General features: G+C 50.9%; 2 protein-coding genes across 5 annotated transcripts; one reads left to right on the top strand and one right to left on the bottom strand.

Annotated features, from left to right (window-relative positions):
* The first annotated feature begins 37,342 nt into the window (after window positions 1–37,342).
* GRIN1 (glutamate ionotropic receptor NMDA type subunit 1) lies at window positions 37,343–111,918 on the top strand. 4 transcript variants are annotated; one of them, XM_065418604.1, is made up of 21 exons: window positions 37,343–37,600; window positions 49,972–50,106; window positions 58,928–59,104; window positions 65,354–65,416; window positions 66,152–66,252; window positions 81,888–82,009; window positions 85,503–85,677; window positions 86,977–87,121; window positions 87,215–87,298; window positions 88,510–88,651; window positions 89,537–89,664; window positions 89,834–89,998; window positions 92,193–92,311; window positions 93,280–93,392; window positions 95,446–95,594; window positions 97,158–97,315; window positions 97,936–98,097; window positions 101,220–101,329; window positions 103,035–103,180; window positions 105,874–105,984; window positions 111,850–111,918. In XM_065418604.1, exons 1-21 carry the CDS (start codon window positions 37,343–37,345, stop codon window positions 111,916–111,918), a joined length of 2,832 nt encoding a protein of 943 aa, XP_065274676.1. The 4 variants fall into 4 exon arrangements, with proteins under 4 accessions (XP_065274676.1, XP_065274677.1, XP_065274678.1 ...); XM_065418605.1 differs by lacking the exon at window positions 65,354–65,416; XM_065418606.1 differs by lacking the exon at window positions 105,874–105,984.
* Window positions 111,919–119,078: 7,160 nt separating this feature from the next.
* On the bottom strand, window positions 119,079–122,346 carry LRRC26 (leucine rich repeat containing 26). Its single transcript, XM_065418626.1, has 2 exons — window positions 121,512–122,346; window positions 119,079–119,311 (listed from the first exon to the last, which is right to left on the bottom strand). Exons 1-2 carry the CDS (start codon window positions 122,344–122,346, stop codon window positions 119,079–119,081), a joined length of 1,068 nt encoding a protein of 355 aa, XP_065274698.1.
* Window positions 122,347–138,463: the final 16,117 nt, after the last annotated feature.

The following is a 138,463-nucleotide window of genomic DNA, read 5'->3' as shown; positions in this document are numbered from 1 at the left end:
ATCTAGGCAGAGGTTTGTGCCTGGGGTTAACCTCTGCCCGAGTACCCCCTTTTGTGACCTAGCGATTCTCCTTTCCTCTAACCACCTGCCTTACCCTGCCATCTCTGCTGAAACAGGACCCCTGAAAACCTGCTCTCTGCTGTGCCTGCTGCTCTGGAGACAGGGGAGTTGGTGCTTATCAATGGAGAAGGGTTTGTCCCCTGGCTGTTTCCCGCACCCTTTCAGACTGGCAAGGCCTCCCTTGTCGCTCTTTCCCCAGACTCCAGAGTTCTGTACTCCCTTGTCACCTCTCACACTGGGAACGCATTGGAACTAGCCACTCCACGGTGCCGGCATTGCACCAGGCTTACTGACAATAGAGATGAGAGGCTGCAGTCCCAACAGAATAACACTGAATGCCCATGATAGCCTCACCATGGAACTCGTCACATTTCACTTCATGTTTGTGTAAAGACAGCTCCTGGCTGGGTCCCCTGTGGGTGTACTGAGCCTAGTGGCCTGCTAGGCCAGGCTGAGAGCTTCCTGGCCAGGCTCTACCCTGCCATCCTTCGATCCCCAATCCCTTTGGATCCCTTGGCAAGGGGGCGGAGCTAACTCAGGGAGAACGGATTTAAAAAACCAGCTCGTAAGTGACCAGAGGAGCTAGCGAACAGGAGCAGCAAACGGGGGTTTAGAGAGGGAGCGTGAGACCCAGATGCACATAAACATTCTCTAAATGTAGGCCCATAATAACCCCAAGTTATGTGCCCTGTGACAGTCATCGGATCTCCGTGTGGAGCCACGGATTGACATGCTCGCTTCCCGTCTCATTACATAGAGCGGAAACAATTCTGGAATTCAAGGGTCAAGCCTTTGTAAAGTTTACCCTGTTCACAGCATTGTCCAGCACCTCCTTCAAGTTGGTAGGCATCCTTTTGGCAGCAAGCGCTTCCCTAGGTACACTGCAAAGCACCCACATTGCCTTGGGAGCATCTGCTCTGATACGTGTCACTACTCCACTATGCCTGCCAGTCATTGGCTTTGCTCCATCGGTGCTGATGCCAATACATCGTGACCAGGTGCTATGTTGATTTATGAAGCTGTCAAGCAATCGGAAAATCTCCTCAGCTGTTGTTCTGGTAGACAGTGACTGGCAAAGCAAAATATCCTCCCGTATAAATGTACCGCACGTACACCAGAAGGTGAGCTAAGCCTGCCACGTCTGTGGATTTGTCCAACTGCAGAGCAAAGTACTGGCTGCTGGTGACACGGTTTACTAATTGACTTAGGACATCCTTGGCCATGTCATCAATTCGACGTGACACTGCGTTGTTTGATAATGTCACAGACTGAATTAATCTGGGGCCTTCTCTCCAAGCAGAGCACTTACCATGTCTGCAGCCACCGGTAGTGTTAGCTCCTCTGCTCTGGTGTGAGGTTTTCCTGACTTCACAACTCTGTAACTCACTAAGTTTGATGCTTCAACGGCCTTCATATTGTCAGTGGCAGCAGAGCCCAAAACTCTCTTGCTTGCCATTAGCTGCGCCCATGTCCGCTTGAAAAAATTCTGGTGGTTCGTCCTTGTGTTGTTCATGTTTTGTTTCCAAGTGTCTGTGTAGAAGAGTCGGTTTTAGGCAGTTATTCGACAGGACTTCACCACATAACACACACTGCAGCTGAGGGTATTCACTGTCTCCAGTCCAAGTAAATCCCATTTGGATGTGTGTAGGGAGGCGGTGTGATTCCCCAGTGCCCCGGAGAGGGACGAGCTCCGCCGGACACCAGAGTGGGCGGAGCCAGAGCACTCCAAGCCCGCCCCCCAGAGGGTCAGAGGCCGGACAGGAAGTATAAGAGCTCAACCCCAGAGCTCACTCAGGAGGCAGCTGCTAGAGAGGCCAGACACCTCTGGCCAGGGGCGGCTCTAGGCAACAGCAAAGTAAGCACGTGCTTGGGGCAGCCCATTTGCAGGGGTGGCAGGGATCCAGCATGGGAGCTAAGAACCAACAGGGGGCCCTGGGAGCTGTAGTTCCTTGGTTAGCTCCCTGCCTATAGAGCCAGCCCTGGAGCAGGGAAAGAACTACATTTCCCAGCATTCCCTTGGCCACTACCAACAGGAAAGAGGGGGAGGGAGGGAGGGAGCTGAGACCTCATGCTGCAGCCTGCTGTGAATGGAGAGCTGCACTGGGAAGGGTAGGGATACCATATTTTAACATTAAAAAAATAGGACACTCCACAGGGAGGGAGGGTAGCCCCACCCTGCCCCCATCCACTCCCTCCGACTGCCCCCCACAGAAACCCCAACCCATCCAACGCACCCTGTCCCCTGATCACCCCCTCCCGGGACCCCTGCCCCTAACTGCCCCCAGGACCCCACCCGCTATCTAAGCGCCGCTGCTCCTTGTCCCCTGATTGCCCCCTCCCGGGACCCCTGCCCCTAACTGCCCCTTGGGACCCCACCCCCTATCTAAGCCTCCCTTCTCCTTGTCCCCAACTGCCCCCTCCTGAGACCGCCCCAACTTCCCCCCTAGGACCCCACTCCCTACCTGTCCCCTGACAAATCCCCGGGACTCCCATGCCTATCCAACCGCTGCCTGTCCCCTGACTGCCCCCCCAACCCCTGACCCATCTAACCCCCCCTTCTCCCTGCCCCTGACTGCCCCCCCCGAACCTCCGCCCCATCCAACCCCCCAACCCCCTTACCGTGCCACTCAGACCAGCATGTCTGGCTCTGCGCAGCGCCAGACACACTGCTGCATACATGCTGCCGTGCTCCCCCGCGGAGCCACAGCCCCCTTCCCCCAGCACCTGCCTTCCAGATTTGAACACCTCAGAATTCAGGAGTGCTCAAGCTCAGTTTGGGCAGCTGTTACTTCATTTCTCCCAAATCAAATATACTGATCCACTGTAACTTGCTGTAAAAAAAGTAGGATAAAATTGAGCAAGAATTGCTTCCCAGTGGTTATTAGGACTGGAATTGCTATTTTCAACAGCCATTGCCTTTTGTTTGTTTGTTTGTTTAAAAGGAAGACAGTGATATTGCATTGGCAAATTCCCCATAGAAAGAAAGAGTGGAAGAAAAGAATAATAAAGGCACCTCAACTTTTCCTCATTTATGTAGGACAGTCTTATAATATGCATCCAGATATCCTCCAATCACACAAGCTGAAAATTGTTCCACTTTACTGCAGTTCTGTAACCATATGGGAACCAATCCTGTCTGTGTTCTGCGCACATCTAAAATTCCTGCTGAATGACCCACCCTGGGAGTGAGTTACCAGTGACCCAGGGCTGTGGCGGAAGGAGGGTGCAGGTGGGGGGGGGGAGAGAGCCCAGGGCTGGGGCGGCAGGAGGTGTGTGGGGGGGGCAATGGTGGGGGGGAATGAGGGAGCTCAGAGCTGGGGCGGCAGGGGGTGTGGGTGGGTGGGGAGAGCCCAGGGCTGGGGCAGCAGGGTGGTGCGGCGAGGAGCCCAGGGCTGGGCCGGGGGGCAGCCAACATTTTTTTTGCTTGGGGCGGCAAAAAACCTAGAGCCGGTCCTGCCTCTGGCCCAGCTCCCGCCAGGGAGACTCCAGCAACCAGAGGCGGATCTGGAGACTGGCCTGACCGGCCGACACTCAACAAGGACCAGCATGTGGGAGAGTCACTGAGCCTACCCCTCACCAGCTACCCGAAGAGGCGCTGAGCCTACCCCTCACCAGCTACCCTGAGGAGCCAATGGTGATCAACCCCCTGAGGACCCCACCTTGACCCAGGTACCTCCAGAGGGGGAGTTGGGAAGTAGCCCGGGGGCAGCTGATCCTAGTCTGGCTGCAGCACTGCCAGAGCCCATGTCAGTGTGTTACGGCCAGGATCCCCACTGACACTGCAGCGGGTCTTGTGCCACTGCTAGAGCCCCGGGCTGGGACGCAGTGGAGTGGAAGGGCCTGTGTCCCACCCAACACGTGGGTGACAGTCTCCCCCTTTCCCAGGCTGCTCGGAGCCTGAAGCCTGGGTGTGCTATTTACCTGTGTTTGCACAGCCCCTGCCTGGGCCTGAGCCTAGGACTCTTTACTGCCCCACCCTGACCCAGGGCCTGGGCTAATTATCTGTTAATTGTTACCTGTGTGTGCTCAGCCCCCTGCCAGACGGCTTGAGCCAGGACCCCTGTGGCCCGACTGATTCCCCAAGGGGCCGTGCCAGAACTAAGGGAGGTGGTGTGGTTCCCTGCCGCCCCGGAGGGGTACGAACCCTCTCTACAATGTGCTTTTCGTCATATGTACGTTTCTTTGATATAGATCTTGTTTTGTCCTTGGTGTCCATGTTTCGCTTCACAGGCTGAGGGATTCGTGTTGAGTTATTGTCTCACCAGCGGTTTCAGCAAGTGCACTGGTACTGGCAACACAAATCTCATCCCTTCACTTTTCATCACTGATACTTTGTGTGTTCCTCTTAACACTACCTGTCTTTAGCCACCTGTCTATATTTCACTGTTACGTACAGATATAGTTATAGTGTGACATATACAACCCCAAAAAAGCAAACTCTGACTACGTTCTGAGTTCAGTTAGACTGGACAGTTGCTGAGCAACTGAAGCCGTGCTGTACAGTGATTGGAGGCGATCTGTACATCAGCATCTCTATCTATCCGTGTTCTCATCGGTACATCTTGAAGTAAATTAACTGCCATATTTTATATAACAAATTCCCACAGGGTTTTAAAGTTTTGTCTAAGTAGCCTATTATAAAAAAGCAATAAGTAAAATCGTTAATAAATAAAATCCACCATTACACACTTTCTCCCGCATACCCAGATGTCTCACGTGACCCCCAGGGGTACGCATACCGCAGTTTGGGAACCCCTGCCTGAGGGGATGACTTATTAAAGGGGATACTCTATACCCTAGTAAAGAGGAGAAGATAGACATTGATGAAGCACAGGCAAAAGCTGAAGAGAAACAGTCAAATGAAAAAGAGTCCCATTCAGTTACATCACATGAAGGCAGACAGCGAAATATTGACACATTTTATATGTGCTTTTGTACAAATGCTATTTTGTCTAAATACTAAGGTGAGTGAACTTGAGTGCCAGGTATTAAAGGAGGATATTGATATACTAGGCATCTGTGAAGGGGGTCAGCTCACCACTGCCTCATTATGTCTGGGCATGGCATAGCAACTCTCTCTGTCCTGGGGGCAGCAGCTGCCAGCTGCCCTGTCTCTGCAGTGGTGTGTCCCTTCCTGTGACTGGGCCCTCCAGCCAGGTCCCTTCCAAGTCTCTCCCCTTCCAGCATAGTCCTTAAAGAAAAACAAGAGGAATTAATACAAACAAGCGGAGTTAGTGTGTGTGTGGGGGGGGGACGCCTTTCTCTCAGTCTCGATCAGACTCAGGTCCTCCCTTCCCTCAAAAAACCTTCAGACAGTTGTGGTGGGGAAAGAGCCTGCCAAATTAAAGGTCCATTCTCTTCCCTGGTTAGCCCCTGTTCTGCTCCCTTTTAACTTCTCCAGTCTAAGCATTTCTTGCAGGTGTGGTGGGATGGGGCTGTCTGAACCCAGAGCAGCTCCTTAACCCCTTGCTGCCCAATGCAGGGTTTGTATAGCCCATCACAGAAACTTGGTGGAATGATGATAAGTGATAGGACACAGTAATACCAGGGTTCAAAATATATAGGAATGACAGAGTGGGTTGTGCGAGAAGCCTGCCAAACAGTCAGTGGGGCCACTGGACTATTGAGGAGCTAGAGGAGCACTCAAGGACTACAAGGCCATTGAGGAGAAGTTAAATGAATTATTTACATTGGTCTTTACTGCAGAGGATGTGAGGGAGATTCCCACACCTGAGCCATTATTTTCATGTGACAAATCTGAGGAACTGTCCATAAAATCACTAAGTATCCATATTTCCTTCTCTAGTATAAATACAGACATTTCACAATGATATTCATCACCAGTGTGTCATTAGCTTTCAGAAAGAAACTCACTTGATACACTTTTATAATTCAGTAATATTGTATTGTATTGATGCAATTGCTTGTCACTTGAGGTTCATCCCCCTGGCTTTATAGATCAGTAACTTTTGAAATGGATTCTTCTGAAGGTTACACCTCAAAGAAAAGTTTGTTCAAGCTGTGAGGAAGGCGACGTGGAGTCAGGGGTGAAGAAAGCTCCATGCTCTTTCTTCCCCCACTCGTGTTTGCTGAAATGAAAATTGTTCTGTTTCCTGCCATCTCCTCCCCCGCTGGCTTGATGGCCCTGATTACTGCTTATATGTAAATTGAGGCACCCACATTCGCTTGTTTAGGACAGGCCTGCTCACCAACTCCCCCAACGTACCTTGTCCACAGTCATAATTCCAGCATATATTCATAACTCTTAATACTCACCACTGTCGTGGAAAAAGTCACCCACACATTGATTTTAGTTCACAGACTCAAGCCTGAGGCCCGTTTATTGCAATACATACCAACGCACTGGGGTAGCAGTCTGAGAACTACTACCCTGATTCAAAGTACAATTGCCTTTTTAAAGCCGAAAACCGCAATCATATTACACGTTACACGTCATTGACAGGAATAGGAGAGTCTTTTTGGTGGTTTCCGATACTGTCATTTCTTTGCATCATTTGGGGTGCCTGTTACTTAAATGTTCCAGGCAGGGTACAATTACATAATGGGGTATTTATGCAATTGGATTGGGGTGGGGCATGATTAGTCAATTTAGATAAAAAGAACAGGAGTACTTGAGGCACCTTAGAGACTAACAAATTTATTAGAGCATAAGCTTTCTTGGGCTACTGCCCACTTCTTTGGATGCATATAGAATGGAACATATATTGAGGAGATATATACACACCCATACAGAGAGCATGAACAGGTGGGAGTTGTCTTACCAACTCTGAGAGGCCAATTAAGTAAGAGAAAAAAAACTTTTGAAGTGATAATCAAGATAGCCCAGTACAGACAGTTTGATAAGAAGTGTGAGAATACTTACAGGGGGAGATAGATTCAATGTTTGTAATGGCTCAGCCATTCCCAGTCCTTATTCAAGCCTAAGTTGATTGTATCTAGTTTGCATATCAATTCCAGCTCAGCAGTCTCTCGTTGGAGTCTGTTTTTGAAGCTTTTCTGTTGTAAAATAGCCACCCGCAGGTCTGTCATTGAATGACCAGACAGGTTAAAGTGTTCTCCCACTGGTTTTTGAGTATTATGATTCCTGGTGTCAGATTTGTGTCCATTAATTCTTTTGCGTAGAGACTGTCCGGTTTGGCCAATGTATATGGCAGAGGAGCATTGCTGGCACATGATGGCATATATCACATTGGTAGATGTGCAGGTGAACGAGCCCCTGATGGTATGGCTGATGTGATTAGGTCCTATGATGATGTCACTTGAATAGATATGTGGACAGAGTTGGCATTGGGCTTTGTTGGAAGGATAGGTTCCTGGGTCAGTGTTTTTGTTCTGTGATGTGTGGTTGCTGGTGAGTATTTGCTTCAGGTTGGGGGGTTGTCTGTAAGTGAGGACAGGTCTGACTCCCAAGATCTGTGAGAGTGAGGGATCATCTTTCAGGATAGGTTGTAGATCTTTGATGATGCGCTGGAGAGGTTTTAGTTGGGGGCTGAAGGTGACAGCTAGTGATGTTCTGTTATTTTCTTTGTTGGGCCTGTCTTGTAGGAGGTGACTTCTGGGTACTCGTCTGGCTCTGTCAATCTGTTTTTTCACTTCAGCAGGTGGGTATTGTAGTTTTAAGAATGCTTGATAGAGATCTTGTAGGTGCTTGTCTCTGTCTGAGGGATTGGAGCAAATGCGGTTGTATCTTAGAGCTTGGCTGTAGACAATGGATCGTGTGGTGTGTCCTGGGTGGAAGCTGGAGGCATGTAAGTAAGTATAGCTCTCAGTAGGTTTCCGGTATAGGGTGGTATTTATGTGACCATCGCTTATTAGCACAGTAGTGTCCAGGAAATGGACCACTTGTGTGGATTGATCTAGGCTGAGGTTGATGGTGGGATGGAAATTATTGAAATCATGGTGGAATTCCTCAAGAGCTTCTTTTCCATGGGTCCAGATGATGAAGATGTCATCAATGTAGCGCAAGTAGAGTAGGGGTGTTAGGGGATGAGAGCTAAGGAAGCGTTGTTCTAAGTCAGCCATAAAAATGTTGGCATACTGTGGGGCCATGCGGGTACCCATAGCAGTGCTGCTGACTTGAAGGTATATATTGTCCCCAAAAGTGAAATAGTTGTGGGTGAGGACAAAGTCACAAAGTTCAGCCACCAGGTTAGCTGTGACATTATCGGGGATACTGTTCCTGATAGCTTGTAGTCCATCTTTGTGTGGAATATTGGTGTAGAGGGCTTCTACGTCCATAGTGGCCAGGATGGTGTTTTCTGGAAGATCACCGATGGATTGTAGTTTCCTCAGGAAGTCAGTGGTGTCTCGAAGATAGCTGGGAGTGCTGGTAGCGTAGGGTCTGAGGAGAGAGTCCACATAACCAGACAAGCCTGATGTTAGGGTGCCAATGCCTGAGATGATGGGGCGTCCAGGATTTCCAGGTTTATGGATCTTGGGTAGCAAATAGAATATCCCTGGTCGGGGTTCTAGGCATGTGTCTGTACAGATTTGTTCCTGTGCTTTGTCAGGGAGTTTTTTTAGCAGATGGTGTAGTTTCTTTAGGTAATCCTCAGTGGGATCAGAGGATAATGGCCTGTAGAATGTGGTGTTAGAGAGCTGTCTAGCAGCCTCTTGGTCATATTCCAATTTATTCATGATGACGACAGCACCTCCTTTGTCAGCCTTTTTGATTATGATGTCAGGGTTGTTTCTGATGCTGTAGATGGCGTTGTGTTCAGCATGGCTGAGGTTATGGGGCAAGTGATGTTGCTTTTCCACAATTTCAGCCTTTGCATGTTGACGGAAGCAATCTATGTAGAAATCCAGTCTGTTGTTTCGACCGTCCGGAGGAGTCCACGCAGAATCCTTTTGTTTGTAGTGCTGGTAGGGGGGATTCTGTGGGTTAGTATGCTGTTCAGAGGTATGTTGGAAATATTCTTTGAGTCGGAGACGTCGAAAGTAGGATTCTAGGTCACCGCAGAACTGTATCATGTTCGTGGGTCTGGAGGGACAAAAGGAGAGGCCCCAAGATAGGATAGACTCTTCTGCTGGGCTAAGAGTATAGCTGGAAAGATTAACAATATTGCTGGGTGGGTTAAGGGAACTACTGTTGTGGCTCCTTGTGGCATGTAGCAGTTTAGATAGTTTAGTGTCCTTTTTCCTTTGTAGAGAGGCAAAGTTTGTGTTGTAAATGGCTTGTCTAGTTTTTGTAAAGTCTATCCATGAGGAAGTTTGTGTGGAAGGTTGGTTTTTTATGAGAGTATCCAGTTTTGAGAGCTCATTCTTAATCTTTCCCTGTTTGCTGTATAGGATGCTGATCAGGTGGTTTCGCAGTTTCTTTGAGAGTGTGTGACACAGTCTCTCAGCATAGTCTGTGTGATATGTAGATTGTAATGGATTTTTTACCTTTAGTCCTTTTGGTATGATGTCCATCTGCTTGCATTTGGAAAGGAAGATGATGTCTGTCTGTATCTGTATGAGTTTTTTCATGAAGTTGATGGATTTCCACTCCATACAGCTAAATGCAGTGCCTTGCATAATGACAGGTTTCAGAGTAGCAGCCGTGTTAGTCTGTATCCGCAAAAAGAACAGGAGTACTTGTGGCACCTTAGAGACTAACAAATTTATTAGAGCATAAGCTTTCGTGGGCTACAGCCCACTTCTTCGGATGCATATAGAATGGAACATATATTGAGGAGATATATATACACACATACAGAGAGCATGAACAGGTGGGAGTTGTCTTACCAACTCTGAGAGGCCAATTAAGTAAGAGAAAAAAACTTCTATATGCATCCGAAGAAGTGGGCTGTAGCCCATGAAAGCTTATGCTCTAATAAATTTGTTAGTCTCTAAGGTGCCACAAGTACTCCTGTTCTCTTTGCGGATACAGACTAACACGGCTGCTGCTCTGAAACCTGTCAATTTAGATAATTACTGCATTGCTTATTGCTTCACACAAGCGGTTATTATATTTCGCCAGCCATAAACACCCACTTTATTATTGCTGCAGCTGGGGCTTTTCATCCTCCCCGGCCCCGCCCCCCCCTCCTCTGGTCATAACCTTTGACAGTTACTGGCAGAGAACATGACACTTAGGCCTGGTCTACACTAGGCGTTTATGTCGAATTTAGCGCCGTTACATCGAATTAACCCTGCACCCGTCCACACCACGAAGCTATTTAGTTCGACATAGAGGTCTCTTAAATTCGACTTCTGTACTCCTCCCCAACGAGGGGAGTAGCGGTAAATTCGAAATGGCCATATCGAATTAGGCTAGGTGTGGATGGAAATCGACGCTAATAGCTCCGGGAGCTATCCCACAGTGCACCACTCTGTTGACGCTCTGGACAGCAGTCCGAGCTCGGATGCTCTGACCAGCCACACAGGAAAAGCCCCGGGAAAATTTGAATTCCTTTTCCTGTCTGGGCAGTTTGAATCTCATTTCCTGTTTGGACAGCGTGGCGAGCTCAGCAGCACTGGCAACGATGCAGAGCTCTCCAGCAGAGATGGCCGTGCAATCTAATAGAAAGAGGGCCCCAGCATGGACTGATCGGGAAGTCTTGGATCTGATCGCTGTGTGGGGCGATGAGTCCGTGCTTTCCGAGCTGCGCTCCAAAAGACGGAATGCAAAGATCTACGAGAAGATCTCTAAAGCCATGGCAGAGAGAGGATACAGCCGGGATGCAACGCAGTGCCGCGTGAAAATCAAGGAGCTGAGACAAGGCTACCAGAAGACCAAAGAGGCAAACGGACGCTCCGGATCCCAGCCCCAGACATCCCGTTTCTACGAGGCACTGCATTCCATCCTAGGTGCGGCCGCCACCACTACCCCACCACTGACCGTGGACTCTGAGGATGGGATATTGTCCACGGCCGGTTCCTCGGACATGTTAGCGGACGGGGAAGATGAGGAAGGAGATGAAGAGGACGAGGCAGTCAACAGCGCTTACAACGCTGATTTCCCCGACAGCCAGGAGCTCTTCATCACCCTTACAGAGATCCCCTACCAACCGTCCCCAGCCGTTAACCCGGACACAGAATCAGGGGAAGGATCAAGCAGTAAGTGTTTTAAACATCTAAACATTTATTTTTAACAGAACTGGAATATTAACAATAACAACAATGGGTTTTTCATGATTAGTTTGCCCTAGGCGCTTAACGTTTCAGTCCTGGGCAGTGCAACTATAGAAAAAAAATCTAACAATGTCCGGTTTTGCATGATTGTTCTGCTCAAGCCGCTCTACTGTTTAGTCCCTGCCAGTGCAGCTACAGTAAAATGCGGTCAATATGTCCGGGGATAGAGCTGAAATCCTCAATGGAAATCTCCACGAAGCTCTCCTGGAGGTAATTGGAAAGCCTTTGCATCAGGTTCCTGGGGAGAGCGGCCTTATTGGGTCCTCCGTGGTAGGAAACGTTTCCGCGCCAGGAGACAATCAAGTACTCCGGGATCATTGCCCTGCAGAGCATGGCGGCATATGGCCCTGGTCTTTGCAGGCTTTCCCGAAGCATTCTTTCTTTATCACTGTCTGAGATCCTCATCAGGGTGATGTCGCTCATGGTGACCTGCTTTGAATTAGGTAGGGGAATGTTAGTATTGGGACTGCTTGCCCGTTCCTTTACAGAACTGTAACCGCCGGTTTACAGCCACGCGGTGGAGGCGGGAGAGGGGCAGCATACAGGGATCTTTCCCTGGGACAGCCGCGAGGGGGTGGGACAGTGGCAGAGTTCATGCTTGCCGGATTGCTGGCAGCAGAGACTGGCATTGCTTTCAATGTGAAAGGAGGCCAGTGCTACTATTAAAGTTTTAAGCAGCCACAAGTCTACGGCTTACCATGTCTGCCTGCTACACAAATTCCGGTGTCCTGCCCCGCTTCTCAGATCGGCAGTGCAAGACCCCAGGCACTGAATGCGAGGGCCGAAAATTCGACCTTGTCCTGAGTGCGCATGTGATAGGTGCAGTGCATGGTCTTGTTCACAGAGAAAGACTATGTTCTTTGTTCACAACTACATTTATCTTTCTGAGTGCAGTGCATGGTCTTGTTCACAGAGAAAGACTATGTTCTTTGTTCACAACTACATTTATCTTTCTGAGGAATTCACTCCCTTTTTCCCATTCCCACAGCCACATCTGCGACTGTCTCCCAACCCAGCCTGGCATCACACTCCCAGAGGCTAGCGCAGATTAGGCGGAGGAAGAAGAGGACACGGGAAGACATGTTCTCGGAACTCATGGGCTGCTCCCGAGCCCAGGCAGCCCAGCAGACCCAGTGGAGGGAGAACTTGTCCCAAATGCACCGTTCACACATGGAACGGGAGGAGAGGTGGCGGCAGGAAGACCAGCAGGCGACTCAAACGCTGCTTGGACTAATGAGGGAGCAAACGGACACGCTCCGGCGCCTTGTGGATGTTCTGCAGGAACGGAGGCAGGAGGACAGAGCCCCGCTGCAGTCTATCTCTAACCGCCCTCCCCCGCCACCAAGTCCCATACCCCCTCACCCAAAGTCCAAAGAAGGAGGGGCGGCAGAGTCCGTGAAAACTCTCACTCCACCCCTGCAGACTGCTCTACTACTAGAAGGCTCTCATTCCCCAAAATTTGACAAGTCCTTTCCTTCCCGCCTCACACAAGCCCCCGTCCAAGTTTCAACCCCCCGTTTCATGTGTAGTTGCTAATAAAATATACGTTTCTGTTAATTACTGTTTCCATCATGTTCTTTTGGAGGAGAGTCTGTCTGAAGGGGGGGAAGGGGGTTGGTAATTGGACAGGACAGTCACCTTTAGCAGGGTACAGAGGCGGGGGCAGGTCCAGCAGCAGGGCACATACACAGTGCAGTGACTAGTTACCCTGGTCAGTCTGGGAGGTGGTTTTCATGTTCTGGGGGGGGGGGGTTTGGTTGCTCTGTGACTTTGTGGCGGGGGAGGGCAGTTACAGATCTTATGCAGTGGTCCTTATCCTGGATCACAGAGCCACGCAGCAGGGGATCTGTAACCCTCCTCCCCCTGCCACAAAGTCACATAGCCCCCACATACATGCAGTCCCGATCAGGAGGGCTGGCAGGCTCCGTTGAAACAACCACTCCACCACTGCGGAGCCTGCATTCCTGGAGTTTAGAAGCGTCATTTGCATCAGTACACTACACCCGCTCCCCACCACAGTCTGCGTCCCAGGTTTAAAACATTCCCGCGAAAACAGTAATAAAGACAACGGTGTTCATTAACAAAATAGAACTGATTTTATTTTTTTGGAAGGGGGTGAAGGGGGTATGTAACTGGAGAGGATAGTCAACATTAACTGGGTAAAGAAACGGGGGCAGGTTCAGCTTCTCTGTACAGAAACTTAAAAGTCACTGGTTACCCTGCTCACTCTGGAACCTAGCTTTCAAAGCCTCCCGGATGCACAGCGCGTCCCGCTGGGCTCTTCTAATCGCCCGGCTGTCTGGCTGGGCGTAATCAGAAGCCAGGCTATTTGCCTCAACCTCCCACCCCGCCATAAAGGTCTCACCCTTGCTCTCACAGAGATTGTGGAGCACACAGCAAGCTGCTATAACAATGGGGATATTGGTTTCGCTGAGATCACAGCGAGTCAGTAAGCTTCTCCATCTCCCCTTGAGACGGCCAAAAGCACACTCCACCACCATTCTGCACTTGCTCAGCCGGTAGTTGAACAGTTCTTTTTCAGTGTCCAGGGCGCCAGTATAGGGCTTCATGAGCCAGGGCATTAGCGGGTAGGCTGGGTCCCCGAGGATCACTGTAGGCATCTCCACATCCCCAAGAGTTATTTTGTGGTCCGGGAAGTAAATACCTTCCTGCAGCCGTCTAAACAGACCAGAGTTTCTGAAAACGCGAGCGTCATGAACCTTGCCAGGCCATCCAACGTTGATATTTGTAAAACGTCCCCGATGGTCCACCAGTGCTTGCAGCACCATTGAAAAGTAGCCCTTTCTGTTAATGTACTGGCTGGCCTGGTGGTCCGGTCCCAGGATAGGGATGTGAGTTCCATCTATAGCCCCACCGCAGTTTGGGAATCCCATCGCGGCGAAGCCATCTATGATGGCCTGCGCGTTTCCCAGGGTCACTACCTTTGAGAGCAGTACCTCAACGATTGCGTTGGCTACTTGCATCACAACAACCCCCACGGTAGATTTGCCCACGCCAAACTGGTTCGCGACAGACCGGTAGCTGTCCGGCGTTGCAAGCTTCCAGAGGGCTATGGCCACTCGCTTCTGGACAGTCAGGGCTGCTCGCATCCGGGTGTCATTGCGCTTCAGGGCAGGGGACAGCAACTCACAAAGTTCAAGGAAAGTCCCCTTCCGCATGCGAAAGTTTTGCAGCCACTGGGATTCATCCCAGACCTGCAGCACTATGCGGTCCCACCAGTCCGTGCTTGTTTCCCGGGCCCAGAATCGCCGTTCCACAACATCCACATGACCCATTGTCACCGTGATGTCCTCGGCGCTGGGTCCCGTGCTTTGTGACAGGTCTGTGCCACTCTCAGACTTCAGGCCCTCACCGCGGTGCCGTAGCCTCCTCGCCCGATTTCTCAGCATCTGCCTCTGGTAAAGGTGGATGATAAGCTGCGAGGCGTTGACAACGGCCACAACTGCAGCGATGGTCGCAGCGGGATCCATGCTCGCAGTGCTGTGGCGTCCGCGCTGTCACTGACCAGAAAAGTGCGCGAACTGATTTCCCGCCGGCGCTTTCAGGGAGGGAGGGAGGGCGGTAGTGACGGACGGATGACGACAGTTATCCAAAAGCACCCTCGACCCTTTTTTTTACCCAGCAGGCATTGGCGGCTCGACCCAGAATTCCAATGGGCAGCGGGGACTGCGGGAACTGTGGGATAGCTGCCCACAGTGCACTGCTTCCAATGTCGACGCTTTCCCCGTTAGTGTGGACTCACAAAGTCGAATTACTGTCCTTAGTGTGGACACACACGTTCGACTTTGCAATATCGATTCCACATATTCGATTTAAGTGAAATCGAACTACTCTCGTAGTGTAGACATACCCTTAGTTTGGTTCAGGCCTGTGGCCTGCAGGGCGGGCCTATGTCGATTTAAAGCCTAAACTAATAGGGCTGGCTAGATTTTTCCCCGCACCACATACATACATCACACAAGAATATTACTGATCAGAGTTATGAGTTTTCAAATATACCTCACAAGGCCTATTTTGATACAAAGATTACTACGATAGTGTGCAGGGTGTAAATACAGGGGTGTTTAGTGTCACATGGGGGGGGTGTAAGACTCTGGTATGGTGGCAAGGGAGCCAGGTGGAACCTGGGGGAAAGGGGTATATCGGGGAATGGGTGGAAGAAGGCTATGAGGGGGCACACTGAGTCTCTGGCATGAGGGAAGAATGAGGCTTCATGGGGGGGGAGGGATAGCTCAGTGGTTTGAGCATTGCCCTGCTAAACCCAGGGTTGTGAGTTCAATCCTTGAGGGGGCCATTTAGGGATATGGGGCAAAAATCTGTCTGGGGATTGGTCCTGCTTTGAGCAGGGGGTTGGACTAGATGACCTCCTGAGGTCCCTTCCAACCCTGATATTCTATGGGGTGACACACAGCCCCCAACAGGTTGCAGAGGAGAAAATGGGGGGACACAGAGAGCACCTGACATTCAGGGAAGAAGGTCCATTTGGGGAGAAGACAATGAGGGTGTCAAGGCTGTATCCCCACTTTGAACTTTAGGGTACAAATGTAGGGGCCTGCATGAAAACTTCTAAGCTTATTTACCAGCTTAGCTCTGGTCCGCTGCCACCATCTTAAGAATTCCCTCCCTGGGAAGCCTTGAGAAACCTTTTACCAATTCCCTGGTGAATACAGATCCAAACTCCTTGGATCTTAAACAAGGAGAAATTGACCCTTCCCCCCTCCTTCCTTTCACCAACTCCTGGTGAATACAGATCCAAACCCCCTTTGGATCTTAAAACAAGGAGAAATCAATCAGGTTTTTAAAAAGAAGGCTTTTAATTAAAGAAAAAGGTAAAAATCATCTCTGTAAAATCAGTATGGAAAATAACTTTACAGGGTAATCAAACTTAAAGAGCTTAGAGGAATCCCCTTTGTCTTAGGTTCAAAGTATAGCAAACAAAGATAAGCACTCTAGTAAAAGGTACATTTACAAGTTGAGAAAACAAAGTAAATCTAAGACGCCTTGCCTGGCTTTTACTTACAATTTTGAAATAAGAGAGACTTGTTTAGAAAGATGGGGAGAACCTGGATTGATGTCTGGTCCCTCTCAGTCCCAAGAGCGAACAACCCCTTAAAACAAAGAGCACACACAAAAACCTTTCCCCCCACCCAAGATTTGAAAGTATCTTGTCCCCTTATTGGTCCTCTGGGTCAGGTGTCAGCCAGGTTACCCGAGCTTCTTAACCCTTTACAGGTAAAAGGATTTTGGAATCTCTGGCCAGGAGGGATTTTAGTACTGTATACAGGAGAGCTGTTACCCTTCCCTTTATAGTTATGACACGCCCCCCAAATTACAGATTTTGACTTTGGAACCGGCCACTTTTGGATAGCATCCACTTTGGCCTGTAGGGGATTTATAGTTCCTTGACCCACCTGGTGCCCCAGGTATGTCACTTGGTTTTGGCCTACTTGACACTTTTTAGCCTTAACAGTTAGTCCTGCCTGCCGGATGCGCTTGAAGACTTTTTTTAGGTGCTCCAGGTGTTTTGTCCATGAATTAGAAAAAATGGCCACATTATCGAGATAGGCAACTGCAGATTCTTCCAATCCCGCTAAGAGACCATTTACAAGTCTTTGGAAGGTGGCGGGTGCATTTCGCAACCCGAAAGGGAGTACATTGAATTTATACACCCCTGCCTGGGTGACGAAGGCGGACCTTTTCTTAGCGGGTTCATCTAGTGGTACTTGCCAGTACCCCTTGGTTAAGTCTAAAGTAGAGATGAATTGGGCATGTCCCAATTTCTTCAATAGCTCATCTGTGCGTGGCATTGGATAGTTGTCAGGATGAGTTACAGCATTTAGCTTACGGTAGTCCACGCAAAAGCGTATTTCCCCATCTGGTTTGGGAACTAGAACCACTGGAGATGCCCATGCACTGCTAGAGGGGCGGATTATACCCATTTGTAGCATGTCCTGGATTTCCCTTTGTATAGCCGCTTGGGCATGAGGTGACTCCCGGTAGGGTGGGGTTTTAATTGGGTGAGCATTACCTGTGTCAATGGAGTGGTATGCCCGTTTGGTCCGTCCTGGAGTGGCTGAGAAAATTGGTGCAAAGCTTGTGCACAGCTCCTTTATCTGCTGTTGCTGCAGATGTCCCAGGGTCGTGGAGAGGTTTACCTCTTCCACGCCACCATTCCTTTTTCCTTCATAGTAGACACCTGCAGGCCACTCCGCGTTATCAGTTTCCTGGGCTGTAAACTGGCAAACGTTTAATTCTCTAGAATAAAAGGGCTTAAGAGAATTAACATGGTATACCTTAGGCTTTATGTTGGAGGTGGGGGAGGCTATGAGATAGTTAACAGCTCCTAGGCGCTCCTGGACCGTGAATGGTCCTTCCCACGACGCTTCCATTTTATGGGCCTGGAGCGCCTTTAAGACCATGACTTGGTCTCCTACTTTGAAGGACCGTTCTCTGGAATGTTTATTATACCAGGCCTTTTGCTCTTCCTGAGCATCCTTTAGGTTTTCTTTAGCAAGGGCTAAAGAGTGTCGGAGGGTGTTTTGTAGGTTGCTTACAAAGTCTAGAATGTTAGTTCCTGGAGAAGGCGTAAACCCCTCCCATTGCTGCTTCACCAACTGTAATGGCCCCTTAACCTTGCGGCCATACACAAGTTCAAATGGTGAAAACCCTAAACTGGGATGTGGTACAGCCCTGTAGGCAAAAAGCAACTGCTGCAACACTAGGTCCCAATCATTGGAGTGTTCATTTACGAATTTACGTATCATGGCCCCCAAAGTTCCATTAAACCTCTTCACCAGACCATTGGTTTGATGGTGATGAGGGGTGGCAACCAAGTGATTCACCCCATGAGCTTCCCACAGGTTTTTCATGTTCCCTGCCAGGAAATTAGTTTCCGAATCTGTAAGGATGTCGGAGGGCCAACCTACCCTGGCAAAAATGTCTGCTAATGCCTGGCACACACTTTTAGCCTTGGTGTTGCTTAAGGGTACAGCTTCCGGCCATCGGGTAGCAAAATTCATGAAAGTCAGTACGTACTGCTTTCCTCTGGGTGTCTTCTTTGGGAAAGGACCCAGAATATCCACAGCTACTCACTGAAATGGGACCTCAATTATGGGTAGTGGCTGGAGAGGGGCTTTAACCTGGTCTTGGGGCTTTTCCACTCGTTGGCACACCTCACAAGACCGGACATAATTAGCAACGTCCTTGCCCATTCCCTCCCAGTGGAAGGACTTTCCCAACCGGTCTTTGGTTCTGTTCACCCCAGAATGGCCACTGGGATGATCATGGGCTAAGCTCAAGAGCTTTACCCGATACTTAGTGGGAACTACCAGCTGTCTTTGAGGATGCCAGTCTTCCTGGTGCCCACCAGAAAGAGTCTCCTTGTATAAAAGTCCTTTTTTTACAACAAACCGGGATCGGTTAGAAGAGCTGAGAGGCGGTGGGGTGCTCCGCGCCGCCGCCCAAGCTTTTTGAAGGCTGTCATCTGCTTCCTGCTCGGCCTGGAACTGTTCCCTTGATGCTGGAGACATCAGTTCCTCCTTGGACCGTGGACTGGGGCTTGGTCCCTCTGGAAGTGATGCAGGTGCTGGGGCTGTTTCCATTGACTGTGAACCGCTGTTCGCTGGTGTACTATGTGGTATCTCAGGCTCTGGCTGAGCCTCTTGGGTAAGGTTATTTGCTGCTTCCGCCAGTTCAGGCTCGCTGGTGTCCTCTGGCATTGGAGTTGTAGACGGGCTTGCAAGCGCTGGACTCAGTGCTGGCAATGGTTCTGGTGCTGGTTGCGTTGCCAGTTCCGGTTCTGGGACTGGCTTTGGCTGGGTCTCTGGGATTGGATCCACTACGGCTGTTGCAGTCGTTGGCAGGGGATCCGGGTCCACCACCTTTGTTTGGGTCTCTGGTAACACAGACGGGGTCCTGGTGGACGGCTCAGGAACAGGGATGGGGGTGGAAGCTTGCTTAGCCTGGCTGCGGGTGACTATTCCCACCCTCTTGGCTAGCTTCACATGGTTGGCCAAGTCTTCCCCCAGAAGCATGGGAATGGGATAATTGTCATAGACTGCAAAAGTCCACATTCCTGACCAGCCCTTGTACTGGACATGCAACTGGGCTGTAGGCAAGGTTACAGACTGTGACACGAAGGGTTGAATTGTCACTGTAGCCTCCAGGTTGATGAGTTTGGGGTCCACTAGGGATTGGTGAATAGTTGACACTTGTGCCCCAGTGTCCCTCCAAGCGATAACCTTCTTTCCGCCCACTCTCAAGGTTTCCCTTCGCTCCGAGGGTATGAGAGAGGCATCTGGGTCTGGGGTTTTTTGGTGTGATTGGGGTGTAATGAACTGTAATCGGTTGGGGTTCTTGGGGCAGTGAGCCTTTATATGCCCCAGTTTATTACATTTAAAACATCGCCCTGCTAAGGTATCACCGGGGCGATGTTGGTTGATGGAGACTGGTGTGGTGGGGTGAGAAGGCGTCTGGGGTTTCCCTTGGGATGTGGGTGGGGCCTTGGGTTGTCCCCGGTGATAAGGTTTTGTTTCGGCTTGCCCCTTCTGATATTCACTCCAACTGCTACTAGCTTTTTTCTTTTCTGTCACCTCCACCCATTTGGCTCCAATCTCCCCCGCCTCGGTTACAGTTTTGGGCTTCCCATCTAGGATGTACCTTTTTATTTCCTCAGGAACACCCTCTAAAAACTGCTCCATTTGCAATAGGAAGGGCAACTCTTCCGTAGATTTAACATTTGCTCCTGATATCCAGGCATCCCAATTTTTCCCAATGTGGTAGGCATGTCGGGTAAATGACACATCAGGTTTCCACCTTAGGGCTCTGAACCGCCGACGGGCATGCTCAGGTGTTAGCCCCATTCTGATTCTGGCCTTGTTTTTAAAAAGTTCATAACTGTTCATGTGTTCCTTAGGCATTTCAGCCGCCACCTCTGCTAAGGGTCCAGGCCTCAGCTCTACCATGTACTGGGTTGGAGGGATGTTGTATCCAAGGCAGGCCCTTTCAAAATTTTCTAAGAAGGCCTCAGTATCATCGCCTGCCTTGTAGGTGGGGAATTTCCTGGGATGGGAAGTGGTACCTGGAGAGGAGTTGTTAGGATGGTCTGATGCACCCTGCCTAGTCCTTGCTGCTTCCAGTTCCATCTCTTTTTTTTTTTAGCTCCATCTCTCTTTTATGGGCCTCCTGTTTGGCTTTTTCTTCTCTTTCATGGGCCTCCTGTTTGGCTTTTTCTTCTCTTTCATGGGCCTCCTGTTTGGCTTTTTCTTCTCTTTCATGGGCCTCCTGTTTGGCTTTTTTCAGCTCCATTTCTCTCTTGTGGGCCTCCTCTTTGGCTTTCTTTTCTCTGTCTTTCAGCTCCATCTCTCTCTTGTGGGCCCCCTCTTTGGCTTTCTCCAGCTCCATCTCTCTCTTGTGGGCCCCCTCTTTGGCTTTCTCTTCTCTGTCTCTCAGCTCTATTTCTTTTTCTTTCAGCTCCATAGCTCTCTTGTGGGCCTCCTCTTTAGCTTTTTCTTCTTTGGTAGTCATTTTCCTGGTTTTCTTGTGCTGGGTCTCACCCTCTGCAGTTGACTGAAACTGGGATGTATTTAGCTTAGGCTCCTGCTGAGTGCTGCTGAGTTAACAGAGACTTTCTAACTAGCTACTTCCGAGGATGTAAAAAGAAAAAAAAAACAATTCAGCTTGTAAATTACCTTTACCAGATCAAAGTTTGCTCACTTATTGAACCGTTCTCTTAACAAAGGACCTTGTTAAAAAAACTTAACACCTCTGCCTTCAGGCAAGGAGAGATAAGATATGCATCTACCTTCAGCTCTGCTCTCCAAGCAGCTAGAAGGAAAAAAAAAAATCTCTTACTGGCTTTTGGGTTTAAAACGATCCCACCACTGTGCCACCATGTCAAGGCTGTATCCCCACTTTGAACTTTAGGGTACAAATGTAGGGGCCTGCATGAAAACTTCTAAGCTTATCTACCAGCTTAGCTCTGGTCCGCTGCCACCATCTTAAGAATTCCCTCCCTGGGAAGCCTTGAGAAACCTTTTACCAATTCCCTGGTGAATACAGATCCAAACTCCTTGGATCTTAAACAAGGAGAAATTGACCCTTCCCCCCTCCTTCCTTTCACCAACTCCTGGTGAATACAGATCCAAACCCCCTTTGGATCTTAAAACAAGGAGAAATCAATCAGGTTTTTAAAAAGAAGGCTTTTAATTAAAAAAAAAGGTAAAAATCATCTCTGTAAAATCAGTATGGAAAATAACTTTACAGGGTAATCAAACTTAAAAAGCTTAGAGGAATCCCCTTTGTCTTAGGTTCAAAGTATAGCAAACAAAGATAAGCACTCTAGTAAAAGGTACATTTACAAGTTGAGAAAACAAAGTAAATCTAAGACGTAAATGTAAGACGCCTTGCCTGGCTTTTACTTACAATTTTGAAATAAGAGAGACTTGTTTAGAAAGATGGGGAGAACCTGGATTGATGTCTGGTCCCTCTCAGTCCCAAGAGCGAACAACCCCTTAAAACAAAGAGCACACACAAAAACCTTTCCCCCCCCCAAGATTTGAAAGTATCTTGTCCCCTTATTGGTCCTCTGGGTCAGGTGTCAGCCAGGTTACCCGAGCTTCTTAACCCTTTACAGGTAAAAGGATTTTGGAATCTCTGGCCAGGAGGGATTTTAGTACTGTATACAGGAGAGCTGTTACCCTTCCCTTTATAGTTATGACAGAGGGGCACACAGAGTCCCTGGCATTGAGGAGAAAATGGAGGACCATGGGATCACAGAGCCCCTGGCAGGAGCAAAGTTGGGGAGAGTTGCAGGGGGTCCCAGAAAGAGCAGGGAAAGGGGAGGGTGGCATTCAGGGAGCTTATGGGGGGGGGCACAAGGAGCCCATGGGGTGAGCAATGGGTTTAGCTACAGAAGCAACAAAGTGTGAGATGAGCAGGATGTCACAATATAAAGCAGTGACAAGCAATAATTGTTGGCTGAGAAGCACCACATAGTACAGAGAGTGAGTGACCTCCGAACAAGAAATTACCATTTGTCTTATCATTCACAATGATTTCACCATAGTATTAATGGTGATATCCAGGATGATCCTATCTGGACAATGGGGCAGAGAGGATATTTCTGTTTGACGGTGTGCGTGTGAATGGAGTGTAACATAACACTGTTTATATAAACTTAGCCATTGTATTTTAATCTTTGTATTCATTGTAAGGACCTGTTTATTGAGACTTTTCCCTGGAATGGCACTTAGCAACCTGAACTGTAACTTACTGGAGGTTTTGTTTTGGATTTGGGGCAGAGCTAGCAGTGACACCTCCAGCTAAGGTTTGTTGTACAGATGCCTGTTGTCCAAGGTAACAAGAGTCCAACTCGTCTTGTTACATAAAACTGTTTGTAAATGTAACCCTTCTGCCAGGTGGAGCCAGCAGCCACAAGGGCTGGGTTCAGTATCTAGGGGTTCCTTTTCAACAATACAACACAAAACTAGCTCGAGCCCCCACCCAGTGACCTGGGACAATTACACACCACCCCCCTGGGCGCCTCTAAGAGGCAATACTTTCCCTCTCGCAAGCACAGAGTCTGAGTGTAGCAAAAACTTTTAATAAAAGGAGGGAATTAACTCAACATTAATTTGGGAAAACACCGCAACTAGGGTTCATAAACAGAAACCATGAGCAAAAGGACCCACTCCCAAGTAAGTTGGGCAGTGTCCTTTTCCCCTCAGGGTCTTAAGTCCAGCAACCCAAAAGTCCCTTTAATGTGTCCGTCCCTTCTCTGTACCCCACTCACAGTTGCTGTCCTTGGCCAGTGCAGCCCAAGCGTCCAGAGGTTCATCCACTGTGTGGAAGGCAGGGGAGAATAAGGAGGCACCTTACACACTGCACTGCTCTGGCCCTCTCCACCAGCTGCTGGCTCACCAAGATGTCTTCAGGCCCCCACCCCCCATTTAACACAGCTCTCAGTGATTTCAGCTGTTAGTGGAAGGAACCTTACTGCTGGTGCACACTGGGCAGTCTCTTGCAATAGAGACACTGTCCCAAAGTAGATCTAAAACTTAGAACTAGGCATCAATGATTTCAACTCTGCAGCCTGTAACAAGACTCTCAATTGAGTCTAAATTAGCTCTTCTATTATATAATGGAAAGAGAAAAAGTCAAATAGTACATAGGGGACAGGGACCACCACCACTTTCCTCAACTCATTGGGCTTTGAAACCCATGTCCCCTGCCTAGCAAGTGCTATTCAGTTGAGGGTGAGTCCCTCCATTGGGGTATGCCAGGTACAGTTCTGCTGCCCTCAGTTCACACAATGCTTTATTACTCCTGCCCCAATAATAAGGAGACTGGGGATCCAACACCAGCCACAAGTGATTATTTGGGCAACCAATCCCTCATGCTGAGCGCCTAGGCAGGGTGAGTGTGTCCTCAGCTCACCACTAGATGTCAGAGGAAAGCTCATCCAGACTCTGCTTACATAAAAATTAGCAAAAGTTAAAGACCAAAGGATTGGATTAGTCCAGGCGTCCAGATCTCCCCCCACCACCCTCCCCGGACTGGGCTGAAAATCATCACAGGTAAACAAACGGAGAATGGCACTGGAAATTAAGGGACTGACATTGGTGTGCTGGAAATTAAGCCTATTTGGTGAACACAATAATGAGGGGATGGGCTGTTCCACCCATCACCCCTCTTGAGTCTTTAAAAAGATACTTTGGGGGAATTATGAAACCAGGGTCGGACAGATGGATTGAAAGGAGTGAGCTGTGCAATCATGGCTCCCACCCCCAGTGTCTTCTGGGAGCCCGGGATCCATCATGACACTATGGACTTTCATCGTCCTGATCCTGAGAGATGTCCTGAACAGACCAGGCCAGAGGGAGGGACCCAGATGACTCCACTGGCTTCGGCTAAGTCCCGAGCAGCACCTGGAACATGAGCATGGAGTTCCTGCTCCACTCTTCCCTTGTGACTCCTTTTCCTTCCCCACCTTATTTCTTCTCTTTCTCCTTTTGCCGCCTGTTTAATAAGAGTCTGGCTTTGAGCCTGTGACCATAAAGGCAGCTAAAAAGCAATGCCCTGAGCAGCCCCAGGCTGGGACAAGTTTGCCTGGTCTCTGATGGCTGATCAGACCATGTGCTGTGCTTGTTTCTTTGGCAGTAGGTTGCAAGGAAGAGTCAGCACTAGAGATAGAAGAAAGAGGTTCTTCTTCAAGTGATTGCTCATGTGTATTGCACTCTAGGTGTGCGTGCTCGCCACGTGCACCGGTGCCGGAAGTTTTTCCCTTAGCAGTATCCGTACTGGGGGAGCACCACTGCGACCCCTGGAGTGGCGCCGGTATATCATGCCATAAAGGGGGCTGCGTGCTCCCCCCACACTCAGTTCCTTCTTGCCAGACAACTCCGACAGAGGGGAAGGAGGGCAGGATGTGGAATACACCTGAGCAACACATCTCGAAGAATGCCAGTTACGGAACAGGTCACTGTCCTTTACTCAGCCTTTGCAGTAACTGTGGTTCTTCGAGATGTGTCCCGATGGGTGCTCCACTTCAGGTGCACATGCGCCCCATGTGCTTTCGACTAGAGACTGTCATTAGAAGAGACAATCCAGCCTGCGCATGCATTGCCAATCACAGGCACCGGCTTCCTCCTTCTCCCGGGGGTGCGCAACCCCTACTCACCCTAGGTCCTGCCCCTACTCCACCCCTTTCCCCAAGGCCCTGCCCCTGCCCCGCCTCTTCCTGCCCCTACTCTGCCCCATGCCCCACCCCCACTCTACCCCTTTCCCCAAGGCCCCACCCCACCCTCCCTCTTCCCGTCTAGTTCCGCCCCTTCGCCTGAGCATGCCCTATCCACACTCCTCCCCCTCTATCCCAGCACCTTCTAATCTAAGCACCCACTAATATTTTTTCCATGGGTACTCCAGCCCTGGAGCACCTACGGAGTCAGCGCCTATGCTGCCAATATCCTCATGCCCTGCACCAAGGCTATCTCAGGGTGTGCAGGCAAATCACTCTCCGTTCTTTCTCCATTGCTGAGTCTCAGAAGGAAACTCCAAAGCAGAAGGGAAGGAGGGCAAGTAGTGAAGCACCGGCAGGGACACACGTCTCGAAGAACCACAGTTACCGCACAGGTGAATAACCTCTTCTTCTTCAAGTAGTGTCCCTATGGGTGCCCCACTTCAGGTGTCTCCCAAGCAGTATCCCCACAAGGAGCAGGGAGCTTTGGAATAGAGCCCAGCACAGGTGAAAGAACTGCATTGCCACCTGACCTTTTAATCGGCTTCTGTACCCAGTGACTGGAAGATAGCTAATGTAACGCCAATATTTAAAAAGGGCTCTAGAGGTGATCCCGGCAATTACAGACCGGTAAGTCTAACGTCGGTACCGGGCAAATTAGTCGAAACAATGGTAAAGAATAAAATTGTCAGACACATAGAAGAACATAAATTGTTGGGCAAAAGTCAACATGATTTCTGTAAAGGGAAATCGGGTTTTACTAATCTATTAGAGTTCTTTGAAGGGGTCAACAAACATGTGGACAAGGGGGATCCAGTGGACATAGTGTACTTAGATTTCCAGAAAGCCTTTGACAAGGTCCCTCACCAAAGGCTCTTACATAAATTAAGTTGTCATGGGATAAAAGGGAAGGTCCTTTCATGGATTGAGAACTGGTTAAAAGACAGGGAACAAAGGGTAGGAATTAATGGTAAATTCTCAGAATGGAGAGGGGTAACTAGTGGTGTTCCCCAAGGGTCAGTCCTAGGACCAATCCTATTTAACTTATTCATAAATGATCTGGAGAAAAGGGTAAACAGTGAGATGACAAAGTTTGCAGATGATACTAAACTGCTCAAGATAGTTAAGACCAAAGCAGACTGTGACGAACTTCAAAAAGATCTCACAAAACTAAGTGATTGGGCAACAAAATGGCAAATGAAATTTAATGTGGATAAATGTAAAGTAATGCACATTGGAAAAAATAACCCCAACTATATATACTATATGATGGGGGCTAATTTGGCTACAATGAATCAGGAAAAAGATCTTGGAGTCATCGTGGATAGTTCTCTGAAGATGTCCACACAGTGTGCAGAGGCGGTCAAAAAAGCAAACAGGATGTTAGGAATCATTAAAAAGGGGATAGAGAATAAGACGGAGAATATATTATTGCCCTTATATAAATCCATGGTACGCCCACATCTCGAATACTGCGTACAGATGTGGTCTCCTCATCTCAAAAAAGATATACTGGCACTAGAAAATGTTCAGAGAAGGGCAACTAAAATGATTAGAGGTTTGGAACCGGTCCCATATGAGGAGAGATTAAAGAGGCTAGCACTTTTCAGCTTGGAAAAGAGGAGACTAAGGGGGGATATGATAGAGGTACATAAAATCATGAGTGATGTGGAGAAAGTGGATAAGGAAAAATTATTTACTTATTCCCATAATACAAGAACTAGGGGTCACCAAATGAAATTAATAGGCAGCAGGGCCGGCACAACCCATTCGGCTACCTAGGCAGTCGCCTAGGGCGCTGCCATTTAGGGGGCGGCGACCGCAGCGGTATTTCCGCAGCGGGACCTTCCGCCGCCTCTGGGGGGGGGGGCGGCATTTCGGGGCGGGACCTTCCGCCGCCTAGGGCGGCAGAAAAGCTGGCAGCGCTCCTGATAGGCAGCAGATTTAAAACAAATAAAAGGAAGTTCTTCTTCATACAGCGCACAGTCAACCTGTGGAACTCCTTACCTGAGGAGGTTGTGAAGGCTAGGACTATAACAGTATTTAAAAGAGAACTGGATAAATTCATGGAGGTTAAGTCCATTAATGGCTATTAGCCAGGATGGGTAAGGAATGGTGTCCCTAGACTCTGTTTGTCAGAGGGTGGAGATGGATGGCAGGAGAGAGATCACTTGATCATTATCTGTTAGGTTCACTCCCTCTGGGGCACCTGGCATTGGCCACTGTCGGTAGACAGGATACTGGGTTAGATGGACCTTTGGTCTGACCCGGTATGGCCGTTCTTATGTTCTTATGACCCCTCAGATCTAGAGGCATTGAGCAGGGCGTAGGGCCTGGAGACGGTATGTATCGAGGACCATGTAGCAGCTCTGTAGATCTCAGATACTGGGATATTTTTAAGTACAGCCGTAAATGCAGATTGTGACCTCATCGAGTGAACTGACACACCAGCTGGGGGTGGAAAGCTGACAGCACTGTAACAAGCTATAATACACCCCCAACTCCATTTTGATAGTCTTTGGATAGAAACAGCAGAACCTTTAGATCTGTCTGTAAACGAAACAAACAATTTAGGAGATTTACAAAATGATTCAGTCCTATCTAGATAGAAGGTTACTGACCTCCTGACATCTAGAGGATGGAGAACAGTCTCCAGGTTAGAGTTATGTGGTTTTGGAAAGAAAACTGGTAGATGAAAGCGGTGATTCAGATGAAACTCAGAAGATGCTTAAGAAGAAACTTGGGTGTGGTTGTAAGGAAACTCTGTCCTTGCAGAACACTGGGAAAGGAGGGTCTGCCATTAAGGCCCCAATCTCCCTGACTCCGTGGGCTGATTTAATAGCCACTAAGAAAGCAGTTTTCATGGACAAATTCAGTAAGGAGCAGGTCACCATCAGTTCAAAGGGAGATTTCATGAGAACCAAATTAACGTCCCAAACTGGGGTGGAAACTTTCACCAGTGGCAAGAGATAATCCAGATTCTTCATGAACCTTACAGCTGTAGGGTGAGTAGACAGCGAGAACTCCTCACTAGTGGTTAAAAGCTGTTAGTGGGTAAAATTCACCCTTGTGTAAAGAGCCACTCCAGCCCATCTGACTTCAGCTGGTCCTCTGTGCAGGGGTGGATTTCACCCCAATGTTTTCAGAGCACGCTGAAGCACAACAGACTGTGATTGTTTTTGTGTAAGTAATCTGTAACCTGCAGTGTTCTGAGGGATGGTTTGTAGACAGGAGTGGTTTGTTAAAGGAAGAAAATAAATAGCTGACGTATGGAAATGTTGGTGATTTGAGAATCTTGGTCCTGGCTGCTGGTTTGATATTACAAGCTACATTTATTCAGACATTCCTGTTGCCTTGATTAAAACAAATAGCCAAAATGTTCACGTTTGGCATCATGATTTTCAGAGGAGCTCCCATAACTCCAACAGAGGTAGGTACTTCACATCAATGAAAATCAGTCCATTCTGTAGGTGCTCATGTATGGATTTGACCAGTGTCCATATTAGCAATGAGTGCAGGGAGGGAAGCTGGGGGATCTTGGAGAGTATCATAATATAAAGGACAAGGAAAGGGAGAAAAATAAATACATATAATGGACCAAATTCTGGTGTCAATAGAGTTACACCAGGATTAATAGATTTTTAAGGCCAGAAGAAACCATTGGATCATCTACCTGCCTGGCTATATCACAGTACGCTGAATTTCATCCAATCAATCCCGTATTGAACCCACTGTTAAAGCACCTTCCAGCAAGCTGTCCAAACTTTATTTGAAGACAGCAAGAGATGGAGAATCCACCACTTCCCTTGGGAGTCGGTTCCATTGGTTAGCCACCTTCTTTGTTAAGTATTTGTGCCTTATTTCTAATTTAAGTTTGTCTGGCTTTAATGACCAGCCCTTGGCTCTATTTCTGTCTTTCTTCACTAGAATAAAGAATCCGTTAGTACCCAGTATTTTCTCTCCATGAAAATATTTATACATCATAATCAAGCCACCCTTGGACCTTCTTTATGATAAGCTAAACAGTTTGAGCTGTCTAAGGGTCTCTCTGTAAGGCTTTGTCTCCAGCCCTTGAATCATTTTTGTGGCTCTTCTGTGCACCCTCGTTGATTTTTCAACATCCTTTTAAAAATATCCAAACCAGAACTAGACCCATCATTCCAGCATTGATCTCACCAATGCCATATATAAGGTAAAATCACCTCCCTGCTCCCCAGTTTATATATCCCAGGCCCGCATTAGCCCCTTTGACACAGAATCACACTGGGAGCTCGTGTTCAGTTGCTTGTCCACTATGACCCCTTGTGACATTATCTAATTAAAATATGACCAGATCATTGTTGCAACCACTGTTATATATTTGCAGCAAATCTTGTACAAGGTTGTCGAGTGAGGTGTCTGTGGAAAGGCTATGATTTGCTGGTTATGATTATGCTATCTGTATGCGTGTATCATTTCTTTATGTGAAGTTATAAGTATTGGCTCTATACTTGGATTTCAAATGTTTGCTCCTGGGGTAACGCCCACAAAGTAATGCCCAGCACATCTTGGAGGGACTATTCAAATTAAGTGGCTCATCAAGAAACACTTGGTTGACAATGAACCATGGGAGACGCCCATCTATATCGAGTGGACTGTCATGTAAATGTGCTGTCTGGAGTGTAGGTAATGGCTTCCTGCAATGACTGAGGGAAATTGGGCATGAACATGTGACTTGCCCATGTGACTCCAAACTCCATCTTGTTGCTGTAATTTTCCACAATAAGAACAATGGGATGCCCTCCACATGGCAAAAGCTATAAAAGGCCCTGGAAACACCTCCATTTGGTCTTCAATCCTGCTTCTTACCTCTGGAGGAACTTTGCTACAAACTAAAGCTCTGAACAAAGGATTGAATGACCCATCCAAGCTGTGGATGTTCCAGAAACTTAACTTAAGCCAGCAGTTTATTCCATCACTGCTACAAGCCTGAACCAAAAACTTTGCCATTACTGTATGTAATTAATTCCTTTAACCAATTTTAACTCTCACCTTTCTTTCTTTCTTTCTTTCTTTCTTTCTTTCTTTCTTTCTTTCTTTCTTTCTTTCTTTCTTTCTTTCATTTTACAAATAAACCTTTAAATTTTAAATACTGAAGGATTGGCATCAGCGTGATTTTGGGGTAAGATCTAAGTTATATATTGACCTGGGTGTGTGGCTGGTCCTTTGGGATCAGAAGAACATTCAGAAGGCAGGGCAAGGACAGCTCTAACTAAGGGTACGTCTTCACTTACATCCGGGTCCGGATGTAAGCAATCGGTTTTCTGAGTTCGATTTATCGCGTCTGGTTAAGACGCGATAAATCGATCCCGGATCGATCCCGGAAGTGCCCCGGATCGATCCCGGAAGTGCTCGCCTTCGACGCTGGTACTCCAGCTCGGCGAGCGGAGTACGCAGCATCGACGGGGGAGCCTTCCTGCCGCGTCTGGACCGCGGTAACTTCGGACTAAGGTACTTCGAATTCAGCTACGTTATTAACGTAGCTGAATTTGCGTACCTTAGTCCGAAGTGGGGGGGTTAGTGTAGACCAGGCCTAAGACCAAAACATGGTGCTCTGTCATTGAGTACAGAGAGTTGTTTCATGGGCACTGCTAACAAGGGATCATTTACCACCAGGCCTGAGACTCCGCAAGCCCTTGGGGACTCTGATTGGGACCTGATATAGATTATTTCATGGGGACCACTGTGCATCTTATCCCATGTGCTTGGTGGTGGGGTGAGTTCCCCCTGACCCACTTTGTTGTGATGTTTCCCCCTCATCTGTCCTTCCATATTCATGCTTTCCCAGATTTCCAACACTGAGTTTTATCCCCGCATGTCCCTTCAGACGGGGGTGTGCTGCGCTGTATTTCTAGCTCTCCAGTCTAAACTCAGGACTCTAGACAGATAGGCGCCATGTGGGAGGAGTTGTTGGGGAGGAGAGAGCAGGTGTCTCACCTCCCGCCGCATGCGTCTAGCCTAATTCTAGGACTGATTTAGCCAGGGCATGACCCCAGCACTGTGGACTGGGCTGGAAGATTCAGGCACAGGGGAGATTGTTCTGTGCAACTGCACTTCTCACGAAAATTAGCTAAAGCTCTGAGAGCAACTCCTTCCCCTCCCGTTCTCTATCCGGAGCTGCAGCAGAGCAAACCCAGTCCTCAGCTGGGGGAAATTAGTGGTGCTCCTCTGTGGTCAGTGGATTGATAAGTCAATGGAAACAGAGTGTAAATTGTTAATGGTGAGAGGAATTAACCACTGGAACAATTCAACAAGGGTCATCATGGATTCTTCATCATTCGCAATTTTAAAATCAAGGTTAGATGTTTTTCTAAAAGATCTGATGTAGGAATTACTGTGGGGCAGGTCTCTGACCTGTGTTATACAGGAGGTCGGACTCGATGATCACAATGGTCCCTGCTGGCCTGGGAATCTATGAATCTATGTATGTTAATGTATCTAGCTGAGGATCTGTTCCCACACATCCAGCCTGCAGACAGGAGTTACACTGTGTAGAGGGAATGGGGCACTTTGCACCAATGGTATTTCCATACAATTGTCCCCAGGATGTTTGACAATTGCTGGACTTGAAGAGTGGGACTATGACATGCATCTTCTTGTGCCTTCCCTTATGAGTCAGTGTGTAAGGGTTTGTCTCTTGGCTGAAAATCAGTGCTGAGAAGGTTTTAATGAAAGCCAGTAAAGCAGTCACACTGGCAGCAAACACATCCACCTTGAGAGGCTAATGTGGTTGTGGGGGCAGGAAGAAAGATTTCGCACTCACTACGGACTGCTCCCACTAGCATAACCAGCTCCTGGCTGTGGTTGTGACTGCTGTTTACACAAGTCCCATGCTGGGAAAAGTCCCCTTGTGCACCTAGGTGTCTCAAATGATCAAAGAGCTGGAGGACACAGCAGGTCAGGGTGTCATGCGGTGACGCCTTCTGCTCTGGCTGAGCCTGGCTTCTGCACTTTGTGATCTCACCTCTCTCTGATGCAGGGAGAGTGCAACCCAGCTGGAGACAGGGCCTGGGAGGGAAGCAGGCATTGCTCCAATCTCTGGAATGCTGTCTGCCAGGAACATTGGGCTGCAGGAATGAAAAAGAGAACTGACCAGAGGGGAGAAACAAAAGGCAAGCCCCATTCTCTAGGCATGTCCATCCCGGATTCATGGGCAGCATGAAAGGGGCCTTGGAGACTCCTCCCCCTCCCCTCTTATTGCAGGTGACTCCATAAGCTACTGGAGCTACAGGCTTTACATGGAAAGTACAGGCAAGCTGGATAATGTTTCCCAGCTCTGCCTTTTCCTCACTGTCCTGACATACCCCCAGCCTTGGCCACTTTCTCCACATGAGTGATGTGGAGAAAGTGGATAAGGAAAAGTTATTTACTTATTCCCATAATACAAGAACTAGGGGTCATCAAATGAAATTAATAGGCAGCAGGTTTAAAACAAATAAAAGGAAGTTCTTCTTCACGCAGCGCACAGTCAACTTGTGGAACTCCTTACCTGAGGAGGTTGTGAAGGCTAGGACTATAACAGAGTTTAAAAGAGAACTGGATAAATTCATGGTGGTTAAGTCCATTAATGGCTATTAGCCAGGACGGGTAAGGAATGGTGTCCCTAGCCTCTGTCTGTCAGAGGGTGGAGATGGACGGCAGGAGAGAGATCACTTGATCATTGCCTGTTAGGTTCACTCCCTCTGGGGCACCTGGCATTGGCCACTGTCGGTAGACAGGATACTGGGCTAGATGGACTTTTGGTCTGACCCGGTACGGCCTTTCTTATGTTCTTATGTTCTCTTACTTTTGTTACTCTACCCTGCTCTTGGAGCTCTCGGGGCTGACACAGGACAATGCTGCTGAGAGGAATCATTGAGTCTCATTAGCTGTCCTGTGCTGGATGAGTGTGTCCCCGTTTGGTTCTTTAGAGGACCTTCATTTCATGCCCTTTGTTGAAATATGCACGTTTCTGTTCATTCCAATTAACATTTTAATGTAGAACTGGCAGAGGGGGGAGCTGTATTGCTCTGGGACTCCGATCAGGAGGAAGGCTTGTACGCCCCCCTACCAACATGTGGTCTTTGTCCTGAAGAACAAGTGCCCCTCATAGGTAGAAAAGAGGGATACTATCAGCTGCCTGCAATCTGGATATACAGCGATACCAGGGCCATTGTCTTTGCTTCCCAAAGAAATGTAATTCCAGCTGCGTAAGTGCATGCGTTGCCTCCCCCGGAATGCAGAACAGTGGGATTGATCTGAACTGAGTCTAGCAGCGTGGGAAGAGGAGTTCAGGATGTCACAAGTGCCTCATGTCCATACTTTGAAGAGCAGACCCAGCACAATGGTGCTAGAAAGGGTAACATCTGACTCTTGGTGTCCCTGGTGCATGGTTTGCCTTTACAGAGGTGCTGAGAGTGCGGCTGGGATTTCTGTGCATTTCCACACAAAGCTGGGCAGGGGTTAAACTGAGCAGGGGCCATTTTTGTTTTCTTACTGGGAGCACCATAGCTGAAATCAGCTTCATTTGCACTCTTCGGTGGCTGAATGCATCCCAAAGCCTCCGCAGCGTGGCCTGTCACCTGGAAAGGCTCCTTGCAGCAGCGCTCTCCTCCACCTTCCAGATCCTGCGTCTTTACACAAAGGCCATTTTGCTTCAGCCTTTTCTACCGCATACATTTTGAGAACATGGGACGCTGACAAAACTGTTTCCATAGCAACTTGCACTTTTAAGACGTCAGCAGGAAAATTTGCATTGGGGAAAAAAATCTCCTACTCGTTTGTTCTGAATGAGCACAGTGGTGGGCTGAGGCAATATTCTGGAAACGACCGATATAAAAATACCTATTCATGTTTTTTCTCTGCAGTGCTCACGCTGCTCCCTCTCCTTTGGCTCGTATATAGGGGGGATGCTGATGGCATCTGTCCCATAAGTTTAGAAGAGCAGGGCTCTGAACTCTCCTGCGTTCACATTTTTCTTTTAATTTATTGGTGCTGAAAGGTGCCAACTGGACAGCTCCGGAAAGCAAAGTCCTGGGTATCCATGGAACAAGCTGTGACCATCTGCCTCGCCCCTGACCTGGAGAGACTGCTCTTGGGTGAAAGGATAGTCTGGAGTCCATTCCCATTCAGTCCCTGGTCTCTAAGCTGAGACTGCTGCCACCAAAGCATTGTCAGGTGAAGTATGAACCCAGCACAAACTACTGGAGCACCACTTCCCCTGTGGCAGGAACTAATGGTGGCCCAGAGAACCTCCCCTGCCCAAACAAGTCAGCTGAGTTTAAGGGCACCCCAAGATATCCTCTAACTGGCCAACCCTGGAATCCTAAGAGTGGTTCTGGGCAAACATTAGGGGAAGGGGATTGTTTCACAGGCTCACCCCAAAATGCTATGGCACCTGGGGAGCCCTGCCTCCATGGCCAATGACTCCATTCTCCAGCAGGCTTTCCAGTCAGCCCCCAGCAGCTCGCTAATACACAGAGGGCAACATTCCCCCATGCAGAGGGCCAATGCAAAGCCTATGCACCACGTTAGCCTCCCTTAAGCCTCTCTGGCTAAGAGGTGTAGGCCTGGGGTTGGCCCTCTGCACTGGGGTGAATTTCAGCCCTAGACCCTGAGCCTACTCCCCACACGCCCTCACAAAATCATTCTCTCGGGGCTCCATTCACCCACTTCTTTAAAGGGAGCCCAAAATATGGGTTGTTCAAAGGCATTGCAGACCTAAGAACCCTTCAGCTGCTTGGAGAATCCAGAGCCCTGTGCCCACAGGAAGCCTAGCGCAGCTGTGTCCTGCCAAGGGGATAGGAATACTCAGAGCACAAAATGTGCCATAAAAAAGCAGCCAAGGATTCCCCGATGAATACAGAATTAAATGAGTTTCCACAAGACAACATCACTCTGCTTTCTACTGTGGCTGTGTGAGGGTTTAACCCTTAACTTGCCTAGGAGTCTTGAGTTCACATGTCCTTATCTCCCCATTCCTCTCTGCTGTGAGCAAGTGCACCAGTGCTCCCTCCTCACCATAAAGGATCCGACCCCTTTCCTCATCCCTTATGCTCCTGCAACCCTCCAGCCCCACCACTGCTGGTTCCCTCCCTCCCTCACCCCATGCCCATGTACTCACAGCTCCCACATGTTGGTTCCTCACCTAGTAGTCACATTGGGAGTCAGCAGGGAGGATACAAGCAGCATGGGAAGGACATGCTAGGGATCAGGGAGGGTTTCCAAAGCTGGGCCAGGGCAGAATAACCTCCAGACATGAGCCCCAGTTCACTCCACCTCCAGAAACGCTCCCCAATCCTCAAGCTGCTACTTTGTGCCTGCAAAATCCTAAAAACAACCCAACCAATGTCCAGGTGCCACCTCCCAGTACCTGGCCCCTGGCTGTGTTTCTGCGAGTCACGCCATGGGGATGGCCTGTTTATTTGCAAAGCCCCACACTATGCTCTGGATAGGCACTTTCTTAGCTTGGTCTCCTAAGTCTACTTGCTGCCCTGTGTTCTCTGGAACAGTGCAAAGTGTTTAACATAGTGTGGGGAGGGAGGTCCACACACCTTCTGGAAGCCACAGCACATCCATTGCTAATCCACTGTGATTCTCGTATTCCTTTAGCTCTTCTGCCAGATGCACTCAGAGCCAGAAAACTTAGATGACCAGCCCACTAATAGACACAAGTATCGGGGAGATCCCAATCCCCAGAAACACTGCTTTCCAAGATTTCCCATCCACACCAAGGCCCACTTTAATTCCCAAAATGAACACTTGTAGGACAGAAAGAGTTGCAAGGATCTATTTATCGATCAATATATCTTTCCCCATACACACCAGCTATCTATTGATTGCACTGTCTATCCCAATACACATGAGCTATCTATCCATTATATCCCATACACACCAGCTATATATCAATCCATCTATCCCCATACAGACCAGCTATTTCTTTCTTTTTTTCTTTCTTTCTTTCTTTCCCTATACACACCAGCTGTCTATCAATCTATCTTCATACACATCCACTATCTATTGATTGATCGATCTATCGCCAAACCCTCTAGTTATCTATCTATCTATCTATCTATCTATCTATCTATCTATCTATCTATCTATCTATCTATCTATCTATCTATCTATCCCCCCCACACCCTATATCTATCTATCTATCCCCCCCCACACCCTATATCTATCTATCTATCTATCTATCTATCTATCTATCTATCTATCCCCACACCCCCTCTATCTATCTATCTATCTATCTATCTATCTATCTATCTATCTATCTATCTCCATACACCCCCTATCTATCTATCCCCATACACCCCCTCTATCTATCTATCTATCTATCTATCTATCTATCTATCTATCTATCTATCCCCATACACCCCCTCTATCTATCTATCTATCTATCTATCTATCTATCTATCTATCTATCTATCTATCTATCCCCACACCCCCTCTATCTATCTATCTATCTATCTATCTATCTATCTATCTATCTATCTATCTATCTATCTATCCCCACACCCCCTCTATCTATCTATCTATCTATCTATCTATCTATCTATCTATCTATCTATCTATCTATCCCCACACCCCCTCTATCTATCTATCTATCTATCTATCTATCTATCTATCTATCTATCTCCATACACAGCAGCTCTCTGTCTATCCTAATGACCTCATCAGGAGGACTCCCATCCTGAAGTGGCCACCAGCTCCTCGTGCTGGGGCTGGGGCTGGGCGCGGGCTTTGCAGGCGGCCGAGGAGCTGAGCCGGGGGAGCGGTTCTGTGGGCTGGTGTCTGGGAGCACAGCAGGAGCCCGGGACAGGGGAGAGAGTCTGACCGGCTCCTGGCAGCCAGCTCCCCGGAACAGGGCAGAGTGTCCCACCGCGGGGGCCGGGGCAGGCAGCGACGGGCGGGCTGGGCAGGGGGGCCGGGCGCAGCCGCCCTTCCCCGGTCCCGGTGCCGGCGAGGGGCGGGCAGCAGCGGAGGCTCCGCAGCGCGCTGCGCTGTGACGCGTCAGCGGCGGGACCCGCTGGGCTCCGTGGGCAGCGCAGCGCTCTGCGGCGGGCGGCTGGTGGCGCGCGGGCGCAGCGCAGACCCCTGCCCCGGGGCGGGCGGCGCAGGAGGGTCCGCGACCCGCCGCCCTGCCCCATAGCGCGCCGCTGCGCACCGCGGCCGGAGCTCCGGCACCCGCAGCAGCCGCCCGAGGGTCGGGACGCGGGGCAGAGCGGGAGCCGGGCGCGCCGGCACTTCAGCACCTCGGAGAGCGCCGTGCGCCCGGGCCGGCTCCGGCCGGGGCTGCCGCCGCGCTGCCCGCGGGCTCGGCGGGCGGCCGGATGGGGCGAGCCCCGCGCTGAGCCGAGCCCCCGGCCCATGAGCACCATGCGCCTGCTGCTGCTCGCCGCGCTCGTCTCCTTCTCCTTCGCCCGCGCCGGCTGCGAGCCCAAGATCGTCAACATCGGCGCGGTGTTGAGCACCAAGAAGCACGAGCAGATCTTCCGCGAGGCGGTGAACCAGGCCAACAAGCGCCACGGCACGTGGAAGATCCAGCTGAACGCCACCTCGGTCACCCACAAGCCCAACGCCATCCAGATGGCCCTGTCCGTCTGCGAGGACCTCATCTCCAGCCAGGTACCGGGGCCGGCCCGCAGGGAGCCCCGCCAGCCGCATCGCCTTGGGCACCCCCGGCCGCTCACCCCGCCAGCGCTCAGCCATCACTGCAGCCCGCCTCCCTCCAGCCATCTCCCCTGCAGCCCCCATCCGCTCCCCCCTCCAGCCATCTCCCCTGCAGCCCCCATCCGCTCCCCCCTCCAGCCATCTCCCCTGCAGCCCCCATCCGCTCCCCCCTCCAGCCATCTCCCCTGCAGCCCCCATCCGCTCCCCCCTCCAGCCATCTCCCCTGCAGCCCCCATCCGCTCCCCCCTCCAGCCATCTCCCCTGCAGCCCCCATCCGCTCCCCCCTCCAGCCATCTCCCCTGCAGCCCCCATCCGCTCCCCCCTCCAGCCATCTCCCCCTGCAGCCCCCATCCGCTCCCCCCTCCAGCCATCTCCCCTGCAGCCCCCATCCGCTCCCCCCTCCAGCCATCTCCCCCTGCAGCCCCCATCCGCTCCCCCCTCCAGCCATCTCCCCTGCAGCCCCCATCCGCTCCCCCCTCCAGCCATCTCCCCTGCAGCCCCCATCCGCTCCCCCCTCCAGCCATCTCCCCTGCAGCCCCCATCCGCTCCCCCCTCCAGCCATCTCCCCTGCAGCCCCCATCCGCTCCCCCCTCCAGCCATCTCCCCCTGCAGCCCCCATCCGCTCCCCCCTCCAGCCATCTCCCCTGCAGCCCCCATCCGCTCCCCCCTCCAGCCATCTCCCCCTGCAGCCCCCATCCGCTCCCCCCTCCAGCCATCTCCCCCTGCAGCCCCCCATCCGCTCCCCCCTCCAGCCATCTCCCCCTGCAGCCCCCCATCCGCTCCCCCCTCCAGCCATCTCCCCTGCAGCCCCCATCCGCTCCCCCCTCCAGCCATCTCCCCTGCAGCCCCCATCCGCTCCCCCCTCCAGCCATCTCCCCCTGCAGCCCCCATCCGCTCCCCCCTCCAGCCATCTCCCCCTGCAGCCCCCATCCGCTCCCCCCTCCAGCCATCTCCCCCTGCAGCCCCCATCCGCTCCCCCCTCCAGCCATCTCCCCTGCAGCCCCCCATCCGCTCCCCCTCCAGCCATCTCCCCTGCAGCCCCCATCCGCTCCCCCCTCCAGCCATCTCCCCCTGCAGCCCCCATCCGCTCCCCCCTCCAGCCATCTCCCCTGCAGCCCCCATCCGCTCCCCCCTCCAGCCATCTCCCCCTGCAGCCCCCCATCCGCTCCCCCCTCCAGCCATCTCCCCTGCAGCCCCCATCCGCTCCCCCCTCCAGCCATCTCCCCCTGCAGCCCCCATCCGCTCCCCCCTCCAGCCATCTCCCCCTGCAGCCCACCTTCCTCCAGCCATCTCCCCCTGTAGCCCCCCATCCGCTCCCCCCTTCAGCCATCTCCCCCTGCAGCCCCCATCCGCTCCCCCCTTCAGCCATCTCCCCCTGCAGCCCCCATCCGCTCCCCCCTTCAGCCATCTCCCCCTGCAGCCCCCATCCGCTCCCCCCTCCAGCCATCTCCCCCTGCAGCCCCCCATCCGCTCCCCCCTCCAGCCATCTCCCCCTGCAGCCCCTCATCCGCTCCCCCGTCCATCCATCTCCCCCTGCAGCCCCCATCCGCTCCCCCCTCCAGCCATCTCCCCCTGCAGCCCCCCATCCGCTCCCCCCTCCATCCATCTCCCCCTGCAGCCCCCCATCCGCTCCCCCCTCCAGCCATCTCCCCGTGCAGCCCCCATCCGCTCCCCCCTCCAGCCATCTCCCCTGCAGCCCCCCATCCGCTCCCCCCTCCAGCCATCTCCCCTGCAGCCCCCATCCGCTCCCCCCTCCAGCCATCTCCCCCTGCAGCCCCCATCCGCTCCCCCCTCCAGCCATCTCCCCCTGCAGCCCCCATCCGCTCCCCCCTCCAGCCATCTCCCCCTGCAGCCCCCTATCCGCTCCCCCCTTCAGCCATCTCCCCTGCAGACCCCATCCGCTCCCCCTCCAACCATCTCCCCTGCAGCCCCCATCCGCTCCCCCCTTCAGCCATCTCCCCCTGCAGCCCCCATCCGCTCCCCCCTTCAGCCATCTCCCCCTGCAGCCCCCATCCGCTCCCCCCTCCAGCCATCTCCCCCTGCAGCCCCCCATCCGCTCCCCCCTTCAGCCATCTCCCCCTGCAGCCCGCCTCCCTCCAGCCATCTCCCCTGCAGCCCCCCATCTGCTCCCCCCTTCAGCCATCTCCCCCTGCAGCCCCCATCCGCTCCCCCCTCCAGCCATCTCCCCCTGCAGCCCACCTCCCTCCAGCCATCTCCCCCTGCAGCCCCCATTCGCTCCTCCCTCCAGCCATCTCCCCTGCAGCCCCCATCCGCTCCCCCCTCCAGCCATCTCCCCCTGCAGCCCCCATCCGCTGCCCCCTCCATCCATCTCCCCCTGCAGCCCCCATCCGCTCCCCCCTCCAGCCATCTCCCCCTGCAGCCCCCATCCGCTCCCCCCTCCAGCCATCTCCCCCCGCACCCCTCTCCACTCCCCAGCCAGTGCTCAGCCCTTCGTCCTCATCCATTACTGCAGCCCACCTCCCCCTCCTCCCTCCAGCCATCTCCCCCTGCAGCCCCCCATCCTCTCCCCCAGCCAGCCAGCTCATTGCCAGTGCTTTAATTCACTGTTCAGGGCAAGGACAGGCCACCGAGCACCCAGAGTTCATCTCATAGTCCGAGCAAATCATGTGTTAACACAGACAACCAGACCTTGCATTCTCTCAAATGCATGGGGGGGCTGGAGGAGGGGCTGGGGGTGATATCTGCATGTTAAGGTTGGTGGTGGACCTGTTGGGAAGGGTTGATGTCTGTGTGAGTGATGTGCAGTGTGTGCTTGTGTGTATGTGTACAGTGTATGTGTGTGTTTGTATGTCGGGGTGTGTGTGGACTGTGTGTATGTTTGTATGCCTTTGTGTGTGCGGTGTGTCTGTTTGTATGTCTCTGTGTGTACAGTGTATGTCTGCGTGTTTGTTTTCTTTGTGTGTGTACAGTGTTTGAGTGGGTGTTTGTATGTCTCTCTGTGTGTACAGTGTGTGTGTGTGTATGTTTTGTGTGTGTACAGGATGGGTGTGGGTGTTTGCATGTCTCCCTGTGTGTACAGTGTGTGTTTGTATGTCTGTGTGTGTACAATGTGTGTGTGTGGTGTATGTGCTGTAGGCGCAGTCAGTTCATACCAACAGATAAATCTCTAACATTCGGGATAATTCGGATGCTTTTTACCGTCCTTTATGGAAAACCTCAGAGGTAGGTAATGAAAACACCAACTAGAGTTGTCTATTTTTTTCCTATCTTCTATGGAGAGGCTTAATATTCTTTCTTGCTGTGGGTGGATTTGTTATATACAGAGATATATTCAGGCAAAGTTTTACTTAAAGAGAAATAAATGCAAAACATTGTCCATCTGGGTCTTCAGAAATGAAAACATGAAAATATTTGGCAAATAAATATGAGTAGAGCCACACGGATAAAGAAATGGTGCAGAGATGGGAGAGGATACTATGAGAATTTCATATGTAAACTGAACAATGCCCCAGCCCTTTATTTTTGTTACCAGCATGAATGTACTTCTGGATACATCCATGGATAACAGTTTGACCCATCTTTTGACTTTATTTTCAAATGCAAACACTGACTGTGACCTTCGTCGCCATTAAATCAAAGGAAACATAACATATAAGTCAAGTATTTGCACCATGTTGGGGGAGAAATGAATCACTGCAGGGCTGGGGAGGAGGGGGGGGGAGGCCCTGTGTTTGCTTGATTTTTAAATATGGTGATTCTAATGGTGCTCCAGCCATCTGTGCCTGGTGTTCTTGTGTCAGAGATTGTGTGAAACCCAGGCAGGGCCCTGGCACAGGCAGGGACAGCCGCTCTCCGTGTCCGAGTGGAGCCTCGGTGCTCATACATGGCTCCGGGTGGCCTCATTTTGTGTGACATGATCTCCCCTCCCCCACAGGCTGCTGCCTCGCTGAATTCCAATGAAGCTTTATCTGACTGCATTGCAGCTTTTTATATAAGAGCATTTAGACCCTCTCACACATGGTACTCACATGCGCACACACATGCACATTTCAACACACCCTGCTCCCATGCCCGGTATTAAAGCTACAGGATTTTTTCAAATATCTGAGCCTCATAAATAACACATTAAACAAACCACTTCTCAACACACAGGACCTGGCATCACTGCAAAGCAGAAGTGCTTTAAGCTGTCTGCCTGGCACTATAAACCTTCAGCGTTAAGAAAGCATTTAATTAAATCCCACACATCAGTCCTTTAAAACATCTCTCTGCCAAACACACGCCGTCACACTCGCTGATGCACATACTGGCAACACTCATAGAATCATAGACATGTCGGGCTGGAAGGGACCTTGAGAGGTCATCGAGTCCAGCCCCCTGTGCTGAGTCAGGACCAAGTAAACCGAGACCATGCCAGAGGTGTTTGTCCCACCTGTTCTTAAACCCCCCCATGACGGGGATTCCACAATCTCCCTTGGAAGCTTATTCCAGAGCTTACCTACCCTTAGAGTTAGAAAGTTTTTACACGTGCGCATGCTCACACACACACCAGTATACTTTCTTGCTTAACTCCCCTTCCTCCCCACACTGGAAATCTACACAGAGAGGCTGGCTTTTGGAAGCCGGCTGAGTCTGTCACACCCTCTGGGGCTCCATGTTCACACTTGACTCACATCAAAAGCTGAGCAAATAATGGATTTTTCCATTCTTCCTCCCCCCCCCCCCCCCCCCGTGAATCCCACTGCACCATCTTCCAAAGGCCAGGCAGGGCTATCTGACATGGCAAATGCCAATGCTTCATCCAGCCCAGCCTCCCTGGCAGTGATGCCTGGATTACTCCCGCTACTGCCGCATAATGCAGGGACAGAGGGAGCTGTGCTTATATTTAGGGAATTTAGTAGGAGGCTGTTTATTTGTCCCTAGTTTGAAACTGAGCAGATTAAGGATTTAACCTCCAGAACGTCAATTACTGAGATTTTCTTTATTATTTGCTGAGTACAGGGCATGGAATTCCCCTTCTGCAACTGTCACTTGGTTTCTAATTGCTGCAAAAGACAAGCGCCCTATTGCTTGTCCATAACTGAAGGGGCAGGGGAAGGGGGTCTGCACATTTATCTCTTAATTTACAAAGGAAGCTTAGTATAGCTGGTAATAACATACAAATAAATAAAGCTCCTCCCAGCCTGCAAGGCTCTGAGCTCTGCACATACTATGGAGGCATCTGTACCGACACCGTAGTTAAGGCTGCATTGAGGCTGGCTGTTCAAGCAGAACTAAGATCCCTTTGGCACAATAACCCTGCAGGGCACAATTCCATTGGCTGTCTATTTTTTCAGGTAAAATATGTTCTAACTTCTGCAAAGGACATTTTCTTGAATGCTCATTTTTGCAGTGTTCCGTTTGCTTCACATTTTGGGGGGTTCTTGGGTTCTCTGCCTAAACAATCCACAGACTTTTCACAAACATATGTACACACATGCACATCTATACACACGTACTCCTGCACATACATGTGTATATACACACACACACACGTACACACATGCACACATACGCACACATATACACACAGAGAGATAATATCCTGGACATTTTAAATGTTTAAAATTAAGCATAGGTACTCCCAGGGCTGTCTCTGGTGGATTTGCAGAGGGAGGGGGAGAGGCGGGGTGGGGGATGGAGTGAAGGAAGCAGAGGGAAGAGTAGCTGATCGTTTTGGTTCAAATAGTAATTGGATATGGCCCAATTTTCCAAACAAATACTATGGAAATGTCTGGAGGCCAAGGAAAGTCAGAGAAATGTACAGGAGACGTATTCAAAAGAAGCAAGGAGAAACCAGCAGGAAGGATAATGTTCATGAACCATTGGATTGCACCAGGAACAATTTACATACCTGCATCACTGAAAAAGGTACTTCCTTCCTTAGAAATTTATGCAGATAGCTCATTAGAACAGCAAAGGAGCTGTTTTCATGTGTACTAATCAGGCAAAGGGCACAGTTTTGAGGGTAATTTAGAATGCAAGTAGGGATTTGAGGTTCTTTAAAATATCTATCTATCTATCTATCTAGTTCCTGAAATCCAACCACCAGATAGGGATCAAATCAGCAGACAAAGGGGGTGCCATTGTCATCCTCAGCCATGATGACTACATAGAATCATAGAATATTAGGGTTGGAAGAGACCTCAGGAGGTCATCTAGTCTAATCCCCTGCTCAAAGCAGGACCAACACCAACTAAATCATCCCAGCCAGGGCTTTGTCAAGCCAGGCCTTAAAAACCTCTAAGGATGGAGATTCCACCACCTCCCTAGGTAACCCATTGCAGTGCTTCACCACCCTCCTAGTGAAATAGTGTTTCCTAATATCCAACTTAGACCTCCCCCACTGCAACTTGAGACCATTGCTCCTTGCTCTGTCATCTGCCACCACGGAGAACATCAATGAGGCCAACCGACAATTCTCTGGCACCACCTACTACAAAGGACTCAAAGATGACCCTCACACCACAATTCACACAGAAATTTAACAATATAATCAAATCCTTCCCTAAACTCCAAGAGAAACTCTATAACCTCATCCCCCATGAAGCCACCCCAGGGACCTTCTACATGTTTCCTAAGACATGCAAACAAGGGAACCCAGGCAGGCCCATCATACTTGACCACAGCACTCTTACTGAAGGAATAACAGGACTTATAGAAACTGTCCTCAGACTCACCACACAAAGGGCCAATTTCCTCCAGGTCACAACCAATTTCCTCAAGAAACTCTGCAATATTAACAACTTCCCTCAGAACAGCATCTTTGCCATCATGGATGTCACCTCCCTATACACCAACATCCCGCACCGTGACACATCACTGCCTGCCTTCAATATCTACAGAACTACGGACAACACTCAGAAATCCACCCAAAACACATTGGCAAACTCATCCATTACATCCTCACCCATAACACCTTTACAGTCAACAACACCTTTTCCAAACCGTGAGAACAGCCATAGGTACAAGAATGGCTCCCCAATATGTCACCTTCTTCATGGCTCACCTTGAGGAAGAATTTTTGGAAAAATGCAGCACTAAACCAATGGTATACCTGAGATACATCAATGATATATTCATCCTCAGGACAGATGACCTAAACTTCCTCATAAATTTTCATCACAACCTCAACAACCACCACCCATCCATCAAACTCTCTCTAGAACACTTCCACACCAGCACCCACTTCCTAGACACCATGGTCAGCTTGAACAATGAAACCCTACAGACAACTATATTCAAGAAACTATCACCACACCTACCATCACCACCTCAAACACACCAAGAAATCTGTTCTCTACAGCCAGGAACTCAGATACACAGAATATGCTGTGAGGAGAAAGTCTGGGATAGACATCTTAATACACTTAAAACCACCTTTTGCCAAACAAGGACTCTCTACTAGAGAAGTAGATTGCATCATGGAATGGGCCACCCAAATATTCCAAGAGAACCTGCTTTAATACAGAGAAGAAGAAAAACCTCCATCAACTGCACACCCCTAGTTGTCACCTATCGCCCCACACTGGAACCCATCTGAGGTATCATCAAACAATTAAAACCCATACTTGATGGGGACCCCATCCTGAGCAAAATCTTTCCTGAACCCCTTCTTCTGGCCTTCAAAAAATGCCCCAACCTCACCAAGCTCATCATCAGAAGCAAGCTCCCTGCATGCCAGGACAGACCAACTCAAAGCAGCACCAGACCCTGCCAGAACAACAGCTGCAAAACCTGCAGCCATATCTCCACTGCTACAACGATCAACACCTCCCACAAGACACCTTTCAAGAACCATGAGTCCTACACATGCCTATCACATGTGGTGTACCTCATCCAGTGCATCAAAGGCGCCAACAACAACTGGGAGGGTGAAACCAGACAATCACTACGGTCTCGAATGAACTCACACAGAATAATGATAAGAGATAAAAACACCCTGTCACTCATGGTGAACACTTTTCACAGAGCGATCCCTCCATATCCGACCTTTCAGTCCTCATCCTCAAAGGAAACCCTGAACAACACCTTCAAAAGACGAGCCTGAGAGCTTAAATTCATAACTTTGCTAGACCCTGAGGCTATATCTACACTACAGCCTATGTCAGCAAAACGTAGGTCGCTCGGGGTGTGAATATTGCACCCCGCTGAGTGACCTAAGTTACACCGACATAAGAGTTCATGTGCATAGCGCTATGTCACCAGGAGAGCTTCTCCCACCATGGAGCTTACACCGCTCATGGAGGTGGGTTTTTTATGCCAATGGGAGAGCTCTCTCCTATCAGCATACGGCTAGGCAGCAGCACTGTGCATAGATAAACATGGCCTTAAAAATGGGCTCAGTAGCGATGCTAGTTTTATGTCTTATTACAACAATATGTGATCCCCCAACCCTCCTTTGTCCTATGACTACAGAGGTGATAATTGTCCACTTCATCTCGAATAGTTTCTTGCAACATGTGTTAATTCCTTATGCTTAACAATCTGTTTCAGCTCATATTTAGCGGTGACACTCTGATTACCTTTCCCAGACATGAAGAAGAGCTCTGTGTAGCTTGAAATCTTGTCTCTCTCACCCACCTTCTATCGATCTATCATCAGGATAGCTAAATATCAATTGAAAAGATGGAATTTATTAATCTTGCCACATGGAGCAGGCATAAATAGTGCGCAGTACTGCAGGACAAGTGTCAGGGGGGAGCCGTGTTAGTCTGGATCCACAAAAACGAGGAGTTTGGTGGCACCTTTAAGACTAACAGATTTATTTGGGCATAAGCTTTCGTGGGTAAAAAACCCACTTCTTCAGATGCATAGAGTGAAAATTACAGATACAGGCATAGATATACTGGCACATGAAGAGAAGTTACCTTACAAATGGAGAACCAGTGTATACTGCAGGACAGTATATCATGTGCACTGACAGCATTGTTTCATCATTTGCCTGATCACATGTGTTAGTTTCACACTTGTGAAAAGGCCTATGCACCTCTTAATTCTGTCTTAAACCCTATTTGAGGTTGTAGGTGGGGCTAAGAGGTGTGTGCTCCTGGTCTGGCCCTCTGCACCCAGGTTGCCCTGAGACAACTTTTGCTCATTTTAAACAATGGAGATTTTTTGCCTCATGAATATCCAATAAGAGTGTGCTGCATTCCCAGCCCTGTGCTGAATGACACCGCCCAGTGATGCAATTTAATAACTGTTAATAACTATAGCTTCATAGTCAACTTGTCATAGATGTGGCTCAGTGATATTCCTCACCCTTTAGAAATGCCAGAGCTGTGGGTTATTCGGACCAGCATACCACGGAATGGGCGGTGGCCTATGCCTTGGCATGGGGCACCTTTAGCAACGTTAACATTCTTATTCTTTGACCTTAAGGATGAGCAGAATTTCAGTGTGTCAGCGAAGAATTTTGGAAAGAAATTTTTGCAAAATGGCCATTTTATGTTAGCAGCTGCCATAAATAATGCACCGCATCTCCCCATTGAATGTGCTGAGGTCATGTGGCCAGGCTTTGGGGGGTTGGGTCCCAGAGATCAGGCTCCAGCCCAAGCCCAAATGTCTACACTGCAATGTTATAGCCCCACAGCCCGAGCCCCAGGAGCCAGAGTCAGCTACATAGGCCCCACAGCCCCTGAGCACCCACCGGCAGCCCCCCCGATCAGCTCCTCCCCCTCCCTCCCAGCCTCTCCCGCCCCCTGTGATCAGTATTCAGCAGCATGCAGGAGGCGCTGGGGGGTAGTGGAGGAGTGAGGGTGGGGTGTACTCAGGGGAGGGGTTCAGAACAGGGCAGGGCAGAGGTGGGGACTTGGGGGGCAGAGCCTGGGGTGGAGCTGGGATCGAGCACCCCCTGGCAACTCGTAAAAACGGCGCCAATGGTCAGCTGTCACGGGCGGTTTACTGCAGTGCAGACAGACCCTGAGATATCCCAGCGCTTGAACTGCCCAGCATGAGCAGCTGCCAGCCTCCCTATTCCTCTGACTCCTCCCTGGCCCTTCCCAACTGTGTCGAAGGGATGCGTCTTTCCCCGTTTCCTCCTGGGTCTGTACTGCTTTCAGCTCTGTCAGTCGCTCCCTCCCGCTCTGCTTTCCCCATCTCCTGGGGCTGGACCATGTACAATGCTAGCTGCGCTCAGCTCCCATTGCAGCCGGCTGGCGTCGAGGATGCTCTGCCCCTCACAGGATTATGCCCTCTGTTCCACTTTGCCCTGGCGTGAACCACGCCCAGCTTGCCTCCGCTTCACAGCTCCTCATTCGCCCCTCTGTGCCGCGAGGGTCTGCCTTTAATCCGTCTCTCTTGGTGACAACTCTCCTCCTCCCGGCCACCCGTCCTCCCCCATCTGAGCTGCTTCTCTTGTCTTCCCTCCCTCCCACCCCCTCTACCATCCTCACTTCTATCCCCATTAACAATTCCACTGTCCCTTCCGACTCCCAGGCTTTAATCTGGCTCTCCTCTTCCTCGGCATCTCTCCCGACATCCTGTCTCCCCTGTGTCCTGCTGCTGGACCCTCTTTAACGCCGTCCCAGCACTTCCTTCCCAAACTCTTTCCCCGCTAGGACCACATCTTGATGGCCTTTTGCCTTGAACATTGCCACTCTAGACTGTCCTCCTGCTTCTCCTATCAGTCCAGCCAAAATGCCTGCTAATGTCATCGCCCTCATCCAGCTCGAGCCAGCAAACCCTCTGCCTTAGATCCTATGCTCAGCGTGAATTCCTCTCTCACCTGTCAGCCCTACAGCCCCATCTCTGCTTCCCTTCCCCTGCTCAGACCCTGTGTTCCTCTTGCTTTAGTCCTTCTTCCTCTCTTCCTTCCACTCCTTCTAACACGCTGCCCCCAAGAGTCGCCCTGTTTCCGGCAAGTGCACTTGCCTTCCTTAAACCCCATCTCAAAACCTATTTCTTCCAGGCAGAAGGCGATCCAAGTTGGCTTGGGTATGTCTACACATGCTGCAGTCACAGCTCTGACTGCAATATAGATAGACCCTCAGACTGTAAATAGAGGTCCTCAATCTGTGGGGCACGCCCCCTTAGGGAGGAAGGGAGGAACGTTTGGGGGGGGCACGTCTGGGGCCCAGGCCAGCCCCTACGGAGGGTGGGGAGGGAGTGCCACCCAGCTCCGCTCCTGGCCCCGGCCCCAGCTGCCAGCCCCACACCTCGGGTCCCAGCTGCCAGCCCCACATCTGGTGATCTGGCTGCTAGCCCCACTCCTGGGGCACTGCTCCCGGCCGCAGCTGCCGGCCCCGCACCTGGGGCACTGGCTGCCGGCCTCAGCCAGACTCCCACCCCCACCTCCAGCGATGGCCCCAGCCTCGGCCCCCTTACTGCTGGACAGTCCCCCCCCCTCCCAGTGCCATGGCCCCACTTCTGGCCCTGGCTCTGGGGAGCAGGGGGGGTGCAGACAGGGGTAAGGGGAGCACAAGGTAAAAAATTTGGGGACCACTGCTGTAAATGCTTTGGGGCAGAGAATGTGAAAATGTGTTTCACCATATGGGCTAGATCCTCAGCTGGTGCAAATTGGTCTCACTCCACTGACTTCAGTGCAGTTACACCCATTTACACCAGCTGGGGAGCTGGCCTACTGTTCGTCAAGCGCCAGGTACATTCGTGGGGCTGTACAAGTGATTTCATATTGGCCATCACATCAACCCTGCTTTGCTGAGAGAAAAGAAAGTAGCTAAGACATATTTTTATCCATGTTTCTTCATGTCCTTACCTGAGTGCTGTGGAGTCTCCCATGTGCCTCCCCTCCCTTCCCTTTGCTTTTTGAGCTGTGTGCATGCTTAGCAGACAGCTGGCTGATTTGTTCTGTGTTGTGACTCCCTCTCCCTCTCTGTCTGTCTCTCACTCGCTCGCTCGCTCGCTCTCACGGAATCCCAGCTGACCACTTTGTTTGTAATAGTCCTCAGAGGGGAATTAGAGTTGAGTATTAAATGTGTGGTTAAATAAATCGCATTACATAGTGTGACTGTAAGAGAGATGTTTCTCTTTAATCTGTAATCCACGAGAGTTATTGGCTTAGCTTGCCAAGCAGTGCATTTCCATTAAGATGAAACCCCAAACAGACCCATCTCTTCCTAATGGCCAGGGCTTCAGTCTAAGGGAAGAGGCAGCCTTTTCATACACGCCTTCCTCCATCTACCGAACCACCTCATGACATGTGTTGCTTATGCATTGTTTTATTATTTATATCTCCTGTTGTTTGAATGCCATGTCCAGGTTAGCACTTGGCTACTTAATGTACAGAAAAGAAAAGGAAATTCACATTTCATGCTCATTCTGCTCCTATGAAATAATGTTTGTATCATGTATCCTGTGTCCTACAGGTCTATGCAATATTAGTTAGTCACCCACCTGCTCCAAATGATCACCTAACACCAACACCTGTATCATACACAGCTGGCTTCTACAGGATTCCTGTCATTGGTCTGACAACACGCATGTCTATATATTCTGATAAGGTAACTGATGCATGTTTCCTAGTACATATCTCATATATGTGGTATAAATGAAGAACGTCCATCAGAAGTGACTAATGATTTCTGCACTACTTTCTCCAGAATACATCTCTCTCTCTCTCTCTCTCTCTCTCTATCTATCTATCTATCTATCTGTCCTCTCCAGATTGATCTGATAACTCTCACTTTTTCTCTCCTACTCTGGCTCTCTCTGAATTCATTGGTTTTGATATCTCACAATGTTGACCTACATATCGCTGGAGCATTTCTGCAGTGTTTCTCTGTCAGGCTGCTGGATTCACAGCTCTTTAGCCAAATCAAATGCATGAACTAGCTCCTGAACTGCTGACTAGTGGCAGCCGGGAGCCTCCTGGGTGGTCCCTGGATGCTGGAGGAACTGCAGAGATGGAGGAGGACCCTAATACTGTCTATCCATTTGGCAGGAGCTCTTTTGGTCTTCAAGGTTGTTTGGATTTGTTCAGTCTGTGTGTGATTGGAGGGTAACACCGATGATGTTAGTTCTCCTCTGGTTTGGAATAACACCCAGCCTGCCCAGCAGCCAAGAAATAGCAAGTCAAGTTCCAAAGTACAGTCCATGTCCCTGTGAAAAGGAAGAGGTCCATTCACTTTGGAGTGAGATTCACCCCCTGGCAGAGGGCCAGGCAAGGACTAGGTGCCGTTCATGTCTGACACACACCCTATTTCGAGGATGTAAGTGTGCCTTGCCTAGGCTTCGTGCTGCCCTCTGCAGAGAGGTGAATTTGATGCTTATGGCCACGTGCGGGGCAGTGTGGCGGGTGGCTCCTTCATCAGACACTCCTCACTTCAGGGCTGACCTTGTACAATGTAGTTCTTTTGTAAAAGCAAAGGCATCCCACAGAGTCCTTGCAGAAGGGCTGTGAGATTCTCATGGTATTACCAACCTGAAGCTGGTAGAACCGTGCTAAATGTATTGAGTAAAAATGAGTCTATTTCAAAGCTCAAAAGAGTCCATATTTCATATGCTGATGGCTTTTGCCTGGAAAATTTGAACATTTGCTGATGCAAATTTCAATGCAAAAATAGCCATTTCATCCACATTCCAAAAGTCAGTCAGGGAGGAGCAACAGATTCACATGAAATGAAGGAGCAGAAGCTCAGTGCACATCTCTTGTCACTCACATCTGATGGCTGGTCATAGAATTGGAAGGGACCTCAGCTAGTTTAACCCCCCTGCTCAAAGCAGGACCAATCCCCAGACAGATTTTTGCCCTGCTCCCTAAATGGCCCCCCCTCAAGGATTGAACTCACAACGCTGGGTTTAGTAGTCCAATGCTCAAACCACTGAGCTATCCCTTCCCCTCCCCCCTACTACCCAAGCCCCAGTGAAAGTTGAACTCACGACCCCAGGTTTACAAGACCAATGCGTTAACCCCTGAGCTATGGAGCCAGGCCTGGATCTATGGGTAAGGAGTGAATGTTCTCAGCCAGTTGCAACAGGCCATGTGTCCTCAAATAAACCCCAATTCCTCCCCCTGCAAAAAAACCCTCCCCCATTATCTCAATTGCTACCTGGTTAGCAACTTCAGTCGAAAAACCAAGGCCAAGCCTGATTAATGCTGGAGACTGAAATACCCCAAAGGTGAGCCCCAGTGACGGGCAGGGTGGGGAGCTATATTGCCACTACCCATCTTGTAACAGTTCTGTGGACAACCTGAATTCTTCAGAGCACTGGTTAAAGTTTAGTACAGCTGCCATAAGCAGGGTTGCAGTGGTGTCCTTTAACACTGATCCAAGAGCATCCGTAGGCATCAGAATCTGGGATGTGATAAAGTCATGGGGGAGAATTGTCAGCAAGGGACAGCTGGATATTTTGGTGCTTCCGGCTAATGAGTGCTGAGTCTACAGTAATGCTGAATAGCTTGTGATGGGAGCACTGGTCAGACTTCACCACTGCCCAGCGTGGTGCCTGTCTGATGCTGTTAGGACAGGAGAAGAGACATGGGTGATGTTGAAAATTGGGAATTGCGTGGACTTCAGAGGAAAGTGCTATCAGAGGCTAGGAAATGTGTGGGGTGTTACAGCTGGAGAGGTGATAGGGGTACCTGTATCCATGCCAGCCTCAAGGACATCCCATATGGGTTAGGAGGGGTCCTGCCAATTAAAAAGGCATTTTAATCGTGCAACTGATGCCAGGGATAGAGGGATATTCACTTATACATCAGTCTAGGGTGTTTTTTCTCAGCAGAGCTAATACTCACTGCAATGAATGATGTTTATTATAGGCGGCAGGTAGCAGCAACTATAGTTAAGATGACTTGACACTTCCATTATAAGACCTTGTTTTCAGTTGCCAAAATGAAACTGTTCAGGCTGAAACTTACTAGGTGTCTGTCTCAGGCTAATATTTTGTTTGTTTGTTTGTTTAAGTTTCAGCAAAAGCAGTTCAGCCATTTCTGAGAATGAGATTAGAGGAAAACACATTGTTCTTCCCATAATCAAAATTATAATACCTGTTTCATTTAAAAGCTGTAGTGCATCCATGATTTGTAGCACAGGTTTGAAACTAGACAACAGAGTCCCCCTGGTGCCTTTTGGAGTTCGTGTGAAATTTGGCCAACTGGGGGCACGTTATGAGCTTCTGAAAAATCTCAATTTGCATGTGCTCAGTACAGACTTGTTAGTTTGGCAGCTAAATTCTCGGATTCCATATGCGCTGGGCATGCTCCAGCCCCTTGCCGCTCCTGTGTGTGACTGGCCTGTGCATGCACCATCCCCACAGAGCCAGTCCGTTGGCACCATTCTGGAGCTGACCAGGACTTTCCCTTCATTTGCTCCTCCTGGCAGCTGGGGGAGGTCAGGTGCCAGGACTGAGAGCAGGGAATTGCCTCTCCTGTGCTCTCAATGCTCCCCCTACTGGGTCCAGGGCAGGCAGAGAGAAGGGGAGGGAGGAGCAGCCTGCCTTGAGTGCAAAAGAGAGGAACGAGGGCAAGAAGCAGGGTGGGAGAGGAGGGATGGAAGCCTCAGAGGGAGGGCAGTTAGGAGCTGGTGCTGGGAGTGGGAAGGATGAGGAGGTACAGGGACAGGAATGGGAGCGAGGATGGAAGTGGAAGGGGACAGGGAGAGGCTTGAGAAGACTAGGGCAGAATGGTCTGTGACCACTAGAGAACACTCCCCTCCAAAGTCTGGAATGGAACCCAGAAGTCCTGAGGACAGATCTACATGACTGCTTAAGTTGATCTAACTTACGTCACCCAGGGGTGTGAAAAAGACCCCCCCCCAGCAACACAAGTTACAGCAACCTAAGCACTGTCCACACCAGCGCTATGTCGGTGGGAGATGCTCTCCTGTCAACGTAGCTTCTGCCTCTCGCGGCGGTGGAGTAATTATTCTGACAGGAGAGCGCTCTTCCCTCATCATAGAGCGGCTTCACCAGATGCGCTACAGCGGCGCAGCTGGACTGATGTAGCGCTTCTAGTGTAGACCTGCCCTTAGTCTCACCACTATTTCACAGCCAAGAGCAGTGAAACCCACTGACAATGGGCGTGTCTCTAAATGTTAAGTTCACACCCCCCCCACACACAAATATTTCTATCAATAATAATCTACATTTACAGAGAGGCAAAGTAAGAAACGTGCTGCTTGAGAATTTATTAGTCAAAATCCAGTGATTTCAACTTTTGAATTGTTACAAATGGCCTGGTGACCGAACAGTAAAAACAGGTCTGATTCATTCATTTAAGCTATTTATTTTGTGTATTTTGACGTCATGTTGACAGTTTGTGCTTTACCAGTTTCAAAGCTTTAACTTTTTGAATCTCAATGTTACTGTCATTAAATAATTGTCTGACTCCTCCCCCAATTTCCCATAACCGTGGAGATTTAAATCAATAAAAATAAAAAATAAAGCTTAAAAACAAACACTGATATCTGCAAAAATTATATTAAAAAAACCAAATTCTGCCAAGCCTAAAGCTAACAGTGTCTATTGCTACCAGTTACCCTGTTAACCGGGGTCTGTGCTGTGGATCTAAAGATCCCAGTCCTGCTGATGAAGTATGCAGGGGGAGTCAATATGGTTCACCATCATGATAGTTTCATTTTGTAAAAATTTTTATGTATTTTTAAAATGTGGGAAATGACATTAAAAAAAACTATGTGAAAAGAAAGGTAAGGTTGCAATGCCAAGCACTCAGAAATTAGCAAATTCAAGAATCAAGGTTGTCTGTGCAACCTTAAGTTGGCCCACCTTGTATGTATGCATTATGATACAGTCTTTAATGACATGATCACATACTCTTTTTTCCATGAAATCTTTGCCTCATTCATACACACAAGGGAGCTGAATTAAGGTTGTACAGGCAGTCAATATCAGACCTAGAATTGGCTGAAAAATGGGAAAACAGTTTCATTAAAAAAATGAAATTCCAAATGTTTACATTTCTCAGAGTTTGAAATACACCAAGTTTTTTATTTTTTCATTTTTTTGGTGAAATTTTTAAAATGCTTTTTTTAGACTGTTTTTGTTTATTGTGTTTCATTTTCAGCTTTTCCTTATTTCTTCCTTTCCTCTCTTATCCTGAGTTTTTCCTCTTTTTTCCCAATCATTTTTTAATATTTTTTCCAAAAATCACTGGAAAATGAAAGGCAAGAGGAAAAAGGAAAAAGAAAAGAAAGGAAAGGAAAATCAGAAAAATGGTAATGGAAATTATAAAAAAAAAGTCAAAACAATCATAACATAATTTAAAACTGGCATGAACATTTTTGAAAGTGGACCATTTTTTGCAAAAATTTTGATTTCCAAAAAACGGTCACTTTTCAATTTTAAAAAATGTTGTTCAAACCCTTTTGACCAGCTCTAATCAGATCAGTAATTAAAAAAATATTTTTAAGTACATCAGAAGCAGGAAGCCTGCAAAATACTCAATGGGGCCACTGGAAGATCAAGGTGCTAAAGGAGCACTCAAGAAAGATAAGGCTATTGCAGAGAAGCTAAATGAATTCTTTGTATCAGTCTTCACTGCAGAGGATGTGAGGGAGATTCCTGTGACAAATCTGAGGAACTGTCCCAGATTGAGGTGCCAATAGGGGAGGTTTATGAGCAAATTGATAAACTAAACAGTAATAAGTCACCAGGACCAGATGGTCTTCACCTAAGAGTTCTGAAGGAACTCAAATATGAAAATGCAGAACTACTAGCTGTTCTATACCAGCTTCTATACCAGATGACTGGGGGATAGATAATGTGACACCAAACTGGTTGAAATTATAGTAAAGAACAGAATTATCAGACACAGAGATTAATACAATTTGTTGGGAGAGTCAACATGGTTTTTGTAAAGGGAAATCATGCCTCACCAATCTCTTAGAATTCTTTGAGGGGGTCAATAAGCATGTGGACAAAGGTGATTCAGTGGATATAGTGTAATTGGACTTTCAGGAAGCCTTTGACAAGGTCCCTCACCAAAGGGTCTTAAGCAAAGTAAGCTGTCATGGGATAAAAGGGAAGGTCCTTTCATGGATTGGTAACTGGTTAAAAGATAGGAAACAAAGGGTAGGAATAAATGGTCAGTTTCCAGAATGGAGAGAGGTAAATAGTGGTGTCCCCCAGGGGTTTGTTCTAGGACCAGTCCTATTCAACATATTCATAAATGATCTGGAAAAAGGGTTATACAGTGAGGTGGAAAAATTTGCAGATGATACAGAATTAGTCAAGATAGTTCAGCCCAAAACAGACTGTGGGTCTCACTAAATTGGGTGACTGAGCAAGAAAATGGCAGATGAAATTCAGTGTTGATAAATGCAAAGTGATGCACATTGGAAAACATAATCCCAACTATGCATACAAAACGATGGGGTCTAATTTAGCTGTTGCCACTCAACAAAGAGATCTTGGAGTCATTGTGAATAGTTCTCTGAAAACATCCACTCAATGTGCGGCAGCAGTCAAAAAAGCTAACAGAGTGTTAGGAACCATTAGGAAAGGGATCAATAATAAGACAGAAAATATCATAATGCCACTGTATAAATCCATGGTATTCCCCCACCTTGAATATTGCATGCAGTTCTGGTCTCCGCATCTCATAAAAGATATATCAGAATTGGAAAAGGTACCAAGAAGAGCAACAAAATGATTAAGGGTATGGAACAGCTTCTGTATGATGGGAGATTAAAAAGATGAGGTATTTTCATCTTGGAAAAGAGCGGACTAAGAGGGGATATGATAGAGGTCTATAAAATCATGACTGATGTGGGGAAAGGGAATAGAGAAATGTTATTTACTCCTTCTCATAACAGAAGAACCAGGGGTCACCCAATGAAATTAATAAGCAGCAGGTGTAAAACAAACAAAAGGAAGTATTTCTTCACAAAACGCACAGTCAATCTGTGGAACTCGTTGCCAAGGGATGTTGTGAAGTTCAAAACTATAATGGGGTTAAAAAAAAGAACTAGATAAGTTCATGGAGGACAGGTCTATCAATGGCTATTAGACAGGATGGTCAGGGATGCAACCCCATGCTCTGGGTGTCCCTAGCCTTTGATTGCCAGAAGCTGGGAGTGGACGACGGGATGGATCACGCGATGATTACCTGTTGTGTTCATTCCCTCAGAAGCACCTGGCATTAGCTATGGTCATCAGACAGGATACTGGCCTAGATGGACCTTTGGTCTGAGATGGCTATTCCTATGTTCATAAAAACAATAAAGGTTCCTATATGCAGGCTAAAAGCTTACCATAGATCAGCCCAGAGTCTCAAGGGGCCCTGGTAGGTTCAGCCCTTCCAACCCTTCCACGAGGATTGGGGCACCCTTGGACAGCAGGTCTTGGCCATTTATTGGATCAGAACAAAGAGTCTGGGTCAGTTTGCACTCCAGCTATTTATACAAAGTCCTTCCTTTGTCAGTTGGTCTCTGGAAATCCAGTTTGAACCAGTATGCATGAGCCGCCGCAGGAAATGGTGCCTATATTGGGGGTTCCAACATGGCTGATTTGCCTTAATCCCCACCCACTGTTTGTGGTTCCTGGAGGAGCTGTGCAGCCCTGCCCCATGGAGTAGGACACAATCATATAGGAACCATTCATTTAAAGCAGTGGGCCCCAAAGATACTGCATGGCATCACAACATCTCCCCCTAGAAAGGTTACAAACAATCCCAGCTTATCTGGGGGGAAGTGTATTGATACCCCCACTCCAGTAGGGTGGACTTTTGATCCTCACATACTGAGTCAGGGTGTGCAGCAATTTTTCCTCCACCAATCTCAGGGTCTTATACATTTTCACAGACCATCAGGCAGTCATTGATTGTGGGAAGACATTCCCCCTTCTTCCTGGCTGGAGCTACCTTTGACGTCTCCCAAGTAGCTGTCATACACATTTCTTGGGCATTTCCCACCCTTGGGTGGGTGTCATAGATTTCCCTTCATGTCAGTAGGTCTCGTCCTTCTCCTGGAGAAGGAGGCTGTCTCACCCCCACTCTCTCCAGGAATTTGTCTGCATATACTGGGAAGATAACATAATTCCTCTTGGATACTGGCAGCAGGGATCCCCCCTTCCCTGTCAGCCACCCTATTTGCATGTTGGCTCCACAGTCACTTGCAGGTGTGGCACTAACTGATAGGGTCTGATCACCCCTTCTGCTTTCCAAGCAAACTACTGTGTACGTGTCTTGCTGCACCCTCTCAGGGGCAGACCCACTGGATTGCAGCTTGGAGCAGAAGGTGGTAGTCATTCATTGACTGGAGAGACACTGGGACTCCTAAAACAATAATTAAGCCCCATGTCATGAAATCCCATCAAATGCTCCCAAGGTGTGAAATCTGTGTTCAAGTTCCTGGTGTGACAGCCTTTGCTGTATGTACAAGAAACAGGGCCGGCTCCAGGCACCAGCTTGGCAAGCAGGTGCTTGGGGGCTGCTCGGGAGAGGGGCGGCACCTCCAGCTATTGGGCGGCAATTTGGTGGACGGTCCCTCACGCCCGCTGGGAGCGAAGGACCTCCCGCCGAATTGCCGCCGCAGATCGCGATCGCGGCTTTTTTTTTTTTTTTTTGGCTGCTTGGGGCGGCCAAAACCCTGGAGCCGGCCCTGACAAGAAAGATTTCCATCTAGACTCAGGAAGGGTTGGGGTGTTGGCTTAGGGTGTGTTGTTAGATATTCTGTATTCTTTGCTTCGGGGAAAGGATATTATGGCTTTAAAAGCAGAAGGGGTGAAGCAGAAGGACTTTTGGACAAATAGCCTGCATTTAAACTGACTCTGGGCCTGCTTTCTGATCCAGCAAAAGGATAGGACCTTCTTTCCAAGTGGGGGAAGGGCAATCTGTGGAAGGGTTGAAAGACCTTGACCTACTAAGTCCCATAAAACTGATAGGTGACCCTGGTAAGCACTTAACATGTGTGTAGGTTCTTTTATTGTTTTTATATGTTTTATTTGTGATGCTTTTACCTTAAAAATAAATGTGCTTGCTTAGAAGAAGCTGTTATCTGTCACAATTTACCATCAGAAAAAAGGGCTAAGCACACACTGAATGTTATTGACAACAAATAACAAGGTCAGCTCTGCTTCTTATAGGCCACACATTCGACCTCCCCAGTCACTGGACTAACCCCACAAAACAAGAGTGTCTGAAATCAGAGCTAGAAATCAGAGCCAAAAAAAGGGAATTTCAGAGTATAGAGGCCAATTAAAGATTTGAGACCCAAAGACCTATATTTCAGGGTCACCAGAAATTCCTGTGTTGCTCGACTTCTGATCCTTGCCCAGGACTTGTGGAACTGATTGGTCAATGAGACATATCTCTGCAAGAATGAGCTGCAAAAGTCTATGTTTATCCTTTGTTGTTCCTTGCAGAGCATCCACCTGTCCTTCCTGCGCACTGTCCCACCGTACTCTCACCAGTCCAATGTCTGGTTTGAGATGATGCGTGTGTACAACTGGAATCACATCATACTAATAGTCAGTGATGACCATGAGGGTCGCGCTGCACAGAAGAAGCTGGAGACGCTCCTGGAAGAGAGAGAATCCAAGGTCAGTATCTAAACATTGTCATGTAATTTTGTTAAAAAACAACAACAAAACTAGAAGTCTCAGGCTGTTGTATGTATGTAGATTTCTGTATGTAAAACACCTTTTCTTTCCATTGTAACATGGCTAACATTATGCTTAAAGCATCAACAGTGTCTGACTAGTACCTGACAGAACTTTGTACTTTATTCATTTCACTTGCTTTGCCATGGTCGAAATCTCCTACGTGTAAATCAACTACAAAATGAAGGGAAGAATAACCTGGAGCTCTGCAAATCCTTTGCCCGGGCGATTCCCACCTAGGGAGAGAACCAATCGCACAGCTTAGGAAAAGCACCTCTCCCCTTTGACGCTTCCCTAGGGTACAATGCAGACTTGGCAAAGCTAATTACCAAACCGAGCCAGAAGAGCAGCTTTTTAATTGGCTAATTGGCACTTACTTTGTGGCTTAGGAGGGAAAGGGCAGTCAGTGCGTTACTGCACAGAGGTAGAAAGCGCCCTCTCTACACAGCTCTCGGCTCTTTGGCTGTCATTATAGGCCCTACCCCATCTTCATTGAAGCACATGCTAAACACGCTTTCCTGACATGCCCCATGCTGTAAATGAGAGTAAGTTTGTGGCTTCTGAGAGCAGGTGCACGGCCCCCATTTTCAGAGTTAAGCAAGGGGGCAGATAGCTACGTCCAGCGTGGGCATGTCTGAGTCATCTGTGGCTAGTGGGAGCCTGGGCCAATAGGAGAGCTCTGTTCCTAAGGTTAAAACTGAGCAGGCACATACAAGACAGGAAGCCCCTCGACTGCACTCTTCCTCTGAGCAGTTTGAAGGGAAATTTTTTAACTAGAAGATGCGGAGCCTCCTCCATGACTGGATGGTGGAAGTGATAGTTCTCACCCGCACTCAGGGGTACGAGGTAACAGTCTCGGGTCCATTTCAGGTAGGAAACATCCAAGCCTCTCACACTGTGGGAGCTTCCCAGAGAAACCCTGTAAAGTAGCTACACTTCCTGCCTACCGGGCAATCCCTGTGAGTGGTGCCTCTGGAGCCTGCCATGTATCACTGGCAACACCTGTAATTTGTTAGGATCTAGACATAGCAGCAGGTGCTGGGCGGCCAGCCAGATGTGGCAGAGTGGGTTGTTGATTGGCAGACACAGCTGCAGACAGTGCTTGGTGAGTCTGCTTAGAATCAGAGAGACCTTTGAGTTGGGAGGCACCTCTTCTGGCTCATCTAGCACATGCCTACTTCTGCAGCGGACCAGCTACATGTGGGCCATGCCTGAGAGATGGGTGCATGCTCTCAGCATGGGGTATCCCACTGATGGTTCCTCTGGCAGTTTCTTCCATGGCCCAAATGGCTCGTAGAGTCAAACATTTCCCCCGAACAGGAAGCCTAAGGGTTCCTTGCTGCAGCACAAGTCTCAGAGACTCGTAGACGTTAAGGTCAGAAGGGATCATCATGATCATCTAGTCTGACCCCCTGCACATCGCAGGCCTCACCCAATCCTGAAATAGACCCCTAACCTCTTGCTGAGTTACTGAAGTCCTCAAATCATGGCTTAAAGACTTCAAGTGACAGAGAATTCACCCTTTACACTAATTTAAACCTGCAAGTGACCCTTGCCCCATGCTGCAGAGGAAGGTGAAAACCCCCCAGGGTCTCTGCCAATCTGACCTGGGGGGAAATTCCCAACCCCAAATATGATGATCAGTTAGACCCTGAGCATGTGGGTGAGACCCACCAGCCAGACATCTGGGAAAGAATTCTCGGTAGTAACTCAAAGCCCTCCCCATCTAGTGTCCCGTCTCCAGCTGTTGGGGATTCTTGCTACTGGCAAAAATTGCTGCTTACTCTGTTCTCGGTGAGTAGCGCTGACTCAGACTCTGACTTGGGATGGCATTTTATCTCAGACCTCCTCCACTGGGTCCAACCCACCCTCCTCATTATGTTCCTGCCCTCCAGTTCTGACGGCTTTGGAAGGGTCACTGCCACCCTTATTCTGAGTCAATGTGTTCGTGTCCCTAGACTCACCCTACAACTTCCATGTCCACAACCTGTACTATTCTCTCTCAGTTCCCCCACTCCCTGCTGTTTCCTGCACTGTCCTTTGGATCAGCAAAAGAACATGACACTCACTCACGGCCATATTCTGGTACTTTGTGTCCTCTTAGGCCCCAGGGGTACTGCCCCAGTTCTGTGTCATCACTTGTGAAGGAGAGCCACTGAGAGCATGGGGTGGGGGTGGGGGTCTATGTGGTGGCCTGCACTGTGTTCGAGCTGAATACATGACATCCCCTGCTGCTATAGACGCCCTCCTCTAGATGCTGGCACCAGTCTCCTGGATGATAGGTCTCCTTCTCCTTTGCCTCTTCTTTGGCAACTGCCAGGCCATCTCGTTCCCTTGTCCTTTGCTGTGGACTAGACATGAGCTGGCAAGGTTTCCATTGATCCAACCAGCTGCTGTGATATGTGGGTCACTCTAGAAGCTGGCGGATAGATTCCAAGGCCAGAATGGACTCTTGTGATTATCTAGACCAACCTCCTGCATAAACTAGGTGATATGTAGGGTTTCTTCACCTCCTCCCCAGTCTCTTCTGGTTCTGATTGCCCCTTTGATCACAGAGGGTTTGATCCCTGGGCATTTAATGCACCTGAACCTTTGTCCATTTCCTTCCTTTCCATGACCTCAGCCCTGCCCTAGTCCTTTCCCCAACCATATGGTCAGACTGAACATTGATCTGGCGCAGAACAGTGAATGAGCAGAAAGGAGAAGCTGCCGCCATCCACTTGCGGAAGGCTGGGTATTCATGGTGACTGATCATTGTAAAATTCCTTATCTCTAACTCCACCTTCCCTTGTTCTTGGGGACTGAAACCGTTGGTGGTAGGAATAGGATTTCCTGTTACATCTGGAGCCTGTGACAGCCTCAGAGAGTCCAGTCAGGCTCTGGGCGTTACCCAAACACTGTTTTGGTGGTTTAATAATTTTAACACAGGCATTTATGCCCAGCATTCCTATCCAGTGCTGAATTCTCTGTGAAGAGCTGGATTTCAGGTTTGGTTCAAGCCCATCTCCAGTGACTATCAGCCTGATCTGGCTGCTGTTCGTCAGGCTGAGGAGCTCTGCCTTCGGCAAGCAGCCTAAGCCATTTCAATTAACACTTGAACACTAGCCAGTGTTTATTAGACATTGTTCAAGATTGCAATAAAGGCCCCAAAGTACATTTGCGTTGCTAAGTGACTCTGTGCTGACTGCGTCCTGGCCTTGCTGTGCTTCTGTTCTGCGAGTGTGCCAGCAAACCACAGCTCCTAAGCAAATGCTGGAGACTAGTTGTGGAACGTGAATTTTTAATTTCTGAGCATGAGTCTTCGCCTCAAATGCCTGATACTAAGAGATACACTCACCCAATCAGGAAACAGACATAGTACCTACAACCCATGGGTCCCAGCCAAACATTTTAAATTTCAAATATCAAATACATGCTGTAGACTCGGGACTGTACAGACATTATTTCATTATGTTAGTTAATTAAAGACCATGACAATCAGCTCGTGGACAATGCACAAAGAGGTGCAATCTGCTCATTTGGAATGATTTGTGTAGCTTTGCTGTTCTATGGGGAGCCCAGCAAGAGCCCTTGGGAACCAGAGCAGCTAACGAGATAACTGATAGAAATTAGGGATGGGAAAGACGGGGGTTGCAGGCTTGTTACAGCATTTTTGATCAAAAATCACTGAACAGTCACAGTAAATTTAGTAAAAGTCAAGGCTTTAGAGGGAAATGGTGTGTAATGTCATCAGAATGCCATTTAAAGTGGGGGGGCCATATAGGGGAGGGTCCGGTCCTGCCCCCCTGGGGAGTGTGAGGAGCTGGGGGTGGGTAGCAGAGGGACCCTGCCCTGCACTCACCTGCAGTGGTGGCTCCTGTTCCTTGGGGCTTGCCTGGCTCCCCTCCTGCCATCCCCCCAGCATGCAGGCATGGCCCTCCCCCCACAATGCCTCCTTCCTGGCCCTGGCGCTAATGAATCACCTGCCCTACGCTGGGATGGGTTGGAAAAAGTGGTTGGGCCATGGCCTGAGTGACACCCCCCTCCCCCCACTGCTGTACACCCTATGAAATCACGGATACCAAGAAAAATCCTAGACACAAAGCAAAGTCACAGACAAACTGAAAATTCACAGCACCCATGACATTTCTGCCACCATGGCAAACCTGTAGCTCTAGGAATGTCTCATTAGGTCCCATCTTGTCTAGCGCCGGTAGGCCCAGGATAGAATCGTTCCCTACTCTCCAATCTTTTGTCCAGTCCACTTCTAGGACGTCACCACTATGCATGTGCACAAGGTCATTCAAGACTGGAAAATAAAAGAAATAGGAAACACGGGAAGCTCGAGTGCACTGCTGAATAGCTGCTGCCTGGTTGAGAGGACCAACACATCTGGAAGGGAGTGACTATTTCATTGCCTCCTGCCACCCAGACACGGCTTGTCTCTGTTGTAATGTTGCCCTGTCTCCCTGTGCCAAGTGATATGATGAGACACTGAGAAGATGCACTGGAAATTCCTACCATGGACACCAGTAGAAGGAGCCTGAAACGACGACAGAATTGGGCTCAGAGTATATTTTATTTCCTCAGATTCTTTTCTACAATAGATGCAGTTACTGTCTAACATTCTAGATTCTTAGGGAAATAAAAGTCTTGCCTGATTCATTTGGAGGAAAGAACAGGGCGGAGAAAGGCAGTGGAAGGGCCCATCCTTTCACTGTATAGCGCCTGCAAGCATTGTACAGGCAGGAGAAATAGCAACAAGTCTTTAAAAGAAGCATCTCTGAGAGCAGAGAGAGGGAGACAATCAATGCAGTTTGCAAATCAAGATGCAGAGATGAAAACAGATGCATGTTTAAGGAATAACTTGGGGGAAAATGCGTTACTTCTTCACTTTTTGGTAGACGCACGGCAGATCCCCATCAGGGATTTCGTTCTACAAGAGACTATGCTGGAAAATTTGGAAGAAGATTTTGAACCCCCCAAAGTCCAGAAGTGTTCAGATCTAGAGGGGATGGGTTAAATCCAGCTCTAGCTTTAATACAACTCTGCCTTGATCCTGCATGCACTAGCAGTTGTAATGTTTACCAGCACGAGCACTGGCTTCCCCAGGTCTTATGCACTCTGCTCTGTACTAAGCTGTTGCAGGATCCAGCCTTCTGGGTGGTGTGTCCTTTTGCAGGTAATCTGTAGGGAAGGCAAGCTCAGAGGGAAGTCCCATGCCACTGGCTGCTTTGAGACTGAGCATGCTGAGGCTGAGAATGGGAAGTTGGTCAATGCTCTAACTGAAAATGAGGGAGGGATGAACTCTTCTCCCCAACTTACGGTTCAGGGCTTTTATCCACAGTGCCTATCCTGCACCTGATCACACCTAGCGTTCCCACTGAGGTCAGGGAGAGCTCCCCAGGTGTGCGTGGCAATAGTAATCCACAGTGCCGGGCAGAGAGAACCATTTTCTACTAGATCTGGATTTTCCAAGGGCAGGTGCCCATTTTGTAATTGGATTCCCAAAGTGTGTTTTGGTGACCTGCCCTCCTGCCTTCCCCCAGGCAGCAGGTAAAGGCTGGCATGTCATCCCGTGATCACCATTGCTTCCACATTGTCACGCTTTGATCCAGAACAGAGTAGAGCAAGTGTTTCTCTCTCTTTTGGGTGAGAGCAAAGTTCCACAAAGCTCTCCAATCCCCTCAGCAGACGTGAAGTCCAGACAGACATTTCACTTTCAATACTCACTCAGGGTGAACATGACTGTAATAAAATAATAATAATAAAAGTTCATCATCATAATACCTTGCATGTAGCTAGCACTTTTCCATACAGAACATTTTGTCCTTTTGGTCTTCCACAATAATTTTATGGAATTACAGCAGCCTAAGCCCTTATAGACACGTAAATTGTCTCTGAATTTAAGATATGCATTTCATGCTGAAAAAAATCCCTTCTCCTACATGGGAACATACAACTGCATTGCACCAGCCAGGAGGTTCAGGCTTGTTTTAATCAATGTGGCTTTTCAACTCAAGGTTTTCACAAGAGCCCAGACACTCTCTCCTATTAGTAATGGTTTTTGCGAGCTCCAGCGTTATAGAGGCCCTTTAGCAAACAGTGGAGGAGGAGGTGGATGTTGGATTGCTTTACTACACGTCATTTTCAACTGTTTATAATATTCTTCTGTGTCTACATATTTTCTCTGTGCACATTATTCATCAGAGTAAAAAAAGGAACTATGAAAACCTCGACCAACTTTCCTATGACAACAAGCGAGGACCCAAGGTATATTTGCATGGAAATGCACGCCGCCCACCAATCTAACTAGCAAATGACAAATAGCCACAGCCACCAAAAAAAAAATAAAAAAATAAAAAAAAATAAAAGAAAGAAAGAAAGAAAAAAGATCCATGACTATGTTTCTTGGTAGCACGTTTTTATGTTGACATAGTTTTGGTTTGAACTTGAGAATGGAAATCTAGCCAGCTGACCCCAGAAGGATTACTTTTGGAGACATGCATGTGAACCAGTAATTAACTTGCAAGTTTTTCTTTTTGAAAACTGAACTGACCCCCTTTCCTCCCCAAAGGAAATGGTCCCTTGGTGTAAGATGCTCACTTTTACTCCCAAAGGTTAACCCTGTGCAATCTTTTTTTTTATTTCCCATGTTTTTGAAAAACAACACTCGTTTGAGTTTTCAATTGCATTTCAAAAGCCTTTTTCTCTTTCCTGTACAATGCACGCCTCTTTTTGGGTCTTGATTGACTTCAGTTTGCATGCACAGTGCAAAACCCCCCCCAAAAAGCAAACAAACAAAAAAACCTAAAACAGAAAAGAAAGAAAGAAAAGCAAAGAAAGAAAAGCAAAGAAAAAAGAAAAAGAAAAAACCTAGTTACCCTCCATATCTAGCCGAGCTGTATACAGTTTAATGAATTCTCTTGAACCTTTTCTAGATAGAATGGCTCTCACCAGCAAGCATTAGGCCGCTGCACTAACCGGCTTTGCTCACACTAATCACAGGCTGAGAAAGTTCTTCAGTTTGACCCTGGAACCAAAAACGTGACTTCGCTGCTGCTTGAGGCGAAGGAGCTGGAGGCTCGGGTTATCATCCTTTCTGCAAGGTAAGGAAATGAGTGTCTGATTTTCCTGTCTGTCTTCTGCTTCAGCCCTTCACAGATGGGCACATATGTTCCACCGCTGTGCTGCAACATTCTTATTGAAACAAGGGATATGTCAGAGGACACCTGGTCCTTAAAGATAAGTCTGCAAGAAGTAGCCCATGGATTTGACAGTAACAAGATGGTTAAGTATGAGAGAAAATCCAGAGAGACCACTCCATTGCATACAGATCTAAAGCATCTTTCATGTGCTGCTGTGGTTCTCTCATTGGGAGAGGTGGTCTGTATTATTCTGGGGCATGGTAAAAGTGAATTCCACTGTGTTGTAGAAATATAGTGTTGTTGATAATAACAGTAATAGTCATAAGAACATAAGAACGGCCATGCTGGATCAGACCAAAGGTCCAAGACAGTATTCTGTCTTCCAACAGTGGCCAATGCTAGGTGCCCCAGAAGGAATGAACAGAACAGGTAATCATCAAGTGATCCATCCCCTGTCACTCATTCCCAGCTTCTGGCAAACAGAGGCTAGGGACACCATCCCTAATAGCCATTGATGGATCTATCCTCCATTAACTTATCTAGTTCTTTTTTGAACCCTGTTATAGTCTTGGCCTTCACAATATCCTCTGACAAGGAGTTCCACAGGTTGACTGTGCGTTGTGTGAAAAAATACTTCCTTTTGTTTGTTTTAAACCTGCTGCCTATTAATTTCATTTGGTGACCTCTAGCTCTTGTGTTATGAGAAGGAGTAAATAACACTTCCTTATTTACTTTCTCCACACAAGTCATGATTTTATAGACCTCTATCATATCCCCCTTAGCTGTCTCTTTTCCAAGCTGAAAAGTCCCAGTCTTATTAATCGCTCCTCGTATGGAAGCTGTTCCACACCCCTCATCATTTTTGTTGCCCTTTACTGAACCATTTCCAATTCCAATATATCTTTTTTGAGATGGGACGACCACATCTTCACACAATATTCAAGATGTGGGCGTACCATGGATTTATATAGAGGCAATATATTATTATTATTATTGTCTTATTATCTATCCCTTTCTTAATGATTCCCAACATTCTGTTTGCTTTTTTGACTGCCGCTGCACATTGAGTGGATGTTTTCAGAGAACTATTCACAATGATGCCAAGATCTCTTTTTTGAGTGGTAACAGCTAATTTAGACCCCATCATTTTATATGTAGAGTTGGGATTATGTTTTCCAATGCACATTACTTTGCATTTATCCACATTGAATTTCATTTGCCATTTTGTTGCTCAGTCACCCAGTTTTGTGAGATCCTTTTGTAGCTCTTCGCAGTCTGCCTGGGACTTAACTATCTTGAGTAGTTTTGTATCATCTACAAATAGTGATATCCTTAGACCTTCTATAGCACCCTTCATCTGAGGATCTGCAAGCATGTTAGTGACATTTATTAATGAAGCTCCCAAGCGCCCTGTGAAGTAGGGAGGTTTGATGAGCTCTGTTTGTCCAGACAGGGAACAGAGACACAGCAGTGGGAAAGTGTCACACATCAAATGGCAGAGTATAAGGCAGTCATGGCTACCTTGTAGGTCTAGGAGATTCATCCCAGCCTTAGCAGAAAGTGCTTGTGGCCTCTGGGGAGTATGAGGAATTGTCTGACAGGGATTTGACATGACCAGTTATATGAAAGAACAGGACGGCAGCTGCCCACGAAGGAAATGGCCCTGCGTTCATGGTGTCTGAGGGCTTGTATTGCTCATGCCGGTGATGAGAGACAGAGAGACACCTTGTCCGCCTTGACCTTCACCACTCGCCAGTGCTCAGCTCTCCCTTCTGCTACCTGCCCCAACTCCCAGGATTTTCCTTCTCATAGGCCTCGTGCCCTGGCACCTCCTCTTACTCCCACTTTTCTTTATCTATAATTGCTGTGGCTGGTCTCCCTGTCCCCATCTGGACACATGCATTTCCCCGCTTCTCTCATCTCCACCTGCCAATACTGAAGTTACTCTCATCTGCTGACAGTGAAACATACACTGAGAAGGAAACAGGAAAGTCTCAGCCAAAGGTTTGGTCCCATCCCGTGGCTCCAGATATGGGGCCCAGTTTTCCTGGAGGCATCTTCACCATTGTCTGCAAAGCAGCCTCTCTGATCACCTTTCCCTAAGTGCACGGGGAGATGCGAGCTGAGCCGAGGACAGCACATTGTGGACCAGGGAGCAGGCAGTGCCCCAGCTTGGCACATTCACTAGAGACCTCTGTCATGTACCATATGTGGACTGGTTACAGAGCTTCCACCCCAGAGAAAGATGCGTGAGATTTGTACCTTTAATATGTGTCAGTGCCCTGCCAGTGATGGCTGCTCTCAGCATGGATAAGGTAAGTTACACATGGTGCCACCTAGTGGCTGAACAGTATAAGAACAGTTTAACATTCCATTCCATTTGCTATTTTACTCTTCTACCATTACATAATTATGCTATCTTTGAAAGTTCAGTACAGATCATGGTGTTAAGTGTATTTGAATCAGACTGGTTTTCTTATTACATGACAGGAACACATAACAGCTTGGTCATCTGTGTGTACATTAGTTGAAATGACTTTCTCTGGTTGGTTTGGAGTCTCTGAATATTCTTCTTGTTGTTCTGCATCCGCCATCTGTAAAGTTTGCTCTATTGACTGTTCTTTCTGAGGAACAAACCGTAGAGGTTGACAGTTTCTGTTGAACTCTCAACTGTCATTCTCAGTCACATATGATCTGGGCAATGAATTCTTTTTCTTTACGACAGCCGGAGTTCTCCATTCTTTTTCTCCATTTAGTTTGGCACAAATGTGATCACCAGTTCTAGGCCCAGCAGTTCTCGAAGTGAGTGGTGTCTCTTATCAAAATATTCATAAGCTCTTTTTGCCTTTGTAGCTGATTTGGCTACTCTCTTCATGTCTGGCCACTTTGGAGATAGGTTCTTTTCCAAAGTCAGAACAGTAGTTCTGAGCTGCCTTCCCACTAGGAGTTGTGCTGGACTATATCTAGTAGATATTACCAGTGTTGATCTGTAACTCAGAAGAGCAAGGAATGGATCTTTCTGCTATAGGATTTTCATGGCTGTCTTTACAGCTCTCTCAGCCTTTCCATTTGCTTGTGGGTAATGTGGGTTGCTAGTAATATGACCAAAATCAGATTTCATTTGGAATTACTTTAATTCTGCTTCTGTGAACTGTGGTTCATTGTCCATCACTAGTTGTTCTGTAATACCGAAATAGTTCTTGATTGTCTGTACTATAAGTTAACTCCCTGATTGCTTTGATGCCGCAAACAACTGCAAAATATCCATATTTCGTGCATTTTTTACATCTTGCACCTTTGGCTGGACCTACATCTCTTGGGCTATGAATTTTTCCATATCTTGTGCATTGAGTCTGAAATACCTTGTAGTTAGCCTGGAATTTGTCCTGCTTAGCCTCAGGGAATCTTCTGATAATTACTTTTAGCACTCATGATGCTCTGTTTACAGCTTCTAAGCTAGTTTCTTCTTTTTCAAGTTTGGCAAGTTGCTCTTGGTTTTTCTGTTTCACCAGCTCAGACTGCTTTGCTATTTAAATAGCTGTGTGTATGCTTAGGTCTGTTTTTAAATAGTAACTGCTGTGGAAGATTTTTATTTACAAGCTCTAAGACTAATCTGTCTCTGATATTTTCATACTTTACAGTCTCAAAATCAAAGTTTTATGTCAATGCATGTAAAGCTCTGATAAAACATTTGACAGATTCTCCTGGTTGTTGAATTCTCTGGTGAAATCATGCCCTTTCATAAATCACATTTTTCTGAGGTTTAAAATGTGCATCAAACATAGCCATAGCCCTTTCATAGTCATCTTTGTGACCGTCTCCTATAAAGGTAAAAGATTCAGAGATATGCTGTGCTTGCTTCCCCATAGCATACATTAAAGAGGATACCTGAAAGTCACCAATTTCCTTGTGGAGTTTGGTTGCAATGTGAAATCTTGCAAAATACTGCTTCTAATCTGTCCATTTTGAAAGTCTGTCAAATATGAAGCTCTCTGGGGCATTGAAGAGTGAGTGCCATGTTGATTAGATCCTGCAACATTTGTTGCTTTTTGTTTACTTCTGTTTGCAACATTTGTTCCTGGTTCCCTTCTGTTTCTGTTTTCCTCTGGCACCAGTTCAACTGCCTTCACTTCTGACACCACGTCATGTACCAGATATGGACTGGTTTCAGAGCTTCCACCTCAAAGAGAGATACATGAAATGTGTACCTGTTACAATACTTAAATGCATTGCCAGCAATGCATATGCTCAGCATAGTAAGGCATGTTTCACATGTTGTCACCTAGTGGCTAAACATTATAATATGTTTAACATTCCACTTGAAACTTCTCTGAGCTATGTGAAAGGGACACTACCCTCCCTAGAGTGTCTCTCTCTACTGCCTTTAGTACTGTCCACCGCTCTCTTCCCTGCCCCTATGCTCTTGTGGTTCTTCATTGCCTTTGGTGGCTTTTCATTTCCCTTCTGCCTCGTGTCTGTTTGGTGCCATTCAGAGTCCTCTCCTCAGAGACTCATAGACTTTAAGCCCAGAAGGAACATCATGATAATCTAGTCTGACCTCCTACACATTGCAGGCCACAGAACCTGACCCATCCATAACCATAACCCCTAACCTCTGGCTGAGTTACTGAAGTCCTCAAATCATGATTTAAAGACTTGAAGTTACAGAGAATCCACCATTTACACTAGTTTAAAATGGAAAGTGACCCATGCCCCATGCTGCAGAGGAAGGCAAAAAATCTCCTGGGTCTTTGCCAATCTGACCGTGGGGGAAATTCCTTCCTGACCCCAAATATGGTGGACAGTTGGACCCTGAGCATTTTGGCAAGACCCAACAGCCAGACATCTGGGAAAGAATTCTCTGTAGTAACTCAGAGCCCTCCCCATCTAGTGTCCCATCACTGGCTGTTGGAGATATTTGCTACTAGCAGTTGCAGATCGGCTATCTGCCATTGTAGGCAGTCTCATCATACTGTCCCCTCCATAAACATGTCAAGCTCAGTCTTGAAACCAGTTAGTTTTTTTTTTTTTTTTTTTTGCCTCCACAACTCCCCTCGGAAGGCTGTTCCAGAACTTCACTCCTCTGACGGTTAGAAACCTTCATCTAATTTCAAGCCTAAACTTATTGATGGCCAGTTTATATCCATTTGTTCTTGTATCAGCATTGGCCCTTAACTTAAATAATTCTTCCTCCTCCCTGATATTTATCCCTCTGATGTATTTATAGAGAGCAATCATATCTCCCCTCAGCCTTCATTTGGTGAGGCTAAACAAGTCAAGCGCTTTGAGTCTTTTCTCATTAATTAGGTTATACTGGTCTACAATTTTTGAGACGTCGTCTGCTTCAGAGATAAAATGTGCTATTTATTATGTATTTTGATGTGCTGAATTCAAATATGACAATTAAAACAACTGATTGGCTACTGTTTCTAAGATATTTAAGTTTTTACATTTTATGTCTATGTATATTGTGTAGATAGTAGAGTTTTAATCATAAATTGTAAACCTAGGTCTTTTCATGTGTTTATGGTTGCTTTACATGATAATATTTCACCTGTCCTGATTATGTAACACTTTAAAAATCAGCAAAAGGGTTATATAAATAAAATTTATTATGAAACAAAAGGCAAAAAACTATTCTGTACATAGTTTAGTCCTATTCAGTGTCTACTCAGCGCTTCTTCGCTTGTCTCTTGTATTCATTAAATGGAGCATCTCTTGTCACTGTCCAGCAATAGTCTGCAAGCATTGATGGGCTCCATTTGCCCTGATAGCCTTTCTCCATTGTTGCAATGTCCTGGTGAAATCGCTCGCCGTGCTCGTCGCTCACTGCTCCGCAGTTCGGTGGAAAAAAATCTAGAGGAGAGTGCAAAAAATGTATCTTTAGTGACATGTTGCAACCAAGGCTTTTGTATGCCTTGAGGAGGTTTTCCACCAACAACCTGTAGTTGTCTGCCTTGTTGTTTCCGAGAAAATTTATTGCCACTAACTGGAAGGCTTTCCAGGCAGTCTTTTCCTTGCCACGCAGTGCATGGTCAAATGCATCATCTCGAAGAAGTTCACGAATCTGAGGACCAACAAAGACACCTTGCTTTATCTTAGCTTCACTTAACCTTGGAAATTTTCCATGGAGGTACTTGAAAGCTGCTTGTGTTTTGTCAATGGCCTTGACAAAGTTCTTCATCAGACCCAGCTTGATGTGTAAGGATGGTAACAAAATCTTCCTTGATTCAACAAGTGGTGGATGCTGAACACTTTTCCTCCCAGGCTCCAATGACTGTCGGAGTGGCCAATCTTTCTTGATGTAGTGGGAATCTCTTGCACGACTATCCCATTCGCAGAAAAAACAGCAGTACTTTGTGTATCCAGTCTGCAGACCAAGCAAGAGAGCAACAACCTTCAAATCGCCACAAAGCTGCCACTGATGTTGGTCATAGTTTATGCACCTCAAAAGTTGTTTCATGTTGTCATAGGTTTCCTTCATATGGACTGCATGACCAACTGGAATTGATGGCAAAACATTGCCATTATGCAGTAAAACAGCTTTAAGACTCGTCTTCGATGAATCAATGAACAGTCTCCACTCATCTGGATCGTGAACGATGTTGAGGGCTGCCATCACACCATCGATGTTGTTGCAGGCTACAAGATCACCTTCCATGAAGAAGAATGGGACAAGATCCTTTTGACGGTCATGGAACATGGAAACCCTAACATCACCTGCCAGGAGATTCCACTGCTGTAGTCTGGAGCCCAACAGCTCTGCCTTACTCTTGGGTAGTTCCGAATCCCTGACAAGGTCATTCAGTTCACCTTGTGTTATGAGGTGTGGTTCAGAGGAGGAGGATGGGAGAAAATGTGGGTCCTGTGACATTGATGGTTCAGGACCAGAAGTTTCATCCTCTTCCTCTTCCTCGTCTGACTCAAGTGAGAATGATTCTGGTGCATCAGGAACCGGCAGTCCTTCTCCGTGGGGTACTGGGCGTATAGCTGATGGAATGTTTGGATAATGCACAGTCCACTTTTTCTTCTTTGACACACCTTTCCCAACTGGAGGCACCATGCAGAAGTAACAATTGCTGGTATGATCTGTTGGCTCTCTCCAAATCATTGGCACTGAAAAGGCATAGATTTCCTTTTCCTGTTCAACCACTGGCGAAGATTTGTTGCACAAGTGTTGCAGCATATGTGTGGGGCCCACCTCTTGTCCTGATCTCCAATTTTGCAGCCAAAATAAAGGTGATAGGCTTTCTTAACCATAGTGGTTATACTGCGCTTTTGTGATGCAAAAGTCACTTCACCACAAACATAGCAGAAGTTATCTGCACTGTTCACACAAGTACGAGGCATCTCTGCTCACTTTGGCTAAACAGAAATGTGTCCCTTTGCAAAATCAAACACTGACAAATAAGAGAGCACGACACTGTATGATTTCTAGAGCTGATATAGGGCAATTTGTTCAGCAGAGTGATGTAAGCTTCATTATGATTGCATCATCCATGACTTCTAGGAATAACATGATGCAATTCATATCATGTATGACGCAATACCAGCTTCAGATTGCATCATTCATTGTTTTGCCTAAAAAGCAAGTACCGTCCAAACCCAGTCATAGATTTATTCATAGATCCAATCAAAGATGTATTTTAGTCATTTCTGATTTAAATTGAGATCCCTTCCCTTTATAACTCACTTATCCTCCGCCATTCCCAAGTCAAGGGTCGTATATACTGACCCAATAGCATATCTTGAAAACTAGAGCCAATCAACAATTTTAAGCATCATTTTCGTTCTCAGTGACCCAGAATTAGTAAAGTTTGACTACATTTATTTCAGAAGCATTTTGGCTGTAGAGCAGTGTTATCCATTCCTCTGATCATCCTAGTAGCCCTTCTCTGTACCTGTTCCAGTTTGAATTAATCTTTCTTAAACACCAGGAGACCAGAATTGCGCACACTATTCCAGATGAGCTCTCATCAGTGCCTTGTATAATGGTACTAACACTTCCCTATCTCTATGGAAATACCTCGCCTGATGCATCTTAGGACTGCACTAGCCTTTTTCATGGCTACATCACATTGGCAGTTCATAATCATCCTGTGATCAACCAATACACCCAGTCTTTCTCCTCCTCTGTTGCTTCTACCTGGTAAGTCCCCAGTTTATAGCAAAAATTCTTGTTGTTAGTTCCTAAGTGCATGACCTTGCACTTTGCATTATTAAATTTCATCCCATTTCTATTACTTCAGTTTTCAAGCTCTACCAGCTCTTCTTGTATGATATTCTGGCCCTCCTCCATATTGTCAACACCTCTTAACTTCATGTCATCTGCAAATTTTATTAGCACACTCCCACTTTTTGTGCCAAGGTCATTAATAAAAATAAATAAGACTGGTCCTAAGACCAATCCCTGAGGACAGTTCAGTCAGTATGACCCATTGTAGACTCCCCTTTAACCTGTTCCTTACCCACCTTTCAATTCCCATATTGATTCCCATCTTCTCCAATTTAACTAATAATTTCTGATGTGGAACTGTATCAGATGTCTTACTGAAATCCAAGTAGATTAGATCAACTGCCTTTCTTTTGTCTAAAATCAGTTATCTTCTCAAATTGGTCTGTCATGATCTACCTTCCATAAAACCATGTTGTATTTTATCCCAATTACCGTTTACCTCTGTCCTTAACTACTTTCTCTTTCAAAATTTGTTCTAAGACCTTCCATACAATTGAGGTCAAACTAACAGGTCTGTAGTGTCCCAGATCACTTTTTCTCCTCTTTTAAAAATAGGTAGTATATTAGCAATTCTCCAGTCACAGGGCATGACCCCTGATTTTACAGATTCATTAATAATCCTTGGTATTGGGCTTGCAATTTCATGTATCAGTTCTTTTAATATTCTTGGATGAAGATTATCCGGGCCCCCTGACTTAGTCCCATATCCTCATTTCTATTTCTCATTTCTATTAGCCACCCTGCCACTATCCCTAAGATCCTCATTATCCTTTTTACAAACTGAGGCAAAAATATGTTTAGGCGCTGGGCCATACCTAGATTATCTTTAATCTCCACCCCATCCTAAGTGCTTCGCGGTTCCATTTCTTCCTTCCTTGTTTTCTTTTTATTTATATGGCTAAAGAATACTATTGGTTTTAATTTCCTTTGCAAGGTCCAGCTCTGTTTGGCTTTTGGCAGTTCTCACTTTTTCCCTACAGTTTGCGAGCTCCAAGGGGTAGGTTTCCTTGCTGATCCATCCCATCTTCCGCTCCTTGTAGGCTTTCTGTTTTCTCTTAATCACCTGATTGAGATGTTTGCTCATTCAGCTTAGTCAGCAACCCTTCCCTACTATTTTCCCCCCTTGCTTGGGATGCAGGCTTCAGATAGTTTCTGCAACTTTGACTTAAAGTAATTCCAAGCATCCTCCACATTCAAATCCTTGAGTTCTTCAGTCCAGTCCACTTCCCTAACTAATTCCCTTAATTTTTTAAAGTTTGCCCTTTTGAAATCAAGGACCCTAGTTGCAGATCTATTTTTGTTTATCCTTCCATTTAGTTTTAAACTGAATTAGCTCATGATCACTTGAACCAAGGTTGCCCTCTAGAGACAGTTCTTCTGTGAGGTCCTCGCTACTCACCAATACCAAATTTAAAATGGCATCACCTCTTGTAGGTTCAGCAACTATTTGGTGAAGAAATCTGTCAGCTATCACATCCAGGAAAATCTGGGCCCTACTATTATTAGTAGCACTTGTCCTCCAATCCATATCTGGGAAATTAAAATCTCCTATAATTCCTGTAGTATTTAGTTCATTAAAAACATTAAACAGGTCTCTATCCATATCCAAATCGGATCCTGGGGATCTGTAGCATAACCCAAGCACTATCCCAGGGGAGCCTCTGGTAACTTTCTTCCTCAAAGTTATTTTGACCCAAACAGACTCTGTTTTATCCAGACCATCACTTCTAATTTATTTACAGTCGACCTCATCATTAATATACAATTCTACTCCCCCATCTTTACCTTTATTTCCTGAACTGCACATACCCTTCAAAACCTGAATTCCACTCATGACTGCTATTCCACCATGTTTCTGTTATCACTATAATATCTGGTTTCACTTCCTGCACCAATAGTTCTAGGTCCTCCATTTTGTTACCCAGGCTCCTTGCATTGGTGTACAGACATCTGAGTTGTTTCTGCTTGGCTTGGCCCAGATTCATCACCCAATTAAGTACAGTCATTCTATGGCCAGTATCGCCTACCTGACTGTTAGCTTCATTGGTATCAGCACCATCTTTCCTCTAAATGTTCATTCTCCTACCCACTGCTGTTCCTTTCTCCATTGCTGTATCCTTTCTTACTTGATTTTCCTCAAAGTCAATATTAGAATCAGGTGTGAAGATTACATGAGCATCTCCCAGCTGTGTCCCCCAAGTTCCTAGTTTAAAGCTCTTTTAATCAGTTGTGCAAACCTCCATCCCAGAAGTCTATTTCCCTCCCTACTCAAGTGGAGTCCATCCCTCTAGAACAGTCCTCTATCCATGAATGCCTCGCAGCAGTCAAACATCCCAACTCCCTCCTCATAGCACCATTACCTGAGCCATCTGTTGACCATCATAATCTTGTCTCACCTTCATTCTCCTCCTCTAGGGACAAGTAGGATGCCACTGAAGAGCACATGAGTATTCATTTCCAGCAAGAATCTAGCAGTATCATTTGTTCCCACACAAAGGATAATCAGTGGATTCTTTCCTGCTCCCATTAGGATTCTCTTCAGCTTCAGGTCCACACCCCATATCTTAGCTGCCGGCAGACAGTGCACCCTTCTGTTCTCCAGATCAGCTCTGGTGACCAGCCTGTCTGTTCTTCTTAGTAGGGAGTCACCAACCACGTAGACCTGCCTTTTGGTGTGGTTGTCTGGCCTTCCCCCTGTTCTTTCTGGCTGCAAGTCAGCTTGTCTTTTCTTTTCCCTTGCAATCTTCTGTGAGTGATCCTGTATCCTCCTGGGGCTCTGAACTCTGGCTGTCTCCATTGACTCTTCCCCTCTTGTTATAGGACTAGCCACTGTTCTCTTCTTCCTGGCCCTCCTTCCTTCTGTTACTGCCTGCCGTGCCCCTTCTTCATTCTCCAACTCCGCAAACCTGTTCCTCAGCTCTATTTCTCCTTCACTAGTCGGGCTTTTCCTCTGCCTGGTTCTCATAGTCACATGCTTCCATTGGCCTCTTTCCTCACCCAGCAGCCTCCCCGCAGAGCCCCTCAGTCCAGTTTGCATCTGTGAGTCTTGGCTTTTCCCCTTCAGCCTTTTCCCATCCCTCCATCATCTGCTCTAATCACCTTCAAAACTCAACCATAGTTTCCACTTGGATCTTCTCTTCCGTCAGCGGCATTTCATACAAACAAAGCTCTTTTCGGGTCCCTGCTCCAGGATAATATACATCCCACAGCTTCCATATCCAGTCATCTTCACTGGCTCTTGCGTTCTGTGGGTCACTACCACTGCTGCCTTTGAATCTGTCATAGCCTTCCCACCTAAGCTCCTGCCAAGGAAAACAAAAAACCAAAAAACCCAAACAAAAGCAGAACACCACACACACACCCCAACCGCCCCTTACAAACTCCCACTCAAACTCTCCTGTTTTCAGCTCCATTTGCTTGCTCCTGTGCTGCTGGCCGGCTCCTTCGCTCCTCAGTCCCTTCCTCGTTGTCTTCTCTAAGCTTCCCTGTCGGTGACCTCACTCACCCGCATGGCTTTCCCTGCCCCTTCCACCACCAAACCTAGTCTCATCTCAGCACATCTCCAGCAGCCTCGCCAGCATCTCTTTCGGGCTGACCCACCACCAACTGGAACTCATTTTCTCCAACTCTGAGTTTCTTGCCTTTCCTCTTGAGCCCATGCCTTCACCTCCCTTTTCTACCACTGTTGTGAGCTCCGCCCCTCCTTTTCTCCAAGGCTCATGCTCACTCCTTTTAAAAGCACCCCATCCTCCACGTCTCCATGGCTAATGCCCTCCTCTGTGCCTTGGTCAGCTCTCACCTGGACCATCATTACCTTCTCCTCCCTGGCTTCCCCACTTCTCACCTCAACCTACTAAACATCTCTCCTTCCCCACTGTTCTGGCCCCATCAACTCCCCTTCTATCCCTCCCTTGGTTTCTGACCTCTGGCCCCATCCAATTCACACTCATCCCTCCCATCTTCCAGGTCCTGCAGGATCTTGCCTCTGCCCATTTCTCTGACCTCATGTCTTCCAGCTCCCTCCTCTCATGCTCTGTGCACCTCCCAACCTTCCGTCTCATTGCTCCCACTCTTGGCTTACATCTCCCATCTGCTTTCCCTGCTCCTTCCAATCTCGCCCTAAAACCCACCCACGCCAGGATTTATCCTGCCTAGTTCTCTTCTCCAGTAATGTCTCCTCCCTCTGCTAGGCTGCAGCTGTTCAGGGCATTATACAGATGTTTTTGTATTCATTATAATAGGGTGAACAAGTAAAGAAACAACAGAAAACCTACAGGGTGTTTTCACCTTTATTTGATAAGGGGGATATTAGCAGTGCATCATGTGTGTGTGTGTGCATCGTGTGTGTGTGTGTGTGAGTGCGTGTGTGGGTGTGGGTGTGTACACTAAGGGGGACAATCTGGAGAAGAGTGAAATGTAACCATGGCAAGCAAGTGTCTGCATAAGGTAAAGGTAGGGATGGATCTGACGGTAGATAAGAGGCCCCATAGAAGTCAATGACACGCACTGATTCTTGTAGAGCAGGACCGAGCCCATGGGCGATGTTGAATTTGGAGAAGACAAAGTGAAGGATCATGGTAAATAGCTGAAGAGGCAAGTGCTGTTTTCAGGGTATTTGCCAATCCTGGAAAGGCCTGGTGCTGACTGACTGGAAACAACAAGTCCAGATCCACTGTTTACAACAGGAAAAAGAGGAACTTCCAGATGCAGAAGAGTTTTCTATATTAGGAAGAGTTCGACAATAAGGACAGTATTTATGACTAGCTGAAGGAGAGTGCCCATTATCCCCCCCTTGCCCTGCCCAATGCACGGAGGCTGGGAGCGCGTTACAGCCACCGCAGGGGCAGGGGCAGCTGCAGCTTTAGCTCAGGCCGCACTAGCTCCTGTGCTTGGCTCTAGAGGCCCCTGGTTCAATCCCTGGCATGAGCTGCCTCAGCTGAATGTGGATTTAACAAGGGTGAATCACTGGATTTAGAGACGGTCAATCAAGTAGGACAAAATGAGTTACAACCAGGCTAAGCTGAGCGGAGCCCACACACCTGGTGAGTCTGGATTTCGGGCAAGATGGATTATTGGAGGGCTGCTGATGAGCTGGTTGGAAACAAGAGCGACAAGTGGGAGTTACAGGGTGCCCTGGCCTCCCTGAGACGCCACCAGTTCTCCCCTGGTCGTACTTCCTTTTCCTTCTCCCCTCGCCCCCAGCCAGCAGCCAGCTGGATGCTGCCCCAGGGACAGTTCTCTTGCCAAGCAGCAGGTCTGTTCTGGGCAATGGGTGGTTGCATGGCCTCTGCTGGTTGCTAGGTTATTTCTTTGCTAGAAGGTGGGAGAAAATTAGCCAAGAAAGCTCACCCTGAACACAGCAGAAAGTGCATCGATCCCCTGGCCCAGCTTCATGGCTGGCGGGAATATCATCCCATGGAAATAATAGTCCTATTCCCCTTCTCCCCTCTGCCCCTGCCACGTCTCCTTCAGCATCGCTCTCTCCGGGTCTTCCCCAGCCTCTCCTGTGGCTGGCCCACAATGCAGCCTCCTCTCCTAGCTGCTCAGTGATGGGCTTGGTCCAGTACAGACACTTGGCACCTGCTGAGGCCCCAGCGATGGGCCTGTGAGTTTTGGGGGACGGGGTGTTGTCCACAGTGACAGAGAATGGGAGCAGAGGAGACGACAGGGTAAGGGGCTCCTCTGTGGTAACAGGCTCCTCTGTGGTAACAGGGATCTTCAAAGTTTTCAAACACATAAACAACATTTAAAGCTAGAGAAGGCAGGGCTGTCACCAGCCTGGCAGGACTCAGGGTCTCCTGGTCTCACACAGTCCCAGCCTATGCATTGCTGATAAGCACTGACACTGAATTAGGGCCTAATTCTCATTTACACTAATACCAATGTGCACTGCTCTGGCAGCATTACGTGGCCCTAAAGTGCGGGTGGTTGTAACTGACATCCGTCGTGAGGCCCCATCACACTACCCTAGCCGTGGAAAGAGGCCTTTGTGGAAACCCGAATCGGGCCCGTTGGTAGCGCTTCACATTTCTTAAAGCACGTTGCAGACACTGAGCCCAAACCTGCCAGGTGCTGAACGTGCCAAGTGCCCTCAGTCCCTAGGAACTCCAGTGGAGGTGAGGGCTCCCAGCTGTTGTGAGGACATGCTCAGCACTTTTCAAGATCAGGGCCAGGAAGTCATCCACCCCATTCAGAGAGGGGGAAACAGGCACAGACAGGTCCAGGCAACATTTTGACTCCTGCTTAGGCCCCATGGCTTTTGCGACACTGCCGCCGGACTATGTTGTGTCTGGGAAGTAACCCAGCCTGTCAGCCAATCGCCATCGCTTGCTGCTGTGATGACATCCTTCCTAGGGGTAAGGCAGTGCAGTGCAGACAGTAATGGCCGAATGGCACTTACGCTGGGAGCTCTCCGAGGCAGGGACAGCCTTTTCACTCTGTGTCTGTCCAGTGCCTACCACAATGGGGTCTGTGCCCATGACCAGGGCATGGTGCGATGACGATGATGATGGATGATGAACTGGCAGTGCCCATGAATGCCGGTTTGGGTTCTGTAGGGAAATCACTTCCCTCTTCTGGGTCTGGTGTTGGGTGGGTGAGTGGTGGATGAAGCTCTTTCCCATATTAATGACCAGTAAATTCTGCCTTTCCCCAAAGAGATTCTAGTCTCAATGTAGCTCCTTCCTGCTGTGATTTCAGCCAGGGAGAGTGAGGGGGGGGGAGAAAACACACTGAGCACAAGTCCTCCCATTCACAGCCAAAGTCAAAGCCACGCACTCAGGGACGCCTCACACCACACTTCTGTACCCTGGATAGTCCTGTTTTAGACACATAGGCACCGCATGGCGCCCTGCCCATGCCCACTGGAAAACCCAAAGAACATTCTCTCTAGAGGCAGAGGTAGACGGCAGGGACTGGGTGTGTCTTCTTGGGTTTTTTATCCTTTGCAGAAAACCAGGTTCTTTCAGCCCTTGGAGTCCATCTGCTTGGGCTGATCACCCCTCACACTGTCACCGGCATTTCCAGAACAGGGTGCCGTATCTGGACCTATCTTCAATCCCTCTGTCTGCCCCCACTCAGCAAGCGCTCATGTCACCGTGGGCTGGCTGTGACACACATTGCTGGACTGGGGGAGACTTCCCAATCACAGCTAAGCCTCTGCCTTCGTTCTCTGGACTGCATCCTGCTCTCGTGAATCCCAGCCCCACAGGGAATTCTCTCTGCTGTGTCAGGAGGTTTCATTCTGCCCATTCTGCCTCAGCCTGCTGGGTCTGAACCAGAGCAGGGGAAAGGGAGGCAGCTGGTACATGAGGAGATCGAGAGAGACTCATCACTGTCATTTTCTTTTGTCTCTTTTCAGTGAGGATGACGCCGCCACAGTGTACAGATCGGCAGCCATGCTCAATATGACGGGCTCAGGATATGTGTGGCTGGTGGGGGAGAGAGAGATATCTGGCAATGCCCTGCGATACGCCCCTGACGGTACTTACCTCCACTTCTCTGTGCTAATGTTTATTGCATGTGCAGTGCAATGGGATCTTGGCCTTTAACTAGGACTCCTGGGTTCAAGAGGAGTGCCCAGAGAGGAGACATTGCTCTGAGCGCTGTCATGGCGGTCACGGAACATTCTGAGAAAACAACCAGCTCATTGTTACTTCCTGTTGTTAACGATGTTACCCTCCGATGCACCCCAGAACAGCAAGCCCAACGCCACCAAACAAACACAAAAGAAGCAGCAGCAGCAGCAAAACACACACACACACACACAGACACACACACAGACAACATACACCAGTCATCTCAATTTCCTTCCCTTCTCTCCAGAAGTTCAGCAGTACCTGGCCGGAGGCACCAGGTGATCCCGGGGCCATAGGTGATACCTCTGATTCAGCTCAAGAGGTGGATGCTGTTGCTGTGGCACAACTTCCACAACTGGCCATGTCCTCTTCCCTATTTGTTCCCCTTCACTAGGCAGTACATCTCACTGGTTAACAATGAGTTCTCCCTGTGGTAAACTTGCCACACTTTGTACCCTGAAGCTCGCAAGATCATGCCACAAGTATTGAAAATGCTTCCAGACCCTCCCCTAACATATATTCCTTGTCCAGGATAGAACACATGGAGTCTTGCATAGATACTCTTGTTGAAACTCGCATGTTTCCTAGACACATCAGTTAGCTTCGAGGATGGCAGAGGAGAGGGATAAACCTTTTCATCGGCACAGACAACTAGGTTGACTGAAGAGCAATAGAACAGGGTTTCTCCAATACCTTCATGGATGTGCTCCAAATATCATATAAAACACAACTTAATGCAACAGGGAAGGGGGTATTTTAACATTCCTCCAGTATGTGAAATACATGCTTTCCCAGAGTCCCATGCAGTCTCTCCACTCTTCTATTCCTTGAGTATGGGACACAGCAGATTTCTAATGTACTGTACCAATACTCATCAGAAAGACCTCAAATTCTCTGGATACAAAAAGTGTCCAATTATCTGAAAGAAAGCACTCTGGTAGACCAAACATAGTGAATAACATGGTTAGGCAAGAAATGAGCTCCTCCTCTTGTGAAATTATGAATGCAATGGGGCAAAGTAATAATCTATAACAGTCAATAGTGTGTAGCCATGCAGTGCAACTGAGGGGCCACTGCAATTGTCTGCCATGGTCTGTCTGCAACTACCGGTTTCAAAGGTGCCGGAGGAAGAATAGTTCTATACGTGTCTGAGGGCAGCCCTGGCCACCGAGCATAACTCTGCAGAAGTTCCTTCATCTTTGATCATCCCCAAATGTCCTTCATGAGCCATATCCAGGATTGCTTGTCACAACACTGCAGGGACGATCACTCGGGCTTCTCTGTATAAGATATATTGAGTAGCACATGTCTTCACTGGGAGCTCAGAATGAATTTTGTAGACAAGTTGTGCTAAGGACGGGGTCTGGCCAACCTCCTTGTCCAGCACATCTCACCTTGCACAGTTGAAGATGGCATCAGCGGTCCTCCCTGAGTCAGTGACATCTCTTTCAGTCAACAGCATACGATGTGCTCTGCTATTTCTGCATACGAGGGTGCCAAGCCAGCAGAATTTCTCGGAAGACCATAGGCAAGTGTATTACATCTTCCTTTGAGATGTACCAAATCAAAGTCATACTGCTGCAGCTGAATAACCCACCACTGCAGCCTCACATGCAGTAGATCAGTTGCCTTATGACATAAGCCTGGAATAGGCAAATGATCAGTTTCAAAGGTGAAATGTCGTCTCACTAGGTAAACCTTGAAGCATATAATAGCAAAAACCATTGCCAAGAACTATAGCTCAGTCTGGGGATAGTTTGCGTCTGTTGGGGTGAGAGTATGGGATGCCATCCCTCCTCGAGCAGAACTATGCCCAGACGCTGATTGAATGCATCCGTTTGAACCACTCTGGGCTTCCATGGATCAAAATAAGCACGGGATTGGATCCGACAGGGCTTGACACAGGGTTTTAAAATCCTGCTTTGCTTCTTCGGTCCAAACCAACTGGCCCTGGCCCTGGGTTAAATCTCCCAGCGGCTTGGCAAGGGTACTAACACTGGGCAAAGCATAGCCACCTGTGTATTAAGCTAGGCCAAGGCACGAACCTCAGCCGCTGTGATCAGCAGGTAATGGTAACGGAGCGACAGCTTGCAGCCGTTCAGGTGTCGCTTCCATACCATGGGCTGGCAGAGAATGCCCTAGAAACCCTGAGCGCTGTCATGCCCTAGGAACTCTACAGCATTTTTTGCAAAACTGCACTTGGCCTCCTTCAACTTTATGTCAGGTAGTTGCAGTGAGGGTAGCACCTGGGCCAGAGAAGCATTATGCTCAGGAAGAGTTTTAGCAAAGATGAGACTGTCCTCCTAAAAGCAACATGCATCCTGGAGCTGAGCTACCACTCTCTGAAATTCTTCCGGAGCAGAGACTAAGCCAAACGGGAATCGTTTTGCATGGGAATGGGCGACAGGGGATGGATCACTTGGTGATTCCCTGTTCTGCTCATTCCCTCTGGGGCACCTCGGAAGACAGGATACTGGGCTAGAAGGACCATTGGTCCAACCCAGGATGACCATTCTTATAAAGCCACAGCTCGCAGAGATTTCCAAAAAGCCTTCATAGTGTCCATAAAGCATCCAAAAAGCCTGCTTCTCTGTAAAAAGGAAAAGAGAGGGTGGATTAGAAAGACAGTCCCAGGCAGGAGGAAGAACTCGGGACTCAGAATGAAATCTTGAAAGTATGTTCTTTCTCAAAGGTCATGTGTGATGTTGCAAAAGCAACCTCATATAGTGCCTGGCTGCATCCTGAGAGCATGTTGCAACAGCAGCAGTCCAGTGCATTACGCACTTTGCAGGAGGGGAATCAGCTAAAAGGACACTGAGGATGGGGAAGCGAATTCACTGGCATTAGAGTTGCTTTGTGTTGCAGTCAGTCTAATTGCAGCCCTGAGTTCAAATTGTCGCTAACCAAGCTTATTTCCCTGACTGCTTTCAGGGGAACAACAACAGCTTTAGCGGATATCACTCCCAGATTCACTCCCCCTGGCCCAGAGCAAACACCCACTCCAGTTCAAAAGGCTTCTGCCAGTAATGCCTCTTACGCTGGGTTTCAGCTTCAGTGCTGGGTCTTCCACATGCATTGTCTACCCCTCCTGCTGCCTGCCTGCCGTCTGAATTCCCAGTGTGCTCCCCATAACACATAGCAAAGTAGCAAAGTGCCTTCCTACAGAAGGAAGCTGGCAATCAGGTAGCCCCAGTTTGAGCCTAACTCCTGCCCTCCTCAGCACCAAGGTTTGTAGGGAGCGGGTCCCCCATGGTCCAGAGTTCATTGGAACTCTGCTAGCTGAAGGCCAGGGTCAGGGGCTCCATGGCTCTCAGTCCAGTGCTGGCGAGAAGGACCTGCCGGGAGGGCATGTCTGCCTGGGGTTCTCTCACCTGTGCCATGCTCTCTGTTTGCTCCAGGGGTGATTGGTTTGCAGCTCATTAACGGGAAGAACGAGTCAGCTCACATCAGCGATGCTGTCGCAGTGGTAGCTCAGGCAGTGCATGACTTATTCGAGAAGGAGAATATCACGGACCCCCCGAGAGGCTGCGTTGGGAACACCAACATCTGGAAGACTGGCCCTCTTTTCAAGAGGTACCTGGGCTCCCCCTACCCCCCGCCCTGCACACCTTATGTTTGGTGATTTATTACCAATCGTTACTCTGGGTAGGAACTGGATTATGAGTTCCCCAAATTCCCCAAATGTTTGAAGAGGCAGTGTAACCTGGTGGTTGGAGCACAGGACTAGGCGTCAGCCTCCCTGGGTTCTCATGCTAATTCTGCCGGTGAATTAATCCACTGAGGAGAGAGGGGAGGGGATTTGAATTGATACTCCATTTTTAAAATTTTTTTAAATCTACATGATTTCGTCACTCAGGATGGAAAGTAAATCTGTGCAGAATAATTAAGAGCAACAGCGATCACTGCAGGAAACTGTGGGGAATGTGCACAACCACTGCTATTCCGCTCAGCTATTTTCAGATGATCATTTCCCAAGGCATTCACTTTCCTTTTGGTGAATATGGAAAATCCATTTGCAAAGTCTAAGCAACACACTGTCCTGTCAGTTTTGCACTAATAGGGAATGAAACAAATAGAAGCATAATCTTGTTCATGGTAAAAAAAAATGCCAGCAACTTTTATTTAATTTTGTACTGGTGTACAGCACACTAGCATGTCAGCTTGAAACATCACATGGGGCTAGACCCCACTGAGGAGTGGTGAATAGAATTGGGGGAAATGGTTTTCATTTAGAAAATGTAAGAGTTTTAGAAAATTGTGCACTATGCATGCAAAGTAGCTTTACACCTGGGATGGTCATTTGATCTGGGAGGCCCTAGGCGTGCTCTTTGGCGCTGTGGCACTTGGGAGATCTGCAGGCTGGGATCTCCGTACTGTGAAGCTGAGTTGCTCTGCAGGATGGGATCTGGGTGCCCTGGAGCTCAGTTGCTCTGCAGGATCTCATCTTGGTGAGACTCACTCTTGCTTGGGGGAAGAAGTGAATTTGTAGCCTCCCTCTCTTGCTATTCATTCAGTGCCCAGTGACCCATGCTGGCTCACGTGGTCTGGTTCGTTTCGATCTGTTGTGTCTGCTCCACTGATCAGTTCACAGAGTAAAACCTGCTGAGCTCAGGGCTCCATGAGTTTGAAAACTCAGGGGTAGTTCCTGGGCTCATTGCAAGCTGCTGGGGCCTCTCTAGTCTAGGGAAAACAGATCCACAACTTTTATCTCATTGACTAAAGAAGGGTCCAATCCCCTAGCTACCAAACCTCTTCCCCAGGTAGCCAGGCTGTCCTCTCCCTGAGCTCTCATCCGCTCTGCTGCCCTGTGTTCTGGGAGGGGAGCAGATGAAGAAACTTGTACTGGGACCTAAACGGGGGTCTTCTTTGTAGAGTGTTGATGTCGTGCAAGTACACCGAGGGCGTGACCGGGAGAGTGGAGTTCAATGAAGATGGGGACAGGAAATTCGCCAATTACAGCATCATGAACCTGCAGAACCGGAAACTGGTTCAAGTTGGGGTTTACAATGGCAGCCATGTACGTATGTTCCTCCAGGGAGAGCTGCGGATGGAGGTGCAGAGCCTGCACCAGGCATCTGATGTCTCTTTCTCCTCTCGGTGACACTCGCAGGTCCTGCCCAATGACCGGAAGATCATCTGGCCGGGGGGAGAGACAGAGAAACCTGCGGGCTATCAAATGTCAACCAAATTGAAGGTACCAGCAAATGTCTCAGCTGGGTGAGATGGAGCCACTGGTAGCTCATCTCACGTGTCTCCTGGCCTTGGGGCCGGACTGAGTCTCAGTTACACTAAAAAGCCTCTTTATGCTGCACCAGCAGTGTCAAGGGGCCGTACCGTGGGAGTGCGTGAAGTTACACGAAAGCACGTCTATGCACTGTCAAGCCCCGCCCTGGCAGAGCAGTGTCCAGGGGCTTGTAACTGAGGGGCAGGCCCAGACTCATTCAGGGTTGCGTTGTCTGTTTGTAAGTGGGGCCCTGAGCGGGGCTCTCTGGCCCAGTTCCTAGGTCAAAGCTAAAGGGGATTCGGTTTAGCTTGAGCTGGGATGACCGACTGGACAGAGCACTGGCCTGGGATGCAGGACACCTGGGTGCTCTTTCTGGTTCTGCCACTGGCCTGTTGGGTGACCCTGAATACGTTACTTTGCCTTCTTCTATGCCTCAGTTTCCCATGTGTAAAACGGGGGTAATGCTATTAGCCTCATTTGTAAAGTGCTTTGAAATCCACGTGGGAGAAGTGCTGCGGGAGAGCTGGGTGGGGGGAGGATTATTATTATTATCATTATGCATTTGACCCTTCCCTCTGTGCAGGGGCGGCTCTATGTATTTTGCCGCCCCAAGCACGGCAGTCAGGCAGCTTTAGGCGGCGCGCCTGCGGGAGGTCTGCTGATAACGCGGATTCGGCGGCCTGCCTGCGGGAGGTCTGCTGGTAACGCAGATTCGGCGGCACGCCTGCAGGAGGTCTGCCAGTCCGGCACCTTCGGCGTACCCGCCGCCGAATTGCTGCTGAAACCGTGGGACCGGCGGACCTCCCGCAGGCATGCCACCGAAGGCAGCCTGACTGCCGCCCTCACGGCGCCCCCCGCGGCTTGCCGCCCCAGGCACACGCTTGGTGCACTGGTGCCTGGGGCTACCCCTGCCTCTGTGACCTCTGACCCCTTCAACAAACACTTCCTGCCCTAACTGTCAAAGCCCATCACAGCCTGCTCTCCCGGCTGAGCCTTGCTTGACTCCGTTATGGGTGATGGGCACCGTGGGATCCTTGCCACGAATGAGCTACACTGAGTAGTCCAGACAGTTTGTGTTTTGCTGGGGCATGGTGTGTATCCCACACCCCCTTGGGGAATGAGAAGGCCCCTGGCACAGGCTCAGTCTCTGAGGCAAACGGGCATTTCTGCTTCCTCCACAGATTGTGACAATTCACCAAGAGCCCTTTGTGTACGTGAAAGCAACACAAGCCGATGGAACATGTAAGGAAGAAATTACCATCAATGGAGACCCCGTGAAAAAGGTCTTTTGCACTGGACCCAATGAGACCATCCCAGGTAACTGTTCTTCCAGTGAATAAACATGCAGCAGCAACTCACATCAAAAAAGCGAGGGAGCCCAATCCTGCTCTGCGGCCTGCAGACCTTTAAAGGGAGCAGCCCCCTGGAAAATATCTGAGCAGCTGGGCAGGCCAGAGAGCACCCCACTCAGCTCCTCTCCATTGCCATGTGGGTGTTGGGAATCTCAGACACCCCAGCATAGAGAGATGCAGCCCCCATGCAGGTCTCTCCTCTCTCTGCATTCCTCTCTTCTTCTCCTTTCTTCCCTTCTCTCTGACTCTCCTCATGCCTTTCTCTCTCTTACTCACTGACTCCTTCCTTTGTTCTCCCATGGCAGTAAATTCCAACGTGGGAAGTTACTTTGCCTTCCTAAATTCCTTGAGTTGAACACTGTGTTCTCCTTCATTTCCTATCCTGAACTGTTGAACAGTGTTGCTGTGGGCTGTTAAACATCCACTGCGTTCCACCCCAGAGGTGAATGCATTTCAGTGGCATTGACAGGTTTCCTGTACAGCCAATAGGGTATTAACCTTGCTAATTCACTGCACACATAAACCACAAGTAAAACACGTCTGGGTGTTTCTCATGTCTGAGCACAGGGTTGCAGTGAGGTCTCATTGCTGTGACTTCTTCACGCTGGCAAAATACATAGCAGAACATTTACTGGAGCACTGGAACTATTTCCTCACTATTCCCCATGGCACATGGCGGATGCTTTCTCTTTGCTGTTAGCAAACTTGTTCGTTAGCTCACTAATTCGCAGCCACGGGTCTCCCAGTCCGTCGCATGGGCTCACTAGGTTCTGCTGGGTTAGGCACTGCTGTGCTGAATTCTCTGCAAGCTTTGTGGTGCTGCATAACCGTCCCGCATCCCTGCTCCCCTCTGCAGGCCGCCCCACTGTGTCGCTGTGCTGCTACGGCTTCTGCATCGACCTGCTGATCAGACTTGCAGGGGTGATGAATTTCACCTACGAAGTTCACCTGGTTGCTGATGGTAAATTTGGCACACAGGAGCGGGTGAGTTTGGACATGTCCCTTTGCCCTGTGTTGACGCAGGAGAAACGTATATGGGCAGCTGTCAGCAGCAGCTGGGGTTGCTGTGAGGAGCCTGAGCCCCGGGTCGGTGGGAGAGGTTGTATGTGCTGATGCTGCCTGTGGAGGTGTTCACACCTGCCGGCTCTTGCAGGTCAATAACAGCAATAAGAAGGAGTGGAACGGGATGATGGGGGAGCTCCTGAGCGGCCAGGCAGACATGATCGTGGCCCCCCTCACCATCAACAATGAGCGTGCGCAGTACATCGAATTCTCCAAGCCCTTCAAGTACCAGGGTCTCACCATCCTGGTGAAGAAGGTGAGGGCCAGTGCAGCTAGTGCCAGCAGACATGCCCCTCAGACAGGCCGAGACGGACGGTGGGTTCCCTCCCCGCACCCAGGCAGCCCCAGCTAATGAGTGCCTCTGGACAAAACCTCCACCTCAGCCCCGCTTCTCTTCCTGCCCCAGGCCTCTCATCTGTCCCTGCCCAAGGCTGCTTCCTCCCCATCCAAGGCCTCCCAGGACCCTCCCCTGCTCCTGAGTCCATCCCACGTTTACTGGGCAGGCTGGAACCATGGTACACCAACCCTGGGTCCGTGGCCCCGCGGGTTTCAAGGCCCTTAGCAGTGCAGACTCCAGCTCCACGGGGGAGTGAGACTCCTCCTGTTGGTCGGTTGGGGGCGGTGACTCCAGGGGGTGGGACTCTGCTGTCCCGCCCCCAGTTTTAAGTACTACCTGGAGACTTTCCCCACTGGTAGTTTTCATTACGGTCACTCTAGGCCCCAGCGTTAGACCCCGTCCCCTCCCTGCACTCCCTGCCCCCTGTATTTGCTGGAGTGTGAGCTGCGTGCCTTGGCTGTCTCATTGGTAGTGTTGGTCTTTACAGGTGATTTATTAAGCACGACGAGACAGCGCCCTGGGTGGGTCACTTACCGCTAAGCAATGAATGAACATAAGGGTTGTAGCCTTTTGGCAATACTAGCGCCACCACCGGCCTGCTCATCCTCCTTCCCTCCCTAGGGTTGCCAGCTTTCTAATTGCACAAAACCGAACACCCTAACCCCGCCCCTTCCCTGAGGCCCCGCTCCCACTCACTACATTCCCCCTCCCTCGGTGGCTCGCTGTCCCTCACCCTCACTCATTTTCACTGGCCTGGAGCAGGGGGTTGGGGTATGGGAGGAGGTGAGGGCTCTAACTGGGGGTGTGGGCTCTGGGGTGGGGCCAGAAATGAGGGGTTATGGGTGCGGGAGGGGGATCCGGGCTGGCAAAATACAGGGATTTGGGGTGCAGGAGTGGGCTGTGGGTTGAAGCAGGGGGTTGGGGTACAGGAGGGGGTGAGGGCTCTGGGGTGGGGCCGGGGCTAAGGGATTTGGAGTGTGGGAGGGGACTGCAGGTTGATGCAGGGGGTTGGGGTGCAGGGGGGGTGAGGACTCTGGGGTGGGGCCAGGGATGAGGGGTTTGGGGTGCAGGAGGGGGCTGCAAGTTTGGGGGGGCTCAGGGCTGGGACAGGGGTTTGGGGCTCAGGGTTGGGGGCATGGGGTTACCTTGGGTGGCTCCCGGTCAGCGGCGCAGTGGGGCTAAGGCAGGCTTCCTCCCTGTCCTGGGGCACCATGCTGTGCCCCGGAAGCAGCCAGCAGGTCCGTCTCCTAGGTGGGGGGCCAGGAGGTTCCACATGTTGCTCTTGCCCGCAGGCACCGCCCCCCAGCTCTCATTGGCCGGGAACCACAGCCAATGAGAGTGCGGAGCTGGTGTTCAGGGCGGGGGCAGTGCACGGAGCCCCATGGCACCCCCGCCTAGGAGCCAGACCTGCTGGCCGCTTCCAGGGCGCAGTGCAGTGCCAGGAGAGGCAGGGACTAGTCTGCCTTAGCCCTGCAGCACCACCGACCGGACTTTTAGCAGCCCGGTCGGCGGTCCTGACCAGAGCCGCCACAGTCCCTTTTCGACTGGGCGGTCGATCAAAAACCTGACACCTGGCAACCCTGCCCACCCCCATGTACCTCCCCATGCTGCAGCTGAACCCCTCCACGACGGTCTTATTGGCTATGGAGCCAGGTCATCTCCCTACTTCCCTCTGGACCAGGAGAAGGTCCATCTCCCAAACTCTCCTGCCCTCCCAAGGTTATTCCCCCTCCCCCATTCCCTGCTCTCCAGTGTTGGCACCAGGGCAAAGCAAAGTTTCCAACCGCTTTGCACAAACACAGTCTTTGAATCCTCTCTTTTAAGAAGGAAATGAAACCCTTGCGGGCTGGAGAATGGACATGGCCCCTGGACTCTCTTTGTTGGGTGGAGGCTAATCTCCCTTGGGGGCGGAATGAAGGTAAAGTGTCTCTGGAGCCTCCCCTTTCAAGCAGTGACTGCAAGCCCCCACCTGCAGGAACAGGTCAAAGCAGAGGACGGGGAGGGAGGCAGGGCTGGATGCAGGGGGCTCCCTGGATTGGCAGGGATTTGGTTTCCCAAACGACTCTTTCCGGCCAGGTGCCAATGCTCCTTCCCTCTCCTCCCTCCGTGCTAGGAAATCCCCCGCAGCACCCTCGACTCGTTCATGCAGCCTTTCCAGAGCACGCTGTGGCTGCTGGTGGGACTCTCGGTGCATGTGGTGGCCGTGATGTTATATCTCTTAGACCGGTTCAGGTAACTGACGTTTGGGTGAGGGTGGGGGCATGTGTGTGTGTGTGGGGGGGTGCACTTAGGACAGGGTGGGGAGGGGACAGGGAGGAGACTCGTGTGAGAGCTCTAGCTGGGTTACTGACACATGCTCTACACGGGCTCCCCGAGGCCTGTTGGCGAGCGCTAGCGCTGCAGTGTTAGCTCTAGGGAATGTCTTAAACCAAGGCTCCATGGACTGCGCTGGCTCCTGAGTGGTTCTGGGTGCCATGGATCTATAGTGATTGGCTCCTGGACACGTGGGAACCTGACCCTTGGCCCAGTGACAGTCTAGATGCCCAGCTACTAGCCCCTAGAGTTAAACCTGGGGGTTCAGGCCAGGGCAGACTCGGTGGACTCTGGAATTTGCTTCCCTTATTTCCCCAAGAGGCTACATGTCCAGCCCTTCATGCAGTGTGACTCCCACCTCTCCAGACAGCCCCGGACCCGTGGGCACCAGGCTGTCCTACAATTGATGTGGGACCTGAGTCCATTCATACCTTGCAAGTGGTCAATGGGCTTTGAGCCGATTTTGATTTTTAGGATTTTCTCTTCATGGGCCCAGAGGCTGGCGACGTAGCAGCATGAATGGCTAAATCAGATCAGTGCAGACATGCATGTGATGGGAGCCCCACTGCTCTGGGGGAAGCTCTAGGGAGCTGCAGGAATGGGACAGGTCCATGCTGAGGAGATGCCCCCGGCAATGGGACGCCAATGGATGGGAGTGGGAAGAACTACCTGTGCAGGGAAGGCCTGGGAAGCGGGAGGTGGTTGTGTGATGTTGCAGGAGGAGGTTGTGGTCCATGGGGCGCAGTCATGTTTGGGCTGGAGATGCTGAAGGGTGTGGCCCCGGTGTGGGAGCTTTGGGGAGCAGCCATGGGAATGGGACCTGCTGGGCAGCACTGGGGGTGCCTGGGGCGGTGTGTGCCAGCAAAGTGGTTGGCCCTGTTTTTCAGCCCGTTTGGCCGGTTCAAAGTGAACAGTGAGGAAGAGGAGGAAGACGCACTGACCCTCTCCTCGGCCATGTGGTTCTCTTGGGGAGTGCTGCTGAACTCTGGGATCGGAGAAGGTAAGATCTGCTCGAGTTCAAGACGAGTTAATTCAGGGAACCTCAATGGGCTGTCGTGTACAGGAGGTTAGACTAGATGATCAGAGTGGTCCCTTCTTGCTTTAAATGCTACAAACTGAGAAGGCATTAGCACACATCAGGGCCCTTGGAGTAGCAGGCCCAGTTGCTTCATCTCAGATCTGAGGGAGACACCAGTCCAATATGCTGGGGGAGCTTCATATCCATCTTCCCCTCTTTTGGAGTGGCAGCATCTCAGAGGGGCAGCACCAAGTCCTTCCTGGGTGTGTCCCCCTCTCTGCTCCTGGCCCCACTGCTGAGCCCCCCTCAGGTAGGGGCCCTCTGCTAAGTCCAGGCTGGGAGCTCTGTGACCAGAGGGATCTGTACTCCTTGAGTTAAGCTGTATCAATGGGCTGCTGCTCTCTGTCCAGGCAGCCACCCTGGAGCAGCTGTAGCTGAGCTGATGAAGTCTTCTGACCAGCAGCAGCTCTCACGAGCTCTTGGAGTCCCTCCAGTCGGGCGCCCAGAGGGACAGGGTGGAGGCAGACTGCTCCCAGACCAGCTGGGTCCCTGCCCGCATGCTGCAGTCTGCTGTAATACACTGGCCGGGGGCTCGATACCCACATGGATCAGCGCACACCTGTGGGGAACACTGGGGCTTTAGGAGGCGCTGGTGCTCTCTGAAGCTCAGACGTTTCCCAAGCAGGGCTAGTGCTCCCTGCATGCTGGCCAGCTGAGGAGAGAGGGAGCCAGGGAGGTGAGAGGTCCTGAGCAGCCCAGCCTGCTTCCAAAGGGGAACAGGAGAGCCGTGTAATGTCCCAGGGGAGGGCAGCCTGGCCGCACTGCACTGTTTCCTACAATGAACATGCCGGAGAAGCTCTCACATGGGAGGCTAATAATCCGTAAAGGCTCAGGGCTCCCATGTGCAACGTGCACAGGGTCTCTCCATCCCACGGGCCAGCAGGAGCACAGCCAGCATGTCACCCAGTAGGGTGAGAGGTGTTACCTGCTTCAGTGGAAACTGCAGGTGGGATTTAGATCGGCCCAGTGTCCTGGCCAAATGACAGCTTTGGTCATGGCGGATAGTCCATCAATGGCTATTAGCCAAGATGGTCAGGGATGCGACTCCATGCTCTGGGTGTTCCTAAATTTCTGAGTGCCAGAATCTGGGAGTAGATGACATGGGATGATTGCCTGTGCTGTTCACTCCCTCTGGGGCACCTGGCATTGGCCACTGTCGGTAGACAGGATACTGGGCTAGATGGACCCTTGGTCTGACCCGGTCTGGCCGTTCTTATGTTCTTACGGTCTTTGCATTCTGGCCTAACATGCCTGCTCCTAGTACAAAAACATGCCAGGGGAACTTCAGTGACCGTGGGTGGTGAGGACATGGCACCTTCAGTTGTACCATGTGGGGGCACTGGCTCACTGCTGACTCAGAAGGACGAGTGCCTCTGCTGAAGACACATCACCTCTGCTTACAGCACCCACTGTTCCTTGGGGCCTCCCACTCAGTCACTGCCTGGCCCCCCTTTAGCCATGAATTCTCTCTGCTGTGTAAGCAGCTCCTGAGGAAGGAGCTGCTGTCACACCAAGACAAACGGTTTCTCTTCCACGCGGGCTGGGACACGGTCCCACCATGGCTCACCATGTCACTGACCAATTCTCCATTCTGGCAAGAGCTGACCTGTCTGTTTGGAGGCACTGCTGACCAAGGACAATCATTTCCAGGGCCGAGCTGTTTGCCTCCCTGGCAGAGGGGAAGTGTGGGGCTTCTGTACTGGGACGCAATACAGCAAACTGGACCTGTGTCCTCCCTTTGCACCAGTGCCCTGACAGTCACAGAATGGTGCCTGGAGTCAGCCATGTGACTCCCATAATGCCCTGTGGAGACAGGTCGGACAGTGGTAGTTCAGACAAGACAAGGGGGATTGTTTTCCATCCCTGGGTATCAGATCCATGGTGTCCCGCCGGGTACCTGTCTGCTCTGGCAGTCTCTCCTTGCTGACAGATGGAGCTGCATCTTTGCTCCTAACTCTTTCTCCTTCCCCCTCAGGTGCTCCCCGGAGCTTCTCTGCTCGTATCCTTGGCATGGTGTGGGCTGGCTTTGCTATGATCATTGTGGCTTCCTACACTGCCAACCTGGCTGCCTTCCTGGTGTTAGACAGACCTGAAGAGAGAATCACAGGCATTAACGACCCGAGGGTAATTAGCGTGTGTCTTTCTGAGAGGGTTTGTGTGTGTCACTGAGGCAGGTAAATGTGGAAACATACGATGGTCTAATGTGCATCTGCTGGCTGGGAAGTAGGGCCTGTAGCTTGATCTCTGGCGCCAATAATCTTGGAGCCCCAAACACGAGTGCTCAAGGTTCTACGCTGAGGCGTAGCAGCCAAGGAAATGCTCCCCTTGCATCCCTTCCCAGACCCAGCCGTGCTCCCCTTGCGTCCCTCCCCAGACCCAGCCGTGCTGCCCTTGCGTCCCTCCCCAGACCCAACCGTGCTCCCCTTGCGTCCCTCCCCAGACCCAACCGTGCTGCCCTTGCGTCCCTCCCCAGACCCAGCCGTGCTGCCCTTGCGTCCCTCCTCAGACCCAGCCGTGCTCCCCTTGCATCCCTCCCCAGACCCAGCCGTGCTCCCCTTGCGCCCCTCCCCAGACCCAGCCGTGCTGCCCTTGCGTCCCTCCCCAGACCCAGCCGTGCTGCCCTTGCGTCCCTCCCCAGACCCAGCCGTGCTCCCCTTGCGTCCCTCCCCAGACCCAGCCGTGCTGCCCTTGCGTCCCTCCCCAGACCCAGCCGTGCTCCCCTTGCGTCCCTCCCCAGACCCAGCCAGGCTCCCCTTGCATCCCTCCCCAGACCCAGCCGTGCTCCCCAGACCCAGCCGTGCTCCCCAGACCCAGCCGTGCTCCCCTTGTGTCCCTCCCCAGACCCAGACATGCCCCCCAGACACTGCTATGAAGAGCAGAGAGAGGCCCAGGGCGAGGCTGCTGGCTCCCCTCACCTGAGCCGTGGGACCTGCTCTAGACAGTACCCTAGTCCCCCTGCCCATCTGCTCTTCCTGCTGTTTGCTGTTGTGCGAGAGGGGGCAGGAGAAGTGAGAAGTGAGGCCTGCAGGCTAGGGCAGGAGGGAACTCCTGGGAGCAACTGTTTTATAAGCAGGCACAACCCCCGCCCCAGCACTGTGAAAACATGAGGGATAAGAATCAGTGATGGGGGGAGGGGTTCCAAAGTGTGAAGGGCCCAATGAGCCCCCCAAAGCTGTCAGCTCGTGTTCAGCACAAAGGCATCGGTGCTCCCCGGTTCTCTCAAATACTGGTGCAGGCGCTGACATGGCGCGGTGACAGGGAACGGCTGACTGACCCAGCAAACCGGAACCTTGTCCAGAAACAGCCTAAATCAAGGCGCTGTCATTGTCAGTGCTTAGGGAACTTGAGCTAACAGGAAACGATTCATAATGTCTCACGCACTTTACAAACCCAGCTACGCCCCGTTTCCTGCTCCGGAGAGCTGACGGCTGACGTCAGACAAGCCAGACATGGAACAGACAGGGCCCACCGTGAGAGTTCGGGGGCACTGCCGATGAGGGCCAGGATTTTCAAAGGGAGTCAGGCGCCCGGCCCTGGTTCACCAGAGAAGGGAGCAGTTCGGACAAGCGAGTGAGGGCCGGCAGCTGGGCATGCAGTGGAGGGCGCGGAGGGAGGGAATGACTGGGACTGCTGGCTCCAGCCGCTCCCCTGCCCAGCCCTCACAGCCGGCTCTGCCTTGCCTTGCAGCTGCGGAACCCCTCCGATAAATTCATCTACGCCACAGTGAAGCAGAGCTCGGTGGACATTTACTTCCGGCGGCAGGTGGAGCTGAGCACCATGTACCGGCACATGGAGAAGCACAACTATGAGAGCGCTGCCGAAGCCATCCAGGCCGTCAGGGACAAGTGAGCGAGGGGCTGCGCCCTGCCTGGCGGCTGCGGGCCTGGCTGGGGGCTGTGCAGGCTCGCTGTGTGTGCGGGGCGGCGGCTCTCACTGTTGGTCAGGGCGCTGGTCCCTGTGCCAGAGGGCTACCAGGCATGAGCGAAGCTGTCCACAGGACTTTGCTGGTGCTCTAGGGGGCAGGGGTAGGGGGGGTATAATGCCAGGATGTGCTAGTGCTCTAGGGGGCAGGGGTATGGGGGGGTGTATGATACCTGGGGCAAGCACAGAAAGGCGTAAAGCTTCTCTGGGTGGTGCTTTGGGGGGGGGAGTGTCGTGGGATACAGACTGGAAAGGGCCTCTCCCTACTATGCAGAAAGCAGGGCTGGGACTTGCCTTTCCCCTGTGGACCATGAGATGGCGTCTCCCCATTTCGCATTCATGGTGCAGTGTATTACAGCTCTGAAATTGCTTCTGCCCTTCCAAACGGGGCTGCTGCGTGGATCAGAATGGGGGCTGCCTGGTGGTTGTATTATAGCTGACAACAGTCACCACCCTCTGCAGATCATGCAGCTGTAGTAATTTAAGACAAGCCAGTCCATGCTGCCCCACTGACCTGGCTTCTCCTTTCTCCGTGCTGCGTTAGCAAGCTCCACGCCTTCATCTGGGACTCGGCAGTGCTGGAGTTCGAAGCCTCCCAGAAGTGTGACCTGGTGACAACAGGGGAGCTTTTCTTCCGCTCTGGCTTTGGGATTGGGATGCGCAAAGACAGCCCCTGGAAGCAGAACGTCTCCCTGGCCATCCTCAAGTCTGTACACGGCTCTCCAGGAGCGCTCTGAGCTCTCCAAACATTGCATGTGCTAGGACGTGATCAGCTGTGTGTGTGCAGGGGCTAGAGTAGGACTCAGGATACCTCTGCTGAGCTGTTGTTCTGCACCTGCCTAATGATCCCCAACCAGCAGGACTGCGGACCTGGCCCAAGCGGCGCTAGAGATCCCGGCTATGGAATCAGAGGCACTTTGAGCCTGATTCCACATGATAAGCCACATCTGTTCCCTGGGCAACTTGGAGGTGAAAGTTCCCATCTGGCTGAGACTGGGTGTCCAGGGTCTCAGCTCCAATGGGAAGTTTATCACCATACTTGGGGAGGAAAATGCTCAGATTATTTTTAAAGAAAACACAAGCGTTCTCAGAGTTACCCCTTCATAAGGTGGGGAGGGGGAGGGATTGGCTGTTTTTTTCCAGCTCTTGGACAATGGAAGGCGTTGGGGCGCTCTGCCTCCATGTCCATCGTCTCTCTGACCCACATGGGCTCAGTATATAATAACTAGGAAGGTTTTTTCCTAGTTGCCAGCACCGTGAACTCCCCATAGGCTCTGAGAGCCCAGCTAGGCTCTGTCTCCCATATGCAGCAGCACCAGTACCCATAACCCATCTGTTAGAAGTGTTGATAAGGAGCAGTGCAGATGTGTGCCTATAATCTTCCTCCATCAGTTCAGGGTTAGTGGTTTTATGAGCCAGCTATCACCCAGCTCGATGAATTTGTGGCTGCAGTCGTTAGAAAGCACAGAAACATAGGCATGGGCCATGTACGAGGTCCATCTAGCCCAGCGTCCTGTCTCTGACAGTTGCCAGTGCCAGATGCATCAGAGGAAGGTGCAAGAAACCCTGCAGTAGGCAGATGTGGATAACCTGCCCTCAGGGAAGTTTTCCTCCTAGTCCCCAGTGGTTAGAGACTGGCTTTTGCTCTGAAGCAAGTGAGTTCAGAGCCCTGCAAGAGCCATTGTTGATTCTTTGAATATTTACTCATATCCTTCTGGGTAGTCTTGTTGCCCATAGAAATGGCCAGTCCCTTGTTCAATCTTGCTAAACACTTGGTATTAACGATATCCTGTGGCAATCAGCTCCGCAGGCTAATTGGGCTCTGTGCAGAAAGGACTTCCTTGCATATGGGGTAAAAGGTCAAGTATTGCCATGGATCAAAAACTGGCTAAGACACAGGAAAACAAGGGTAGGACTGGAGTCAATCTTTTTCATTCGTCAGTAGAAGGTTAAGAGCAGGGAGCCACACCGATTCTGTTTTAGGCCCGGAGTGGTTCAATAAATTTATCAATGGGTGTGGGAAAGGGAGCGAGCAGGGAGGTGACAAAACTGACAGGTGAGACAAAATTATTGAGGTTAGTCAAGACCAGAGAAGACGGTGAGAACTTCAGAGGGACCAGCCAAGGGCGGGGGATGGGCAGCATGATGGCAGATGAAACTCTGTGTTGACAAATGCAAAGTAATGCACCTTGGAGAGAATAATTAGAACCATTCGTCGAGGACTCTAAATTAACTGGGTCAACTCAGGATAGGGCGTGGGCGTCAGCATGGAGAGCTCAGTGGAGACCTTTACTCAGTGGGCAGCCATGGTCGAGAAAGCCAACAAGCTGTTAGGATACCTAGGGAATGAGAGGGAGAAAAATACAGACAATCCTGCCAGGCCTTCATATAAATCAGTGGTGCGGCCTCATCGCTACCCTGCGTGCGGTGCTGGGCACCCCAGCTCCAAACTGATACTGCAGAATTAGAGGGAATTCAGAGACACAGACAGAATGACGAGCTCCCATCTGAAGAGAAATTGGGATGGCCCTTGGCTTGGGATGTAAAGAGAGAGGGGACTTGCCCCCAGGGCACACCACAGGCGTCAGTTGGGAACTGAACTCCCGTCCCTTCAACGCTAGCCAGTGTGCCAGTCTTTGGAGCATACTCGCTGCCTTCACCCCCCACCTGTAACCCCATCCCCTGGAGCACCCTCCTCAGGCCCTTCTGCCTGTTGGAAGCTGGGTCCCATCTGGTGGGGGTGTCCCTCCTGTCCACCTCACTGTACATCCAGCACAGAGCTGGCTGCCTCAATGGGAGGAGCAGGAAACTCAGTGCTGAGATGGGCCAACTCCACGATGACCCCATATGCTGGCCCACTCTGCTCCTCCAGCTCAGCAACTCCGGCCTCGGGATGCTGCCCTGGAGCACTGAGCGCCATGAGCTGCTGGTTCCGGGTGCAGACGCAGGCCACTTCACCCCCCCTGCCCTCTTCAGCACACTGTCAACCCTTCCGCTGGTCTCCAGTCCCCTATCTCCATAGTTACACGGGATTGGCTCTGACTGGGGACCAGGCGATGTTAGGGTCTGGCCTTCTAGAAGCTGAAGATACGGGGTTTCCTGGATTTTAATTATTATAATCTCCTAGCGGCTAGTCGCCCCACTCTGTCCAGACTCCCCCGGTTCCCCCTCAGCTGCCGCTCGCTGCCCAGCCTAGGCCTCTCTGTGCTCGGGGAACGGAGCTTTTCTCTCATGAACTGAGCCCATTGGTTCTGGGGTGCGAGAGCCGACGGACATGGAGCCTGTTTCTGAGCTGCGCTTTGAGGGGTTTGCTTTACTTGTGCATGACCTGACAGGTGAATTTAATCTCCCAACAGCCCCCGAACTCTGCCTTTGGATTGCGTAATGACGGGCCGTGGCACTAACTGCGCCCCAGACACTTCACAAATGCACGTTTGCACACCCAGTGTAACAGCCACACACACTACACGTGCACGGGTTTACTGTAGGCAGGACTACGTGTGCACATACATAGAATATACACGCCCGCTGTGTAATGCACACACAGTTCTCTGCCTGCAGCCATCATGTGCTCCTCCGCCCATTTGCACACACGTCACCCCCCTTCTAGCACAGCCTGCCAAGAGCAAAGGCAGAGCAGCTCCTTCTAGCCTCTAGCCTAAGGGGCAGTGAAGCTGAAGTGCAGAGAGTGGGGCTGATGTGGGCAGGTGTGAATGAGACGGGCTGGCGTTTCGGACGTTCCCCTGCTCCCATAGCATCAATGCGCGCTCCCATTGGGCCAGGCGGTGGTCTCCAGTGATGCTCTGTATTGTCTCCTTGTGCTTTCAGATCCCACGAGAACGGCTTCATGGAGGATTTGGACAAGACTTGGGTGAGGTATCAGGAGTGTGATTCCCGTAGCAATGCCCCAGCAACACTCACCTTTGAAAATATGGCAGGTTTGTTCGGCAAACCTCTTTCTTCCCGTTGGCTCACTAACCTGCTTTCCTTCACTAAAATAACAGGAGTACTTGTGGCACCTTAGAGACTAACAAATTTATTAGAGCATAAGCTTTCGTGGGCTACAACCCACTTCTTCGTATGCATCCGAAGAAGTGGGTTGTAGCCCACGAAAGCTTATGCTCTAATAAATTTGTTAGTCTCTAAGGTGCCACAAGTACTCCTGTTATTTTTGCGGATACAGACTAACACGGCTGCTACTCTGAAACCTTTCCTTCACTGTAACCCTCCGAGCTCTCCTGAGGTCTAAACTCCACTTCTGGGGCTGCGCGTCCCTGTGGTCTGGGAGTTTGCTGTGTTGAGCAGTGTCCTGTTCCCACTGGGGGATCGGAAATGGCTCTGAAAGGCCCCTGCACCCCCAATCTTCCCCTTTGAGGTCCCATTAGCATGCCTGTGATTTTAAAGGTCACCCTCTCTGAGCACGACTCACCTCCCGCTCCTCCAGCCAAGCCACAGTGAAATCACAGCCAGTCCCCAAGGCAGAGACCAGCATCCCAGCCAGAGCCTCAAGGGAACCAGGGCAGGAGAAAACCAGCCGAGCATCATGAGCCAAGCATGTAAGGAAGGCAGCACGTCTAGTGGCTAGAGCAGGAGGCTGGGGTGCAGGGCCCCAGACTCACCGTGTGATTTTGGACAAGTTGCTTCGCCTCAGTTTCTCCCTCTGGAAAATGGGGAGAAATACCTACTGGGGGTGGGCGGCCACACTTGGTAAGGAATAATTTCTTCAATTAGTTTTGCCATGTTTCCTGTTTGCAAATTGTCTGCAAACAGATGGCAGTTTTCTCGGACATCCTCACCCTACAGGGAATCACGCAGGAAGTCCCAACAGTAATGCTGCATCAGTGGCTCCTTCCCCACTGTTTTTTGGGGGTGTTTGGGGTCGAAGCTGTGCTGCCTGTATGCATCATTGGTCAGTGTTCCCAGAGCAAGTGTGAGGACTGCCCAGAGAGAGACCATCTTCTCCCTCCCTTCTCCTGCCCCACACCTCTACTGTCCCATCCCTCTACAATTGATTTCCCCTGCTCCTGGCCCAAAGTTTTGGCCACCAAAGTGGTCACCACGGGCAAGGGGCACCATGTGCAACCGCACTACACACACACACACTCACACCTGCGAGTGGACACAGAGCTCACCTGGTATGTGTCTGTCCCCTGACTGCCTAAACAGAAACTCCAAGAATCAGGCTCACGGTGTATCCCTGTGAACTCTCTGGGATGGCTGGTGTCTCTGTCAGTTGTTTGTACTGCCCTTGTCCCTGATTGCAGCCTCTGGGTGCTACAGTGATACAACCAATAATAATAATCCAGACTCAAGATTAGCTTGTCATTAATATTCTGCAGTATTCCCTTCCAATTCCCTCTTTCCATGAACATCCCTGCTGGTAAAGGCGCTGCGAGGATATTCCCAGGAAGTGAGTGAAAAAAGGGTGTCAACATAGCTGAAGCAACTACAGTAAAAAATGCAAATGAATCCTCATGGAAAGGCTCTGCAGTATTCGCCTTCTGCTGTGCTCCACCCTTGGGCATGTCTGGGGGCAGAATCCCTGGCTGCAAGAAGCTATTGACGTGCAAAAGGGTTATTGGGAAATGAAGTATCATGATGCTGTTTCCATTGTCCTCTGTGTAACTTTCCTGCTTATTTCAGGTGTATTTATGCTGGTGGCTGGAGGTATTGTTGCCGGGATATTTTTAATATTCATAGAAATAGCTTACAAAAGGCATAAGGATGCGCGGAGGAAGCAGATGCAGCTGGCGTTTGCGGCCGTTAATGTGTGGCGGAAAAACCTGCAGGTAGGACAAACCGTTTTTAGAGCAAATCTCCAACAGGTGCGTTTTCCATTACTTCACCAAATCAGTGACTACAGAGCTATGGGATAGCCCAGGGCCCCCCCCATCCCTTCCCCTGGGTTCCTACTAACCACGGGGGTGACTGTGCTGCTAGCGACCAAGGCATGGATTCCCTGCCTTCTCAATGGGAACTCCCCTTGGCACTAACACACGGTCTGATGCAATCTCTCCCAGGAGGTGAGTGGTGCACAAATCTAACCAGGACACCTGGCAAAAATCGCTTCATTCTCAACTGTGCTCCCAGGGGTGGTCTGGCACATTGCTCGGCTGGAGACTACGTGCAAGAGCCGGGTCTCATTCGATTTGAGCAAACAGTGCCAGCACAGCTCCTTTAAAACGCCATTGCATTGACGGACCAGTATCTGACTGCGCTTGACAGCAGATGAGCACAGCATTAAGCTGCTGTCGATGAGCGCCCAGTTCCGCTGCTGGCTGTGTGGGGAAAGGCTCGCGTGACCATTAATGAAACACAGCCAAAGCAACCCCCCGTGTAAGTGCAGTTGCAGCCTTCATAACTGGGACCAATTCCAAAAAGAGGTGGTGTGTGCTCTTGTCAATTGGATTCCACAGATTCGGAGAGGTGGGCATCTCTTGATGCCCACGATTCATGCTGGGGGCTAATAATGCCAATTACTGTTAGCACACCGATTCCCCAGGGCTCATGCCAAAGGGCCATTGCTTGCTATGGATTCTCTTGTCTACAAAGGGATCATTTCTCCTTGCCCCTCAAGTGAGGCAGGATCTGGAGGGAATCTGGTGTGCCTGACACCTTATCATAGCAACATAAGTGAGCCCGGCCCAGCCGGCCTGGCTAAACTTTCTCTCTTTCCCAGCTGCTATGGGATTAACCCTTGCTATGTCCCTGGCCCCAGTTTAGGACATCTGGAGTTTCTCTCTGAACTGTCCGGGCTGTTTCTCGTGTTTGGGGAAGCAAACCAGCGTTCAAAGAGGAACCGCTCCTTTATCCGACTAAAGGAAACCACTATCCAAAGAAAGTGTGAATGAAAGAGAGAGAAACAATGATTGGGAACCTTAAAAGCAGTGTTGCTGTAAACAAGTGAAATGAAATGGCCATGTGATAGCAGCATTGACTATGACATGGGAAAGGGCTGCTCGGGTGCAAATGACCTCCCTGAAAGCAGCAAAGGGTAAAGAATGTGGACTGGCTGCTCTTTACTTTATTAGACGGACTGAGAGCTCTTTGGGCTCCGGTCACTAATACAGTATTGCAAAAGCCATTTCTGGTTTCCTTTGCTTCCAAAAAGCAGCAGCACTGAAGTGGTTAAGTCTGCTGGGACAGAGCACTAGAGTCACACTGCCATTTTTCACTTGCCAACCTTCTAGAAAATACTGCACTGGGTCACTGGGCAGAATCTGTGGGACTGTGAGCTACGCATGTCACCCTGTGGGTATAAACAGAGTCTCATGATAAAGATCAGTTTGACAATGTAAGACTTTTCCACAGGAGGAAACGTCAGACCACTAGTATCTGGTACATTACTAGAAGGTAGGCAAGTGGAAAGATTTATTTGTTAAACCAAACAAACAAAAATAATGGGTTTTGGGATCACAGTTTTGCCATGGCTATTTCCTGAGATGCCATGGAAGAAAAAGACATTTCATTCCATCCATCTTGCTTTCTTTTCCGTTTGTGCATGTCCGCAAAAGAGAGTACTGAAAAGGAGGAGGAAATGTATCCCCCGAGCATGCACTACGCACCAACGGGATACATTTTGGTTACCCCCGGGCGGTGGTAGAGCCAGACCTGGTTACTCCTTCCCCATCCGAAAAGGTCACGCTCATTGGCACTAAAGCAACTGGGGAGGAATTGTTCTGCCGTCGTGGTATCTGGCTGGTCCCCACCGCTAACAACGCCCTCTGCCCCCGGCGGCTGGTGCTCCCAGCCTCTATTAACCAGGTCCGACTGTCTAACACCCATGGCTACATTTTTGAGTTCTGTTTCTCTTTGAGTTCATTCCAACCCCTGATGATGTCATAGCGCTAACGCTTCGCTTCTTTCCTTTCTTTTCCTTTTTTTTCCTTTTCCTTTGGAAAACGTTCAGCTTTGCTCAAATGCATCATTTAAATTTTTGAATACATTTTTTACAGAATATTCATACAATGACTTCTCTTTCAATGCAGTCCTCTCTCTCTCTTGTGGCGCTAGGATTCAGCTTCAGAAAAGGCCCAGAGCATTTTTTTTTAGTGGTAGGTGCAGCATCTCACCTCTCGGTCTAGCTAGACTAGTTCTGGAAGCAAGGGGCAGGAGTCATGCAGACATGTCTGTTAAGAACAAAATGTCATTTAGCCACTGAATTTGAAATGGCTCCCCCGGGAATTTAGGCTAGCCATACAGACCTGTAAATGGACACAGAAAAGAACAGGGCTACTTCCCCCAAGGGGTTTGCATTTCTCCAGATCCTAGGCCATTCCAGCTAGTCACAGCCCTTTTGTAATTCCTTATTCAAGTTAGGGCCATGATGGCCCCTCGTGGAGGAGTTGGGAGTGACACCGGCAGAACATCTCCAGTAGCCGTCTTACCTAAATGAAGGACATAACATGGGGCAGTATTCAACTAGATTTAGAGATTCAAACAACACACTAGAGATCTAATCACTTATACATATTCATTTTAGGATAGAAAAAGTGGTAGAGCAGAACCTGACCCTAAAAAGAAAGCCACTTTTAGGTCCATCACCTCCACCCTGGCCTCCAGCTTCAAGAGACGTAGGTCCTCCAAAGATACGGTAAGAGGAAGAAGAACAATTCTGCCCTCTCTCTTTCTCTCTCTCTCTCTTTTCTGCCATCCCATCGACTACCACACACCCATCCCGAAGCTGCCAGTGTACATGCATAGCCTCATGTTCGTCAACAGTCAGTCAGTGAGTCAGTCTTCCCGTGTACCTGAAAGGGTTCGGGGACTCCTGGAGAGCAGGCAGGAGCTGGTCTGTAGTCCTGTGATGAGTTTGGAGATGCTACCGAGTTTTTTGTTTTGTTTTTGACTGGATGAGTTTTGAGTTTACTCACCGTACTGGTGCTGACCTTTGGAAAACAATGACTATTTTTTTTCCTGTTCCTGAGTGTTCCTGTAACTGTTTGTCATTGTATGCCTGAAATGATCACCCCGGTTTAATTTAGGCACTGTCTCACCTCACCGAGAGCCATGCGTGTCACATTCTCTACATGTGGTTTTTGTTTGTGACTGAGAGCACTCAGGACCTACTGCTACGTGCACAAGGAAGAGCTGTCTCTGGTTATGAGCAGCATTAATTCAGCTCTAGAAGAGAGACACCGATGGTTGAGAGAGGAGTTTTTAAAAACCCAACCTGATTCAAATAGTGTATTTCGCTGCTTGCTGCCTCTAAAGCCCAGCTAATGTCAAACGGAAATACCATGTCCTCTCCAGTTAGCAGTTCAGACACAACTCAATCAGGCTGGGCTGTTGAACTAAAAGCCAATACCCCATCTGTGCCCTTTGCACGGTGCCACTCTCTGCAGTTTGGCTAATCTGTTGTAGCAGTTGGATATGGGAGATCCATTTGGGGCCAGGCATCACAGTTAACAGGCTGCTGAAACACCTCCGACCTGCCCTGATCTGCAGATTTCTGCCCATTGCCGATTTGCTCAGGGCAGGTTCACATGGAGGCTGTTAGACATGATGCATGGCTGGGAACGGAGCGCCATTAATGAAACTGGGGTGGCAAAACGCAGCCCGCCATGTTCTGCAATTCACTTAACCTTTAACACAGAGGTGCAGCCCACAGAGACTAGAGGGACCTTCAGGAACTAGCATGTGATGGTCCATCTTGTTCCCAATGCATGATGGGACATGTAGTCTCTCTGGGCCATGGCTCTGTATGCAAAATGGGGGTGACTCCATTTTATGCTAAAGTAGAGGCTTGCTCCCAAGTGATGTAGAGCACGGTTTGGATCAGGCCCAATGTGCAGTGGCGAGCTGCTGACCAGCCAAGCCCTCAGCTGGGCCGGGTTGGGCTGCCCCTTCCCTAGAAGCCACTGCTGCTGCCATCTCACCGAACGGGATCCTTTACCTTGGCTGTCATCTCAGGATATGCAGCACATGCCAGCTGGTTCAGAGAACGCAGGGGAAGCCCCCCAGCACCTTGAGGAAGGGATCAGAGACAGCAGACTGGAAGGAACCACAGCGCTAGTGTTACCCGTGCTGCACTCTCCAGGCGGAGAAGCTCTCAGCCTGCACTAATGACCCCCCCATCACATCACATCACATCCCCGAAACCCAGTACCGCTGAGCAGGCAGGAGGGTGTGAGGTGAGATTGCCTGCTGGGGGCCCCATGATGTCACTCCCGCTAAATGTCTCTCCACCTCAAAGCACGGAGCACGGAGGGGGGAGCAGAGGGTGAGGAAGGAGGCTCTGGGGAGCTGGGCTGGGCTACGGAGCTGAAAGGTTCCTTCGTGGGTTTTGTGTGTGGCATTTGTGACTAATGCCGACCCCCGAGACCAAGGAAACCAAAGAGGAAATGAGGCCCCTTGTTCCAAAGTTAACCGCTAACCCAGAGCGGGGCTGGGGCAAGTGCCCGAGGCGGGGCTGGAGTGCCATGGGCAGGGGAGAGGGGTAAGTGTCTGGACTGGAATGGGGGGGCCGGGAGCTGGGTCAGAGGCAGGCCAGCTGGGCTAAGTGCTCCGCTGTGGGGCGAGAGGGCTCAGTGTGCATGTCAGGGCTGCCTGGGGCCTGGACTATTTGACCCCCCCACACACAGGTAGGTGCTGCTCACGTGAGAGCACCGCCAGGCGCCCCCCAGACTCCTGGGGCTCCCACCCCAGGGAAGGAAAGGCGTGACACCGTACTGAGGCTGGGGGCCATACCCCTCCCCAGTTACTCTCTATAGCAGTGCCCTATTCCCGCAACCCTTCACTGCTCTCCAGTACGTCCCAGCATGATGCCTCCAGCAGGCGCCCAGCCCAGCAGCAGGGCACCGGCACCCCCCAGAGCAGCAGCGAGGTCACTGGCCTCGCTCCCCACCACACCCTGCCCCACCGAGCACAGCCTGTGGCCCTCACACAAGAGGGCACGGGAAGGTGCACCCCAACCTTGGTCTAGTTCACAGGGATCGTCTTGTGCCCCGTTATCCCAAGGAGACAGGAGCGGCCAAGACTCCCTGCCGCTGGTTGTGTGGGGGTGGGCGGAGGCTCTGCCAGCTCAGGGGATTATGTGGTGGCTCTGCCGAGGGCAGCAGGTGCCATGACTGAGAGTTGGGCACTTCTCCCCCCCATGCCCAGTCTGTCCCGCTGCTGTGTTCCCTGCAACTGGAAGGGAGGATAGTTCAGCCCTTGGCCCGGGATCCCAGATTAGATTAAACGGGGTTGTAAAGACGTTCGCTTGTTGTCTGGTTTTTGTCACTACAAGGCAGACATCAGGTTGTTTGGGCACCTCAACTCCATTTCCATACCTTAACACGCTTGAGTTTCTTCTACAGTCAACTTGAGCGCTGATGTTCTTGGCTTTATAGTGCTTGGTCTGGGGATAATTACAGCACCCCCTAATGTACGTTACCCGATAAGTGATCTCAACATGAACTCCAGCTGAACACAGCTTTTATCTAGACATTTCCTTGGTTTTAAAATTGTTTAAAATGTCATCTATGAACACTAACCAAGAAACCACACAACCGTTGCCACGTATAGTCTAATGATTGACAGATACATCATTTCAATCTGAAATCATTGTCTTGTATTGTGACATTTATGGCCAAATTCACCAGGACACTGGCTGCTTTATGCCAGTCTGGCCCTGGCCAGTTACATGGGTTTACAGCTGCTTTGTGTTGGCAGTGCAATGCAAATCAGCCAGAGCATGCCTCGCCGTTTCCTCCCCTTCCTGCCCTGCACATTCCCCTGGGCAGGCTCCCCCAAATGCCTTCTGAACCCCAGACATTCCTTGCATGCGTGTGGGCACACGTGCACACTCACATCCATACATGTACACACACGTGCACTATTGCCAACTCTTTGGAGCAACACAATATTAAGCGCTGCTGGAGCCAGTCTCAGCCAATGAGTGGAGAAGCTCCGGCCCTCACGTCATTTTCAACCCTTCCCAAGGGGAAAACCACTCTGATTGGCTGGATGCCTTCGCCACTTGTCCACCTCCTGGGGAAGAGCAGCTAGTGAGAGCTGCTGGAGGTGATGGGCCGCACTTACCTCCAGGAGCCAGAGGGGTTTGGAGGTTAAGGAGGGTGGGGTGCAGACAGTCCCTCTTTCAAAATGGCGTCGTCTCTTACTCTCAATGGGTTTAAAGCCCTTCACGAAGATGGCCAGCGCCTCCCATATTTCTTCAGTGGAAACGAAGCCAAATTGCTTCCAGAGAAGTACAGTCAGAAGGCAGCGAAGAGCCCTGTGCAGTACCGATTAATGGAATTGGGCGACATCTTTGCTAAGGGCAGCCTAAGTCCCACTGAGAGTGATAGGAAACGGCAGCCATTTTGAGAGAACAGTCATGCTGAGTTTCTCTGAAGGGGGCCATTACTCTTCAGCCTCTGCTAGAGGAGAAACTTTCATTTACAAAAAATAATGGGGAATAGTCCTTAAAAGTGCTTCTAAAAACTACCCATTGCACCAGATATACCCAGGCTTCACCTCTCGGCTGGGGTTCGTGTGACTAGACAATGATTGTGGGTTTGGGACAATTGAAGGCCCAATTTTAACATTAATTTTAGCTCATACACTTATTACTGGAATTACTTGGCATGTCCAGAACGTTCATTTAGTATTCAAAGAACAATTGCTGGAATCTTTCTCGCAATAGTGTATGTTTCCTAGAGAACCAAGAGACGGGAGTGTGGCTTTAAGTGTAAAACTCACTTGAGCTGTAACTGGGGAGCGTCCCTTATAGACACTGCTTGTGATGCATGTAACACCCAGTGACAGAGCACAGAGTCCCCCAAGACAGCCGAGCCACACATAATCCACACAGATTCAGCTCACACTGCATCTGCTCTAGTCCTTAGATGGCATTTGAGTGGCCATAATGCCTATAGACAAACCTGAGATGCACATAATCCCCCTAGAAACAGTACAAAACGGCAAAATACCAGTAGATACAGAATGAGATGGACACGCTCATGAAAAACACAGCACAAGGCACAAATAAATGCCAGGCAATCCCCAAAGATCCCACTGAGAGCCATGCAATCCACTGAAAAACACTTTGGTGGGCAACCAATCGTTACAGAGCCCACCTGAGGTCCCAGAGTGCCCTGGACAATACCTGAGAGTCCATATTCCTCACACACAGAGCATGGCATGCAGCTGACCCTGCTGGCCAGAGGGGTGATCAGAGCATTGTCGATTTCTGTCCTGACTGTTCAGTATATAAACCCTGCACTGGGTTTCTGTGCTCCGGAAGCAGGGCTCCAGCAGGCCCAGAAGGAAGTGGTTAGTAGGGGCAGGGCTGGGGAGGGAGAGGATTGTCTCTGAGAATTGATTTGTCTATAAATAGAGATTAAGACCCAAATGGAGGAAAGTTGGAAGTTCCTCTTTAGGGGCCTGATTCATCGCCCTTTGGAATCTCCTTCCTTTGGCTTCAGTGGGCACTGCCTTAGCTGGACAGGAGGGTATTATCCTACCACTGTAGGGTGACCAGACAGCAAGTGTGAAAAATTGGGAGGGGGTGGGGAGTAATAGGAGCCTATATAAGAAAAAGACCCCAAAATCGGGACTGTCACTGTAAAATCGGGACATCTGGTCACCCTATACCAATGTGACAAGGAGATGGGACTGACAGGCCATGTCTGGGATCTGTAAACCCCTCCTTTCCCTTCTGGGTGATGTTGCACCCTTTCCCTGAGCTCATGGTGGTGGGTTTGGAGGGCACAGTGCTTGGGGTTATGGTGCTCAGGCAGGGAGCCTATCAGCAGAAAGGAAGTCTGTTTAGTTTTAAAAGCCTTTTCTTGGGGAGTGAGGAGTTTTGGGTACTAGCAGTTCAAACCAATTTCTGCCTCCCTACAGGTATCTCCTGTGAGGGGTGGGGGAGACTTTTCCAAATGAGCTTTTGCCAAACTCAATCTGTAGGAAAAGCAGGAACCAAATTCCAGGCCACATCTTTACTGCATGTCGTACGTTGGCATTTTCACATTAACAACGATTTATCACAACTAAATCACGGGGCACATTTCTTTACCCACTTGTGGGGAAAGTCAAAAGCAGGTGTATTGGGACAAGGAAGCCAAGTGCCCTGAACTAAAAGTGAAATGAAGCAGCCCAATGTTAACTGACCCAATGGGCTGGCTCAAATTGATTCACGGGGTTTCTTGGTCTCAGTTCCTCACAGGAGCTGAGACTGAATTGCTCACTGAGCGCTATAGAAGCTGCCATATTCTGTAGAAACTGTACTGTCTCCGGTGAACTCTCCTCCAAGCCAAGCTGTAGGGATGCTTGGGAACTGTCTGCAGCAACCTATGGAAAAGCTTTGATTGCATTTGTAATTGACAGTAAGACTGCAACAGTTTTCCTGCCGTTGCCTCATCCCTGAGTGCTACCCTGTAGGGACACACGTTTGAATGAGCTGCGCCAGGCGGGCAAGTGCCAGGGCTGCCTAACATCTCGCTCTCCTTGTCTGTGTATTTGTCTTTTGCAGCAGTATCATCCCACTGACATCACCGGGCAACTCAACCTCTCCGACCCCTCAGTCAGCACTGTGGTGTGACGTCCTCCAGCAGGAGCCATCAGTCCCTAGTTTAAGACGGCCCAGCCCAGGACTTCCTTTCAAAGGGACACTGATGGGTCCTTACTGGTGAGTCAAGAGGGACGCATCCTCCATCCATACGCAGTGACTTCATTGTCTATCTCCTGCCCTTCCTGGTCCTGCTGACACGTAACGCCCCAGACTGCACTACAGAACTAGGGACCATTCTGGAGCTGCACTGTACAGAGATGATCACTTCCAAGTCATGCCATTTTTTACTCAGTATTGCCACTGGCTGCAGATGAGTTGGAATTAAGGCAAGAGACGGCTCTGAATAGCCCACGGCAGCTGCCCTCACCACGGAGCAGCGGCAGGAAAAGCAGGGAAGGAGTGGATGGTTACAAACGTGTTGCATCCTTTGCAGGGGGTGGAGGACAATTTGCTGAGACCTTGTTTGTTCCTAAGCGCGTGTATGGAATACCATAGCCGATGCCACATACTTCACATGACACAGGAGGACTGTGACGTGGTGGTAGCACTGGAGCTGCTGGTTCCTGTCCATAGCTCAGCATGCAAGGCACGTCTGCCTCTGTTCTAGTGTCGTCGTTTCAGGGAGCAGGTGCCGCCACACAGTCCACTGATGAAACATGTTCCCTCTGGCTACAGTTGGGAAGAGCCTTTTCTCCAGCTCTCTCCATTTCCAGATGATGATAAAGTCCACAGCTCCCTATTCACCCACCCCTCCTGTCTGCACCAAGCCGGCGCCCGCCCTGCGCCCACATTAGCCGTCTGTTTCTACATGGCCACACTGGTACCACCTCCCTCCCTCCCTCAGCTCCCCACTGCTGGCACCACTCCACCCTGCTGTGACACAGGTGGCTCGGAGGACCACTGCTGGCTGCTTGGTGAGGTCCTGTCAGTGTGTTTTGAGCGCCCCCTTAAGTCCGTCTGCACACAAGACATTTGTACGGGCCAGGCCACGCTGAGCACCGCTGCAGATGGATGCCCAGCCCAGCAACGCCATGTACCAGGCACTGGCGCGCACGGACATCACTGCTCTGGATAGTTTGGTCCATCCCTTGCCTTTGCCATCCGCCTCGCTGCCCCAGCGTCTCCAGAGCTCACGCCGCAGCAATGTATTTCATAGCAAACGGCCAAAGGCTTTCTGACGTTCCTGCCGAATGCCCTCAAGTGCGTCTAGTGTCACAGCGTGGCCTCCCAGCACCACTAACGAGCTGTTGTGAGCAGTGTGCCCTGGGCATGACTACGGTGCTAAACACACACTGGCTTACCCACCGGACCTGCACTCACCATTGAACCTGAAAAGTGAGCTCACTAGCGCCACCACCAGGCCTCCTCTGAACACGCCACAAGAGCTCGCCGTCAGCCTGGCGTCACCGGCATCTCTGCAAACAGAGACTAGACACAGCCCACCCATCACGGTGACCAAGTCACCACCACACATTCAACGGACGAGCCGCAGAAGAGGGGGCGCTCGGAGGGACACTTGCCCATTCCCAAGGTTCTTGTCCATGCTCTGCCCGATTCATCCCGCCTCGTACGTATCCAGGCGCCGTTGTCTCCTGTAAATCCGTTTGTGCAGGCAGTGGGGAATGAATGTGGCCAGCAATGCCGGCCTTTAACCCCATTGCACTATCTAATCAATTCTCTAGTAACTGCACAGCAGGCAGGCGCTACCCCATGTACAGTGTGTGTGTGTGTGTGTGTGTATGTGTGCATACAAAGCTGTTGGTATATTTAACTCTTGCATGTGGAATGTAGATACATTTTTTAAAAGCAAACCTGTCTGCAGTGTGACACTGAAACACAGCCCCATCTGGGTGCGCTGACCTGTCCTGCCTGGCCGGTCTATGCCATGGCGTGGCGTAGCAGCAGCTACTTCCCCCCTCCAGTACTTTAACCCCAAGGGCTGGTGGCCATTGCAGAAGGAATTGGACTGTACAGTATTTCCAGACTCAGTGGGCCAGATCCTCAGCTGGCATAAATCAGCGTACCTCCGTTGACTGCAGTGGCACCATTGATTCCAGTCAGGCGAGGCCAGTTTACACCATCTGAGAATTTGGTCCACGCTACGTATACTTTGATGTCATGTAACTTAAAACACCATTTTGCAAGAGCTGGGTAAAGTCCAAACCGGACCATAAAGTGGTTTATTCCAGTGCCTCGTGCCTCCCTTCTTTTTGTAGCCATTTTAAATTGAGACCCACCCAGCAAACCCAGCGGCTGCCACCAACTCTGAGCCTCCCCTGGCGTTATTGTCAAGTAGCTTACAGATAATAAAACAAAAGGCAAGGGGTGGAGCAGAGCAACAAATGGCAGAGCCAGCAATGGGCACCAACTCCAGGAGAGACCCGGCGAGAGCGTAAACAGGGGCCCACGTGCCGGGGATCCCAAGCCAGATTGCTCACGGAGCTGATCTGTGCCTGGGCCATCGCTCCAGACAGCGTGCGAAGACGTGCTCAATAGTCACGCCAACCGACGAGCTGCTGGAGTGCGTGGCCTGAAAACTGGCTGAGCTAGACACATTCTGAGAGCAGCTAAATACAGCTGCGTCCCAAGCCTGTTCCCTTCCAGGCTTCTGGGAGTCCCGCTAGTCACCTGCAACTCCAGCCAGTTCTCAGTTGACGGGCAGCCAAGTGAATAGCATGCTAAAAACCAGGTCATGCTGACTTTTTGTTCATTAGCATAATAGGCATCCTGTTACATGCCTGAAAATGAGCATGATTGCTAGCTAGACAAGCAGCTCGTCGAGCGCCAAGGCTGCTGCTCGCAGCTCAGGTGAGATCTCTTGAACAGGACTACCCTAAACAGCAGTCACAAAAAGATCCTCCGTCCCCATCACAGCTCGCAGGTGCCCGGCAGGCTGGGGGCTTGGTCCCTAGGTATAGGCACTGGGGGGGAGGCGGATCTCACCATTGCAGCAGGTTTGCAGAGTCTGACGGATTTTCAGCCCAGCGGGGCAGATCGTCAGCTGCTGTAAATCGATGTCGTGCCCTGGCTCCAGGACTCCCCGGACTTCAGTGGCACTGTGCTAATTACCACCAGCTGAAGCTCCGCCCCTTGGGGTGAAGTTCTGCTTTGGCTCTGCACCGCTGGCACCGGGGGCAGAACCTGGCCCCTGCTCTTTCACTGCGTCTAAAGTAAACGGAGGAGTTGGAAAACTCTGCTCTCGGCGCAATGGAGTCCTTGCTGTGGGGCTGTATGATGAGCCCTGCGCTGTTCCGGTGAACGGCACTCACTGCATGACTGACGTCACAATTGCACTGGGTTATACAGAGGTGTCTCTTTTTATTTACTATGAGAAGTGCATTTTACACACCCTTTGCTGTAGAGTCTGGGTACTCTTTGCTGATCCCGTTATATACCGGCTACAGCTACGCACGGGTACTGCCCTCCTTTCAGCACCTGCCTTCTAAAATCGGGTTGCACAGGAGTCCATAGGAAGAGGAGTCTTCTCTTATGTTCTGGTGGCCACAAGACTCAGCCCGATCTCCAGTGGAAGCTGGTTCTGACCCTTACTAAGGAAGCTCAGTACCTGATCCGTTCCAGGAATGCCTAGGACTTCATCACAGTCAGCACCCTGAGGTAGCCAGACCCCGACCCATTCAGGGCTTTGTGGAGGAGAAGCAGGCCGTGGAATTGGAGTCTGGATTGGGTAGGTAAGGGGAGTAGCATACAGAGCACTTTTCATGGGTTCTGGTCAGTCTGCTCCAGTAGCATGCAGGCGGCAGCCAGAGCTTCCAGGTAGTGTTTGGTCAGTGCCAGGGAGAGCGTATTACAATGGTCAGGCTTGGAAGCAACAAGGCAATGGATGGGGGTGGCGAGGTCTTCCCGGGAGTGCAAGGGCACTGCTCCTGGGCAGATGCAGACTGTTACCAGCACAACCCCAGGGTCATGCACCTTTTAGGAAGCAGGGGCTGATGCCCTCAGCCCAAGATGTCATTACTGTTTTGGCTAACCCATTAAAATGCCTCCCTCTGCCACTCAGTAGCCCCTCTCTTGTACTCATGCAGCTCCGGAGCTGGACTAGTAGGCATCACAAGCCGTCTGACAGAGACAAGGAGATTATTCTGGAGCATGTGAGGACTAGGCTGCAATGCAATATGGATTCCCAGGTTAAGATGGGTGGGTGCAGGTTCTTAGATTCTCAGGCCGGCAGGGACCATTGTGATCATCTAGTCTGACCTCCTCTGGGCCAGAGAACTGCCCCAGAATAGTTCCTTTTGACTGACAGCATAGAGTTTTAGAAAAACATCCAATCTTGATTTTAAAATTGACCCTTGGTAAGTTGTCCCAATGGTTCATTACCCCTCCCCCTCCATTCGGAATCTGTCCAGCTGCACCGTCTACCCACTGGCTCATCTTAGGCCTTTCTTTGCTAGTTTGAAGCACCCATTATTAAATCTTTGTTCCCCATGTAGATACTCACAGCCTGGGATCAAGTCACCCCTTAGCCTTCTCTTTGTTAAGCAGACTAGAATTATCTCTTTGAGTCCACCACTAGAAGGCAGGTTTTCTACTCCATTAATCATTCTCGTGGCTCTTCTCTGACCCCTCTCCAATTTATCACTGTCCTTGAATCGTGAGCACCAGAACGGGACACAGGAGTCCAGCAGCAGGTGCACCAGTGCCAAATACAGAGGTAAAACAACCTCTCGACTCCTCCTGTTACTGAGATGGAAGAAATAATAACAAAGCAATAAGGCAGCGTGAGGCTGAGACAATATTTCCCCTTAAAACAATGCCCAGAAAATGTCATAATTAGAAAGGAACAACTCCAGGCATTCCCAGCAAAGGGCTCACCCCCTACCTCGACCCTGCCCCCTGGCTGGAGAGGAATCCACAGTGTGTCACGATGGATTTAAGCACAGATCCCTGCATCCTTAGAATCAGACCCCTGTACTGAAAAGAGACCCCCTGCCCCCGTTTGTTAGGAGTGACTGGCCCCCAGTGCAGGACCCAGAGGAGCCCAGAGGAGGAGGGCTGGGTGTGTCTCAGCCCCATAGATTATGTAACTGATGGGATGGGTGATCAGAGGGAAGGAGTGGCAGCTGAAAACTGCCCAAAGCACCAGGAGGATGCCAGGCAGGGCTCACGCACATTCCAGCTCCACCTGACTCTATGCAGAGAGGGGCCAAAGTGACGACTCCCTGTGGGCACATGGGGCGGCTGAGACCAGGCTGTGCTTAGAGGGTGCAGTAGCGCTGGGTCCCCAGCCTGTACCCGGGGGCAGGCAACCCAACCCCACTGGAGCAGTGAGCGAGGACAGGCCAGCAGGGAAGGAGGCCGGGGGAGATGGAGGTTCTAGGGCCATAAGGGGATGGTGGGTGAGGGGGGGACACTGGGTGGGGCGCACGTGTGAAGGGTTTGCTGTCAGATAACACAGAACTACTCCTTAGCACTAAGATGGCTGCATGTGTTCCCAGCACTGCATACATGGTGCTGCGGGAAGGGGAGAACAGGCTGCCCTTGAACGCCCAGTGTTTTCCTGGGAATAGCCCGTGGGGTGCGCACGGGGGGGTGTGTGTGTAATGGAAAAGGAAAACATTTTCCACGTGTGTTGGATTCCATTGTGCTGCTGAGTGGCTCTCAGGCCCAACAACCTGACGACTGTCATTCCCCACTGGTAGGGTGAGTAACCTGGACTCTGGGGTTAGCTTTGGCTCTGGGAGCATTGGCCGTGCAGGAAGAGCTGGAGCCAGGAGTAATAGATTTGGTGATGCTTCCTTTGTTCCCTCTGGAGCCAGAATGCAGTTCAGCTCTCTCAGCGGCCAATCTCTGCCTGTAGGTCACAGCGAGCGCTCATTGCCAGATCTGAAATCTGAGCTCTCAACACAGAGGGCACAAGGAATAGTTAAAAGCAACAGAGGGTCCTGTGGCGCCTTTGAGACTAACAGAAGTATTGGGAGCATACGCTTTCGTGGGTAAGAACCTCACTTCTTCAGATGTAAGAGGATAGTTCTGGCCCCCATTGTTGAGCCTGATCCCAGTTCAGGTTTCCAGAGCACACACTCACGGTTACGAGTTCAAAATGCACTTGCCACAAATATTCTCTAAAATGTACCATTCCTGTGAGCTCTCCTGTCCGGGGACATGTTTGCTAGAACATCAGTGGGACATGAATGCAAACGGGGTGAACACGGCCAGAGCCAGCTAGTCTTGACATTCACGTAGGTAGGTCCAGAGCATTGTTCAGTATTTGCCCAGCTCCAGCTCTGACCCTCTCATCCTGAACATCCCTGGGTGGAAAGGTGCGTGCCTCTGGTTTGATTTGCCCATGCTCTGGTCTAAACACAGGAGGAACCAGAGCAAACGGCTCCTATTTCTCCAGGGTAGTAGCAGCATTCACACCCTGACCGTTCCCCTGAGCACACTGTGGCTGCTACTGAAGAAGCTACCCAACCACCAGTGCAGCAAGGAGGCACTGTAAAGGCTGAGAACATTGCAAACCTAAAGGCAATTCTCCGCTCACCCTACTGCAGCATGCGCCAGGTTTCCTAGCGTGCCATCCCAATCGTGTTAGCCCTGGGGATGGGTGCAGGAACTGCACTCAGCCCCCGGCTGTCACGTTCATATTGGGGTACTGGGCTGGGCAGGCCAGAAGGTTACACCCTTCGGCTAACACTGAAGCCCTGGTAATGGAGGGTCGTCCCTCTAGGTGCCTTTGAGGCAGATTAGGAAGCAGAGAGGGGCCTTTCACCTCTGAGGTGCTGGCATGAACCAGGCCAGGTGGGAGCAGTTCCCATCTGCTGCTGGTCAGGGGCAGGTGTGGAAGCTGATGGGGGGGGGGGGGTCTCAGCCCAGTCCTATTGGCTCTCACTCCATATCAGAACAATTGGCACCTCGCTGGCAGGCTCTTGGAAAGAGCTGGAGGGCTCGGGGGTGGAGCCAGCGCTCGCCAGCCAGTGCAGATGGATGTTCAGGGAAGTCTTGCTGAAACTTTGGGGATTTCCCCCTTGGGTCGTTGCTGCTGCTCCAAGGAACGTGAGTGGGGCTCATGGTCCCCTGGGGGAGAAGGAAAGGCCCCGCAGCAGGGGAAGGTAACACAATTATCTTCCAGTACCCACGACAATGCTTGCCAGCCCTGGGACACAGACACGTCCCCTTGCTGGCCCACCCACAGCTACTGCAGCCACAGCACTCCCACTCGGGTGGGCTCCTCACCAATAGCAAAGTTCGTTCAGGAGGTGGTTATAGGCCACAGCCAGGGAGCCGAGTAGGAGGCAGATGAGGATGCTGGCCAGGAAGGAGGCCGGGCCGATGAGCAGGAAGAAGGCATAGTCCCGGGGGTGCAGCAAGCTGTCCTGGCAGTGGCTGAAGGACTCGTTGCCAATGGCCCGGAGGGGATACTGGTTGAGGTGCTCTGGGAATCTGCACAGGATCAAATTCTCCTCTGCCAGAGAAAGACAGACACAAAGGTCAGGCTGGGTCATGGTTCCCAACCTGGCAGCAGCACATGGGAGGTGGCTTGGGCTCCTGCCTGGGCCGGAGGAGGGCTACAGGCTGCTGCCAGCACCGGAAGGGAAGGGCAGCGTCAGGGAGGGTGGCTGGGCAGGGTAGTGCTGGGCAGGGTGGGCCGGTGCTAAGAGCAGGCCAGCAGCCGTGGGGAAGACCTGCAGGCCGGCTGGGTGTGCTGGTGCTGGGCGAGGTCACGCAGGACAATCCAGCATTGGGACGATGGGGCAGGCTGTGGGCCATGACAGCAGCCCTGGGGTGGGACAGGATGGCAGCCCTCAGGAGGAGCACAGCCTGCTAAGTGGCCAGGAGCAATTCCCCCACCCCACCCCCCGCGCCTCGGTCTTTTCGTAGTGCAACGGGTGCCAGGTGACATGTGCTGCGCAGAGCTGGGGTTAATTCTGTCAGCCCAACTGAGTGTCATGGAAACATCCCGCCCAGCCAGGGCACAGGCCCAGGGCTCCCACCTCAACACGGCGGCACTGGGAGCGAGTCGGTGCCCATGGTGATACACACCAGGAAGTAAGTCGGGTGGCTGATGGGGGAGGAGACTGAACTGGCTCGTAGGCTGAGGAAGTGGGGCGGGACCTGGGGCAGACGCTCTCTCAGGGCTGGGGGTATGATACCCACACAGGCCAGTGGAGCTGGCAGGAGCCATGGGGCACTATCTGGTGCACACCATGGGGCCCGGGGCAACTCCATAAACAGCCCTCCCATCCTCCCAGCCCAGGCTGCACTGGCCTCTCCTTTTCTTAGTGGACTGGGGGACAGAGAGGGGCCAACCTGAAACTCCCTGAAGGGGTTCAATGCACAGAGGCCTGGCAAAAGGCCTGGCACTCGTTACCCCAGCCAGGCCGTCAGAGAGCTAAAGCGGGGCACCCTGCTGCCTGGATGGAGAACCCCAGCCAAGTGCTGCATCTGGCCCTTGCGCTCCTGAGCACACAGGGACTGTGCAGGGCCTGTGGCTGGGAGACGTCCAGAGCGGAGCGCAGGACCCAGGGAAGGAAGGGCTGGAGCACAGGGCAGCTCTAGTGGTGCCCCACAGCTGCAGCCTCCCTGGCACCAACACTGCTCCCAGCGAGGGGCTGGCCCCTCACCATTCCCAAACTCCCTGTCCTTAGCTGGGGCTGGTCCTGGGACGCCCCTCGGCGCCCATGGCAGGAGGGCCTGTCCAAAACCAGGGGCCAGAGGGCTCTGCCCGTGTGGAGCTCCCTTCCCTCAGCCCTACTGTCCTTGACTCCTCTTTTACCCAGGCTCTGCGGCACACGGGCTGACTCCTCGCGGCCTTGCCCAGGCTTCGCCCGCGACATCAGTGAGCAGGCTGGGCCGCAGTGGGGGTCAGGCCCTGGCCCTCACTCCCTGCTCACTGTGTCCTGCCGGCCCAGGCCTGCTCCCGGTGAGTTGTCACTGCCCCTGCAGAGCAGGGGCTGCCCAATCCCAGGCCGGAGGCTTCATTCAGAGCGGGGCTGTCACCCGAGGAATTTGTGTGTGACCAGCATCGTGGTGGAACCTGCAGCCACATGCCCTGTGGAACCCAAACCCGCCTGCTTCAAGGGGAGGGGCCCCTAGGGAGCCTCAGGTCTACAGACCCTGCCTCTGGCCGAGAGGATGGAATAAATCTGCTGCCGTCAGTGCACGAGAGTCACTCGAGGCTCCCTTCCGCCAGCGTGGCCAGCCCTGGGAGTGAGGGAGTCGAGTGGGGCTGGCTGGAAATCGAGAACTCTGCGGCAGAAGGGAAATGAGACCTCGTACAACCGGAGACCCTGAAATAGGCCCGTGGTTGGGCTGTGCCTGACTCGGGGCCAGGCCGTCAGCCTGGCTCCCCCAGCAGGCTACGAGTTCATAGCACATGCTCTCTCTGGCCCAATGGCCACTGCATTATTTCTACAAAGTGGAACAACTTCAAACAGGAGAGATTGAGAGACCCATTGTGTGGCCCAGTGGCCAGGGCCCTCCCCCAAGATACCGGAGTGGTGGGGCTGGGCCCGGCCTCTGAGAACATTCTGTCAGAATCAAGAGGGTTCAGTGAAAAGGGAGCCGGATTGTCCAAGGAAGAAAAGGTTTCATTGAAAAATTCCTGCCCGGCTCTAGGCTCGCACTCTGCCCTCCGTGCTGCTGCCTTGCCCCTCCATTCTTACCTTGGATTTTGTCCCTGTTGCCCATGATCCAGAGGAAGAGGGGCTGGATTTCACAGGTGCACGCCCACGGGTTGCCCTGCAGCGTCAGGGAGCGCAAGGCAGGCAGGTTCAGAAACACGCCGGCATGCAGCGCCCTCAGGGCGTTGCTGTGCAGAAAGAGCTCCTGCAAGCAGGGCAGTGCTTCCAGCACCTCTGGGGGCAGCTGGCCCAGCTTGTTGGCCCCCATGTTGAGAGTCACTAAGCCTGGGAGAGGCAGGACAGTCTCGGCCGGGAGCATAGTGAGGTAGTTGTTGCTCAGGTCCAGCTCCCGCAGCGCCCCAAGCCCTGCCAAGGCCTGGCTGTGGATGCTCACCAGGACGTTGCTGCGCAGGCTGAGGTTCTGAAGCGCCTGCTGCAAGCGGAAGGAGCGAGCCTTGAGGACTGCGATGTGGTTGTAGCCCAGCCACAGGGCACTGGCGTTGGTGGGCAGGTTTTCGGGCACAATGCGCAAGGCTCGGTAACTGCAGTCCACTTCCCCAGAGGAGCATCTGCAGACGGCCGGGCAGCAGGGGGAGGGGAGCGGGCACAGGAGGAGAAAGGCCAGGAGAGTGGCCGGGCCCCTCCAGCCAGCCATGCTTAGCTGCCAAGAGAACCACTCAGCTCCCGTTCCCCCAAGTCCTCCAGTTCTCCTGGCGCCTGCCGTGCCTGGACACACCCAGCCTTCCTGGTCCGGCTCAGCAGCCCGCACAGGTTGGCTCTGCGGGGCCGGGGCAGCCGGCAGTGCGGGCGCCAGGCCGGGGGCCCGCAGTGCCTTGCACAGGTCTCGGACACCCTGCCGCTCTTCTGGCACTTTCATCCCCCTGCAGAGTACAGCCTCACCTGCGCTCTGCAAACATTCACCTGGCTGCTCAAAGGCCAGCGGCTCTCCCCGGTGCGGTTTCTTCAGGGCGGAGCTGCACTTTCTTAGCAAACATTTTCACAGAGCAGACGCTGCTGCCAAGATCCAGAGCCAGGGTCCCCCTCCCCCACCCCACAGGAGACTGCTCCAGGCCAGGTAGTGCAGCAGTGCCGTACACAATAACCTTAAGGCCACACCCTTGGGGGGCTGGCCAGATCCCCTGCACCCAGCCCATGCTCAGGCCTCTTACAGGGCTCGGGCTGCACTGCCCACCCCAGCTCTCGCTGCTCTCCTCGGCCACTGGGCCTGGTCCCTCCGCCCACTCCTGGACCCTCTCCCTTCTCCCCTTGGCAGCTCTGATCCAGGAGCCTGGAGTTGGGGCACTGGATCCCCCACCTCCTGGGTGAGTGCTCTAACCAGCAGGCTGCACAGCCACCCCCCGGCTTGTGCCCTCGCTCGCACTCTCACTCTCTCAGTCGCTTGGGCCAGAAAGAGAGGCCATGAGCCTGAGAATGGCTCTGTTGCCTAGTGGTCAGAGCATGCACCCAGCTCACGGGAGAGCCAGGATCCAGTGCCCCTGCTCCACTGACTGGTTCATTAATTGTCCACAGTGCAACCGCTTCACCAGGAGAGACTGAGGGAGCCCCACACTGCACTAGGCCAGAGCCCAGTGGCTAGCGCATTCCCCAGAGAGGTGGCAGGCCCCTGATCAATTTCCCCTCTCCCCATTAGGCAGAGGGGGTCTCCCACACCCCAGGGCTTAAAGCTGTAAGGCCAGTCCTTCTGCCTGCCAGCTGGGGCCCCCAGCCGAGCGCTCCTCGTCCCTGGTTTGGGACTCGCTCCAGTGGGAGATAGGCACCAGCTGCTCCCTGTTCGCAGAGGAGACACATCAGAGCAAGGGCGCGAGACCTGCACAGACACAGGCGCCGAGGGGGGTTAGGTGCCTGCAGAGTTTCAGCAGGAGTTTTGTGCATTGCAGTGGTGCCAAACCCAGACTTAGGTGCCTAACTCCTTTTATGCACTCCGGCCCTTCTGCCTTCCCCTCCTTCTGGGAGCCCCCCAGTTCTCCAGGCTCCAGCAGGGCCGCTGCTCAGCCTCAGGGCAGGGCTCTGAGCCCCACCTGGAGAGATCCGGGACGGGAGGGGAGGAGCTTGGCGCTCAGCAGTGTACGTGTGCCAGCCAAGGGCTGGGGCTGCATCCTGAAACTGGCACTTTCTTGGTCTGAAATTCTTTTGAATCTGGCTGAAAAGTTTGATTAGCCCCTTGGTGCAGCATCTCCTGTCCCTCACCTCAAGGGCTGAGGTGCCTCCCACCCTGCTCTTCCCCACACCCTGGCTCCTGGGCCCTGGTGCTCACTGGAGCTGACAGAAGGCTGGGCTGGGACCACTGCGTCTGCAGCTGGTGCACCTGAGTGAGGCGACGGGCCCCTGCCAGGCTAGTGCATGGTAACTGTCTCCCTGGATTGCTCCTAGTCTGTCCCTTTAATGCTCTCACTAGTGAGTCAGGGATGATGCTGAGTCCTGCTAAGAGGCTGCTCCCCAGGGCCCCGGATCTGCTCAGCTGGGAGTGGGCTCCTAGTTCACGCAGCTGAATTCTCAGTTGGCTGCGAGTTGCTGGCCCCGCCCCACTCACAGACCACAGCAATGGGATGGTTGGGAACATTACATTGACCCCCTTCCCCCAGCATGTTTACAACAAAACGGCAGCACAAAACCGAATGGGAAAGGGAATAACCGGGGGAACCTTTGAAAGACGAGCACTGGGCAGCCCTTTCCCAGCATTCCCTGAGGCACTGATTGCTCAGGGGAGTTCGCTGTGGTAGATGATTTTAGATGCATTCGTTTGATCACGCTCGTCCTCTGAGGTGAGGTTGAGGGACTGCGACACTTTGAACTGCACCATGGATACCACAGCCAGCTCCTCGGGGTCCAGGAGGCCCAGGCTGGAGTCTGGAAGGAAAGGAAAGAGCAGATGCTACTGGGATGATAGGAGCTGCTCCCAGATTGGAAGTGCTCCAAACCTCCCTGCAGAACAAAGCAGGCCCAGCAGAGGGGCAGCTGGGCTCCAGATGCCTCTTCCAGGGTCCAGGAGAGCAGGAGATGCTGCTCCAGACAACAGCCTCCAACAGCTGGAAATTCAAAGGCGCCTGTGACACCAGGCAGCTGCCCTTGGAGTTCCAAAGCCATCCTGTGCGGCCCAGAACCTGGCGAACAGGTCCTAGCCAGGGACTGAGTACAGCCTATTCCTGCCACTGGCTGCTGCTGCCACGTGGCCACTGCTGGCACGTCCAGCACAACAGGCCCAGAGGAGTCCCTGTCCCTGGAGAAGACTTGGGTGTAGCTATGCTGGGGCCTGCTCTACTGTCCAGATCCCGGGCTAAGAGCAAACTCAGGGTTCTTCCTGCCACCAGTAGCCCTAGCTCCCACAGCCATCGTGGCCGACTTGTGCTGGCTAGCATGGCCGATGCCTGGGGAGAGCTGGTGGCTGCGCGGCCCCTGTATGCTCACAGGAAGTGCTGGAGACCCAGAATCCAGGCCCTGGAGTCAGGAGGCTCAGGATTGGGTGGAAGTCCCTGAAGCACTGGAGACAACAATCTGCATTGGCTACTGCTCTGATCTCCCCTCCTGGGACGCCCCTCCGGACAGCAAGGGGTTGCTCCTGGGCCGTTACCCATTTGCCCATTCGCATGGGCGACAGACTCTAGTGCAGCGTGACACTGAATAACCACGGGTCCCTGTGCCCAGGACCTGCTGCTCCCAGGCTGGGTGGAGCCACATTTGGAAGAAACCCTGAAGCCTCCTGACTTTGACAGACGGGCTGCCATGGGCCAACGGGCTTTAAGCAAAGAGGCCACACAGCTGGAGCAGGTCTCCCTGCCTCCCATCCTGCTTGGGGAGGTGGAGCATTTAGCAAATCTGCCAGCCCCTGAGCCATAGAAGAGGGCCCATCCCGGGCTACTGTGACTAGCTAGCTAGGTTTGAAAGGTGCTGCGCCCCGTCTACACTAGTATTTAGACTCCACTAAATCACGCTAGCTAACACGCTTCTAACGACCTGCTCCTTCCCTCGTCCAGACGTGGCCATAGGTAGTGTCACCCCCAGACAGCGCAGGAGGGGACATGCCAGGGTGTCACAGACCCACAGGCCGCAACCTTCTACCCCCTGGGACCCTGCAGGCTGGCTGCCCCTTCCCTGGCTGCTTTCTGGGGCTGTGTCTCCACGGGGGGGATTTGCATCAGGGCTTTTTGCACCAGTTGTCAGGTCAGCCAAAGGCAAAGCGGGAATGCTGTGAGCTCTCCAGGTGGGGGAGACAGGAGAGTCCAGGGTGACTCTAGCATCTCAAAGCCCAACGAAGCCAGGAGAAGATTGAGCTAGGAGGCTTCCCCCTGCCATGCCAGGGCTGGAGGCACAGCCCTGCCCTCTGTGCTAGGAGAAGCTGTGCTACTCAGCATCTGCTCCAGCCCGGGGCACAAAAGCACCCAGCTAGGCCATGGGCGATGGGAACTCACCAGAGCAGAGAGGCAGGCAGAGGGAGCAGTTGCTCTGGGCCGTTGTGTGGCGACAGTAGTCAATGCAGCGCTGCACAGGGACACCACACACTGCAAAGAGACACGAGTGGCTGTTATACTCTCCCCAGAGAGACGACCCCCCACCAGACCCTGCGTGCCGAATGCCCCAGCACCGCCCTGAAACCTCACAGTCAAACTAGATGTGACAGACAGCAAGAGCCAGCCCTCCACAGCGCTGCCCATTCCCTCGACCTGTTTCCTGTCCAGGGGTGGGGTTTTATATCCACCGCCTGTTTCCCCCTGCAATGGGGGGTGGGCTGGGGTGCACACGATTGTGTGTACACGAGTGTAACTTCAGTCCAGAGTCCTTGCAATCCCCTGGCAGCCTGCAGAGGCACATCACCTCCACCTAGGGTGACCAGACAGCAAGTATGAAAAATCGTGACAGATTGGGGGGGGTAACAGGCGCCTATATAAGAAAAAGCCCCAAATATCAGGATTGTCCCTATAAAATTGGGACATCTGGTCACCCTACCTCCACCCACAAGGGCACCTGTATCGAATGCCCAGGACCCTGGCCCCCCAACACCGAGCTCCTGAGAGAAGTGGCTCCAGGCCATTCCCTTAGCAAACAAGCAGTCGGGTAGCTGAAGAACGCCAGCCCCAGAAGGCGGCGCTCCAGTCCCTGGGGAGGGTTGGGTTTGTCTGCAAGTGATAATCCAGTGCCCCGCTCTCGGCGTGGGGCGTCGTCCTGGACTCGGCCCAGGCCCTCATGCTCTGACTGGGTGGTACTAGTCAAGACACAGGCAGCTCCCGCTCCAGCCTGCTCTCTTCAAGGCTCTGGAACTTGGCTGCGAATATCTTGCCCTGGGAAGAACTGGCATGAAAGGAATCACATCGGCAGGAGAGAGAGATTTGGGAATCTAATCAAAACGTCACCTCTTCTTAGGCACCTGTGCACACACACGCTATCACACACACTCACACGTGCGTGCATACACACACACGTGTGTGGACATAATGTATGCACCCCCCCACACAAATACACATGCACACTCACTCACACCCACACATGGGCTCAGCTGGGATCCAACAGGGGACAGTAACCAGAATGGCAATCCTGCAGGGGGAGCGGCGGGCGAGCTCCCCAACTTCTGGCTGCTCAGTGGCCCGTTGCTGCTGTTTACCCAGCTCTGGCAGCGAGCTCGCTGAGATGCTGAGCATGGCACAGGGCTCCAGGCACCGCACCATCCATGCTGGCTGCAGCTCACGATTCAGGGCTGCCGGGCCACGGCACAGGGCAGCACTGCACCACAGGCATCAGGTCTCTGGGGTAGCGCTGCCCCTTCCCTCCCAATACGCCCCCTCCTCCTGTTTATGCCAAGGGCAAGGGGGCAGCTGGCACAGGAAGTGTCAGGGCCTCTGCCACCACTTTTACCCCAGCATGGAGTCCCCTGCCTAGCAGAACCCCCTGAATTCTCCAGCGGCCTTAGGGCCACTATGAGCTGTGTAAGTGGCACTGCAGGGCCATAGCAGACTGGAGAACCCAGCCCACAGTCTCTGCCCAGAGGAGCTCCCAACCCAGGGTACGTCTATACCCAGCCGCTACTTCGGCGGCTGGCAATCGAACTTCTGGGTTCGACTTATCGCGTCTTGTCTGGACGCGATAAGTCGAACCCGGAAGTGCTCGCCGTCGACTGCGGTACTCCTGCTCGGCGAGAGGAGTACCGCGGAGTCGACGGGGGAGCCTGCCTGCCGCGTCTGGACCGAGGTAAGTTCGAACTAAGGTACTTCGAACTTCAGCTACGTTATTCGTGTAGCTGAAGTTGCGTACCTTAGTTCGATTTGGGGGGTTAGTGTAGACCAAGCCCCAGAGAGATGAGTCAGGCCCTCTCAGCCCACTTGCCAGTGGGCAGGGAAGCACCATTGTTGGCATCTCAGGAGAGCGGCCCAAGACTCACCGAGCCATTGCACATGGGGGGTGAGTGCAGGGTTTGAGGCACATCGCCAGCTGGTGTGGGGGGAGGGGGAAGCTGCTGCTGCCTCCACCCATGCTGGACCTGTTCTGTGAATAAACAGAGTCCAGCCTGCAGGCTCTCAGCTGACACTGGCACTGCCTTCGCCACACGAATCCCCCGGCCGGGCCCTGAGCAGTCACGGGCAAGGAGCACAGCTCTGGGCACCAGCAGGAAGGGGACTGGCAGATCCATTGTATCGGAGCTCTGGACACCAGCGTACAAGACCTTGCCTACAGATCTGTGGGGAATCATGGGAGCCATTCCCAATCATTCCACCTGAAAGAGTCCAGGGAGAAAAGTACATTGACAAACAAATGCCCCACATCCTGCCAGCCCTCCTGGAAACACACCAAAGGGCGCAGAGCAGGAACTGGTTTAATTATCCTGACATGCCAAGAGCTTGATTTTATTATTCTATGCTAAAGCAAAGCTTGGATTTCAACACTAATCCCGAGCCGGAATGTTCCATGTGACTCCCACAACACAGCCCAGACCTGTCACCTGCCCCAGCCACGCACAACTCTGGGTCCCTCAACACAGCCCAGACCTGCCCCGGCCACGCACAACTCTGGGTCCCTCAACACAGCCCAGACCTGCCCCGGCCACGCACAACTCTGGGTCCCTCAACACAGCCCAGACCTGCCCCAGCCACGCACAATTCTGGGTCCCTCAACACAGCCCAGACCTGCCCCAGCCACGCACAACTCTGGGTCCCTCAACACAGCCCAGACCTGCCCCGGCCACGCACAATTCTGGGTCCCTCAACACAGCCCAGACCTGCCCCGGCCACGCACAACTCTGGGTCCCTCAACACAGCCCAGACCTGCCCCGGCCACGCACAACTCTGGGTCCCTCAACACAGCCCAGACCTGCCCCGGCCACGCACAACTCTGGGTCCCTCAACACAGCCCAGACCTGCCCCGGCCACGCACAACTCTGGGTCCCTCAACACAGCCCAGACCTGCCCCGGCCACGCACAACTCTGGGTCCCTCAACACAGCCCAGACCTGCCCCGGCCACGCACAACTCTGGGTCCCTCAACACAGCCCAGACCTGCCCCGGCCACGCACAACTCTGGGTCCCTCAACACAGCCCAGACCTACCCCAGCCATGCACAACTTTGGGTCCCTCAACACAGCCCAGCCACACACAACTCTGGGTCCCTCAACACAGCCCAGACCTGCCCCAGCCACGCACAACTGTGGGTCCCTCAACACAGCCCATACCTGCCCCAGCCACGCACAACTGTGGGTCCCTCAACACAGCCCAGACCTACCCCAGCCATGCACAACTCTGGGTCCCACAACACAGCCCAGACCTGCTCCAGCCACGCACAACTCTGGGTCCCACAACACAGTCCAGGTAGGGTTGCCAACTTTGGTTGGATGAATTCCTGGAGGTATCATCACATGACATTATCTTTAATTAAAGATTAATCTTTAATTCCTGGAAACTCCAGGACAATCCTGGAGGGTTGGCAAAGCTAAGCCCAGGCCATACACAACTCTGGGTCCTACAACACAGTCCAGGCGATACAGGACTCTGGGACGGTGATAGTGACTGTGAAATGCTCAGGGAGATTAGAGAGGCTTTAAAATAAAAAACTCAATAATAATGGGGGATTTCAACTATCCCCATATTGACTGGGTACATGTCACCTCAGGACGGGATGCAGAGATAAAGTTTCTTGACACCTTAAATGACTGCTTCTTGGAGCAGCTAGTCCTGGAACCCACAAGAGGAGAGGCAATTCTTGATTTACCTTGATTTAAGCGGAGCACGGGATCAGGTCCAAGAGGTGAATATAGCTGGACCTCTTGGTAATAGTGACCATAATATAATTAAATTTAACATCCCTGTGGCGGGGTGTGACGAAGTGGGACTGTTCTTAATGTTTCCTCTGAATACTGGCCGACCCTCTATCGCCTAGCAACTAATGGCCAGGCCCTTCCCCCCTGCAAGGGGATGCTAAAGGTGTGGGTGAACAAAGAGATCAGGTGACCTCCTGGCCTGGGAAAGGAACTCAGCAAAGAAGGAGGGGCTGGAGGGGGTTTCAGTTTGGAGCTGGCTGGGGACTAGGAGTGAGGGCAGACGGGGGTGTCGGGCTCGCTGGGCCCCAGAATGGACCCGGCGGAGGGGTCCCGTTCGCTGGACCGACAAGCTCTGTTTTAGACCGTGTTCCTGTTATCTAATAAACCTCTGTTTTACTGGCTGGCTGAGAGTCACGTCTGACTGCGAAGTGGGGGTGCGTGCAGGATCCTCTGGCTTCCCCAGGACCCCGCCCGGGCGGACTTGCTGTGGGAAGCGCACGGAGGGGCATATGCTGAATGCTCCAAGGGCAGACCCAGGAGGTGAAGCCATGTGAGCTTCTTGCCCTGAAGACAGACTGCTCCATGGGAGAGGAGGCTCCCCAAAGTCCTGACTGGCTTTGTGGGGAGCAGTTCCAGAGCATCGCCCGGGGACTCCGTGACAACTGGTGGCAGGGGTGAGATGTACTACACCCCGTGAATGGTGTTTCTTGCAGTAAGTGACTGGGGAGCAGTAAAACAGAGGGGGCATAACAAGGACCAGGCATGCTGAAGGCTCAGAGAGGGACGGTTTCAGGGGGCGATTAACCTCTGGGAGTGTGTGACCAGCGAGAAGGACTGTTGGAGTAACGGGGTCCCCCTGAGGACTGCAGCGAGCAGTCTCAGGGGCGGAGGAGCTTGCCGCTCGACCCTGGGAGAGAGAAGGACTTTTGCTGTAACAGGGTTCCCCTGGGGATTGCAGCGAGCGGTCCCAGGGGCGGAGGAGTCTGCAGCTCAACCCTGGCAAAGAGGTGGTGACCACGAGAAGGGCTGGCACACTAGAGGTTCTTCCTGGAAACCATGGGGGAGCTGAGAGCACACAGGCCTCTGAGTCCAAAGCAACTTGGGAACAGCGGAGTGATGGCCTATCACCATCTCCTTAAGAAGGACACTGTGATCCTGTGCAAAAAGAGAGGGTTACGCATTGGGAAGTTCACCAAGGCCCAGTTAATCGTGCAGCTGGAGGATGAGGACCACTCTAAGGAGCAGATTCCTGACCCAGACGGGGCTACAAGACAATCTGGGAGCAGCTGGAGCAGTAGCCAGTCCTCCCCAAGAGTCTGGTCCCCAACCGGACAGGGGTCTTCACGATCGGGTTCCCCATCAGGGGATTGGACACAGATGGGACTGGAGCTGAGTCCGAGAGAGCAAGAGGACCGTGAGAGACAGCGAGAGCCCGAGGAAAAGCTGCAGGAGAAGCAGCAGCAGCATGGACTGGTGATGGTGGAGCGGAGAGGCATAGGGGGCTTCCCAGGGGTGAGTGGGGATAGACCCCGGGCTGCCAGTTCTGCAGGGAATCTCGACACTAAATTGCTGCCCCTGGTTAAGGAGGGCGGGATGTAGATGCCCACCACAAGGCCTTCGAGCAGACTGGCGATTTGAATCAGGGGGACCCTGCGGAGAAGCCCCGGTATCTAGCTCCCTTGCTGGGTCCCAAGGCCATAGACGCTGTCAGACAGATGGGTGGGGTGGTGGACAGACTCCCACTCCTGGCCCGGGCCTATATGTCTGCGTAGAGTCTCCTGGGCTCAGGCCCCTCGGACCCCCAGTGGGAGCAGAAGGTGGTGGTCAAGGGGGAGACATGCCTGGGGTGGCGAGACACTGGGACAGAGAGAACTATTGTCGGGCCCCGGGTGGTGCAGCCGCAGATGCTGAGGGGCTGGGTGACCTGGGTGAAGGTCCCAGGGGTGAAGCCCCTCGCCCTGCCTATAGCCCGGATCCCTGTGCAGACACAGGAGGGGTCGGGCTGGCTGGTAGTTGGGGTTCTCCAGGATATCGGCTGTAAGGTCCTGATGGGGGGTGACTGTGTCTCTTTGGGACAGGATTCAGGTCCCGCTCCTGTAACGGCCGAGGATTTGAATTTGAATACAGGGAACCAATTGGCTGAGATGGAAATAGTCAGTGAAAATGCAAATGACCTGGCTGGCAGGAGGGAGGGGCTGCTGGGCTCAGGATACCTGCCTACCTGTAACCAGACCCCTGCGGCTGAGTGTGTCGGAGAAATGCTTCCCGCCCCCCTGCACACTGGAGAGGGGGCTCATGCTGGCTCTGATGCTGTGACCAGAGCAGGGAGCTCGCTGCCTGCCCCCACTGGGACAGCAAGGGCAGCGCTGAGCACGGTGGGAGCTGAGACCCCAGCTGAGTGGGGGGACACCCAGGCAGGGCAGGTCGGCTGCCAAACAGGTTTGTCTGGTCCAGATGTGCTGCTGGGAAGTGATTACACTGCAGGGAGGGAGCTACCAGGGACAGGGCTCGGGGGGCTGTGACCTCAGGCCCAGCCAGCGAGAGGGAACAGGTCCCACTCCCTTCCCCAGCAGCTGATTTCCAGACCGAGCTGCAGAAGGATCCCTCCTTGGAGAAGCTGAGAGAACTTGCTGGCCACAGCGCTGCAAACCCCCGTGGGGAAGGCTGCAGGGACAGAGTCCTGTGGGGGAAGGGATTCCTGTACCGGGAATGGGCTCCCCAAGGGGAAGGAGAACTGTGGGGAATCGGGAGACAGCTGGTGGTGCCCCAGGAATCCACAGGGTTCTTCCCTTTCGAGCTGCTGTATGGGAGGAAAGTGAGGGGACCCCTGGACCTGGAAGGGGAGGATTGGGAGGAGAAGGGGGAGGACCCCCTGGTGGATCTCTTCCCTGAGGTGGGAGCCAATCTCCCCATCAGGTGTTCCCTGTTCAGAGTCACTGGGAAAGTAGCCCAGAACCTGGAGAGAGAGGTCAAGGACATGCTGGCTTTAGATGTGATCCAGCCGTTCAACAGCCCATGGGTCTCACCCGTGGGGCTGGTCCCCAAGGAAGATGGGATGATCTGGTTTTGTGGGGACTATCGGAAGCTTAAAGCCATCACCGTGTCCGATACCTACCCCATGCCTAGGCCTGGGGAGATTCTAGACAAGCTGAGGAGATGGAGAACGTGGCCCTGGCGTACATCGATGTGTGTGTCTTTAGCCAGACCTGGGAGGAACATTTGTCCCAGGTGAAGAGGGTGCTGGGCTGCCTCAAGGAGGCAGGACTGACGGTAAAAGCCGAGAAGTGCAAGGTGGAGATGATCAGAGATTGGCCCATTCCCCAGACCAAGAAACAAGTCCAGGCCTTTATCAGGATGGCGGGGTGCTACCAGAGGTTTGTACCCCACGTTAGCCCCCTAGCTGCCCCCATCCCTGAGCTATGTGAGGGGGTAAGCCAGACGAGGTGGTCTGGACCGAGCAGTGCCAGAGGGCTCTCTGTATACTGAAGGAGACTCTAATCCAGGGCCCGGTAAATATGGTAAACCCAGACTTTGCCAAGCCTTTTCCTGTGTTCACTGACGCCTCAGACGCAGGGCTGGGCACGGTGCTGATGTAAGCCGATGCTAAGGGGGGGAGACACCCCATCAGGTACCGGAGCAAAAAACTGCTGCCCCGGGAGCAGAACTATGCGGCCTCAGAGAAAAAATGCCCAGCCATGGTGCAGGCCCTTAGAAAGCTGCAGCTGTATCTATTTGGGCGGCGCTTTACTGTGTATACTGACCACTCTCTTCCGACGTGGCGTCGTCAAATGCAAGGTAGTGAGGCCGAGCTGCTGGGGAGAGAGACACCTGTTCAGAGGGTGGCCACTGTCAAGATGGGGGCTCTTAACCAAGAGAGCTCGAATTGCAGCCCTCCAAACTGTAGCGCTGGGAAAAGACCCAATCCCAGTTTAAACCCCAGGGGTATTGGGGTGGCAAAAGGGCACGGGCCGCATAAACCTTCCCACATGCAGCCTGCAAGTGCCATCAAGCACAACAGACCCACGGGAGGGTGTGAAACTGGAATGTCCTGGTGTAACTCCCACCAAGGAATGGGAGAGATGATGGGGCATCCATGGGAACGTTGGTGGGTTCGAACTTCCCCAGGTCACCGGCTAAAGTGACCTTGCTCAGTTCGGTCTTGAAAGGGGGACAGATGTGACGAAGTGGGACTGTTCTTAATGTTTCCTCTGAATACTGGCTGACAGGGCCGGCTTTAGCAGGTGCGGGGCCCCACGCCGGGATGCGAATTGTCTCGCGCCCCCCCCCCGCCCCGACTCCGCCCGCTCCCTGCCCCATTGGATCTCTCCCCAAATCCCCGCCCTGGCCCCGCCCCCCGCCCCGCCCCCTCACTGCCCCATTGCATCCCTCCCCAAATCCCCGCCCTGGCCCCGCCTCTTCCCCAAGCACGCTGCATTCCTCCTCCCTCCCAGGCTTGCGCTGATCAGCTGTATGGCGGCGCAAGCGCTGGAGGGAGGGGGGAGAAGCAGGACGCTGCTTTTTTTTTTTTTCCGCTCCGCCGGCAGCCCCGGACGTTGCGGGGCCCTCTTAGGCGCAGGGCCCCATTCCGGGGAATCGGCTGAATCGGCTTAAAGCCGGCCCTGCTGGCCGACCCTCTGTCGCCTAGCAACTAATGGCCAGGCCCTTCCCCCCTGCAAGGGGATGCTAAAGGTGTGGGTGAACAAAGAGATCAGGTGACCTCCTGGCCTGGGAAAGGAACTCAGCAGAGAAGGAGGGGCTGGAGGGGGTTTCAGTTTGGAGCTGGCTGGGGACTAGGAGTGAGGGCAGACGGGGGTGTCGGGCTCGCTGGGCCCCAGAATGGACCCGGTGGAGGGGTCCCGTTCGCTGGACCGACAAGCCCTGTTTTAGACCGTGTTCCTGTTATCTAATAAACCTCTGTTTTACTGGCTGGCTGAGAGTCACGTCTGACTGCGAAGTGGGGGTGCGTGCAGGATCCTCTGGCTTCCCCAGGACCCCGCCTGGGCGGACTCGCTGTGGGAAGCGCACGGAGGGGCATATGCTGAATGCTCCAAGGGAAGACCCAGGAGGTGAAGCCATGTGAGCTTCTTGCCCTGAAGACAGACTGTTCAATGGGAGAGGAGGCTCCCCAAAGTCCTGACTGGCTTTGTGGGGAGCAGTTCCAGAGCATCGCCCAGGGACTCCGTGACAGGGAAAACTCTGCAGCGGCCCAACACTGTAGCCTTTAATATCAGAAAGGAGAACTACACAAAAATGAGGAGGTTAGTGAAACAGAAATTAAAAGGCACAGCACCAAAAGTGAAATTTCTGCAAGCTGCATGGAAACTTTTTAAAGACACCATAATAGAGGCTCAACTTAAATGTATACCCCAAATTAAGAAACATAGTAAGAGAACCAAAAAAGAGCCACCATGGTTCAACAACGAAGTAAAAGAAGCAGTGAGAGGCAAAAAGGCATCCTTTAAAAAGTGGAAGATAAATCCTAGTGAGGAAAATAGAAAAGAGCATAAACTCTGGCAAATGAAGTGTAAGAGTATAATTAGAAAGACCAAAAAAGAATTTGAAGAACAGCTAGCCAAAGACTCCAAAAGTAATTGCAAAAAAATTTTTAAATACATCAGAAGCAGGAAGCCTGCTAAACAACCAGTGAGGCAACTGGACAATCGAGATGCTAAAGGAGCACTCAAAGACGATAAGGCCATTGCAGAGAAACTAAATGAATTATTTGCATCAGTCTTCACTGTTGAGGATGTGAGGGAGATTCCCACACCTGAGCCATTCTTTTTGGGTGACAGATCTGAGGAACTGTCCCAAATTGAGGTGTCATTAGAGGAGGTTTTGGAACAAATTGATAAACTAAACAGTAATAAGTCTCCAGGACCTGATGGTATTCACCCAAGAGTTTTGAAGGAACTCAGATGTGAAATTGCACGACTACTAACTGTCATCTGTAACCTATCATTTAAATCAGTTTCTGTACCAAATGACTAGAGGATAGCTAACGTGATGCCAATTTTTTAAAAGGGCTCCAGAGGTGACCCTGGCAACTACAGGCCAGTAAGCCTCACTTCAGTACAGGGCAAATTGGTTGAAACTATTGTAAAGAACAAAATTGTCAGACACATAGATGAACGTAATTTGCTGGGAAATAGTCAACATGGTTTTTGTAAAGGGAAATCATCCCTCACCAATCAACTAGAATTCTTTGAGGGGGTCAACAAGCATGCGGACAAAGGAGATCCAGTGGACATAGTGTATTTAGATTTTCAGAAAGCTTTGACAAGGTCCCTCACCAAAGGCTCTTAAGCAAAATAAGCAGTCATGGGATAAGAGGGAAGGTCCTCCCATGGATTGGTAACTGGTTAAAAGATAGGAAACAAAGGGTAGGAATAAATGGACAGTTTCAGAATGGAGAGAGATAAATAGTGGTGTCCCCCAGGGATCTGTACTGGGCCCAGTCCTATTTAACATATTCATAAACAATCTGGAAAAAGGGGTAAACAGTGAGGTGGCAAAATTTGTAGATGATACAAAACTACTCAAGATAGTTAAGTCCCAGGCAGACCGCGAAGAGCTACAAAAGGATCTCACAAAACTGGGTGACTGGGTAACAAAATGGCAGATGACATTTAATGTTGATAAATGCAAAATAATGCACATCCGAAAACATAATCCCAACTATATATATAAAATGATGGGATCTAATTTAGCTGTTACCACTCAAAAAAGAGATCTTGGAGTCATTGTGGATAGTTCTCTGAAATCATCCACTCAATGTGTAGCAGCAGTCAAAAAAGCAAACAGAATGTTGGGAATCATCAAGAAAGGGATAGATAATAAGACAGAAAATATCATATTGCCTCTATATAAATCCATGGTATGCCCACATCTTGAATACTGTGTGCAGATGTGGTTGCCCAACCTCAAAAAAGATATATTGGAATTGGAAAAGGTTCCCGAAAAGGGCAACAAAAATTATTAGGGGTATAGAACGGCTTCTGTATGAGGAGAGATTAATAAGACTGGGACTTTTCAGCTTGGAAAAGAGGCGACTAAGGGGGGATATGATAGAGGTCTATAAAATCATGAGTGGTATAGAGAAAGTAAATAAGGAAGTGTTATTTACTCCTTCTCATAATACAAGAACAAGGGGCCACCAAATGAAACTAATAGGTAGCAGGTTTAAAACAAACTCAAGAAAGTATTTTTTCACCCAACGCACTGTCAACCTCTGGAACTCCTTGCCAGAGGGTGTTGTGAAGGCCAGTACTATAACGGGGTTCAAAAGGGAGCTAGATAGATTCATGGAGGATAGGTCCATCAATGGCTATTGGCCAGGATGGGCAGGAATGGTGTCCCTAGCCTCCGTTTGCCAGAAGCTGGGATTGGGTGACAGGGCACGGATCACTTGATGATAACCTGTCTGTTCATTCCCTTTGGGGCACCTGCCATTGGCTACTGTCAGATGACAGGATACTGGGCTTGATGGACCTTTGGTCTGACCCAGTATGGCCGTTCTTATGTCCCACAACCCAGGCCACGCCTGCCCAGGCCATGCAGAGCACTGGCCCTTGACAGGACAGGGATGCAGTTCCCGTGGCTATACCTGTCCAGAGTTGCCCTCCCTTGTGATTATATCATGAGTCTCATCACATTTGGTGCTCTCCTGAAAGCCCCAGCTCCTGGAGTCATGGGATTAGGTGGGAATCTCAGCATCCATTTTAAAAAAGACTCCGTTTCTAGCCCTTGTGATTGTGGAGAAAAGCCTGAAAACCCCCAAGGCCAGTACAAGAACCCAACAGGTCTTATCTTTCAAATCTCTAGCTTTGTAAAGCCAATCTCATGCTTTTGGGGCCTGACCTGTGATCTTTGAACCCTGGGACTGGCCACGCCGCCAGTGCTGGGGGAGGAATTCAAGGCAATGCCTGGGTCTAAACAGCCTTCTTGAGCCCTGTCCCCGCCCCTCAGCGCCATTCAGGAGATAGCTTATGCCTGAACACCCAAGATCTCCAACATTGACAATGCTACATCCCATTCCTCAGCCTGGCTCAGGACTGACAACGCCTGGGCTTGCCAGTCTCCTGCAGCCTGTCCTGATGGCATAGATCAGCTGAAGCCTTCCTTTTGTCCCCACCCTCGCCCCTTGCTGGGGGTGGAGGTAGGTTCTCCATGGCAGGAGCACATACATTCCTCCCGGGTCTGTGGGGCTTGGCTCGTCTTTTTAGACACAGACAATGGCTGCCCTGCCAGAACAACAGATGCAAAACCTGCAGCCATATCTCCACTGCTACAACGATCAACACCCCCCACAACACACCTTCCAAGACCCATGGATCCTACAGATGCCAATCACAACATGTGGTGTACCTCATCCAGTGCACTAAATGCCCCAAGAACAACTATGTGGGTGAAACCCGACAATCACTGCGCTCTGGAATGAACTCACAAAGGAAAATGATAAAAGACAAAAACACCCTGTCACCTGTGGGTGAACACTTTTCACAAAGCGATCTCTCCATATCTGACCTGCCAGTCCTCATTCTCAGAGGAAACCTGCACAACGCTTTCAAAAGACGAGCCTGGGAGCTTAAATTCATAACTCTGTTAGACACTAAAAGTCATGGACTGAACAGAGACCCTGGATTTATGGCTTATTACAACAATCTGTAACCCACTAACCCCACTATGACTTGCAGAGATGTTAATGGTCCATTTCACTTTGAATGGTCCCTTAGAATATG

This window comes from Emys orbicularis, chromosome 18, assembly GCF_028017835.1.
Source record: "Emys orbicularis isolate rEmyOrb1 chromosome 18, rEmyOrb1.hap1, whole genome shotgun sequence".
NCBI classification, from domain to species: Eukaryota; Metazoa; Chordata; order Testudines; family Emydidae; genus Emys; species Emys orbicularis.
Note: the sequence above shows the minus strand (reverse complement) of the source record. Positions and strands in the feature narration are given on the sequence as shown.

Coding starts and splice junctions, on each gene's coding strand:
- LRRC26 (XM_065418626.1), bottom strand. CDS start 122,346: ATGAAAGTGCCAGAAGAGCGGCAGGGTGTCCGAGACCTGTGCAAGGCA. Junction 119,312..121,511: donor CAACAGGGACAAAATCCAAG/GTAAGAATGGAG, acceptor TTTCTCTGGCAG/AGGAGAATTTGATCCTGTGC.
- GRIN1 (XM_065418604.1), top strand. CDS start 37,343: ATGAGCACCATGCGCCTGCTGCTGCTCGCCGCGCTCGTCTCCTTCTCC. Junction 66,253..81,887: donor GTTATCATCCTTTCTGCAAG/GTAAGGAAATGA, acceptor GTCTCTTTTCAG/TGAGGATGACGCCGCCACAG. Junction 92,312..93,279: donor TATCTCTTAGACCGGTTCAG/GTAACTGACGTT, acceptor CCTGTTTTTCAG/CCCGTTTGGCCGGTTCAAAG.